Raw genomic sequence first — 144,179 nt, 5'->3', positions numbered from 1 at the left:
TCAGGACGTAACTACACCGGCGTGGTAGGTTGTGTAACAAAAGCCCACGGACTGCGTCTCTCTACCTAACTTATAGGGTGACCCTATGGAAAGGAAGACCCGGCTCCTGTATCTTCAACTGTTGTTTTGGAAAGGGAGTTTCAGCAGGTGTCATTTGTATGCACGCAGCACCTGGTGAAATTCCCTCTTCATCACAAGAGTTAACGCTGCAGGAGCCCTGCCCTCTTGAACAGATATGAAAACAAATGCACTGAGGGAGGTGGGGGCATTAAGGGTGTCTTGTCCGAAGGGCCCTCCAAAACCTGGAGCCAGCCTGAACTGGGCTTCTGGTTCGTGCATGTTTCGGTTGCAATAGGTAGTTCTCCTTTGGGACAGCCATAACACAACTCAGGGAGGTTCTGAAGAATCACACCTTGTGATGTGCACGGTCACGCAGGCCTGGGTACAAACCTTTCCTTCAGACAATTGTAGGCGGAGGTGATAAGCTCGTGACAGGGATCGCGGCGTTCTTCTGCTGGAACAAGCTAATGATGCACGGTCCTCCGGCCTGGCACACGCTGTGCTTTGGCTAACTGAGGGAAGTATTTGCCAGTCCTAAAGGGTCAGGGCTGATAAGAAGCAGCACCCTGCGCTCCGTAGCATTGTCAGAATACCACCTGCTCCTATTATAGGTCAGGATCCGGGCGATGAAGCTAGATGGCGTTTTTAAAAAACATTGGACTCTTTCCAGGTCTGCCCTACCATTGGGCAGAGGGGCAGGTGATTCTGGATGTACCATAAAAGGGTAGTAAATGGTTACTTAATTCATTTATTATTATGATCTTTCTACTCTCAGGAAGGCAGAGAGGTGCTTGTGGGATTTTCTGGGCCAACATTATTTGGTTTGCTGTGGGGCTATGGAGGAACCACAGGTTGCTGCTCTGCCTCAGGCAGCGGAAAGACTTGGGCGGCCCTGACCATTTCTGATGGAGAAAGAACCAGGAAACGGAGGCAGGCAGGCAGGCAAGCAAACACCTGCTCCTGGTTCACCTGGACTGTCCCCTCCGCCAATGCAGAAGGTATTTTCAAATTACAATTTCAATTAACATTGTACCAGAGTCCAGAATGTTGTACTTTTGAGGACTCTAGTCAAAGAGCAGGACACATATCGAATCCATCCATAGAGGACGGCTGAGTTTAGACCACCCTTCCCCCAGGCTGCTGCCCTCCAGGGATATGCCCAATGGCCAAAGGGAATGATGGTAGTTGCAGTCTGACACTCTGGAAGACACTTTGGTTGGGGCATCAGGCTGCACAAAAGACAGTCCTCGCCCTGGAGCAGGAAGGCTTTAGAGAAAGGTCGACTGCTGTCAGCTCTTGCACAGATCAGTCAAAAGAGAAGCCAGAGTCCTATCTAGAACAACGGTGGATTGGTAACCTTCTCGGCAAGTGTGACGCGTTTTATAGATTCTGTGATGCTATGTTTGGGTGCTGGTCTTGCCCCGAGCCTCGTAGCTGGTCCTGCTGCCCTTGTCCCGGCTTGGTGATCCACCCTGTGACTTCCGGATCCCAGGGGCTTTTCTGTCCCACCCCAGCAGCACTTCCTAAAGAGCCCTCTCCACTGGTGGAGCTGTCCCAGTGCCCAGATTCTGTTGACGGCAATGGGAAACCTCTCCAGCCGACGAACGACCCTGGGGGGCTGACCAGATGGGGCGACAGTGCAGGTGGAGCCATGGGCAGTGCTTGTTCCAACACCCCCATATTCAGAGAGACAGCAGCAGTGGAGGCTGGTGGCTCTGGTGTCAGTGGGGCGGTGAATCCACTCTGGGCTTTAGCCTTGCATAACTCCTTTCAAGTTCTGACTGAAACCTGAAGCAGATTCACCGCTCCTGTGACATTGGAGTCACCAGTCTGGACTGGGCAACATACCTCAGATCAAGTTGTATGATTGTGATAAGTCAGGAGTAGACAACTTTTTAGGGCTTGCGGGTACATTAGTCTCTTCTTCTTCTTCTTCTTCTTCTTTGCAGGCCCATGACTTGCCTAGTAGGTCTTGATGGCTATGTGCTACCTCGAGTGTCAGAGGCAGTAAACCTATGTACACCAGATACTGGGGAACATGGGTGGGAGGGTGCTGTTACAACCACATCTTGCTTGTGGGTTCCTGGTCAACAGCTGGTTGGCCACTGTATGGACAGAATGATGGACTGGATGGACTTCAGCAAAGCTTTCGACAAAGTACCTCATGATATTCTGATTAATAAACTAGCTAAAAGTGGGCTAGATAGAACAACTATTAGGTGGATTCACAGTTGGCTACAGAATCGGACTCAAAGAGTACTTATCAATGGAACCTTCTCATACTGGGGAGAGGCAATGAGTGGGGTACCACAGGGCTCAGTCCTGGACCCAGTGCCCTTCAACATTTTAGTGCTCTGCTATTCTATGATTCTATGATTCTAAGGCAGCGTCCGCTCCCGCTTGTGGACATTACAACGCCAGGTCTGCCCAGATGTTCTCCTGCTTCTGTTCTTTTGCTTTTGACTGCGCTGAAGATTTGACAACCCCAAACGGTGCCCCCACCTCCCCCGACGCAGACGCCTGCCCACGGGTGATGCAGGCAGATCAGAAACGGTCTATCTCTCAGCCGAGGGGCGGCTCTCCTCTCAGTGTTGCCAGCATGATGGGGAAACTGAGAAGGAGCCGGGGCGGCGGGCTAATAATTTCCGCTAGGCAGAAATTGCAGTTTATAATAAACATCTATCTGGCCACATCAAGGAAAAGAGTAAATTGCTTTGCTGGGAAATGGGAGAGTTGTGTGCCGTTTATGAGATAAACAAATAAAGATGATTACATTGATGGTTGTACGTCAGCATACAATCCAGATGTCCCCATTTCCAGATTTCTGTCTCTGCTAAAAAGCTGTCCCGAGGCTTGGAGTGTTTTAGAGAGGGGTGGGGAGATTGCCTTGTTAATATTTTGCTAAGAGAGGCTACTATTCTTCCATTATTGTCAGGGGTATGCATGAGAGGTGTCTGACTCTGTATGTTTATTGTGTCTGAGTATTCAAGAGTTTCTGGCTGATGCCAGGGTCTGCACATGTTGTGCACATGTGTGCTTGGGACAGATTGCTTAAGTGTGTGTGTTTGGGGGGGGGGGAGGTTTGTGTAAAAGGGGTGGGAGTGGTAGGGTGAGAACATACATAAGGCCAGTGATGCAGTGGAGGGGGAATGCAGGCAGGAGGGGGAGCCCAGGCCCTTTTTCAGACTGGGAGCGACGCTGTAACCTTTCAGGATGCACCAAGGGAATTGACCTGCCTTGCCCTGATAACAAAGCTTTCAAGTTGTATGATTGTGACAAATTAGCATAGAGGAACAGTGGCGTAGCACGGGGAGGCCTCAGGGGCGGTTGCCCTGGGCGCAAAATTATTAAGGGCACAAAAAAATTCAAAAAAGAAAAATTAGTAATAAGAAATAAATAAATAAATAAAAATCTGTGTAGATCCAACTGTGTAGACAGGGCAAATAAACATTGCCACATAACATTTTACAGCACTTTTCTTGTTGCGCACAGGTCAGGAAGGCCTTGCAGGCTGCATTTCCTCCCAAACGGGCCTCTCTAGCACATGCATTGCTGCTCTGGCTACCTTCTAAGCCATCCAGAAGGAGGACAGAGCAGCGACGCGTGTGCTAGAGAGGCCCGTTTGGGAGGAAATGCAGCCTGCAAGGTGATCGGTTCTCATATCAAGGTCATCATATCAGCCATGATGCTAAATAAAAAAGAATCAGGTGCACAATGCAGGAAGAGGAGGAAGATAGAGCAGGAGCAACAAGCTAAGCTGGCTGGAAGCCTTGACAGGTTTCTTGTGAATTCCGCTGAAATTACACCAGGCTCACCACCAGCACCACAGGAGCCTCAGGAGCCTGCTCCAGTGTCAGTGGACATTCCATTTGTTGCTTTAGAAGCAGAGACAGCTTTGCCTGAGGATGCTTCTACTTCTGCTCAGCCGAATATTCTGCCGAAGAGTATTGACCTACAAGTTTTCACTGATATTGGCTATTGGCCAGAAACTGTGGATAATAATTTGAAAACTCAGCTTGTCAAGAGAGGGACAGTGGAACTGCGGAATAAGGATGCATTGTTTCCAAAAGACAGCGGTGGCAGGTCATTTTCCAAGGATTGGTTCTACAAGAATTTGGACAATGGTGAGACTATGTTAAGGACATGGTTGGTGTTTTCTCCTGTAAACTGTGCTGCATATTGCTTTCCTTGCATGCTTTTTCAGAAGGCCAAAAGGAAAAGTTCTTTTGGAAAGCCAAGTGGATTTAATGCATGGAGAAAGCTAAACCCCAGATTACCAGGGGTTCAGTACTGGACTGGTGGAAGGGACTCAGGGAGTGCTAAAGGTCCACGGATTAGGGGTGCAATACTTGCCTTGCCCCGGGCGCCAGCAACCCACACTACACCACTGTAGAGGAAATTAGAGTGGCTAACAACATTCCAGCAATGTCAGAGAATGTCATTGATAGCCCTGCTCCTTCTGCTGTTGTGTTCCAGGCTGAACATTGCTTCCCACCTTGCTGGTCACCATGACCACAGTGGGCTTCACCGCACGAGGCTAAAATCCCGCAGCCTTACCAGGGCTTCTCCTTCCAGATTCTTTGTAGGATTAATATCGGCTCCTTTACACTGGCGGACACATGCTTTGAATCAAAGGCTACCTTGCTATACATTTCATTATACAGCCACTAGGTGGCACTACCAATAGATCGGATTAATGTTCCTTATTGGGTTATATCCAATCTTTTTAAAAGTAGAATATCACCTTTGTGCAATCGAAGCCTGGTGTAGAAATGCTTCCAGTGTCCTGTTTTGCTGTGGTTCTCCATCTGCTGCTTTCTTGCTTTCTCTTACTTGATGAACAGATAGCAGTTCTGGGAGTAGTGTTACCCAGTAGGGTGGCCATGTGAAAAAGGAGGACAGGGCTCCTATATCTTTAACAATTGTATAGGGAATTTCAGCAGCTGTCATTTATATGCAAGCAGCACCTGGCGAAATTTTCTCTTCATTGCAACAGTTAAAAGCTGCAGGAGCCCTGCCCTCTTTTATTTCACTCTGGTTTAGCTCCTGCAGCTTTAAATGTTGCGATGAAGAGGGAATTTCACCAGGTGCTGCATATATACAAACGGCACCTGCTGAAATTCCCTTTTCTATGCAACTGTTAAAGATACAGGAGCCCAGTCCTCCTTGTCATAGGGTCACTCTACTACCCAGATTTGGTTTCCTTTGGATGTGAGAGCACTGGAGACTGAGATTGGTCCTTGTAGGATTTACTTTATTTACAAATGCAGCAGCAGATCAAAAAATGGAGGCAAAAGAGCATTCCATCAAGCTCTGCTTCAGAAGATCCCCAGAGAAAGAGAAATTGCATCTAAGGTACCACAACCTGCTAACCCACACTCAGTTGTTGAGTGTCAGTTGTTTATTGAATGGCGGGTTATTAGTTGAACTGTGGATTAGCATGTTGTCTGAATCCAGGACATTTTCTGCAGGGTGGCTTGTTTTTCTCCAAGAACCCACCTTGAAAACCCACGGTTTGTTGTTGGGTTGTTCAGGGTGGTTAACAAGCCACACTGCATGGTTAACAATCCACCCTGTGGGAAATGTCCTGGGTTCAGACAACACGCTAACCCATGGTTCAACAAACAACCCACACTCAGCCACTGATTAGCATGTTGTGTGAACAGCCCCATTCTTTCAGCGTGCGCTCCTGTATGAAGACAAGAGGCAGAACCTTACATTCCACCCTTCTACTTTGGGTGAGGTCAGGGAAATCACCTTCTCTAACTTCTGATGGGTGTTTCGTTCAAAAACACAGAGAGCTTCTCGGCTATTAGGAAACCCATCTCTTAATAATTAGTTCCCATGGAAAAGACATTCATGGACTGTTCTGACCTATTATCCAGCAAAGGATCGATAACAGGTCTGGAGGCCAAAGCAAACATACAAAGTGAGCCTGAGGCTATGTTTTCTTGTGTACAATGCTCTGATTGTTCAGCAGCACCCCCAAGGATGTGAGCTGAGAAAGCCAAAGGCGGTCCGAACCCCATCCACGTGAGCAGAGACGGTCCATCACGGAGACGGTCCCTCATCCTTGCCTCCCTCGTCACTCGCAGTCTTAAAATCGCCAACTCCGTAGCACTTAATTTGTGCCTCCACACGGCTCCGCCTGACATCTGTTTTCCATGCCAGGGCTACGTCCTGGAACATATGAAGTGAGAAGGGATTGTTGTTCTTCCAAAAACAACAGAGCAGGCTTGTGGCACCTTCACCACTAACAAATGTATTCCGGCATGTATTATGTATTACGGAGAATTTCAGGTATTTTGTACAGTACATGCAGTAGGAGGCAGTGGGGAGAGAGAATTGTAAACACTGATGTCAGACGGAAATTCAGTACAGAAAATACTTATGGCAATCATCACATGACTTGCAGTGTTCATTTACAGTACAGCTGTTGTTGATAACAAACATCCTGGCGCTATATAAGTCAATTAACACAGGAAGTGAGATACAAACAAATCCATTATTTGGCAAAAGAATTATACCTGTTTGTCAGGTATAGGTACAAGGCCAGCCTTGTACCTAGTGGTTAGATTATTAGGAAATGGTTTGAGAATGCCAGATGTTCTTTGCAAGCTTATCTCTGTAAGAAGTTCCCCATGGGAGTAGGTGGTTCACTCCTTTGCCTCGTTCTTGAACCAGCTACTCCCATGGGAACTTCTTACAGAGATAAGCTTGCAAAGAACATCTGGCATTCTCAAACCATTTCCTAATAAATCTAACCACTAGGCACAAGGCCGGCCCTGTACCTATACCTGACACTGTTGATGAATTCAAACTTAGCCATCCCTTGCTCCATTGTCCTGTTGAAGTTCCTTTGTTCCCCAATGGCCACTTTAGGACCACTGAGAGAGCACCTTGGCGGTGTGAAGTGTTGTCCCATTGTTTTCTGTAGATGGTCCACATACTTTTCTGTATAGATTGGCCAACTTTACATGTACAGATTTTCCTCCTTTCTGCAAAAGGGCATTTTCTAAGGGGTACCTAGCCACAGCTTCCTGGCCTCTGTTAGCCCATGTGAACTGATCCCTGAGAGCTCAGGCAGGCTAGAGCAGCCTCCCAATTCTCAGGGATCAGGTTGGCAAGCCATCTTTCTGGGATGCATGTCCTGCTGTTCCTAATCTCATTCACGAGCCCCTGCCATCCAGTAAAATGATGGGTTTTATTTGAAAGCCAATTGGATTGACGGAAGTGCCCCTGAACAAGTGCAGAGTGAATTTCCCTCACCACTGCAGGGCCTCAAGCATCAGGCACTCGGATAAAAGGGCCTCCAGATGAGCGGGTTGTGGGACAGACTCGACCCCTCACACCTCTTTTTCTAGGAATTACGCACTAGTTTCCAGGGATTAAGGTATCTCCTGGAAAGTGCAGCTCTGTATGGCTCTGTTGGAAAAATAAATATGATCTGGAATTCCCCGAAAAGGAACCCAGGACTGCTAAAAAGAATAAAAGCCTTCATGGGCATCCTCTAACCCAATGATTATACAGGCGCCTTAATTTTTCCACTGAAGCGACTGGATGCTCGTGTTTCAGAGTAAACGAGCGAGAGCCGCTCATTCTGGAAGGCATGACATCATCCGACGAGACCTCCAAGATCACATCCGACAAATGTTGTAAAGGCCACGCTGGGTAACTCCTCTGCATCATGGCATCCTTTCCCAACCTGGTGCCCTCCAGATGTGTTGGACTGCAGCATCAATCCTTCCTTGTCAGAAGGATGTTGAGGAGTTCCAGTCCCAAACCCCAGGAGGGCACCAAGTTGTGGAACCCCAGAGGGGACCACTGCTAAGAGCCCCCTGGAGTCACTCCTCTTCTTCACCATCACAACCTGCTTGTCCACCTGCCTCTCGCTCTGGTCCAGACAGTGGAGGTGGTGAGAAGGAGGAGGAGCAGATGCCACGGCCTCTGTGCTCCCTGGCTCTCTCTGCCTGCCAAGCCAGCAAGAGGGAGCCATGATGAGGAAGAGGAGGAGGATCAAGATGAGAAGGTAGACTCACCGAGGGAGGGCCCCGTCAAGGGTGTCTTGTCCAAGGGCCCTCCAAAATTTGGAGCTGGTACTGGGTACATGCACACACAGAGAGCTTCTCAAGGTTTCTGCCAAGAAGAATTAAGAATGAGAAGTTACCATGTTTCAGCTTCTTTAAACGAGTGATTTATAGCATGCTTGTTACTGGCTACTCACAGATGTTTGCAGGTCCTTTTGACGACACAGTCAGCCTTCTGCGCGTCTCCCACTCCTATTCTCAGTTTTACCATCTCAAAATAAACTAGGCATGTGCTCCGCTCCGATTAGGAGTGGAGAAGCAGTAGCGGATTAGCCTGCTCCACCTTACCCAGAGGCAGAGTAGAAGCAGACCGCGGACCCCTAGAAGCAAGGCGAAGAGAAGCGGCCATTTTTCGGTGCTCCTATTTCAGGCGGAGCACTCCGATCGCCATCTTGAAAACATTTCGCCATAGGATTGCATTGCAGGAAATAATCGCGGATAACTGGGTTGTTTTTGAAGCTATCGTTCTGGAAATTCTTGTGCACAGAGAGTCGTGGATGGGGGTCATTTTGAGACTACTCTCACCTCTCTGCGTCGTGCGGGTCGCGTGCTATATATTTTTAAAAATCGGGTCAACAAACAGGGACAGCGCGGCTCAAACGGCGGTTTTTGGCTTTTCGCCCATAGGATTGCATTGCGGGAAAGAATCGGGGATAACTGGGTTGTTTTTTAAGCTATCGTTCTGAAAATTCTTGTGCACAGAGAGTCGTGGATGGGGGTCATTTTGAGACTACTCTCACCTCTCTATGTCGTGCAGGTCGCGTGCTAGAATTTTTTAAAAATCAGGTCAACAAACTGTTTGGGGTTGTTGTTTTTTTGAAGCGATGACAGGCACATTTAACTCCCAATCCTGATGAGAATTGATCTCCTCATGAAGCATCCTCCAATCCCAGCGTTCGAGGGGGGGGGACTAAGGCAGAGTCATCCTGAGATCTTTGAGCTCTCAGCGTCTTGTGGGTTTAGCGTTCGTTAGCTGCTGCTGTGTACTTTGGAGATAGATTAGGATTTTAGCTTGGCGCGTGTGTTTGTTTGCTTCTTTCTGACTTTTTGATTAGTTTGCCCTGTGTTTTTCCCTTACTTTGATTTAATATAAACTTTATTTTTAAATTTTGGAGTGTGTGTTTGTTTGGTTGGTTCGTTTCCCCCCTCCCCTCTCTTAAAGCCTGACTGCGTGCACTGCTTTTGTGTAGTGCAACAGCCACAGATTGAGCATTTTGGGGAAAGCATACACACACTTCTTGTCCCATTTCCCTACATTTAGTAATATTATTATATTCTTATACATGGACACATGGATAAGCTATCATGGTGCCGAATTTGAGGTTTCTAACGTGCAAATTGATGGAGCTATCGAAAGGGGTGTAAATTAGGGTTATGGGTGGTGCGTTAGAGGTTAGAGCCGCGCCAAAAATCAGGGGATGATGGGACTGCCTTGAGTCTGGGCGTCCATGTGGGCACATGGATAAGCTGTCCTGGTGCCAAGTTTGAGGTTTCTAACATACAAATTGACGGAGCTATCCCAAGGGGTCTGAATGGGGTGCCCGATTTTTAAAAATTCGCCAAAAATCAGGGGATGATGGGATTTGCTTGAAACTTGGCGTGCGTGTGGACACGTGGATAAGCTTTCATGGTGCCCAGTTTGAGGTTTCTAACTTGAACAGAAAAAACATTGTATAATTTTTTAGCTTTCAATGCAACCCTATGGGGGGGAAAACGGAGCTCCGATCCGGATACGGAGCTCCGAGCGGAGCGGAGCGGAAGAGGGCGGAGCGGGGGCGGGGCGAAGCGGCCCGCTCCGAAAAGGGCGGATCTGCAAGTGAAGTGGAGTGGGGGGTCCGTGCACACCCCTAAAATAAACCTCAGAAAACCCAACGTTTCTGAGCTGGTGCTATAAAATCCCCACTAGAGGGCGCTGTCCCATTGAAACATACAGGCCATGGGGTCGCAGCTCTCTTCTCTGTGTAGGTGTGCTCATTTCAAACATGGGAGAGAACCAGAAAGGGAGCCATGGTAAGGAAACACGGTTCCCCCTATCCCTGTCAAAATCTATTCATTTGCAAGGCAGAAGACGAACAAATGGAAAAGAACCATCAGCGTGATTTATTCTGGTTCCTTGACAGAATCACTGCAACTCCTGCAGTCCATGTGCACAAGAATGCCTCAGAACTGCTCCTTTTGCTGTCTAGAACAGCCTTCCTTAGCCCTCCAGGTGTGTTGATCTAGAATTTCTATCACCCCCATCCAACAGGTCATAGTCCTATTTCCGTACTGCATTTCCCACAATACAGTGTGCTCAAAATGGCCCACAACATAAATAATATTACAATTATAATACGCTAGTGTACAGCTCATGTCGCCACGGGGGCTGGTACTCCTGCCCCTTTCCTTTTTGCCCGCCACTCCCTTCACCACCGAGGGGCTGATGAATAATGCAAATATGCTTATGCATAGCGAATCCCTGCTCTGAAATTTGCATGTGGAGCGACCCCTCCCCCTCCCTTCCACCCCTCACTTGGCCACCTCTGTCCCCTTCCCCTTGCCCCCTGGTGGCAGCGGCCCGCCTTCACGCCACACTGATTGGCCGGGCATGGCTGCCATTTTGCTGGTGGAGGGGCTGCCCTGCCTGTTTGGCGCTGAGTAAATTAATCGCTAATGAGCTTTGAACTTTTTTGAAGTTTCAATTTTTTCTGCCCATCTATACTGCTCAAGACTCAGTTTAAAACAAAAATCAGCAAAATTGGTCTAGTAGATCTTGAGTAATAAGCCATATGTGGTGTAATGTTCTTTTAAGATAAAGTGTGTCTCAGCACAGCTGGACTGTATTTAACTAATCAAGGTTTGGGGGTTAATCGGTTCCTTGTATTCAGAGTGTGTTGCTGCTTGTCTGAACACTGGTCTGCAATGAGAAATTTATTTATTTATTTATTTATTTATTTATTACATTTCTATACCGCCCAATAGCCGGAGCTCTCTGGGCGGTTCACAAAAATTAAAAACATTCAAAGTATAAAACAACAGTATAAAACCATAATATAAAATACAATATAAAAAACTCAACCAGATAAAAACAGCAGCAATGCAAAATTATGAATTTAAAACACCAAGTTAAAATTTATTTATAGACTGTTAAAATGCTGGGAGAATAAAAAGGTCTTCACCTGGCGTCTAAAAGCATATAATGTAGGTGTGAAGCGAACCTCCTTAGGGAGCTCATTCCATGGCCGGGGTGCCACAGCAGAGAAGGCCCTGCTCCTGGTAGCCACCTGCCTCACCTCCTTTGGCAGAGGCTCACGGAGAAGGACTCCTGAGGATGACCTTAGGGTACATATGGGCAGGTACATATGGGAGGAGGCGTTCCTTCAGATAGCCTGGCCCCAAGCCATTTAGGGCTTTAAATGTTAATACCAGCACTTTGAATCTGGCTGGGACTTGGACAAATAAACATTGTTTGTTTGCTGTATGGGAGCCTTGATTGTTTTGGACTCCGCTCCGCAAATCCCTCGTAAGAACCTCACGTTACATGGTGTCAGAAGTCGAAGTGGGCTGTGTATTTTTTTCTATCTACAATTGAGAGTTTGTTGTTTTAGCTGAAGATATGGACTCGTTGTGGCCTCCGCCTCCACTTGCTTTGCAAGGTAATTTGGCTGAGAACTGGAACCACTGGGAACAAGCCTTTCAGTTATATTTTACTGCAGCTGGAATAGATGAGGTCTCCAAGAAACGGCAAGTAGCTATTTTGCTCCACTGTGTGGGAGAAGCAGCTTTATCAGTATGTAATACTTTTGTTTTTCCTGAGGAAGGACCAAAACATACAGCAGAAGTTCTTGGAGAATTCAGAAAATACTGCACTCCTTGTAAGAATGTGTTTTGAACTATATTCTTTTTTGGAGCTACTCACGGAGACACCATGGAGCAATTTGTTACTGAACTTAAGCTGAAAGCTTGTTGTTTATTCGTTCAGTCGTTTCCGACTCTTCGTGACTTCATGGACCAGCCCACGCCAGAGCTTTCTGTCGGCCGTTGCCACCCCTAGCTCCCCCAAGGTCAAGTCTGTCACCTCCAGAATATCATCCATCCATCTTGCCCTTGGTCGGCCCCTCTTCCTTTTGCCTTCCACTTTCCCTAGCATCAGCCTCTTCTCTAGGGTATCCTGTCTTCTCATTATGTGGCCAAAGTACTTCAGTTTTGCCTTTAATACCATTCCCTCGAGTGAGCAGTCTGGCTTTATTTCCTGGAGTATGGTCTGGTTGGATCTTCTTGCAGTCCAAGGCACTCTCAGAATTTTCCTCCAACACCACAGTTCAAAAGCATCTATCTTCCTTCGCTCAGCCTTCCTTATGGTCCAGCTCTCGCAGCCATAGGTTACTACGGGGAATACCATGGCTTTAACTATGCGGACCTTTGTTGTCAGTGTGGTGTCTCTGCTCTTAACTATTTTATCAAGATTTGTCATTGCTCTCCCCCCAAGAAGTAAACGTCTTCTGATTTCCTGGCTGCAGTCAGCTAATGATATGGCGAGAGGTAAAATTGTGTTTAGTGTGAAGGAGAAGGGATTAAAAGGAAGACTTTTGAAAGAATCTGAATTTACTCTTGAGAAAACAGTTGAAATATGCCGTGTGGTTGAGGTAACAAGAGCTCAGATGCAGACTATCAAGGTTTGGGGGTTAATCAGTTCCTCGTATTCAGAGTGTGCTGCTGCTTGTCTGGACGCTGGTCTACAATGGAGAAATAAACATTGTTTGCCGTCCGGGAGGATCGATTGCTTTGGACTGTGCTCCACAAATCCCTTGTAATAACCTGACATTACACCATATACTACTATATTCTTATACAGAATTATAGTAGTATAATTCAATTACAGTTCATTTAAAAGATATTGGAATTTGATGAGCTGAAGACATACCAGTAGGCCAGTTAACAATATCCAGCATGCCCCTGGGTAACGCTATCATCCCCATACAGCATGCCCATGCTAGACCAACAAACTTGGGGGGACATGTCGGGTGGTATTTTATTGCATGCAAGACCAGATCCCCATCTTCATGACACAGGAATGGTTTTTGGAGCCCTCCTACAGTACTGGGTAACTTGCAACCAAGCGGTGGGATGTGACGATCCCTGGTGTTGCTCCTCCTGGTGGTGGTTTGTAGCTGTCATTAATATTTTTAAAGAAGCATTTTGGGTGCTTTCGGCCCTTTCTGCACATTCAGACAAAGTAATGGCCCAATTGCATTGGATCCTTTGCATAACAGTTCCACCGTCCATGATTCAGTGCCAATAATACAACATCCCTGGGATCTGTAAGCAGGGGGTTTTCTAATTCCCTAGGGAGAAGATCATTTATTTATTTATCTGTTACCGTCATTTATATCAGTGGTGAGCAGTGGTTGGATTACAGGACTGCTTCCCCCCCACCCCCACTAGACCCTCAAGACACAACTAGAGCTCAGTGGAAAATGGCATAAATATAGATGGCAATCCTAGTCAACCTCTTTAGTAGGGCTGTGCACAAGCCCCCCAATTTGACTCAGGGTGCTTCGGGCTGTGCCCGCCTTGCCTCAGCACCAAAGGAACGGCCCTTTATAGCCACCATAGTTTATGTCAATAGATATAGTAAAAACAGAGAGCGGCCGTGAATATGAATAACTGAATATGAGCCAACAGTGTGATGTGGCTGCAAAAAATGCAAATGCTATTTCAGGCTGCATTAATAGAAGTATAGCTTCCAAATCATGAGAGGTACTGGTTCCTCTCTATTCGGCACTGGTTAGGCTTCCTCTTGAGTATTGCATCCAGTTCTGGGCACCATACTTCAAGCAGGATGCAGACAAGCTGGAGGGGGTTCAGAGGAGAGCAATGAAGGTGATCAGGGGTCTGGAAACAAAGCACTATGGGGAGACATTGAAAGAACTGGGCATGTTTAGCCTGGATAAGAGAAGACTGAGAGGAGACATGATAGCACTCTTCAAGTACTTGAAATGTTGTCACACAGAAGAGGGCCAGGATTTCTTCTTGGTCATCCCAGAGTGCAGGACACAGAACAATGGGCTCAAGTGACAGGAAGCCAGATTCCAGCTGGACATCAGGAAAAACATCCTGACTGTTAGAGCAGTACGACAGTGGAACCAATGACCTAAGGAGGTTGTGGGCTCTGGAGGCCTTCAAGAGGCAGCTGGACAGCCATCTGTCAGGGATGCTTTAAGGTGGATTCCTGCATTGAGCAGGGGGTTGGACTTGATGGCCTTGTAGGCCCCTTCCAATTCTACTATTCTATGAACTTTAAATTGCAGCTCGGGTCTATGCGAGGAGGATGCAATTTACAGGTAAGTCTCAGCGGTAGCAGCGGTGGTGGGGGGAGGGGACCGGGGAGGGCAGGGAGGTAGAGGGAGATGAGTCCAATGGACCCATGGCCGCCCCTGCACCAGCTTTTCTGGGTGGATGGGGGGAGTAGCTCAGCACTGCCCCGAAATGGCATGAGGCACCCCGAGGCTTTGGTACCAAACTGCTTCGGCCTTGGGCTGACCCAGTACCGACTTGGATCTGGGTCAAGGTTGTACACAGCTTTACTATTTAGCTGAGAGTACATTCCATTGAACTTAATGGGGCTTACTTCTGAGCAGACATGCATAAGATTGTGCTGTAAGAACGAAAAAAACTTTGAGCCCAAGATTTTTGGTTTGGTTTGGAGCAGCAGAACTGAACAGCATTGTCTTTCTCTAAGAACCTTTCATCTTAGCAGCCTGTTGCTGAAGAAACCTGCCTGTGTTCCTTCCCAACAAGCCAATCTGAATGCTAGACAGAGAGAAAGTGCGGTGGAGAAAGAAAAGAGTCATTGTGCAATCCTGCCCACATCAGTAGGCCCCGTAATTCTCACCCCAGGGTTGGCAGGTCCTTGGCAGGAGATAGTGCTTCTATATCTTTAAATGCACTGGGAGAGACTGTACGTTCTGTTCCAGCTTGGCTTCTCCTTCCTCCACTTGAACTCCTTCCTTTTCCATCTGCTGTGGGGCAGAATTAGAATCCTGCTGGCATACAAGGTTAAAGGTATCTAGGAGTGTCATCAGACAAACGTTTTATGGCATGCTCGTGATTGGCCACTCATGGGTCTTCGCGGGACATTTTGATGCTGCTCTGCTATTCTATGATTCTATGATTCTATAAGTGTTTTTATGAATCTGACCTCGTGGATTCCAGGACAAGTCTGTGGACTTGTGGATCATTTTGCTAAACTTTGGGAATTTTGCACAAATGTAAGAACATAAGTGCCATGCTGGATCAGACCAAGGGTCCATCTAGTCCTGCACTCTGTTCACACGGTGGTCAACCAGCTGTTGACCAGGGACCAACAAAGAAGGACAGGGTGCAACAGCACCCTCTTACCCATGTTCCCCAGCAACTGGTGCAATTTCATCATAGAAAAATACACAACAATTTTTAAAAAAATGGTTAAAAATATGCGTGTCTAAAGCATGAAAATGGGAATTTGTGCATTTGCGCACATGTGAATTTGTGCAAATTTAGAATTTTTAAAAAATCTGATTCCATCGATGGGCAAGTGATAGAACAAAAGGTGCCTGGCAATTTATGAAACACAGATGGAATGGATTTTTCACAATCCCATTCATCCTTAACACCTAGAGCTCTTGGCCTTTAATTTTATTTCTTAAGATTTTCAAAAATTAAAACTGGGAGGTTAGCATGCTCTTGACCAGATACAAAAAAAGGGCAGGCCTTCAAGAGGCAGCTGGGCAACCATCTGTCAGGGATGCTTTAGGGTGGATTCCTGCATTGAGCAGGGGGTTGGACTCGATGGCCTTGTAGGCCCCTTCCAATTCTGCTATTCTATGATTCTATGGATTCTTCTACACACCCTTATGCTTTTCATGGTTTTAATTTTTGTGAACTGCCCAGAGAGCTTCGGCTATTGGGCAGTATAAAAACGAAATAAATAAATATCACCGTGGATACAACCTGGTGTGTGCGGTTGCCACGTCCCAGTCTCTCCCCCACCCACCCCAGAGCAGGCGTGGCATAGTAGAGATGGGGAATCATTGGGTTTTCAAAGCAAGAGCAAAAACAAACCATGGAAATCTGAACTCACCTCCTTAACCACACAATTTATTTATTTATTTATTACATTTCTATACCGCCCAATAGCCGGAGCTCTCTGGGCGGTTCACAAAAATTAAAAACATTCTAAGTATAAAACAACAGTATAAAACCATCGTACAAAATACAATATAAAAGCTCAACCAGATAAAAACAGCAGCAATGCAAAATCACAAATTTAAAACACCAAGTTAAAATTTATTTACTTACTGTTAAAATGCTGGGAGAATAAAAAGGTCTTCACCTGGTGTTTAAAAGCATATAACGCAGGTGCCAAGCGAACCTCCTTAGGGAGCTCATCCGATGTACTCAGAAGTAAATAACACTATGCTCAATGGGATTTACTTCCAGGAAACTCTGTTGATTGATTGATTGATTGATTGATTATATTTCTAGGATTGCAATAGGATTCCAGCCCTCTCTACCAAAGGCTTGCAACTTGAATGTTTGGGTGAAACGAAGTGTCTTTTCATTTGTTTGATCTTTGTAATATAATAAAAATGAAAGTGGGGGATTTAACATGTAAAATATTAATACAAATCTTGAAACTGTTCTGTTTTAGAGCCTGTGCCCTTTTCCTTTTATTACAGAGTATAAATATTTTCTTCTTCTAACTAAAACAATGTTTCATTTCTTCACTTGTTAAGAAAAAGAAAATGGGCCATAAGCAGTTCTGAGCCGTCACAGCTTCAAAGCGAGAGGCATTGAGAACGGGGATGGGGTGGGGGCTCACAGCCCTTTTCACATGTTTTTTAAGAATAGTCTTTGCACTAACTGGTTTAGAGCAAGGCATCTGGATCTACGGATGGTCCTCGGGGTGATATTCAGTAGATTGACCAGGATTTCTGGCTGCTTATGGAACAACTATTAGGTGGATCCACACTTGGTGACAGTATTGGACTCAAAGAGTGCTTATCAATGGTACCTTCTCAAACTGGGGGGAGGTAACGAGCAGGGTACCGCAGGGCTCAGTCCTGGGCCCAGTGCTCTTCAACATTTTTATTAATGACTTGGATGAGGAGGTGCAGAGAACGCTGATCAAATTTGCAGATGACACAAAATTGGGTGGGATAGCTCATACCTCGGAAGACAGAAGCAAACTTCAAAGTGACCTCGACAGGCTGGAGTGCTGGGCAGAAAACAACAGAATGACATTTAATAGGGGTAAATGCCACGTTCTACAACTAGGAAAAAGAAACCAAATGCACAGTTACAAGATGGGGGATACTTTGCTCAGCAATACTAAAAACGAGAAGGATCTTGGGATGGTTGTAGATCACAAGCTGAATATGAGCCAACAGTGTGATGTGGCTGTAAGAAAAGCAAATGCTATTTTGGGCTGCATTAATAGAAGTATAGCTTCCAAATCGCACGAGGTACTGGTTCCCGTCTAAGGGGGTTGGACTCGATGGCCTTGTAGGCCCCTTCCAACTCTGCTATTCTATGATTCAAAGTACTTCATTTTATCTGACCTGAATCTCTGACCAATGAACTTCATTGGATGACTTCATTGGGTTCTAGTATTAGGAACGTGGGAGAAAACACCTCTCAAATTCACTTAACACACCTAACACAATGCACAACTTCACTTTACAATATCCCATACACTCTTTGACACTGGTATCCTCTAAACAGGGTGGCTGACAGCAGTCATTTCATAATATTACTTGTGTAAAACCTCTCTGTTTATTTTGCTGCTTGTGTATGTGTGTGTTTTCAAAGATCCAACCAATCAATATGTTCTTATCAGGCCCAACTAGGTTATGGAACATCTAAACAAAGCACAAACCCCACCAATTTCCACAGATGGAAGACACCATGGAAGTTCTTGGAAATACCGCCCAACCTATTTGTCTTTCAAACTAAACATTTACAAGCTCATAAAAAAACCCCTAAACACTAAATATACCAGAGTTCTGAGTCACTGGAGAATAGGTTTGTGAGATTCTTCTCAGACCCTAAATGGGGAAATTGTTTGGGCAGAGAATTGAAGTGATGGCTATTAATGGCCTTTCGGCCCATGATTAATGGCCAACTTTTCAGCTGGTGCCTGTGTCACACACAAGTATGCAGAGGTTTAGGGTTTTATATCCAAGTATTGGTGTGTAGGGCAAGAGAGAGCTGTAACTTGGATGCCAAAGGGATGAGAAGTCAAATGGCCCAAGGGCACTGCAGTAATCTTTGGTCTATGATATCCAGAATCCATTGTAAACATTCAGAGCATTTGGAAAGGCAAATATTTTATCACAATGGAGCACTTACTGGGTTTTATTAATGTTGAGAGCTTCAAGTACAGGGCAAGCTTTGGCTCTTACAACCAGAGAAAGATTATAAAACTGAGCATCTCCAGATGCTCTTCATAAATCTTTCCCCCTCATCTTCCCTCAACATCCCTCCTACCCTAATCCTTATCTAACGATCTGCCAAGGGAGGACTCCTGTCAAGGCCTTTGTTGCCTTTCCCCAATACCTTAAGGCTTTTCTTGGTACCTTTGGATGTTCGGGCAGGCTTTACACTTGGAACTGCAAAATTCCCAAAGATAGACTCACATACTAAATGTGGAGCCATTGTAGATACTTGGGCTAAGAAAGTATAAAGGTAGTCATTCTAGCAGGTGCTGGTGAAACTGCCCTTGCAGACCTCTGATTTCCTTCAACTTTAAGTCAGAACTGTCCTTGGTCTCCTATCTCTGCTTGTAGGTAGGGAATTCCCGGCTGGTTCAGCTTTATCTTTTTACTCCTTCTCTCGCTAGAGCTAGCCATGTATGGTGACCTCCTAGAAGAGTCTTGTGTTTTGTTATGAGGCATGAGAGCAGCCAGGCTGCTAACTGGGACACCATGAAAAGTTGCATAGGTTGACCCCTTATTGGGATCTTGTATCACTAATCATATCCAAATTGCCAATAAACCGGCAGATTACTTTGGCTTTAGGAATGTGCCACAACTATTACACATCAAACTTGAACTCAAGAATTGGGAAAATTCCATGAAGACTTCAGTCTTTATCTGTCAACCTGCCTTCCAATTGTGTATTTCTAGATAATTAGCTATGTTACAAATAAGTTTGATAAGCAGAGACAGGAACCAAATGCACTTCCTTTGGATGTCTCTGAAGTAGGCAGGAAGTTATCATAGATGATCCACTGGTTGTCTTTTATCTGTACATCAGAACACAAACATATTCCAAGTCTTTAATACAGATCAGGCCTTGTCCCCAGTGGCACTGAGGAAAATGGAGCAGGGGCTCAAAGAAAGCTCACAGAACAACGAAGGGTTTGGAGAACCTTCCGACAGGAGCCATTAGAAGTTCATGCTGTGGTGCCATACAATGTGAGAACATGGCATGGCAAATATACTGGGAAGGTAAGTTCTATCCTTTTGAATGCCCGAGAGGAGGCTAGAAGCAACAACTCCTTCATGTTCCAAACAGGAAAGAACTGCATCCCTTTTCATGGCATCTTCATAGATATGGAGGCTAATTCAACTTGTGTGCTGAATCCAAATCTCCCATTGATTATGATTGAAAATCAACAAATGACTATAACTTGTATTTTCTGTTTAGCAAAATTGGACGAAATTATTCCCTCATGAGGGAGTAAAAACTTCCAAATTTCAGACAAATAGGCATAGGCCTTCTTGTGCTATGTGGCTTTAAAATTGTTTTTTTGGCGTGGGTGCGCGGGGTCACGAATTGCCAATAATGCATTTATTTTTGGCAGAATTGGATTGAATTTACAGGCATCATTGCCTAGTCTGTTACCCAGAGGTCCTTTTCTTCTGCCACCCCCCAAACTGTAGAATGGCCTGCTGGAGGAGATTCATCAACTTACCTCTCTCTCTGAGTTTAAGACAGCTATAAAGACCAGCCTCTTCCGGCAGGCCTACCCAGATGAATTTTAAACCAATAATTTTAAGATGTCTTGATTGGTTTTTTTATATTGTATTGGTTTTATATGCTTTTTAATTAATTTTGATTTATATTGTATTGTACTAATGTTGTTCTGCACTTCAATCCAAAGGGAGAGGTGGGTAAGAAATAATAATAATAATAATAATAATAATAATAATAATAATAATAATAATAAATCTGCCAAGTTTCAGATAAGTGCAGATGATTTTGTGTGTCCTGTACAGTTTGGAGTTGCAAAAAGGAGGAGGAAGAGGATGTGCTTATCCAGCTATGATCTCTGAAGGCAACTGTTATGAAAATAGGTGGCATTACATAAGAAATCTGCAGCAGCTTTTGTGGAATGGTAGCAGTCAAATTTATTTATTACATTTTTATACCACCCAATAGCTGAAGCTCTCTGGGCGGTTCACAAAAATTTGGGAGGAAGGGGATGTAATTTGTTTCCCTTCTCCCCCCCCCCAATTGTTTTTTGGGGGGAGGACGTGTATTAGAATGGCCCATGCCTCAGAACTGTCCCTAGGCCTGGGTCCAGCTCCAGCTGAGAAAGAGACCCCCTCCCTCCTGCTACCAACTGTCGCTGCTGAGGCCACCGGAGGGAAAGGAAGCAGCTGCTGAACTTTGCAACTAAGAATCAAGTGCCTGAATTTGCTTCTTTTTTTCCCTCCTCCCTCCCAATCCCCTTTCGTTTTGTGTCATCTTTTTTTATTATTATTATTTTTTTTAGATTGTAAGCCTGCGGGCAGGGACTGTCTTAAGAAATATTTTTGTAATCCATCTTGAGAGCCTTTTTGGCTAAAGGGAGGGATAAAAGTACTAAAATCTATATAAATAAAAATGTAAATGTCCGTTCGAAACAGACGTTATATCTCCGAAAGTTCTTCACCGATTGCTTTGAAATTTTGACACAACGTTGCATTCGAATACGCGAGCGTTGTTATGTAACTTATGTTCTATATGGGGTCAAAGGTTTGTCTTAAAATCGAAGAAATAGGCCTCCTCAAAACCAGTCCTGCTGATCATTGTGACATCGCCAACCAGTAGGCCAATTCGCTGCCTCTGACTCCTCTCCTATTTGCATGTTTTCTCACAATTGGCTGAGTGAATATAGATGTCACACCTGTGACAGTTACACGTTCTGAAGAAAGGTAACTGCCAGGAGTTTCCGCTAACCCTCTCACCGTAAAAACATCCTTTTAAAAAAACGAAACAATCTGCTTTACTTCATCCAAATAATGCCTCGCAGAAGATCACACTTAGGTCGTCGTACTCGCGGAGCAGAAGCACTGCGACGAGAAATTGCAAATCTGACTGAGGAAGAACGGGCATCAGCAAACGAGAAAAAAAGAAAAAGAATGCCTCAAATACGTGCCAAGGAACCAGCCAAGCAACGTTCAGCCAGACTTGAGGATGCACGGTTGCGAGCACGGCAGTCGTGTTCTACAGCTTCAGATCTGCTTTGTTCTCAACAGAATGAACGCGACAGGCTGAGAGTGGCTGAAAGACGTCAACGAGAAACAGCACATCAGCGTCAAACACGACTCCGTGGTAAACAATCACACGATTACAATCGCCTTGCATTCCGGTACAACCCAGCTGATGATTATAGTTTGAGGCGGCATGTTCTCATCGGCACTGTGACTGAAGTGTGTCCTTATTGCAAGGCTCTTAAATTTAATGGAGAAACAAAAGGAATGTGTTGCACTGCTGGAAAAATTAAACTGCCTCAACTTGGAGGACCACCAGAGCCATTACAAACTTTGCTTGCCGGATATACCGCAGAATCAAAGCATTTCCTATCCAATATCAGGAAATACAACTAATGCTTCCAAATGACGTCGTTCGGCGCAGAAATCATCACAGCTCCATTTATGCCAACTTTCAAAGTCAAAGGACAAATTTATCATAAAGCCGGCTCCTTCCTTCCGTTTCAAGATAGTCAACATAAATTCCTACAAATGTATTTCATTGGTGATGGCAATGATGAATTGAATGCACGCTGCGGAATTTATACCGGCATAAAAAGGTCCATCGTTTCAAAACTGCAACAGCTACTTCACGAAAAAAACAATTTAGTACATTTGTTCAAAACAGCAATTGACATGATGCCATCTGATACACACAAGATTGTTATTCATGCTGACAAAACGCCTGCTGGAGAACATGTGCGAAGATTCAATGCTCCAACTATAGACGAAGTGGCAATTGTTATAGTCGGAGATCAATCTTGACAGGACCTTTCAAAGGTGAAGATGTCCTCATTCTTCGCATTCCTATGATTCCAACAGATATGCCATTTCAATTTAAGAGATTGCAATTCCCAATTCGATTGGCATTTGCAATCACCATCAACAAAGCTCAGGCCATTTTTTAAAAACCAAACAGCAGGCCAATCCACTGCCTCTGCCTCCTCTCCTATTTGCATGTTCTCTCACAATTGGCTGAGTAAATATAGATGTCACACCTGTGACAGTTACATGTTCTGAAGAAAGGTAACTGCCAGGAGTTTCCACTAACCTCACCGTAAAAACATCCTTTTTTAAAAACCAAACAGCAGGCCAATCCACTGCCTCTGCCTCCTCTCCTATTTGCATGTTCTCTCACAATTGGCTGAGTGAATATAGATGTCACACCTGTGACAGTTACACGTTCTGAAGAAAGGTAACTGCCAGGAGTTTCCACTAACCTCCTCACTGTAAAAACATCCTTTTTAAAAAACCAAACAGTAGGCCAATCCACTGCCTCTGCCTCCTCTCCTATTTACATGTTCTCTCACAAAACTTTGCAACGGCACACGGCTTGCAGTAAAAAAATTACTGAGCAATGTCATAGAAGGAACAATCTTGACAGGACCTTTCAAAGGTGAAGATGTCCTCATTCCTCGCATTCCTATGATTCCAACAGATATGCCATTTCAATTTAAGAGATTGCAATTCCCAATTCGATTGGCGTTTGCAATCACCATCAACAAAGCTCAGGCCAATCTTTAGAATTGTGCGGTTTAGATCTAGACACAGATTGCTTCTCACATGGACAATTATATGTTGCGTGTTCTAGAGTCGGCAAACCAGACAATCTCTATATCTACACAGACAATGGAACAACTAAAATATTGTATATCCACAAGCATTGTGAAATTAAACATATCAGAAACATCCGCTTTGTCTTTTCTTTCTTTTCAATTTAACCAGACTGAGCCACAGCAACGCGTGGCAGGGTACAGCTAGTAAATAAATAAATATATAAAAAGCAAAGAAACCTGCAAAATAGGTGGAGGTACTAGAGAATTATGAGGAATGAAAATCAGTTTTGAGGGTTGTTGTTTTTTGTTTTCTGTTCAGTTGATCCCAACATCCCAGAAAGTGCAGTAAGATCTAGGTGCATACAGTGGCAGACACAGAAGGACACAAACATTTCCAAGTAAGCACCCAATGCTACACCATCCCAGGTCCCACAGACTCCACCAAAACATTTTCAACATCCCTGCTCTTGTGAGAGAACTAGCAAAGACCACTGAACCCTGAAAATGTCCAGCAAAATATTACTTCAATATCCCCCACCTAGAGCACTGGAAGACCTGGTAAAACCATTCAATGTCATTGGAAGCTAGAGCTGCCACTCACAAAACTACACTCCCTCCTTTCCTTTGCTTACCGAAGAGTTTAGGGAGAGGTGTATCATTTTTGGAGACACCCCATCTGTGTCTGTGTGTCCCTCCAAGCCCAAATCGCTAACATACCTTTAGTAGTGTTTTGATTTGGATTCAGTCTGCTTCAGAGGAACCCCACTTTGATTTGGACATCTCCTGAACCTATGCAAACCAGTTCAGAATTCAAAGCTCACCTCTAATACTTCTACTGTGAACTCTTGGGAGCAGGGAGCTGTGAATAAGCTGGGCAGGCAAGTAACTTTGAACTTGTTCAGACATTACTTTTCACCTCTAAGGTTAATATGTGCTGGTTAATTGCAGATTGAAACGGATGCAGAATCGCACATTTATTCAGCCTGTGCAGCAAGGTGCTCAGTCTCAGTGAGAATAGCTTTCCTTCTCTTTATCTTCACAACTTATGAAGTAGGCTAGGTGAAGAGAACATGACTTCCAGGTCATCTGGGAAACTGAGTATTTATTGAACCTGGATCTCTTTTCTAAGTCTAACACTCTATTCACCATACGACACGTATCATTACATGCTTAAAGGCAGATGATGCCATATTTATTAATGTTAGTATAATTGAAACATACTGTTTCTGTGGATTACTATCTTATCTTTTGAAATGAATTACACTGTTTATTGTAATGTACTATGATAATGGCTATTCTTGCACTGCAAACTACATATAAATTTAATACCAAGAACAATAATTTATTCAGTTCTGTTGCAAGGCTTTCACCCTTTGATCTACCGCCTGCAGCAGTAACAGTTACCTTATGAAGAATGGCTGAACAGACATGCCCACAAACAAAGAGAACTGTGCCCATGAAAAGCAGGGAGGGGATCACATAAGAAACAACTTGAGGGTCATCTCTCCATCTCCCCCAAGTATAGCATAACCCAAGCAGGCTAGTCAAACATAATAAAGACGTTGCACCTAAACATAAATCGCTCTGTGTTTTACAATCAATGTTTTTAAGTGTGTCATGACATCATGGAAAGAAATTATGAAACTAAAATATGTAAAGTAGTAATTACATTTCATTGGAATCCCGTGTGCATATGTTATGCCTAATTATTGGAGCACTGGGGAGATATACAGATGGATGAAACTCAACAAAGTGTTTGCCAGATGTTTTCCTATAATCATAGAATAGTAGCGTTGGAAGGGGCCATCGAGTCCAACCCCCTGCTCAATGCAGAAATCCATCCTAAAGCATCCCTGACAGATGGTTGTTCAGCTGCCTCTTGAATGCCTCTAGTGTGGGAGAGCCCACAACCTCCCTAGGTAACTGGTTCCATTGTTGTACTGCTCTAACAGTCAGGAAGTTGTTCCTGAAGTCCAGCGGGAATCTGACTTCCTGTAACTTGAGCCCGTTATTCCGTGTCCTGCACTCTGGGAGGATCGAGAAGAGATCCTGGCCCTCTTCTATGTGACAACCTTTTAAGTATTTGAAGAGTGCTACCATGTCTCCCCTCAACCTTCTCTTCTCTAGGCTAAACATGCCCAGTTGTTTCACTCTCTCTTCATAGGTAACCTAGGCAGGTTACCTAGGGAAGTTGTTTCCAGTAGGGCTGTGGTCCGCTTCTCTTCGGTTCAGAGAAGCAATAGCGAAGCGGGGGGCTTCACCTCCGTTACAGGCAGAGGAGAAGTGGATTGGGTGGCTAGTGAAGCATGGAGAAGAGAAGCGACCGAAAGCAAATAATTCACTTTTACGCGGAGCGCTCCGCCCGCCATTTTGGATATTTTCCACATAGGATTGCATTGCAGAAAAGATTAGCGTATAACTTTTTTGTTTTTCAAGCTACCTCCTTGAAACTGAATGTGCTTAGAGAGTCATGGGTGGGGGTCATTTGTACTTATTTTCAGCAGTTTTCATGCTGCGGTTTGCTTGCTATAATTTTTTAAAAAATAGAGTAAAAAAGCGGGAGGGGATACCTTTTTTTGAAGCGCTGAGAGGCAGATTCAACTCCCAATCATGATCACCTGATGAAGCATCCTCCAATCCCAAAGTTGGAAGGGGGGATTAGCAAAACGGGGTACTTAGTAACTTGGGATACTGGGAAACTTTTCTTTCTTAGTCTCTGAATGGACTTTTCCCAGTGTTTTTTTGAAACAGTAGCCCCACCAAACACACAAACACAACCTTAAATCATATACTAAGCAAATAAATAACAGATAGGAAACACAGCACTGCTACCCACCCTAACCTTGGTGAACAAATGAATAGATGTGGTGCAAGGGGATGAGGTCCCCTAGGGCATGTGGACATGCCCAGTGCACTCCTGTCCTTGGAGGGCCATCAGAACCCTCCAAAGGTTAACCAGTGGAAGCTACATGCCTGTCATGAGTTGAAGCGTAAGGTAGCTTCTGAAAGACAGGTACCTAGACAGGGCCAGTCAAATTGGCACAGTTCGCCCTTCCCCTGGGCACGTCCACTTTCCTCTTACTGGTAAAAGACAGACATAGCCTTTTTTTTTAAAAAAAAAATCTTGTTGTTGTTGTGATTCAGCAACACTGCTGCTTTTAATTCCACCCCGTGTTTGTTTGTTTGTTTATTTATTTATTTATTACACACCCCATAGCCCAAGCTCTCCTGGCTTTCCCTCTTCAGTGAAGTCAGGCAGGCTTTCGTTATTATTATTATTATTATTATTATTATTATTATTATTTATTTATTTATATAGCACCATCAATGTACATGGTGCTGTACAGAGTAAAACAGTGGTTCAACTCCTTATTGTTGTGGTTGTTATTATTATTATTACTATTAATATTAGTACTGCTATTATTAACATTAATGGATGTAATCACAGTGCAGTCAGTCAACTCTGAAGCAAGGATCACAAAGCTTTACTCTTATCCTCCTAGTCCCCTAGTTATGGGATGCAAAAGAAAAGGCATTTCTCTGTGCTTTTCCTGCCTCACAGAGATGGTTTGCATTACTGGCTTTGAAACTATCCTTGGCTCACTTTGTTGTGCCCCTAGAAATGTCTGCTGCATGCCTGCCTTCCCACCTCCGCCTGGGTGCTGTTGTGGTGGGGTATCTGCTGGGACTTACTTCCCCATAGATCTATGGCATAGTCGTACATCTCTGCCTGCCTCTCTGCCCTCCTGGTGCCTGGGTGATGTACTAGATGATGGGCTTTGTGGTTCAACCCCACAAGCCTCTGGCATGCTTGCTCCCAGTGCATGCTGCCTATCCTCCTCTGTGCCCACCTCGCAGGGATGGCTTGTGCATGTCTTGCTTTAACTCAGGGTATCCTTCCATGTGATAAAAGGCAGCTGCATTGCGTGCTCACCCTGTTTAAGATTTCTTGGTGTCTGTGTGCATATTTGGAAGTGTTTCACCTGAGATGAAGATCCTTATTTAGAAAAAATCTTGATTCTCCCAAATCATCTGTGCTATTGATTGCTATGGGCAAGCACTTTACAATGGATCCCTATGGGCAGGTATGGTTTCCTTATGGGCATACTGTCCTTTTTTGTGGGGGATTTTTCATATATTCCCCAAAAATCAGGGGATATTCGGATTTCCTTCCAACTGGGCGTGAATGTGGATACATGGATAAGCTGTCATGGTGCAGATTTTGCGGTTTCTAACATGAAAACTGACGGAGTTCTAGCATGGGACTTGAATTGGGGTGAGTTAAAAGGTTAAAAAAATCACTAAAAATCAGGGGATGATGGGATTTGCTTGAAGCTTGCCATGAATGTGGATCTAGATGGCATCTGTGAGGGTGCCCACTTTCAAGTTTGTATCAGTAAAAATGTCAGAGTAAATCCCATTTCTGAAAATGGGGTGTAGGATTTTAAAAAATTCCCCCAAAATCAGGGGATGCTCGGATTTGCTTCCAATTGGGCAGGAATGTGGATACATGGATAAGCTCTCATGGTGCTGATTTTGAAGTTTCTAACGTTAACAGAAAAAAAGTTATAGGTGTGTGAATTTCAATGCAAGTCTATGGGGGGGAACACGGAGCTCCGATTTGGATCCGGAGCTCCGCAGCGAAGTGGAGCAGACCATATGTGGATCTCTGCGGAGAGGAGCAGACCCGATCCGGAAGTTGCAGATCTGGATGAGAAGCGGATCGGGTGTGTGTGTGTGTCTGTGCACAGCCCTAGTTTCCAGACCCCTGATAATCCTGGTTGCCCTCCTCTGAACACGCTCCAGCTTGTCTGCGTCCTTCTTGAAGTGTGGTGCCCAGAACTGGATGCAATACTCTAGATGAGGCATCTAATGTGGATTAGATGTTGCTATACCACGAATGTGTAGGGCTACCCATTCATTAAAATAAAACATGGATAGCTGTTTTGCCTATTGTGATGGCATCTGGAAAACTAAATGGACTACTTCCATGTGAACATCTTGTTCACTACGTGTATAGGCAGAACAGCTCATTGTGGAAATCACAGCTCATAACAAAGTACTTCCAGAAAAAAAAAATCAAAGTAGAATATATAAAGCGAATCATCCTGACAACCAGCCACATGTGCAACCAAAAGTTTTGGTTCGCCTATGTAGCTGTTTCCTATATAGGAAGCATTCCTTTTCAAAATATCTCTATTGGCTGGCACACTTGATTATGTATTTGAAAGATTAATCAATGATTCTTCAAAGTAAGAAAACATTTTAGATCGATCATAATACTTTGGGGCATTACTGAGTATTATTTTGAGATTATAGAGTACTGCTAAGTAATGAGAAAAGCATCCCACACATGTTCACTACAAAAATGGAGTGGGAAAGGAACTAATTCATATGTCAACCATCCAAAATTCCAGCAGAAAGCAAAATGGACCAGCAGAATAGCCAGTGTTCTCAACTAGGTACTTGGTGGGATCTGATAAAACTTCATGTGAAGATCTTAACATATAGTAGCATAAAGCCACAGACACAAATTGCATAATCTTTCAATATAGGCATACTGCTGACTAGAAATCACGAAACTACACCATCAACAATCCATACTCTCAAACCAAACATGCTGTCCTCTGATGCCAACATTTTGGAATTAAAACTTCACTCCGTCATGCCTGATGGTGTGCAATTTGGTCTCAGCCAGCACACCCACAAGGAAGACAGTAAACTGTACAGGCCTACCTTTTCTTTCCTCATTTATTGCTAGTGATGGTGCAACTACAAGGAGGCACTAGCAATCAACCAAATGTATAGGGGCTGTTGGTCCATATTCCATTCCAATTGACAATGGCATGTGTTCTCTTAGATGTGTGTGATGGGGGCTCCTCCAGCCTTTTCTTGGGGAATATTGCATCCAGAGTTCAAATCTGAGACTGCATCCAAAACCTGCATGTTCCATAGCTCTAGACGTCAAAATAAAGTGCCTACTCCTTATCTATATGATTGGTCTGGGGGAATTTCGGAAACTCCATATGCATCTTTTGTCTATTACTATTTTTGTGTGATTGGGGAGCTGCTCTGTGAAATGTGAGGTATGAATTCTAATCCTGCCATTTTTCTCTTTGCCATCTGACATCATTGTTGCTTGCTGGCCAGGCAGTGAAAAGTACAAGCATTGCCTTGCAATGGTTAATTCAATTATTTCCCTAAGGCATGAACACAAACGGCCATTCCTATTTTTCCCATACTAGTTCTCTCTTGCCAAGCTAATAGGCATGTCGTAGTCCTTGTGAACCTCTTCCTGTGGTTCCTGCTGTTTTTTCTATGCAGTCCACTCCCTTGCCAAAAGTTTGTTTATATGGCCAGCAATACATTTGGAATGTTCGAAGGAGTGCCAGTATGGGAGTTGTCCTTCTTCCAACAGGCCTTGAAAGCTTGGGTAGTTCATGGATTCAACACGCACACTTCCTTCCAATTGAGCTAGAGAGCACTAGTTCAGTGCTGTTATACATGTCCTTCCTTTGCTATGTGGCCCTGTGTGTTTTCTTGCCAAAATGGGTAGCTGGTTAGTTTGCTTAGCTGGTGCTTTAGGATGACTCAAATGCATCTGTAGTAATGTGCAGCACTCCTGGAGACAGTTGCTGGGGTCATGCTCACCATGCCAGTAATTTGCAGAGATGCCTTTGTGGTTGGCAGGTTGGTCACTTATGCAAAGGGGAAGGTGATAAAAACAACATAAATTACAGGCTCAAAACACATAAGCAAAACCTGTGTTTATTAAAACAATGAATGAATACAAATACAATTGTGTTAGAGTTGCTCCCAGAAGTGATTTGGGAATCATCTGTCCTCCCTCATCATTATGCATTCACCCGCTCTGGTCTAATACAAGTCTTCATACAATCTATAAATGCTTGCATAATTACTTATTAACTTACTATTTGACCATTTCTGGTCAGAAAAGAGAAAGTGAATACTTAAATAACGATGTTCAATCAATTTTAGGAAATGTTATCTCCACATTCAATTAGATATTAAGCAGGGCATTCTTAAAATATTTACAGGTTACTTTTCTATTAAGATAATATTCAAAACAGTTTACAAACAATAAAACAAGCAGTCTATAAAACAAGCAATATCAAGGATGACCTTTGATCTCAAGTAGTTTATGGGATTTAAATGTGTGTTTTTAAGCACCTTTAATTTATCATAGAATCACACTGGAAGACACTGTAGATCTTTCCTGTAGGGTGACCAAAAATTCCTGTTTAGCAATGGAAAGGATATTTTATCTGATAATAATCTAGAGTAGGGGTGTGCATGGACCCCCCGCTCCGCTTCACTTCCAGATCCGCGATTTTCGGATCGGGCCGCTTCGCCCTGCCCATTTCCGCTCCGCTCGGAGCTCCGGATCCGGATCGGAGCTCCGTTCCCCCCCCCATAGGGTTGCATTGAAAGCTAAAAAAGTAAACAACTTTTTTTTGGTTCAAGTTAGAAACCTCACGTTTGGCACCATGACACCTCATGGACGTATACACACGCACGCCAAGTTTCAAGGCAATCCCATCATCCCCTGATTTTTGGGGAATTTATGAAAATCAGGCACCCCATTCAGACCCCTTGGGATAGCTCCGTCAATTTGCACGTTAGAAACCTCAAACTCGCCACCATGACAGCTTATCCATGTGTCCACATGGACACCCAGACTCAAGGCAGTCCCATCATCCCGATTTTTGGCGGGGCTCTAACCTCTAATGCACCACCCATAACCCTAAGTCACACCCCTTTCGATAGCTCTGTCAATTTGCACGTTAGAAACCTCAAACTCGGCACCATGATAGCTTATCCACGTGTCCACATGGACGCCAAGTTTCAAGGCAATCCCATCATCCCCTGATTTTGGGGGAATTTTTGAAAATCGGGCACCCCATTCACACCCCTTTCCATAGCTCCGTCAATTTGCACGTTAGAAACCTCAAACTCGCCACCATGACAGCTTATCCAGGGATACATACGCCGCACGCCGAGACTCAAGGCAGTCCCATCATCCCCTGTTTTTTGGCGGGGCTTAAACCTGCAGACCTCTCAATGGGGCCATTTCAAAGGAAATCCCAACATGCCATGAATTGGGGAGTAGAGATCAACCTATATGAATCTTCTTCCACACTTGAAAAATGGATTTGGAACTTCCAAAACTCCAAGTGAGCGCAGGAAGGACTTCTCCCCTGAGTCAAAGCCAGACACACACAACATCCCTGCAAGGCGGGCAGGGGAGGAGAGAGGGAAGGCAGGCAGGCAGCAGACATTTCTGGGGGCATAAGGAAGTGAGCCAAGGATAAGCCAGTAATGCATATAAAATGGAATAAATAAATAAATAAACAAAGGAGGGGTGGAATTAAAAGCAGCAGTGTTGCTGAATAAACAGCAAGAAGAACTTTTTTTAAAAGGCTATATCTGTCTTTTACCAGCAATAGGGGGACGTGCCCAGGGGAGGGGGAAGCAGCAGCTGCCAATTTGACTGGTCAACCAGTCTTTTAAGAAGCAAGGCTGTCAGTTCAACTCATGAAAGCCATTGCTCCACCGCTAAGAAGTGGAACTGTCACTTCAACTCATGATAGGCATCGCTCCACCACTAAGAGAAGTAGACCGCTCACTTCAACTCATGATAGGCATTGCTCCACCGGGTTACTCTCTTTGGAAGGCTCTGATGGCCTTCCAAGTACAGGAGAGAGCGGGGGCACGTCCACAATGAGATGCCCTAGGGGAGCTCATCCCCTTGCACCACATCTTTTCAGTTGTTCCCCAAAGTTAGGGTGGGTAGCAGTGCTGTGTTTCTATCTCTTATTATTGGCTTAGTATATGATTTCACAAGTTGTGTTTGTGCATTTGGTGGGGCTACTGTTTTAAAAAACACTGGGAAAAGTCCGTTCAGACTAAGAAAGAGAAGTTTCCCAGAATCCCAAGTTACCCGTTTTGCCTATCCCCTCCTCCAACTTTGGGATCATGTGATCATGACCGGGAGTTGACTCTGCCCCTCAGCAATCGAAAAGGTAATCTTTTTCCTGCCTTTACCCTACTTTTTTAAAAAATTCTAGCGCGCGACCCGCACCACGCAGAGAGGTGAGAGTAGTCTCAAAATGACCCCCATCCACGACTGTCTAAGCACAAGAATTTTCAGAATGATAGCTTAAAAATCAACCCAGTTATCCCCGATTCTTTTCCGCAATGCAATCCTATGGGCGAAAACCGCCGTTTGACACGCGCTGTCCCTGTTTGTTGACCCGATTTTTAAAAAAATATAGCACGCGACCCGCACGACGCAGAGGTGAGAGTAGTCTCAAAATGACCCCCATCCACGACTGTCTAAGCACAAGAATTTTCAGAACGATAGCTTCAAAAACAACCCAGTTATCTATGGGCGAAATGTTTCAAGATGGCGATCGGAGCGCTCCGCGGAAAGAGAAGCGCTCCAAAAATGGGCGCTTCTCTTTGCCTTGCTTCTAGGGGTCCGCGGTCCGCTTCTACTCTGCCTCTGGGCAAGGCGGAGCAGGCCAATTTGCTCCTGCTTCTGCGCTTCTAATAGGAGCGGAGCACATGCCTAATCTAGAGTATATGTTATGAGAGTATTTCCTGGTAACTGATTACAGGTTCTTGGTGTTGCTATCTTGTCAATTTATTTCACCCTTATGTCCAGCTAGAACAGCTTTTCCCAAACTGGTGCCTCCAAATGTATTGGACTATCACTCACATCATCCCCATGCAGCATCGCTATAGTAGTACAAATAGCATGATGTAGAATACTACAAATTCCATGTCAATGATGTTTTGTTTTTGTGGCTTTTTCTACCTCAGCAGAGACTTCAGCTAGCCTATTCTCATCATGGAGATGTTATAGCAAAGAACAGAAAGGATGGATACAGGAAGATTTAGTTAGAAGAAAACAACCAAGAGATATCACATACTCAACAGAACAAATTTTATCTTGTATGTATGCTAGATAGAGTGACATAATGAGCTCTGTCATCCTATTATTGTTGCTTAGTTCCTACCATGGAAGGCCAATGGGAGGGGCATCAGTACTCGATATTATGACAGATGTGTTGCCATGGTTGCTGGGAGAGTGTGTTGGTGTTATATATAATTTCAAATGGCAGTTTACTTTAGCTTTGGTACTGGTAAGATATCTACTCCTTGTTGAGATAATTGCATTGGCCACTTAATAGGACAGATTGTTCTATCTGTCCTACAGGCCATACATGAATAAGAACTTATTATCTTGTATCTGGAGATGAGCAAAATGCATTTGCTGCTATATTTTAGAAGGACAATTAGTACTCTCCATATGTTCTATTAATAAGCTGAATCAACCATTTAATATTAACTATCTTGACTGCATATTGGTAACTCTACCTTATGGGTTGTCTCCCAACAGTATCCTGGCAGCTTCTGTGACAGCACAAACGATCTGAAAGTTCTACTGCTGGTCAGTAAATGGAAATAGCTCTTGTCAACAAGGATTTGATTTTGGAAGAACATACTAACCTGGAGTAGTTCAGAGAGATTTGGTTGGATAAATGAGTGAATTTGTCTGAATTTGTTTGGCGAGTGTCATGGTGGAACAACTGCAGGCACTCTTGAAGAATACGGATTATCTGGATCCATTTCAATCGGGGTTGCATCCTGGTTATCAAGAGAGGGGCAGAGGGAGCGCAACCCTGTGCCCTATCTCTCATCAACTTTTGATACCATCAGCTATGGTACCCTTCTGGATCGATTCCATGGAATGGACATGGGAGGCGTTGCATAACAGTGATTCCAGCCTTTCCTGCATGGCTGATTTCAGAGAGTAACTTCAGGTGACCATTCCTCAGCTCCTTAGCAATTGAGCTAGGATGTCTCATCTTGTCCACAATGCTGTTTAACATCTATATGAAGCCACTGGGAGCAGCCATTGGGGAATTTGGAGCCAAGTGCCATCAGCACACTGACAACACACAGCTCTCTCTCCCTGTGACATTTTAATCAGGAGAGGCTGTGCAAGTCTTGAATCAGTGCCTACAATCAATAGGATGGTTAAGGCCAATAAACTGAAACTGAATCCTGGCAAGACATTAGCCCTGCAGGTGAGTGGTTCCCAAGACTGGAAGTTAGGATCATTGCCTGTTCTAAATGGGGTTATACTCCTAAAAGATCAGGGCTATAATTTGGGGGTACTCAGATCCATCACTGTTGCTGAAGGCCCAAGTGACCTCAAAGTGCCTTTACCAGCTTCAACTGGTTCATCAACCATGGCATTTCCAGCATGGCCACTGTTTAGGCGCTAGTAACCTCAAGCCTGGATTACTGCAATGTGCTGTTTGAGTGGCTGCCCTTAAGGCTGTTCCAGAAGCAAGCAGTAGTGTAGAACACAGCAGCTTGGTTGTTATCAGGAGCTGCTCCTTTGCTGAAGAGCACTGGCTACCTATTCGCTAGCAGGCCAGGTTTAAGATTTTGGTACTAGTATACAAAGTCCTAAAAAACTTGGGACCAGGATATCTAAGGGAGCACCTTCTCCCTTACTAACCTGCCCAGTCACTGAGCTCATCAGAGGGCATGTTCCTGGTGGTTCCAGATAGTCCTATGGCCCAATTTGAGTCCACTCGTGGGGGGGGGGCACCTTCAGCATGGTGGGTCCCTTTCCTTGGAACTCTCTGCCCCTGGAGGCCAGGCAGGCTAGCAGCACTGTGTTGTTTCCAATACTTTCTGAAAACAGCGCTATTCCAGGGAGCATGCCTTAACTGACAGCCACGTTTTTATTGGCATTCTTTCTTTTTTAAAGTAGAATTTTAATATGTTCTAATCTTTTTATCCTTTTACTGTTTTACTTATCTTCATTGCTCCGGAATCTGTTTTAAATATGGATCAGTATACAAATGTTGTAAATAAATGTTGTCTAGGTTTCTCCATACAGAAGCAGGCTCAGTGCAGGGAGTGGGATGGCAATTCTCTATTTGGATTCCAATAATAATAATAATAAATTATTTCTTACCCACCTCTCCGTTTGGATCAAGGTGGGGAACGATAATAAGTATAAAATACATAAAACTGAATTAAAAACGTAGTATACATTATTAAAACATCCTAAAATTCCACTGGATAGGCCTGCCAGAATAGTCCTGATCAAGTGTCCCATCTAGTCTGTGCTGAGTTTTGAATGTATGCTACTGAAATCAGAACTCAGGACAGGATAGCGATTATATTGATGTACCATCCGTATCACTACCCAAGTCTTCCTACTTGAACTGGCCACAGCAATCTTGTTGGGAATCCACCAGACTGGTCATTGTAATACAGAAGCCTCCCCACCAGGAGTGGTTCATGGGCATCATGGGAGCTACAGGCCTGTCCCAGGTAATTTTTGGCCCCACGCATGCAACTGCACAAACCTGAAACTTGGTATTTCATGCTGAATAGGATGTGAGTGAAGGGGGCTCAGACTTGTCACCCCAGACCAGTGCAGGGCTGAGTTGCCTATCAAGGTAGTCCATCCCTGGAAACAGATAAATCTAAATGGTTTTCTGATGGCTCATGAGGAGTCTTTCACATAGGGTGGTAATCTTGTCGAAGACCTGGTCAACTTCTGGAGTGAGGAAATGGTCTGGCTGCTTGACATCATTGCTCCTGAATGTATTCTCTCTGAACATTAACTCACTGGTGGTCCGAGGAGTTGACAGCAATGAATCAACAAACGGTAACAGAAGACTCTTGGCACATCTTTCCAAACACAGCCTGGAGCTCATATTAGAACCTATTCTGTGGCAATGATGGTAACAAAGAAATCTTCACTTTTCTACCATCACTGAGTCATCCAGCAAGCCTGGTGGAGAGAACAGTCTGATAGCCCACTGTAACAAATTTACTCAACACTCTGCAGAGAAATGGCTTGAATTCATTATTATATCACTGCTGCAGTTAAAGTAGTACTAGTACATGTGTTTTTGGAACCTGCTTGTCCAGTCAAATACCTTATATTTCCATTTATGCAGCTGAAAGATATGGACAGGATTCTTGAAGAAGTGAGACCAACAACATGTATACTTGATCCTTATCCATCCTAACCAGAGATGGACTAGCAAAATAGGTGGTAGGAATGGTAAATGCCCCATTGCAGGAACGTGCAGCCTCGGCATGCTTAAAAGAGGCTATAGCTAGACAATTATTGAAAAAAACTGTCTAACTATTGAAATATTATTTTATGGAACGGAAGCTTTGACACTTAAGAAAAATTTGGGGGAAATCTAATCTTTCAAAATGTGGATATACTGACATACGTTATCATGGACTGATCGTGTAACAAATGAGGATGTACTACACAGGGTAAGCAAACAAATGGAATAAATACCATCAAAAGAAAATTACAATATCTTGGTCATATTACCTGAGGAGAAAAATACACCACACTCCAACTTATTAAGATCAGTGGAAAGACAAACATTATGGCTAGCAAAATTGAGGGATGGTATAGCTGCATACAATTATTTAGAGCAGCAGCATCAAAAACAAAAGTGGCTGTAATGATAGCTAATCTCCAACAGAAGGCACCTTAAGGGCTGCTTTTGAAGAGAATTCAGAAACTAAAATTAATCCAAAATGCAGTGGCTAAGGTATTAACAGGGGTCATGTTTTTGAGCATATAACTCCCTTGTTGAAATACCAACATTGGCTTCCCATTTGGTTCCAGATACAATTTCAGGAACCAGCCTGCCTGCTGAGATCATCTTCAGAGGTCCTTGTGTGACCTAAAATCTCCAGAAATAAGTTCCGTTGGATCCAGGAAGAGGACCATTTCGGAGACTGCTCTGAAATACGTTAAGGAGTGGCTGGTCTCACCCCATTCTTAATAGCATTTCCAAAAATGGTGAAGGCAAAACACAATTACTACAGAAGCTGTTCAGTCAGGGCAAGTGTGAATCCCTCTAGATTTCCTGAAACAGTAATTGTTCCCTAAGTACCTATTTCTCTTCAATTGGCAAAATGCTTTGCAACTACCTTCACAATATGTGCATAACATAGATGTGTGTCTAGGCAAGTCAAGAGTACATACAGTGGTATAGCCTTTCCCAACTTGTTACCCTCCAGATGTGTTGGACTATAACTTCTATCATTCCCAACCATGATGCCCACCAAGTTGGGGAAGGCTGCATCAGACCTGGCAGATGCAAGTTCTACTCTCTAGCTAGCCACTGAAGCCATTGGCCCTCAACTAAATCCAGACAGTCTGGCTGCAGCATTCCAGGCTAACAAATGTTTATGGATTATCTTCAAGAGCAGTTCCATGTAGAATGCATTGTATTAATTCTACTGGGAGGTGACCACAGATCTTAAGTCAGTGCACCCAATCAGACTCCTCCATGAAAGGGCACTGTTGGCATAAGGCTGGAAGAAGAAATTCCAGCTATTGCCACTAGCTGCACAATCTGAAGCAGAAATAAACTCAGGAGTACCACCCAGCTTCAAGGGAAATGCAAATTCATCCAGAACATCTCCTCCAAGTTCAGAACCCTCAAGATGCCTCCGAACATCAAATTAGAACTTACAGTGCCTCCCGTTGAGTTGATCGGATGATGAAAATTAGGGATAGAGCCAGGTTTCATCTGCATATTGATGTCAAACTAGCCTAAAGATCTTGATGAACTCACCCAGCAGTTTAATGCAGATTGTAAAAACATGGAGCCATGAGGAAACCTGTAAACCAAAGGCCATGGTCTAGCGCAGCAATCACCCTCAGTACCACATTCTTTAGAAAGGATAACATAGTATTGAAAGCCGTTGAATGCCAATGAATTATTCCTAAACATTACACTCTGACAAGCAACTGCTTTCTACAGCATTCATGCTGGAGTAAGAAATGCTGCTGTAAGGAAAAGATAGACTAAAGCTTTCTGTAATGACTAAGTATGCAAGATATAAAGAGCTATTTTAGTAGCAAACATTTTTGCTTCGGGTATCTTGCAAGAAATCACAACTAAAATTTCTGAATTTCCTAGTCAACTGGCAAGAAGCCATAAACCACATTTAAAAGCAAGTGCTTAGCCATTAAATACAAAATTGTGTTTTGAGCTCTGAGTGATGTGCTTCATACAGCCGATCAAAGCGACTTTGTTCTTTTTTAGTTTGGCAGGCATTACTGTACAGGGAAGTTTGATAAATCTACTGGCATTTAGTTTCAGAAACTGCTTTTAAATCCAGAAATGGAAGGTATCTGAATAGCTTTGTAAAAGTAAGTGAGTGTTATCTTCCTGCTTTTCTATATGCAGCTGAGTTAAGCCTATGTATTGATTAAATAATATGCCCTGTTCTCGATAATCAGACAGCAAGATTGCCTTCCCAACTTTTGGGTCTATGCTAGTTTTATGATTGTTGTATGTGTTTAACCTGGATTTTTAAAGTATAAACATATGATTCCTTAGCATTTTTAGTCCCAGAGAGACACTCAAAGCTGCTGCAACTTGATATGACAAAAAGAGATCATTACAAAAACAAAGGATAGATTATATAGTAGAGCAACAATAGTCTGAGCATTAAAAGCACTTAACCCCAAGAATTTCAAAAAGCCTGGGCAAATAAAGGTTTTTACCTAGCACTGGGCAGGCAAGTCTCCCTGGAGAGTATTTCAAAACCAGGTACCAACGGACAAGGCTGAGAAGACTCCCACAAACTTAGCGTATGCTACAATGCTAGCATATAAGTATACATTGTTATTTTGCAATATGGTAGTGACTCATCCATAAATTCTGAGCACACAAACTTTAGAATTTCTTCATGAGGTAATCTGACATCTTTCCATATTCTTGAGTATGAAATGTAAGGCATCTTGGATGAATTGATGAAACACAAGTTAACATAAGGAGAGAAAGCCTTCTTCTAGTCTGAGAGGCTCCATGGGGTCTTGTACTGCTGAATGCGGCTTTCTTTTATTTACGTCTGGTTCAAGTTGAGATTTAATTTCAAATCCTTTTATCACTTTGGTTTTTCCACAAGGTGGTGCGACTTCTCAAAACCAAGCAATTGCATCGGGCCATTTATCTGGTGCTGCTTAGGGTGATGGTGTGAGCACATTGACACTGATGTAATGTAGAACTGAGATCGCCTTATACTAAATCTAAATACTATTAAATGTTTATCCTAATCCCCCCTGAAACATTTATGCCACTGAAAAAAAACTTTACTTGCCTAGTCCTAGTGCAGTTTTCCCTGATATTACATTTTGCCACTAGTTATTCATAATTATTTCCCTCTAATCTCTGAATATTTCTCTAGCATGTATTTTCCCAATAATGAATAAAAACAACACTCCAGGTGTAGTCTCATGGTGAGACTATGTGTTTTGAGTTTGTTATGCGAAACATTCATTCTCTTTATTAAACCCAGCCACAAAAAGATGAACACTTACTTCAAAACACACAAGAGCCCTATACAAAGTTAAAAAACACATAATTTGAAGATTCTATACTCAGTGTTTCCTTCTCAGTCATTTAGTATTTATATTCAAGATTGGGATGACACTTTGGAAGATGCTGTAGCAACATGCAATCCACGCCCTGTCGCCTAAACTGTGACAATCTAGCATCCATCTTTGGAGTTTTTTCTTTAGGAGTCAGTAGCCATACTTCTATGTAATGCTAAACCAGGATTTAGCATTACATGGCCAAGAGAAACCTCAGAATCATAGAATAGTAGAGTTGGAAGAGGCCTATAAGGCCATCAAGTCCACCCCCCTGCTCAATGCAGATTCAGACACTCCCTCACCCTCTCCTCTAGCTACTCGACTCCAGTCGAGTTTAACTTCACTTTGACTAACTATTGGCTTCTTTTTGTGTACAAACCAGGAATCATGGTTTAAAACAATTGCTAGTCAAGCCCTTGATTATTATGTTGGCTTGCTGGACAAACTAGATTCCTGGTTTATACATAACAAGGCGGAGAGAAGCATTTGAGCGAAGGCTTTACTCATGCTCATGTGCATAACATTAAAACCTGGTTAGGTGTTATATACAAACCAGCCTACTGCTCTTATCTTGAAACAACTGCAAGTTGTATGATCAAAATACTGGAGAAGAAACCAAGAGCATAAGCAGCCTTTATATTAGAGCAGTGTTCGTGCAGATACAGATTTACCTTTATTTCACTTGCATTTTTCTGATGTGCAGGTCAGGATGTTTCACAAAATCTGTTCAGATGTGAGCAATAGTATCAGTAAAATGCTTTCCAAAGTGCGTAAGAAATGTCTCCAAACAATGTGCCAGCATTCACAAAGTCTGTACCTGAAAAATTTCAACCATCACTCCCCTCCCTAAACTGTCACTAACAGCAGTCATTCCAGTAGGCTGAAACAGAGGGATGTAAGATGGAAAACAGGGCCATTTCACCAGCCCTGCTAAAAGACGACTTCCTTTTTTCCTCTTCCCTCCTCATAGTTTTTTCTTTTGAGCTGTGCCTTTTTAGATTTTAAGCCTGTGAGCAGGGACTGTCTTGTTTTCATTTAGTGTACTGAAGCTCCTAAGGGAGCTTTTTTAACTAAGTGGCTTAAAATAAATAAAACCTTCCTTGTACAGTTTTTACAGGTAACAAACAGAAATGGAACTCTTCCTGCGCTGTCAGATTTAGCTTTGGTTCTACACAGATTTGTTTGACAAATTCTAGTCTTCATAGATTTGTATTAACAGTTTTTAATAATTTCAATAAAATTTGAACTTGCCCTAAGATTTCAATAAAATTTGAACTTGCCCTAATCCAACAGCCTTGTTTCAAAGCATGTTAAAGTTATTAAAAACTCTGCTTGATGTTTTAATAATGTCTTCTGGTGTCTTCCTCAGGACTGGCTCATTTGAAGTGCTTTTCCCCCCTTGATGATCAAAGGATATCAATCCATCCAAGTTATGAAAGTTGTTTGCTTTCACAAGAAAGAATTGAGAGACCAGGAAGCCAATTTCTTCCTCATAAGAATTAATAAAAAAAGAAAATTCCAGAATGGCTTCATGAATAAGCTGGCATCAACTGTGACTTGTTTTCTGAGAGTAGTAGGTATCTTCTCGTCAAACCATTTCCATTTTTGTGTGGAGTTATGCAAGGCTTCAGAATCCATATAGAGCTGTATGTTTGCAGAATGTACATAATGTGGATACAACAGATCTGATGGCAAGCAAGGAATATTAAATAAATGCTCAGAGTGTATAAAACTGGGAGTGGAATATTTCAAAACAGTACTTGAGGAAAGCAATTCTGTGGTCACCAAGAGTATCCCAGGTTTGGAGTCTTCCTTCTGAAGCCATAGACACTTTGACCTTGGAAGGAGACTCTGGAAACCAATCCCTCTCCCCATCTCTGAAAGAACTGCAATGCCTGCATTCAAGGCTGCAAAAATGACCTCAGAGAAGTCTGAAACAGGGCACTGTGATGTGTATGTAGGGGAGGAGAGGCAGGATTATGAAGACTCCTACAGCCTCTACAGTCCCAGCCCTGCACGCCTCTTTCAGGGGGCCCAGAGGCTTGTCTAGAGAGTGGGGGAGGAGGATGGAGAGATGAAAATGACTTCTGTACCTCCTCTTGCCCTACCAGCAGCAGGCCAGCAGGGTACTGGATACTCAGAAGCCTCCAAAATCAGAAGCTTTCATCCACAAAGGCACACCACATGGGACTGCACCCTAAGAACAGTGCAAAGTAGAGAGTTGGAAGAAAAGCAGATAGGGCAGTTCTACTGAATGGTTTTTGCACCTCTTCTTTACACAACAGACTGTTGGCCTCTGCTTTTAAAACCCCAGCACAATCTTCAGAATGTACAAATTTATAGGAAAATTACAGATTACTACTAAAGAAACAAAGCAAAGAGAGAACTGAGCATGTGTGCATAGAATCACAGAAATGAGATGATGTATGGTGAAAGAAGCACAGCAAACAGCTGCTTTTCCCTAAAGCATAATGGATCGGGAATGACACTGCTGGCTAACACAGAGTTGCTCTTCAACAGCCATATTTCCAGCAGATAAAAAGCAGATTCCAGAACAGTTTTCAAGATGTTCGCCCATATTGCTATGTTCTCCACTTTCTACCCAAAAAGATATACATCCCACACACACACCTAAATTAGTAGTGTGTGAATATATAGTGTAGTTATAAGAGATAATTCCAAAATTATACTGCAAAAAAACAGATTGCCTACAGTTCATAACAATTGCTCTTCTTGGAAAAGATGAACAGATTGACCCTTTATTATTCTCTAGGATTTGCCTCCTCAGGGGAAAGTGGGGAGGGGGAGCAAGAGAGAGAAACTGCAATAGTTTAATCCCACGTAAGACGCAATGAGAACATTACCCGAATACTGTTCTTTTGAACTTCAGGATAGCCAGGGGAAAAAGGCTACACCTATGAGGGATGGAGTAGATGCCAAAACTACCTTGAAATTGGAAATCCCTTATCTTTAATGAAATGTTTTAAGAAACAAGTCAAGATGACGGTTCTTTAAGCAAAAGGAAACACCCAGCAAATAAACATTACATGCGCTAATCTCATGAAAAGTATGGTGCGGATGAGACGGTGAGCAAAGTCACGCTGACGAGGGAGGACGCGGCTCGCATAAAAAGAGCATTCAGCCGCCATTTTAAGACGCCGTCTTCTTCGGTTGGGTCAACTACGCCTGTGAGGAAAATGGCTTCTTCGGGCACAGCCACTCGCGGCAAGGTAATCCGAGGAGGGAGCCCGCGCTCGCGTCGAAAGCGTAGGGCAAGCGAGAGAAGGGAGGGAGACAACACGCCCGCGATCGTCGTTCGGGGGTGGGGAGAGAGAAGGAAAAGGCCCGCGCGCTCGCACCTCACACTCCCGTTGCGCGCCACAGATGATCTCGACGAAGCCGCCTCAACCGCGAAGAGTAGAATAAAAGCAACGCATGTTCCCAGCGCGCACGCGCCAAACGCCCTCCCCCCCCCCCGCTCTAATTCTAAACGGTCGCGCATTATAAGGGGAGGGGAGAAACCGTTTCCCTTACACGCGTACACCCCGAGACGACGTTTCTTTCTCTCTCGCGGCGCCATGTTTCGTTTGTCACGTGGCGCAGACTGGCCCAATCGCTGGGAGGCGGTGACGACCATTCTCCGCCTTCCCCCTCAGCGCAGTGTGTGAGGGAGAGAGAAACCGTTCGGTCGCGAAGAAAGCGGGTGGGGAAAACTAAGTAGCCGGCGGCGGCGGCCAAAAGAAATCGAGAGAGAGTTAAGCGCCGCTGCTATCACGAGATCTCCTCAGAAGAAGAAAACGCACCCATCGAGAGAAGACGGTCGAGGAATTTGGGGGGTCTGGGAGGGCGACTATGTCGGGAAGTCGGTAAAGGGAACATCCGCATCGTCCTTGCGAGGCTGTGAAGAAGGAGGGGGGAAGAACGAAGAGCCAGGATTCCACGCGCTCACCTGCGTGAAGAGAATTGCGATTGGCGGGGAAGCGCGCGCCTTTTGATAGGGGAAGATTCTGGAAACTTCGATTGTGAAGAGAGAGAGAAACGGGCGCGCGCGCGCGCGCTTTCTTGGTTTTCTTCCCTCAGAGGCAGGGATTTGGCGGGAGCCGCGCGCGCGCGCTGGGGGGAAGGAAGGAGTGGGCGGGGCATCGTGTTCGTCCCCTGTCATGGCCTTCAGTAACTACAGCAGTCTGCAGCGTGCTCAGCTGACCTTCGAGTATCTTCACACCAACTCGTGAGTAGGAAGGGAAGAAGGCTTTGGGACTCAGTGCAGCATTAAGAGATCTCTATCCTTCGTTTCTTGCGCGCGTTGGCAATAGCTGCTAATCCAGAAAAGGCAAAACGTTGGATTCACTGGAAAAAGACGCTAAATATCGTCGTGGGAAGAAACAAAGGAGGATCCTACCCTTTTGTGGAAGTTCAGCCAGGATATAGCATGCTCAGTTTGCATCAGGGCCTCGAAACCCAGTGTTGTGCATATGTACATGCAGGTTATTGAGGAATCCATATATTCCAGGTTGATAGAGGCTTGCCATTGGCCCTAATGAATGAGAAAGAAGAGCATGAGTAGTAAACAAAGGCAAGATGCTGGATTGGAGAATATATCAAATTCTGGCAGATGTGTGATTGTGCAATGTTTGACGAAGAATTGAGAGAAAGAAGCCCTGCCTAATGGGCAAAATAATCCAGCTGATGTTTTTGAGATGCCCAATAGGTAGATTCATTTATAATGTTATTCGAGTGCATAAGACTGCTCAATCAGAGAGCATAGATTTTGTCTTACTGTTAAAAGGTAGGTAGGTAAGTATTTAAACCATATTAGAATTAGGGCATGAATTACACACATCACTTGTTTTATACAGAAAATGAAGTTGAGAGTAGATCCCAAGTTCGTAGTTCATCAGGACATGTAGTCAAGTCACTCTCAGAAAATAATGAGTGAGAGAGAAGATGCTGGATTCCATAATAACGTAACATCAATATTTAAGAAGTTGCTTTGATTATTTGTAAATGGCTACATATCTTACTATAACATTTGCTTTAATCTAATGTAGTCTGCTGCTGTATTTTCATAGTCTGTTTAGGTTAGATTCAGTATACTGGAATTTCGCATAGCTTGAAGAAGCTAAGCTGGATTTACCTTGCTTGTTTTTGAATAGATATGAAGAAATAATGCATTCTTTGAGCTTTAACGATTATTTTGATGACCTAAACGTTTAGGTTAGGCCTTAATTAATTTTTTTTCTTCAAAAATTACATATCCTGAAATAAGAGAAAGAAAGTTTTCTTTCAAGTACACAGCATAGTATAGCAGTGGTGTGTTTGCATCTTGAGTTTTATGCAGATCTGTTTGTCCATCCTCTCCTGTTCCCATAGTAGTGTTGGAAATGGTACTTAAAAGTGGCAAGCAAAAGGATAGAAGAGATTGAGTTTCATATAAAGAAAAAAATCAAAACATTTCAGGATATAGCACTTTTTAAAAAGTGTGCATATATAACTGAACAGTTTGGAAAAAGTGAATAGAAGCTATTTAACTTTTTACGATACACCTGTAAAGGTTTACCCACAGTTGACCTGTGAACCCTCTGCCTTTTTGAGAAGCAAAAGTTGGTAGTACAGCTCAACTTGAAAAAGGCACTAAGCAAAATTATGGAATGTACTCTTAAGAAATGACACAGCAGTAATTGATAATATATCTTATCCCTTATATCTTGTTAGCATAATATTTGAATACTAATTTGTTTAAAGAATCTGTAGAACCTTAAAGATGAACAGTGATTTATTACTAAGGCACAAGGTTTTGTGGGCAAAACTCACTTTGTCAGATGCAAGAATGGATAGAAACAAGATGAAAAAGTCAGTTGTAGTTAGGTAGAAAGTAGACATTCCATTTCAATTTAAAGAGACAACTACAGTATTAAAAAAGTGAACTGCAAGATGGGACTTGACACACTGTAATGACTAAGCTATTCAAATTATCATTCCTAAAGTTTCTCTGTTGCAAGACAGTCACTTTGAGATCCGTTACCAATGACATGGAAAGTTGAAATGCTCCCCCATCTTGTCTAAGTCCTATTTTCAACATCGTAGATGTCTCTTTAAATTGAAATGGAATATTGCTTTCTACGTGACTGTAACTGACTTTTTAATCTTTTATTCATTCCTGCATCTGACGAAGTAGGTTTAACTCACGAAAGCTTGTGCTTTAATAATAAAACCAGGGCTGTGGAGTCGGAGTCGGAAACAATTCTTGGTTTACTGGAGTCGGAGTCGGTAAAAATGTACCGACTCCTAATAAACTTAAATTATATATAGAGTTGCAATATGTCCCTGAAAACCAAGATTGTCCTGGATTCCAGCCAATTCCAAAATATTCTAGCTGGTTGGACAAAAATCCTGGATTTGTAGTCCAGCTGGCCAGAGAAATTCAGACACCATCAGCAGCAGAGAAAAAGACGGATCAATGTGCCACCTTTTCCAGAGCGCCACTGCTCCTTCACAGGCAGGCTCAGACGAGTCACCATGACTCAAGTGCTCCAAGCGTGTGAGTTCCAAGCACAAGAAAGAGTTTGGTAATCTTGGCTGGTTGCGGTAAGCGCTGGGCTAGGTTGTTTGTAGGGGAAGAAAGAGTTTTTTGGGGTGTATGAGAGAGGGAGGGGGGAGGAAGGAAAGGAAGCCCAAAAACAAACTTTCACTTTTAACTGAATAAAATACAATTGTTATGAAGTAGCTCTGCTGTGAGTGAGCAGTACAGACTCCATTTTGAGGCAGGCAACAGTCAAGGTGTCTTCACTCCTCCATCTCCAACAGAGATGAGGGGAAAAACACAGGAATGGGGCTGAGAGTAATCACGGCTAGGTCAAGCAATTTATTTAAATAAGAATCACCTTACTTAGCCACAGATGCTCTATGACTAATGTCTAAAGATTCCTTACGTGTGTGTGATATAGAGTCTCATTAGAACGTGTGCAAATTGTACACGGGTCTAATGAGAGCATGTCACATAACACAGTAAAGGAGATTTTTATTTGGATTTTAGAAAATATAACCTCATTGTTTTCATTTTTGGGCTTCTTTAATAAATAAAATAAAAAAACCAGAATGTCTTAGCTATAGCTTTTAGACCCGGGCTTTGACAGGTTAGGGTTCTAAAAAGTTGCATGCTTGCAGTCGATGTAGGAAATATATAGAAAATTTATTTCTTATATCGATATATAATTAAAGGAGCCGGAGTCGGAGGTGCCATGAATAAAGGAGTCGGAGTCGGAGGTTTTATGTGCCGACTCCGCAGCCCTGAATGAAACGCTGTTAGTCTTTAGGTGCCACAGACTCTTTATTGTTTTCATACCACACAGCTGTCCCTTTTGATGTCGCTAAAAGGAAGAGGCTTGTGATGGATTGTTTCTAGAATTTCTCTTTTGTCTTAAATACTTCAAAACAATGGTGCACTGTGGTATTGAAGAGTGTTTAGTTTGTTTTTCAATGCATGGAACAAATACTTTGGAACTTTCCGTACTTGGAGATATTGTGTTGACGGTATATAAAAGGCAGTAGCCATACTACTGCTTTATAGCGGTATTGAAGTGCACTGACAACTGTTGTGGCCCATTGACAGATACCATATACTGCTTTCATACCGCTATATCCTGCTAGGTGTGGCGCCTGCCTTTTACATACCGCTTTCATACTGCTTTCAGAGTGCAATATCCTGCTTAGCAATACATGCAGCGAAGAAAGCTTTTTTCTCTGCGAATTCGCGTCCAGCTGAACTGTTCAGGGTGGTGAGGGGTGTAACGCACACATCTTCCCCCCTGAACTCGATTTTAGAGCCTTCGGTAGTTCGCTGTGATGCCTTTAATGATCACTTCACAGATAAAATCTCTCGGATAAGAGCCAACTTAAACGCACTCATTATAGCAGAAGTTGACAATGGAGCATCCAGCAACTCCGTGAGTAAGATTACACTGGATTAGTTTCAGTTAGTGAGTACCAGGGACGTGGACAAGCTGCTTGGACGAGTGAGAAAAACGACTTGCCCTCCCGATCCCTGCCGTTCTTTGTTGGTCGCCCAGGGAGGAAATGCAGTTAGATCACAATTGCAACGTATTATTAATGCATCTCTCAGGGAGGGTAGTTTTCCATCATGTTTAAAAGAAGCGGAGTTACGGCCACTTCTAAAAAAAAGCCCTCCCTGGACCCCCTGGATCTTAATAATTATAGACCATTATCAAATCTTCCATTTTTGGGTAAGGTGATCGAGAGGGCAGATGCTCACCAACTCGAAGCAGTGTCGGATGACACAGATTTTCTAGACCCATTTCAAACCGGCTTCACAGAAGGATACGGAGTTGGCTATGGTCACCTTATAGGATGAGTATTGACAGGGGAAGTGTGTCCCTGCTCGTACTTTTGGACCTCTCAGCGGCTTTCGATATCATCGACCATGGTATCCTTCTGGAACGCCTAAGGGGATTAGGTATCGGGCACTGTGCTTCAGTGGTTATGGTCCTACCACTTGGGCAGGTTCCAGATGGTGATGCTTGGGGATAACTACTCCTCGAAGAAGGAGCTGCTGTGTGGCACACCACAAGGTGCCATCCTATCCCCAATGTTATTTAATTTTTACATGAAACCACTGGGAGAGATCAACCAGAGGCATGGGGAGGGGTGCTATCAGTATGCTGATGACACACAAATATATTTCTCTATGCCTTCGACCACAGTGTCAGCTAAGGATAGTGTGTCTCCTCTGAATAAATGCTTGGAGGCGGTAATGGGCTGGATGAGGAAAAACAAACTGAAGCTGAATCTAGACAAGATGGAAGTACTTGCTATCAAAGACCAGAACTTGGGTTTGGAGGTGTGTCAACCAGTTCTGGATGGGATTACACTCCCCCTGAAATACTGTGTTCGCAGCTTGGGGGTGCTTCTGGATCCGTCACTCCGAATGACAGCCCAGATAGATGTGATGGCCAGGAGTGCCTACTATCAGCTACGTCCATTCCTAGAGTCGGAAAACCGAAAGTTGATAGTGCATGTGCTGGTAACTTTGAGGCTCGACTTCTGCAATGTGCTGTACATAGGATTATCTTTGTGCCTAGTCCGGAAACTTCAACTAGTTCAAAATATGGCAGCCAGGTTGGTCACCGGTACAGCTAGGGGTGTCCACATTACCCCATTTTTTAAATCTCTTCACTCGCTGCCAATTAGTTTCCGAGTGAAGTATAAAGTGTTGGTTATCATCTTTAAAGAGCCTCGTGTGGTACAGAGTGGTAAGCAACAGTTACTGTAGCTGAAACTCTCCCCCGGCCTGAGTTCGATCCCAGCGGAAGCTGGTTCTCAGGCAGCCGGCTCAGGTCGACTCAGCCTTCCATCCTTCCGAGGTCAGTAAAATGAGTACCCAGCTAGCTGGGGAAAAGGTAACTGCGACTGGGGAAGGCAATGGCAAACCACCCCGCTACAAAGTCTGCCAAGAAAACATCAGCGGAAGCAGGCATCCCTCTAGGAATCAGTAATGACTCAAGTGCTTGCACGAGAGGTTCCTTTCATTTCCTATCTTTAAAGCCCTACATGGTTTTGTCCAGTCTACCTGCGAGATTGCCTTCTGCCGTACAATCCAGCCCACACACCCAGGTTCTCTGGGAAGAACTTCCTTCAGCCATCCAAAACTAGGCTGACAGGTATTACATAGAATCATAGAATAGTAGAGTTGGAAGGGGCCTACAAGGCCATCGAGTTCAACCCCCTGCTCAATGCAGGGATCCACCCTACAGCATACTTGACAGATGGTTGTCCAGCTGCCTCTTGAGTGCTTCTAGTGTGGGAGAGCCCACAACCTCCCTAGGTAACTGGTTCCATTGTCATACTGCTCTAACAGTCAGGAAGTTTTTTCTGATGTCCAGCTGGAATCTGGCTTCGTTTAACTTGAGCCCATTATTCCGTGTCCTGCACTCTGGGAGGATCGAGAAGAGATCCTGGCCCTCCTCTGTGTGATAACCATTTAAGTATTTGAAAAGTGCTATCATGTCTCCCCTAAATCTTTTCTTCTCCAGGCTAAACATGCCCAGTTCTTTCAGTCTCTCTTCATAGGGCTTTGTTTCCATACCCCTGATCACCCTGGTTGCCCTCCTCTGAACACACTCCAGCTTGTCTGCGTCCTTCTTGAAGTGTGGTGCCCAGAACTGGACGCAATACTCTAGATGAGGCCTAACCAGGGCCGAATAGAGAGGAACCAGTACCTCACACGATTTGGAAGCTATACTTCTATTAATGCATCCCAAAATAGCATTTGCCTTTCTTGCAGCCATATTGCACTGTTGGCTCATATTCAACTTGTGATCTACAACCATTCCAAGATCCTTCTCATTTGTAGTATTGCTGAGCCAAGTATCCCCCATCTTGTAACTGTGCATTTGGTTTCTATTTCCTAGGTATAGAACTTGGCATTTATGCCTATTAAATTTCATTCTGTTGTTTTCAGCCCAGCACTCCAGTCTATCAAGATCACTTTGAAGTTTATTTCTGTCTCCCAGGGTATTAGCTATCCCACCCAATTCTGTGTCATCTGCAAATTTGATAAGCATTCCCTGCACCTCCTCGTTCAAATCATTAATAAAAATGTTGAAGTGCACTGGACCCAGGACTGGGCCCTGCGGTACCCCACTCGTTACCTCTCCCCAGTTTGAGAAGGTACCGTTGATAAGCATTCTTTGGGTCCGATTCTGTGAATCCACCTAATAGTTGTTCCATCTAGCCCACTTTTAGCTAGTTTGTTAATCAGAATATCATGGGGTACTTTGTCAAAAGCTTTGTTGAAGTCAAGATATATGACATCCATAGCATTCCCACACTCAAGGGAGGTTCCTTGATCAAAAAATGAGATCAAATTAGTCTGACAGGATTTGTTCCTGACAAATCCATGCTGACGTCTAGTAATCACTGCATTGTTTTCAAGGTGCTTACAGATTGACTACTTTATAATCTGCTCCAAAATTTTCCCAGGGATGGGTGTCAGACTGACTGGTCTGTAGTTCCCAGGTTCCTCCTTTTTGAAGATAGGGACAACGTTAGCCCTCCTCCAGTCGTCTGGCACCTCACCCGTCTTCCATGATTTTGCAGAGATAATTGACAGCAGTTCTGAGAATTCTTCCATTAGCTCCTTCATTACTCTAGGATGCAGGTCATCGGGCCCTGGAGATTTGAACCCATTCAAAGAAAGTTGGTGTTCCTTGACCATTTGTTTATCAATCTCAAACTGCAATCCTGCCCCCTCAACTTGTGCTTCACTTTTTCCAGGAGGTCAGAAACCCGCTTTTTGGAGAAGACTCAGGCAAAGTAGGAATTGAGCACTTCAGCCTTTTCTTTGTCATCTGTTATCAATTTGCCATTCTCATTAAGCAGCTAAACCACCATTTCTTTCCTCTGTCTTTTACTACTCATGTATCTGAAGAAGGCCTTTTTATTGCTTTTAGCATCCCTCACTAATCTTAGCTCATTCTGAGCTTTAGCCTTCCTGACGCCATTTCAGCACTTCTTTGCCTCCTGTCTGTACTCTTCTTTTGTAGACTGGCCTTCCTTCTACTTCCTATATGTATCCCTTTTTGTTTTCAGGTCATCTCTAAGCTTTTTGTGGAGTCACATTGGTTTCTTCTGTTGTCTTCTATCTATTTTCCTTGTTGGAATTGTTTGTATTTGTGCCTTTAAAATTTCCTTTTTTAAATACTCCCACCCATCTTGCTCTCCTTTTCTCATTAGGCTCACTTGCCATGGGACCTTACTTACCATAGTTCTAAGTTTATTAAAATCAGCTTTCCTAAAATCCAGAGTACGTGTATGACTACACTCAGCTTTTGCTTCCTTTATAATCAAGAATTCAAGTATGACGTGGTCACTTTCTCCCAGAGTTCCCATAACTGCCATTTTATCCACTAAGTCATCCCTATTGGTCAATATCAAGTCAAGGATTGCTGATCTTCTAATTTCTTCTTCCACTCTCTGCAGGAGGAAGTTAACACCCACACACGTCAGGAATTTCTTGGAAGGTCTGCTTTTGGCATTATTTGTCTCCCAACAGATATCAGGGTAATTTACTACATCATACTTCCTTGAAATACTGGCAATTTTTTTCTCAAAGGTTTCATCCTTGTCTTCTCCTTGATTGGATGGTTGGTAGTAGACTCCGATTATCATGTTCTTTTTATTCCTTGCCCCATTTATTTTAATCCAGATGCTCTCGGTGGGGCTCCCAGCCTCATCCACCTGTATTTCTGTGCAGGGATAGGTATTTTAAACATATAGTGCAACTCCGACTACCTTTCTATTTCTTCTGTTTGAACAAGTTATATCCTTCAGTTGCTATATTCCAGTCATGGCAGTCATCCCACCAAGTTTTAGTTATACCTATCAAGTCGTATTTGCCTTCATGTAATAAGGACCTTTTCCTCTGCTGCTCCCAGACTGTGAAGTGGCCTGCCAGAGGAGATTTGTCAACTTAACAGTCTTTTAGCGTTTAAGTAAGCTATAAAGACTGATCTCTTCCGGTAGGCCTATCCAGTGGAATTTTAGGATGCTTTTAGTACCGTATGTTTTTAGGGAGTTTTAATAATGTATACTGTGTTTTGATTAATTTCTTACGTATTTTATACTTGCTGTTGTTCCCCGCCTCGATCAGAAGGGAGAGGCAGGTTAGAAATAAATTTATTATTATCATTATTATTCGTGTAGATTAGGCATAGATGTGCGGTTGCTGTCAGCATAATGCTTTGATAGAACAGCATACAAATTCGTGTACAGTTCTGTCTCTGCAACTCAAAAGGTTATTGTATTGCTGGGAAAAGTGCAGAAAAGGGCAACTAAAATGATCAAGGGTCTGGAATACATGAAGTGTTTGGGGTAGCCTAGAAAAAGGGTGAGTATGGAGTAGGGCATATGATAGAGGTGCATAAATTCTGTTTGGTGTAGAGAAAGTTGGAAAGGAGAAGTCTCTCTCTTGTAATACTAGGGGCTGCGGTCACCCAATGAGGCTGAATGGTGGATGTTTCAGGACAGATAAAAGGGAACAACTTCACACCATCCATAATTCTTTATCGGGCAGTCTACAAGCAAAAGAAATAAATAGTTTAACTATGGAATTTGCTACCGCATGATGTGATGGCCAACATCTTAGCTTTAGAAGTCATAAAACTATTTTTGTACTGAGCCAATAATTTAATTTCTTCCAATTTAAAGATAGGCAATCATATGTTCTGAAATGATATGTTAGTATCATGGAATTGACCAGAGGGAAGGCAACCCTGGATTTAATCCTAAATAATACCACCCAAGACCCTATTGCAAGATCCGAGTGTTGTTGAACCATTTCTAAGTGATGATTACAATGTTATCAAACTCAATTTATATTTAAGTAGAAAACTGCCAAGGAGGCCCAACATGGCCACATTTGATTTCAGAAAGAGAAACTTCTCTAAAATGAAGGGACTGGTACAAAGGAAATTGAAAGAGGGAGTTGACATCACTCAACACTACAATAATAGAAGCTTAGGTAGAATGTATATTCGAGGTCAGGAAGGTACCACCAAGTCCCAGTGGTCACCGGTATGGTTAATTAGCAATATTAAGGGAGCTGTTAGAGGGAAGAAAGTTTTCTTCAAAAAATTGAAGTCTTGCCCAAATGAAAACAAAAAAAATGCAAACTTGAACAAAGGGAATACAAGCAGACAATAAGAGATGGCAAAAATGCATTTTGAGGAGAGTATGGCCGTAGCTAGACCTAAGATTTATCCCTGGATCGTCCGGGGGTCAAACCTGTTCATCTAGGTGAAACACAGGGGATCCAGTGCTCAGGCAGGGGCGAACCCTGGATGATCCCAGGATAAACCTTAGGTCTAGATATGGCCTAAGGTTCATCAAGGACAACAATAAATAACTCTTCAATTACATTGGAAACAAGAAGCCAGCTAGGGAGGCAGTTGGAACATTGGATGACAACAAATGTAAAGGAATAAGAAGATTGCAGTGAAGCTGAATGAATTCTTTTCAGCTGTCTTCACTACAGAAGATATAGGACAGATACCTGTTCCTGAGCTGATATTTTCAGGAAGGGAGTCTGAGAAACTGAAGTAAATGGTGGTGACAAGAGATGAAGTTCTAGATCTTACAGACAAACTGAAAGCTAGCAAATCAGTGGGCCCACATTTTTAAAGAAAAATGTGAAATTGTGGATCTCTTAACAAAAATATGTATCATGTCCTTAAAATTAGCCTCTGTAATAAAGGACTGGAGAATGGCCAATGTAATACCAATGAAGAGATTTGGGGGTGGGATCCAGGAAAGTAGCATAATGGGGCTGAAAGTGACTTCCACAAATCAACCTGTCTCACTGACCTTTTAGAATTCTTTGAAAATGTAAATAGACATCGGGGTGATTCAGCAGGCATTGTTTATCTGGAGATCTACCCTATTTCTTCGATTCTAAGATGCACTTTTCCCCCCATATAAACATCTCTAAAAATGGGGTGCGTCTTAGAATCGCGGGTGTGTCTTAGGGATTTTTTTTCTGTTGGTGGTACTGAAATTAGTGTGCGTCTTACAATCGATGGCGTCTTACAATCGAAATACGGTACTAAATAACTTTATTATTAAGTCTGGGGACTTCTTAATGCCTATGGTCACTGAGGCGCATTGTACATGTATTTATGCAGGATTGGGGAGAGAAAGAGAGCGCCACATATTGCCTATTCCTAGAAGTGAAATTTTTAGACTTAACAAGAAAATGAACTCTTAATTAGAACAAAATTGCTGGAAGCATTTGCTAGTCTTTTTTTTTTTTTTTTTGCTTTATAATGTCTGCAATGAAAACATGGCATTTTGAAGAAAATAAACTGCCTGACAGACAAGGTTCGCACAACATGACAACCCACTATAAATGATCAGCCACGGTGAGTTGTCATGCAAACAGCATGGTTTCCATAAGACAGCTTATTTTTCAATAGCAAGCCACCCTGAGAATGCATGGCTTGTTGTTCATACCCATTGTATGAACAACATACATTCATAAGGGCTCAGAAATGAATTCCACTCTGCGATTCAAATGGAACAATTGCAGAAAGGGTACTGACATAGGGGCCGAGGAAACGAGCTGTGCCGCAATGGCACCTGTGATGCATGCTGGGATCCGGCAGGAGGACTGCGGGGGAAAACAAGCCATGGCAAGCCACAGAATGCCCAATCATCTGTTGGGTTAGCAAGCATACGGTGGCTTATTCTCAGTGTGGCTTAGTGTGATGTGAAAACTCACCCATTAAGTTAAGATGAAATTAGGGCTTGGAAGTATTAGAAATTGGAAAACAGTGGATGTTTTTCTGAAATAATACAAGCTTTTTCTTTGCTTGAAAGTTAACGGTTCTGGATGATTTGGAGCTGCCTCTGCTATTTCTTCCTATTGAATTATCACTGTTGATCATTGAAGTATTGGTGCACTCTCTTTGGGGAAAGCTGCTGTTGGTATTTCTGTAACTGGAAGGAAATGCAAAGTGACAGTATTACTTCAACCCATCCCTTAGTGGAGCTAAAATGCTATTTAGGTTTTACTCTACCCTCAGCATGTTACTGTGATACCAGTACTATATTCTTTCAGTTTGTTGAGAAGTTAGAATAGTTTAAATTGAAGATTTTGTTGGTACCTAATTTAACAGATGCTGAGAATAGATGTGGTTGATAATGGATGTTTTGAGATGTCTGCAAACATAGGTAGATGTCAGTGCTCCAATGACCTGTGGTTATATCATTTTGAAAAACAAAACATGCTGATAAAATTGTCTTGCGTTCAATAAGCGGTGTTCCGTTTTGTTAAGATTTCTGCTAGTGAGTTTCTTGCTCTGTTTCTTCTGTCGGTAAATGTAAAATGGAAATTTGGCTTCCTGGCCTAATATTTACATTGATATAAAACTATGGGATTCTGAATTTGGAAAAAGCCTATTTCTGAGAATGTTACACTTCCATGTAGTAATGAACAAATTGTCCACATACTTCATTTAGGGTGCAACCCTATTGGATCTGCCCTGGATACTTACAATCCTTGCACCTCCCATTCTGCATTTTAGCTAGACAGTTGTTTTCGCCCATCTAGCAGACACTTTGGGGAGGGATAGATGAAGCTGAGGACAGCTGGGGTTAGCTCAGATCCCCACATCCCCAGTCTCCTCCTCACTCACTGATATACCCCTTTCTTCACTCTAGAGCTCACATTTGTGACCTCTGAGTAAGGAATCCAAAAAATCCTATGACCCCCTCCCCTAGACAGATAGGATTGTTCCCTCTGGTGTGGGACTCCTTTGATTTGCTTTTCTTTTCTTTTAATGTCTTGACATTTCCAACAGTGAAGCAATTCGATATCCTAAAGGAGATGTCTAGAATCAGTGCAGTGATCTTTTGGCTTATTCGTTCTTGGTATGTTGTAGATGTGAAACTCATTTCAGCTGTCAGGAAGCTATCACCTTCATTTGTTCTTAATTCATTTATTACATCTTTTGTATACATACTTCTCAGCAGTTTGTTGATAACGTATCCGACAACCTTATTTATATTCCAATTAAGATGATGAACTAAAATTTAAATTAATTTAGTCTCAGATAGGTCAGTGTAACTAAATTGTTTCAAGTATTCTGACAAGTCTTTTTAAAGCCAGTCAGGCATAAACTCGTCGGAAAATTCATAAATCTTTAGTACAAGATGCTCTAGGAAAGTACCGTTTGTGGGATTTGATTAGACTTGTAGGTGGCCGAATTGCACGCTCTCAGGGCTACTCTGTTGTTCAGACAATGTTCGGGGAGGCCGTTACTTAAAAGCGTTTTTTGGCCACATAAACTGACCACCTCAGGTAGTCACACTCTTTATTATAAAGTAGTAACAGCTTCACAATTTCAGATCACATGGATTCATGTGAAGCCAGGCACTGCCCTCACACAGTGTGAAAGCTTTTTCCCCTCCTGGTGCACTTTCTCTGCTATCTCCGCTCTCTATGAATTGCAAAGGATGGGGGGAAATAATAATAATGATAATAATAAATTTCTTACCCGCCTCTGATTGGATCGAGGCAAGGAATAACAGCAAGCATAAAATACTGATTAAAAACATAGTATACACTATTTAAAAAACATCCTAACAGCTTCTGAGAGTGCTCAGAAGCCCTCTCCTGGCAATTTATAAGTATCCTATATGCAGAATATAGCAAGGTTTGAGGAGAGCCAGCAAAGAGGCAAACTTGCATGATCCTTCAGTCCTTGCCTGAGGGTTTTTCTGAGGCTTGCTTGGTAAGAATAGTGTTGTTCACCTCTTTTTAGGCAGGCTTAACTTCTAAGCTATTTCATTGTTTGCCAAAAGGATTAGCTAGTAAATGAGACCATGGCCACCCTGTGCTTGTGAGAAAACTTTCAAAACTTGTTTTCTTTTGAACATTGCTCAGGGCAGAGACTTGGAGAAAATGGAATGGGGATAGAAAATTAGTACTTGAATCACAAGTGCTGTGCTGGACCTGTGATGCTTACTGTGGAGCAAAATCCTAGCATGGTGGGGGCAAAGCAATACATTTTATCAGGACCAGGACACTGAGACAAAGACTGCATCCTCATTACCATGAAGGGGGAAAATAGAGTATAAATTGTAGGTCATGCTTGAGGGCATTTATGGAAGCTTCTTTCCCTGCATCTACAAGCTTCTCACGAGTGATTTTCGGCAGGCTCATGATTGGTCACTACAGATATTTACCGTTACTTTTCATGATGTCGTCAACCTCCGGTGCCTTTCACGTGTTTCCAAAGGGGAAACCATCATTTTATAAAACCCTGAAAATGCGGTAATAAATGGAAAATGTGCTATAAAACAGGGCCATCTGGTGGCAGTAGGATGGAAAAATATGGGAAGGAACTGGCAAAAATGGGGACGTATTTTGCCGATCGTTAAATGCATGAAGACTTCGCACCGGTAAGGCTGTGGGACTTTTTCTGAATATGTAAAAGCCCTGTGTTCCTAATTGTCCAGATCTCGTGAGTTTTGCTGGAACCGATTGGGAGAGCAATGTTAGAGCAGAAGAAGCAACATTCTGAACATTGAATTGTTGGCCCACACCAATCGCTGTATCAGAGAGGGTGTGCAGCTTGTGCAGTTCAACTAGAACATAGTTTGAGAAACAGATTTTTGCTTAAGATTGTGACATACTCTGTTGAGCTACCAGTTCCAGAGTTCCTTATATTTAGGCAGAACAGCTAGTGAGAGGGTCAAAGCACCACAATTGGAGTTACTGAACACAGGGACCATGGAAGCCATTGCTGCTGACTTAGAGGCCCAAAATATATATATATGAATAAACGGTTCTTTTGTTTATACATGCATCATGTCTGGTTATAAATACAATTCAAACAACCAGAAATAGAAGGAGCTTAAATAAAAGAGAGTAAATGAAGCAAAAGGGCACCAACCAATCCATTTTGTCAAACCAGACAAAGCCTTTCCAAAGTATATATATATATTACCAAAGTCTGGCTCAGGTAATATATGAACTATGGATGGAATGGAGTTGCGGTGCATGTTGGAGGGCATGTTGCAAGTTTGTACTGTTCCCCCAAATATGCTCCCTACTGTGTCCCTACCCCATTGAACTCAGTAGTCCTAGTTCTGATGAAACGTGTAGGATTGCACCTTAAGTCTTTGAATAAGTCTTTGTTAAGCAGCTATCTCTGCAAGTAGGCACTTCCTTGGGTCATTGTTGTAGTAGTTGCAAATATACCAAGGTTAAGGATCTGAAAAATACAAGCAGGTGACCTAATGGACCTAGCATTGAATGAATATTATTGGAACACATTGAGATCCGACGCAGTCTCAAGATGGTATTTTTATTTCTGGATTAGCAGTAGTTGCCAACATGCATTTCCCTGGGAAACCTTGCTGGACATTTGGAGCACCAAAAAGCACTGTTTGGATGAAGAATTCCCTTTTGTCAAAAGCTGATCTCTGAAATAAGAAGAATTGCTTCCTTGAAGAGAAACCCCTTAATGCTGCACTAAACTGTTATCAATAATGTCTGGCCAAAGATTATCTAGCACAAGTTGTGAAACTCCAATTAATATTTCACCACGCTTGAACATTTTGGGGGAAGATTGTTGTTGTTTAAATAGACAGAATTTGTTGCTGTTGGGTTTGGGGGCATGTGCGTTGCTTTGTTTTGTTTGCCTCTTAAGGACAACTATATAACTAATTATTTTCTAATCTTGGCTGTGACAAGGATTTCTTTTACAAATAAGTTTTTTTTAATGGTTCAGTTTGAAATGTGTAAGATTGGAGTAATGCACAAAATCTACACTACGTACCAGATTCAAAATAACGTCACCAACTCTCTTTGACATTGCAGAACCACACATGAATTCTTGTTTGGGGCCCTTGCTGAGCTTGTAGATAATGCCAGGTATGTAGTCAAGATTGTAACTATATAAGAGGTGCTTGGTATATTGTTATAGTCTAGCTTACCTAACTGAGGCTCGGCTATGAGGTTTTCTTCAGAGTGGACAGTTTCGCTTTCTCCCACGTTCATCACCCCCCCCCCCATTTTTAACAATTTTATTGTTTTCTACAAAGGAATAGGGGAAAAAAGACAAGCAAAGAAGGAAAACTTAACAAAACATTACATTCTAATAAAAACATATATACAAAACATATAAGGCTATGTTCCATTTAAGGCAATCTTCATGTCAGACATAGAGGCTATCAGTTACTTCACTTTAGCCAGCCCAGTATTGTGTGTTAAGACCACAGATTATATGTAAAAACCACAAACAAATACATCATTCTTTTGCAACTCTTGTATATACTCTATTTATTATTTATTTATTTATTACATTTATATACTGCCCCATAGCCGAAGCTCTCTGGGCGGTTTACAAAAGTTAAAATCAGTAAACATGAAAAATATACAAAATTTAAAACCATCAAAACCATAAAAACAACAGTTCTGGGGTCCATTAAAAAACAAACAGCTTTGTTAAATGCTGTTAAATGCCTGGGAGAAGAGAAAAGTCTTGACCTGGCGCCTGAAAGATAAGTGTTGGTGCCAGGCAAGCCTCATCAGGGAGATCATTCCACAGTCGGGGGGCCACCACCGAAAAGGCCCTCTCCCTTGTTGCCATCCTCCAAGCGTCCCTTGGAGTAGGCACTCGGAGGAGGACCTTAGATGTTGAGCGCAGTGGACGGGTAGGTTCTTGTCGGTAGAGGCGTTCCATCAGGTATTGTGGTCCCAAGCCATATAGGGCTTTATAAGTTAAAACCAGCACCTTGAATTGAGCTCAGAAACGTATAGGCAGCCAATGCAAATGGGCCAGAATCGGCGTTATATGTTCAAACTGCCTTGTTCCAGTTAACAATCTGACCGCTGCATTTTGCACAAGCTGCAGCTTCCGGACCGTCTTCAAAGGCAGCCCCATGTAGAGGGCATTGCAGTAATCTAATTTGGAGGTTACCAGAGTATGAACAACTGAAGCTAGGTTATCCCTGTCCAGATAGGGGCGTAGCTGGGCCACCAACCGAAGTTGGTAGAAAGCACTCCGTGCCACCGAGGCCACCTGAGCCTCAAGTGACAGAGATGGTTCTAGGAGAACCCCCAAGCTACGAACCTGCTCCTTCAGGGGGAGTGCAACCCCATCCGGTCAGAAGAACCTCCCACCAGCAGCATTTCAGTCTTGTCTGGATTGAGCTTCAGTTTATTAGCCCTCATCCAGTCCATTGTCGCAGCCAGGCACCGGTTCAGCACATCCACAGCCTCACCTGATGAAGATAAAGGAGAAGTAGAGCTGCGTGTCATCAGCGTACTGATGACAGCGCACTCCAAAACTCAGGATGACCGCACCCAATGGTTTCATGTACATGTTAAACAACATGGGGGACAAGACTGACCCCTGCGGAACCCCATACTGGAGAGTCCACGGGGCTGAGCAATGTTCCTCAAGCACCACCTTCTGAAGCCGACCCGCCAAGTAGGAGCGGAACCACTGCAATGCAGTGCCTCCCACTCCCAACTCAGCCAGACGTTCCAGAAGGATACCATGGTGGATGGTATCGAAAGCCGCTGAGAGATCAAGGAGAATCAACAGAGTCATACTCCCTCTCCTGTCTTTCTCCCAACATAGGTCATCATACAGGGCGACCAAGGCTGTTTCTGTGCCAAAACCAGGCCTGAAACCCGACTGAAATGGATCCAGACAATCAGTCTCATCCAAGTGTGTCTGGAGCTGGCCCTATCAGAGGTTTCCAGTCCAATATGAACGAGGTTGTTGATTTTTCTCTTACTAGTGCCATAAGTTTGGCCATTTACGCCATCTCCAAAACCTTGAGCAGCCATTCCTACGTTGATCGTACTTGTGTATTTTTCCAATATTGTGCATAGAGTAGTCTGGCAGCTGTTATGTACAAAAACAACGTTCCTCCTTTTTTTAAAAAAGTTGATCATCCATAAGTCCCAACAAAAACGTTTCTGGTTTCATTTGTATATTTGTCTTTAATATTTTTTGCATTGACAAATGGATCTGAGTCCAAAAAGATTTTGCTTTTTTACATGACCACCATATATGGTAAAAAGTTCCTTCTTGTTCTTCACATTTCCAACAGTCTCCCAAACAGCCCCTGTACATTTTTTGCTAATTTTGAGGGAGACATATAACATCCATACATCATCTTATAAAAATTCTCCTCAAGTCTGGTACTTAACATATATTTTAAATCGTTTACCCACATATTTTTCCGTAATTCCATTGGTACATTGTACCCAAAATTTTGATCCCATTTTATCCCATTTGTTTGTTCATTCTCTGTCTCAAGTTTTAACAATAGCGTATACACCTTAGAAATAACATGTTCATCATTAGTACATAGGGCTGCTTCAAACATTGATTTTGTTTCCTCAGATCCGCATTCTTTTACGTCTCTTAAACTTCTCCATAATCTGTAGGTAGGAGAACCACTGACATATATGGCCCTCCTTTAACAATCCTTCTCTTGCTTTTAGTTTATATTCCACTTGAGACACTTCCAATACATGGCTGTACTTTAACCATTTGTGCTCCCTAGATAGATCTCTTCTGTGGAAGGCCTCCTGGGCCGATGCCCACATTCGTGTTTTCTGGCAGAGTCTCGATTTATATTCACATTCATTTTTTAAAAAATCTGAAGTTCTTTACATCCCATTAATAAAGGGATTTGGCCAATTTTTATAAAAGAAATGAATGAAATTTTCACCCATCCTTATTCTTTAAAAAGGGGATAGTACTAGTTACATAGTGATTGTATTTAGCTTTGCTCAAGATAATTTCTACTAGGTTAATGACATTTCGACTTTACATCAGCGTTTAAAATTTGAAAAAATCAGTGTGTCTGAAACCAGAAAGTAATATAATGGAATTTGGAGAGGAAGTTCTAGGCATGGAAACATGCACAAAAAAATGCAAAAAGACTGAAGGAGGGGCTGATGGGTAACACTTGACTGGAAGAAAAATACTTGGAAGAAAATAGAAGATGGAAGTAAACATTTTAAAATTACCTTTGTACTTTGTTTACCCACTTTTTTATTTTATTGTATTGCATTTGTATACCACCCTATAGCCGAAGCTCTCTGGGCGGTTCACATAAGATAAAAACACTTAAAATGATATACAAAAATTAAAAACCACAAAAACATGCAAAATGCACGTACATTTAAAACCACTACAACAACTTTACAAATGAGCCAAAAAAACAGACCCAGGCTCATCACATATTGCTAAATGCCTAGGAGCAGGCATATAGATGGATAGACTCTAAATAGAACATTTTCTATGGGTACAACCATGGAAGGCTACTTCATAGAATTAGAAGAGATATGCAGGCTATCATGTCAGTTCATTCTCTGAGTTTGACGAGTATGTGGAATAAGATGCTGATAACGATGTACATTGTAAAATATTATATAGGAAATTATGATAGCAAAAGATCTGCTAGAAGTTGCTTTATACGGTATAAATTGATTCCAGTTATATAGCCATTCCCATTTAATATGAAACCTATTTACAAGAACTTTCCCTTAAGCTCACGACAGAGCCTATGCTTTGCAAGCAGAAGGTCTCAGGTTCAGGTTCTGGTATTTCCTGGCAGGGCTGGGAAAAGGTCGTGTCTGAAACCCTGTCGTTAGTGTAGACAATATTGAGCTAAATAGGCCAGTTCCACCTGACTCAAGGTAAATCAGTTTCTTCGATTCTGTCATAGGCCAAAGATTTAATCATTTTACACTCAAAGAAGTGTTAATAATTCACTTCTAATTTTATTTATCCATTTTCATTTATAGGTTCAAGGTGGGTTGCAGGCAGTTGTGCTAATACAGCGAGACTAATACTTTTCTCCAGTTTATGAAATTCTATAGTCAATTCTAAAAACGAAGACTAAAGAGGCTCATTTGACCAGCCAGTGAAATTAGAAGAGGCAACCTCACTTTGGGCTTGTTGCTGGGATTTTATGAAAGTTTAAAAAATGTATAGTAGGGAAATTTTGTAGAAGGAAACGCGAGTGTATGTAATGTAACAGCTTTATTTGCAATCTGCATTAAAGTGTGTGTTCAGTTCTTTTATTTATATGATGAGATTAGCTGCTTAGGCACGCCCCCTAAACATAAGGATCCCCAGTGCAAAACCAGGTGAAATCTGAGACTTGATGCTTAGCAAAACATAAGGTACTTTATTTTGGAGAATGTGCTGAGATATGACCAAGGACTTTCAGCTCCCCTTGTGTAGTGTGTATTCATCAGGCAGGAATGCCAAGCCTATGCAGAGAACAGTAAATTATCTTGTAATTGCCTTGCAGCTGCCCATGCCTAATTAAGGAGGCCTGCTGTATTGGTAGAAAGCACTCCGTGACCTAGGAGTTACGAAACAGGTTGAGAAACATACGTTAGATCCACTTTTTGTGATATAATTTTGCTTTACAAACTATATACATGCCACTTCTAACACCTTGTTTTGGCATGTAGGTGCTGCTCATAAGGCAAAAATGAGTACTGGGATTTAGCTAACTAAAGGTCTTTATCCTTGCTCTCAGTTCCTATTGAAATTGCTACTCAGGCATGCATTACTCCTTCATCTGCTTCATTTTCACCCAATATTTTGAAAACTGATTTTATGATCTGCTATTTTGTAGAGATGCTGATGCCACAAGAATAGATATCTTTACTGGTAAGTTGAGTTTTCTCTTTTTCTGTAGTTCATCATTTATGCATAGAAGCCACAATATGACTGAGAAGGCAGGTGGGAATGGTCAAATCCCAAAGTATGTTGAGAGTTACACGACGTCTTTCTGTATTAACTCATTTTTCCTAAAGCTTTAAAACTTGATTTTGCTCTGACTTTATACTGTTAGTTTTACCCTACCCTGTGCCTGTTTGGTGCATTCTCTTCCCCTCCTTATTGTTTTATTATGATTTTATTAGAATGTAAGCCTATGCGGCAGGGTCTTGCTATTTACTGTTTTACTCTGTACAGCACCATGTACATTGATGGTGCTATATAAATAAATAATAATAATAATAATGGCAGATCTCCTAAAAAAAAAACAAGAAATACGGACACCAGAGAGAGTCCCAAACCCATTTGCAACCTTTATTATTATTATTTTTCAGTCTTGAGCAAGTGTGCACATTCAGAAGTGCACTGCTATGAAATTTGTGTAATTTCCCCTCCCGCTTAACTGCTCTGCCATGAAGTTTGTGTATCTTTACTGATCCTATTCACTGCTCTGCCTTGAAATTTGTGTATTTTACCTATCTTCTTCACTCCCAGCCAGAGCTTTCCAAAATGTTCATGTTGGTGACACACTTTTTAGACATGCATCATTTCGCGACACAGTAATTCAGTTTTACTAGCAAACCGAAGGTTAAACTAACCCCTTATAAGAGATACAGACACATACATAAATTGTAATAACGAAATGTATGGGGACACAACATATCTCATGAAAACCTTTCATTTATATTTTTAAAAATATATGATTTGCAAGATAATAACATACATTTCCAAGAATTTTCACATTGAACCAATTTTGTCGAGCTGCGATTGAGCCGCGGTTGAGACAGTGTTCTATGAAAAAACTGGACCCATGGAATTTCTCGAATGCGTCACTTCAGGTGCAGCCGCATCACTGGAAGTGACGTGGAATCAGCTGTTTCGACCCAATTATGCATACTGCACATGCGCAGTACCTGTATGATCCCTTGACCGTGGTGTGCATACACGGATACGACAGAAGGGGAATATACTAGTGCACCATACTAATCGGCACCTTTGCTACGTAAAAATGCATGTAAGTTGGTATTGCTTATTTCACATAGACTCAGAAGTTTCTTGTTACATTCGTGTGACACACCTACACACTGCAGCTGACACACTAACGTGTCGCGACACACCGTTTGGAAAGCTCTGCTCCCAGCTATGCCTTAATATTTGTGTATCTTTGTACCAATCCATCTCACTGCTCTGCCTTGAAATTTGTGTATTTTATTAGGGGTGTGCACGGACCCCCCACTCCGCTTCATTTCCAGATCCGCCATTTTCGGAGCGGCCCGCTTCGCCCCGCCCCTGCTCCGCCCACTTCCGCTCCGCTCGGAGCTCCGGATCCGGATCGGAGCTCCGTTTTTTCTCCCCATAGGGTTGCATTGAAAGCTAAAAAAGTATACAACTTTTTTTCTGTGAAAGTTAGAAACCTCATGTTTGGCACCATGACACCTCATGGACGTATACACACGCACGCCAAGTTTCAAGGCAATCCCATCATCCCCTGATTTTTGGGGAATTTTTGAAAATCGGGCACCCCATTCACACCCCTTGGGATAGCTCCGTCAATTTGCATGTTAGAAACCTCAAACTCGGCACCAGGACAGCTTATCCATGTATCCACATGGACGCCCAGACTCAAAGCAATCCCATCATCCCCTGATTTTTGGCGCGGCTCTAACCTCTAACGCACCACCCATCACACCCCTTTTGATAGCTCCGTCAATTTGCACGTTAGAAACCTCAAACTCGGCACCATGATAGCTTATCCATGTGTCCACATGGACGCCAAGTTTCAGGGCAATCCCATCATCCCCTGATTTTTAGGGAATTTTTGAAAATCGGGCACCCCATTCACACCCCTTGGGATAGCTCCGTCAATTTGCACGTTAGAAACCTCAAACTCGCCACCAGGACAGCTTATCCATGTGTCCACACGCACGCCACGTTTCAAGCAAATCCCACCATCCCCTGATTTTTGGCGCGGCTCTAACGTCTAACGCACCACCCATAACCCTAATTCACACCCCTTTCGATAGCTCCGTCAATTTGCACGTTAGAAACCTCAAACTCGGCACCATGATAGCTTATCCACGTGTCCACACACACGCCAAGTTTCAAGGCAATCCCATCATCCCCTGATTTTTGGGGAATTTTTGAAAATCGGGCACCCCATTCAGACCCCTTGGGATAGCTCTGTCAATTTGCATGTTAGAAACCTCAAACTTGGCACCAGGACAGCTTATCTATGTGTCCACATGGACGCCCAGACTCAAGGCAATCCCATCATCCCCTGATTTTTGGCACCCCAAATCAAGTCCCATTCTACAACTACGTCAATTTGCATGTCAGAAACCTCAAACTTGGCACCATGATAGCTTATCCATGTGTCCACATGGATGCCAAGTTTCAAGGCAATCCCATCATCCCCTGATGTTAGGGGAAGTTTTGAAAATCGGGCACTCCAGTATGTCAGGGATTTAAAGTTGCAATGCAGACAGCTCAATGGGGCCAGTTGAAAGGAAATCCCAACATGCCACGAGATAACCCTAAATCTTCTTGCACATTTGAAAAATGGATTATTGAACTTGATAAAGTCTAAGTGAGCGTAGGAAGGACTTCTCCCCTGAGTCAAAGCAAGACACATACACCATCCCTGCAAGGCGGGAAGGGGAGAAGGGAGGGAAGGCAGGCAGGCAGGCAGGCAGGCAGGCAGCATGCATTGTAGTGCCGCAAGGATGGCTTGAGCACTAACGCATAGCAAACCAACCCGTAAGCGGGCGCAAGGAGCAAGTGAGGCAAAGATGGCTGGTTGTTTCTTTCTAAGCCAGCAGTTACGCATTGAGGGGCACAGAGGAGGACGACTGGGAGCAAGCGTGCCGGAGGGTGCTGGGCACGAACGGCAAAGCCCATCTCCCAGGCACCAGGCGGGCAGAGAGGCAGGCAGAGCAGGCGAGGAGTCAGTCCTGGCAGATGCCCCACCACAGCAGCACCCTGGGGGAGGCGGGCAGACAGGCAGGCAGGCAGGCAGGCAGGCAGGCTGCGGGCATTTCTGGGGGCACAAGGAAGTGAGGCAAGGATGGCTGGTTTCTAAGCCAGCACTGCAATTAGTCACGCATTGCAAACGCAAACCATCCCAGCGAGTCGGTCACCGAGGAAGACAGGCTAGCAGAGTGGCAGGCAGAGTGACATGTCATAGATCTAGTATTGGGGAGGAGTCAGTCCCGGCAGATGCCCCACCACAGTAGCACCCTGGGTGGGCGTTGGAAAACGCCATCTTGTGGGTCCATACTTCCCCCACCCCATGTCCTGCAGGGTTGCCTGCCTAACCCTTGTGGGGATGGGAGATGGAGAGCTTAGAGTGGCAGTGCCAGCAGCAGCCTTCGGCTTTCCCCTGGAACCAGTCACCTTGCCTGCCTCTTTCCCCAGCAAGACCGACTGGTGCTGCCTGTGAAGATGCATCTTCATGCTGCTGGTTCCATAATGCCCTGTAGCTGAACCCCTGCTTAGGCTGAGTTTGCAGTGGCGACAGACAGCAAAGCGGGGATCCGCTCCCACCTCAAAGTGGTCCCACACGATGCTTGTCTTTCGCTTCCGTGGTGACACCACCAATTGCCCGCCTGAGCTCTCTGGTGTTGCCACAGAAACAAGGGTGGCAGCGGAAGAGGTGTGGGATGAGACTGGGGAGAGAGCCTCGGCCTGCTGCTGCTCCTCCTCAGCCCCCACATCCTGGAGGACCACCGCCTCCTCCTCCTCCCCCTCCACTGTGCTGAGGACCTCGTCTAGGTCCATCAGCGGGCTCGTGGGCTCAAAGGATAATGAAGGAGTTGGGGATACTCCTCCTCCTCCTCTAATGGCACTGCTGCTCCCACCCTCAAAAAGAGAACGCCGGGCACAAGTTGCAGAAGAGAGTGGCTCTGCCTGCTGCTTGTCCTGCTTCTGTTTCGGAGCAGCCAGCCAAGGAGTTGCCCGTTTGATTTTCACAGCAGGAGAGGCAGCCTGCTTACTGGTGCCAGCCTGAGCCTTGCTGCTTTCAGCACGCCTGCTCCCTCTTCTCATGATGACTAATAAAATATTAATACTACTAATAATATGTATAAGATACTACTAAGAATATGTATAAGAATATAATATGTTTAAATGTAGGGAAATGGGACAAGAAGTGTGTGTATGCTTTCCACAAAATGCTCAATCTGTGGCTGTTGCACTTCACAAAAGCAGTGCACACAGCACACTCACAGTCCAAGTTACACAGAGAAGAAAAAGAGAATAATTTTTTTGGGGTATTTTCTGGTATTTTTTTGTATATAGATAGAAGGAAACACAATCAGGATTTAAGAGAGGGGAGGGGGGAAAAGAACCAACCAAACACTACTACTAATATGTATAAGAAGAATAAAATATTAATACTACTAATAATATGTATGAGAATATACTAATATACTACTAAGAATATGTAAAAGAATATAATAATATGTTTAAGAATATTACTAATAAATGTAGGGAAATGGGACAAGAAGTGTGTGTATGCTTTCAAAAGAAAGCTTTCACAAAAGCAGAAGGAACACAGTCAGGCTTTAAGAAAGGGAAGGGGGGGGACAACCAAACAACCAAACAAACACACACTCCAAAATTTAAAAGTAAAGTTTATATTAAATCAAAGTAAGGGAAAAACACAGGGCAAACTAAGCTAAAAGTCAGAAAGAAGCAAACAAACACACACACGCCAAGCTAAATCTATCCTAATCTATCTCCAAAGTCCAAACACAGCAGCAGCACTAACTAACTAAGTCCTCTCTCCACGAACGCCAACCCACAAAGAGACACAAAGCAGAAAGCTCTCAGGGTGGCTCTGCCTTAGTCCCCCCTCCAACGCTGGGATTGGAGGATGATGCTTCATGAGGTGATCAATTCTCATCAGGATTGGGAGTTGAATGTGCCTGTCATCGCTTCAAAAAAACAACAACCCCAAACCGTTTGTTGACCCGATTTTTAAAAAATTCTAGCACGTGAACCACAGGACACAGAAAGTTGAGAGTAGTCTCAAAATGACCCCCATCTACGACTGTCTAAGCACAAAAATTTTCAGAACGATAGCTTAAAAAACAACCCAGTTATCCCCGATTCTTTCCCGCAATGCAATCCTATGGGCGAAAAGCCGAAAACCGCCGTTTGAGCCGCGCTGTCCCTGTTTGTTGACCCGATTTTTAAAAAAATATAGCACGCGACCCGCACGACGCAGAGAGGTGAGAGTAGTCTCAAAATGACCCCCATCCACGACTCTCTGTGCACAAGAATTTCCAGAACGATAGCTTCAAAAACAACCTAGTTATCCGCGATTATTTCCCGCAATGGAATCCTATGGCGAAATGTTTTCAAGATGGCGATCGGAGCGCTCCGCCTGAACTAGGAGCTCCGAAAAATGGGCGCTTCTCTTCGCTTCTAGGGGTCCACGGCCCGCTTCTACTCTGCCTCTGGGTAAGGCAGAGCAGGCCAATCCGCTACTGCTTCTCTGCTCCTAATCGGAGTGGAGCACATGCCTATATTTTATGTTTTTTGTAATATATATCTGATAACTAATGATGGAGACCAGTGGAGAGAAGCAACAAGAATGACGGAGGGGGGAGCTGAAAGTGGCTGGGCCCTGCAGGAGAAAAAGCTGTTCTGGCGGGTGACATTACTTCAGTAGTACCTGAAGCAACCTTTTAAAAACAAGTTTCCCTAGCAAGGCAGGCGCCAAAGTGAAGGATGACATTCACAAGAGGGGGATATCAGTAAGCTGGACTAAATAGCAGAGAGGCAGTCTTCTGTTCCTGTGCATGGACTCAAGAGTCCGAATTATTATTTTAAATGTTGACAAACCCGTTACCATGTTCAAAAGGGCTCTGAAATTTATATGCATTTAGTGATCTGGGTGCGGAATTTGCTTTGTGAGCCAACAACCCCGTTGACCAATTGTAGAAAGGCTGCTTACATAGTGGATCAGTACACAAGGATTTCACCCATAAAGGTGCCTGGGATATGTGCTGGAAGCAGGCAGGAGGACTGAAGCAAGCCGCATGGTCTGAACAAAGCACACGGTCGTCTCTCAGGAGTAATGAGCAAACAAACAACCCACTGTGGTTTATTCTCAGTTGCTTTGGATGATGTTTGAACTTGCCCAATTCCTTAATTGCAAACAGGCTCTGAGGCTAGAGTTAGCTTGCCTTCCAAGCCACAAGGGAGTTGGAAAACCTGTAAGTGTAATTGGGAGCCTTCCTCCTAGGATTCCTCCCCTTCTCTGCATCCTAAGTCAAAATATATGCAAATAAGTCTCTACGTGATCCAGGAGGCGCATGCCGACGTTTAGCCTACCCCAGAAGTTCATTCCTCAGCAGGCTCTGCGATAATATCTCTCAACCATGACTAAACACTGCAATCTTAGGTTCATAGAATCATAGAATAGTAGAGTTGGAATGGGCCTCTAAGGCCATTGAGTCCAACCTTAAAGCATCCCTGAAAGATGGCTGTCTGGCTGCCTCATGAATGCGTCTAGTTTGGGAGAGCCCACCACCTCCCTAGGTCATTGGTTCCATTGTTGTAATGCTCTAACAAGTCCTGATGTCCAGCCGGAATCTGGCTTCCTGTCACTTGAGCCCATTATTCCATGTCCTGCATTCTGAGATGAATGAGAAAAGATCCTGGCCCTCCTCTGTGTGATAACCTTTCAAGTATTTGAAGAGTGCTATCATGTCTCCCCTCAGTCTTCTCTTCTCCAGGCTAAACATGCCCAGTTCTTTCTGTCTCTCTTCATAGGGCTTTGTTTCCAGACCCCGATCATCCTGGTTGCCCTCGTTTGAACCTCCTCCAGCTTGTCTGCATCCTTCTTGAACTGTGGTGCCAAGAGCTGGACACAATACTCAAGATGAGGCCTAACCAGTGCTGAATAGAGGGGAACCAGTACCTCGTGCGATTTGGAAGCTATACTCCTTTAATGCAGCCCAAAATACCATTTGCTTTTCTTGCAGCCATATCACACTGTTGGCTCTCATATTCAGCTTGTGATCTACAACCATTCCAAGATCCTTCTCGTTTGTGGTATTGCTGAGCCAAGTATCACCCATCTTGTAACTATGCATTTGGTTTCTTTTTCCTAGGTGTAGAACTTGGCATTTATCCCTATTAAATTTCATTCTGTAGTTTTCAGCCTAGTGCTCCAGCCTATCAAGATCACGTTGAAGTTTGTTTCTGTCTTCCAGGGTGTATTATCTGTCCCACCCAATTTTGTGACTTCTGCTTTCACAGGCCACATTTTAGATAGTGATTCCATGTATATCAACTATTCAACTGACTCTCCTTCCCTTGTCTAACACTATGGCTTCATTAGGACTTTAACACGCAGGTACCACATAAACTAGTTTCCAGGGATGATTCCATTTTTCCAGAACCTAAATCAGCCAGCCGTGAGGTGTCTTTTCCCATTTTGTTCAAGAAACAAGGAACTCCTTTCTTCATTTTCTGTCATCTAATATACTTTTCCTAGTCAAAAGAACAACCTAGGGAGGTGGTGGGCTTTCCCACACTAGAGCCCTTCAAGAGGCAGCTGGACAACCATTTGTCAGGGATGCTTTAGGGTGGATTCCTGCATTGAGCAGGGGGTTGGACTCGATGGCCGTGTAGGCCCCTTCCAACTCTGCTATTCTATGATTCTATTATCTGCTAAGAGAATTTCAAAGCTGGCTACACTATCAGTGTGGGGCCACCTATGCAATTTTTTTTTAAAGTCTCACTCCTTTATGCCTGGATGCAGGGCCGGCGCTTCCATAGAGGCCAGTTAGGCGGCCGCCTAGAGCGCCAAAGTAAGGGGGTGCCGAACGGCACACCCGGAAGTCGCTCTCCCACTCCCAGAGCCGCTCTGGCCAAGTGAGGGCACCTTCCGGGTGCGCCGTTCCGAAGCCTTCTGCCCTGCTACCCAGCGTCCCTGACTTGGCTTCAGCTGGGCGCCCACCCAGCAGCCGAAGCCAACCCGGGACACTGGAGGGTGGGGACGGGAGGCTCCACATTCTGACATCCGGCGTGCGCCGGACGTCAGAACATGGAGCCGTCTGACCGCCCTCCCCCAGCTTCCCGGCTTGGCTTCAGCTAGGGGCTCCCAGCCAAACCCAAGCCGGGACGCTGGGGGGGGCGGGGAGGAACAGCTCCACGTTCTGACTTCTGGCGCATGCTGAAAGTCAGAATGTGGAGCCATCTGATTGCCCTCCCCCAGCTTCCCGGCTTGGCTTCAGCTGAGGGCTCCCAGCCACACAAGCCAGGACGCGGGGTGGGGGGAAGGAACGGCTCCACGTTCTGACTTCTGGCGCGTGCCGAAAGAACGTGGAGCCTTCTGACTGCCCTCCCCCAGCTTCCCAGCTTGGTTTCTGCTGGGGGCTCCCAGCCAAAGACAAGCCGGGACGCTGGGGGGGGGGGGGGCGAACGGACAGAATTGGAGTTGCCCGCCCACCCCACCGCAGCGTCCCGCCAAGCCAGGAGGACTTCAGGCGATGGACAGGTAACCTGTCTCCGCCTACCTGGGGTGGGGGGGATACGGTGGGGTGGTGGTGAAAGCAGCTCACCTTGCCTACGGCGCAAAAAAGCCTGGCACCGGCCCTGCCTGGACGCATCTGTTCTTCCTAAAGTCAGTTCTTTTTTTTCCACATAGCCTAGGATCTCGTTCTCCCTTCTGTCTCAATCTGTCTTACCCCTCTGGGAACACTTGACATGCACTTAATGTCCATTGGGCACCTAAGATCTCTCTCAGATGGCTGGAGGAGCTTAGGCACTCTGAAGCACAGTTTGTTTCTTTTCACTCAATTGCCTTGGGCAAGAAAATCTTGAGTACCACTCACCATGGAGCCCTACTTATCATAGTTCTGAGTTTATTAAAATCAGCTTTCCTAAAATCCAGAGTACGTGTATGACTACACTCAGCTTTTGCTTCCTTTAAAATCAAGAATTCAAATATGACGTGGTCACTTTCCCCCAGAGTTCCCATAACTGCCACTTTATCCACTAAGTCATCCCAATTGGTCGATATCAAGTCAAGGATTGCCGATCCTCTAGTTTCTTCCTCCATTTTCCGTAGGAGAAAGTTGTCACCCAAACATGTCAGGAATTTCTTGGAAGGGCAACTTTTAGCAGTATTTGTCACCCAACAGATATCAGGGTAATTGAAAGCCCCCGTCACTACTACATCACACTTCCTTGAAACACTGGCAATTTGCTTTTCAAAAGTTTCATCCTTGTCTTCTTGATCGGGTGGTCGGTAGTAGACTCTGACTATCATGCTTCTTTTATTTCTTGCCCCATTTATTTTAATCCAGATGCTCTTGATGGGACTCCCAGTCTCATCCTCCTGTATTTCTGTGAAGAGATAAGTATTTTTAACTCAACTCCACCTTGGTCATGTTCAACATGTTCATTAGGCACTACAAGATAGACAGATCCACCGCCACAGAGTATTATCACAGTCCTAGAACTCAGCCTTCAGATTATGCCCACTCTAGTTAGTCAGTGGACTTATGCCTCCTCACATCAGACAGAGAATGGAAATTTGGTCACTCATCATGAGGTTCCATTCTGGTTTGGTGTGAAGGAAGCATCCAGACCACACCCTATCAGCACCTGGCTGAGTTTTCTCAACTAATGAAGCCCATCAAATAATACATTCAATGGTACCTGCATCTTTTCAGGGGTGTGTGTGTGCACTATGTAGTTGCTTAAACCTTTCCTTTCTCAGACGCATGTCTCCCCTATCAGGACTCTATCTTTAACTGGCGAGAACAGAGTGGGAAGGGAAGAGGCCCAGGACCAAGACAGAGATCTTGGTTATGTTTTTCTTGCATTGTCTTGGATGACAGGAAATAACTAAACCATCATGGGTGCCTGCTTCACACTGAACTGGAAAGAAACTTCACAGTGAGCAGAGGGGTGGATTTGATGGCTTTATAGGTCCCTTCCACTTCTACTACCCTATTTCGATTCTAAGACACACTTTTTTCCCATATAAACATCTCTAAAAATGGGGTGCATCTTAGAATCGCGGGTGTGTCTTAGGGTTTTTTTTCCTGTTGGTGGTACTGAAATTAGTGTGCGTCTTACAATCGATGGCGTCTTACAATCGAAGAAATACGGTATTCTGTGATTCTAAGTTCCGACTTTCCAATCCATCCCTTTGTTTCTCGGTAAAAAAATATATATATCCAATATTGTTTATATGGTATCTTTATCTAGGCTAAATAGAACATATGTATATCAGCAAATTATATTTGTTGCCATTGCATCAATATGAATCATGTCAGGGAGGCATCCAAATGAAGTGTTGCAATAACGGGTAACATCCGTTATCACTACATTGACTGGATAAATGCATGTTCCGGTCATGATAGAGATTAAATTGCTTGATGTCCTAAACCACTGTGCCTTCTAACAGTTGATTATGGAGTTAGGGAGGAGAGCAGGGAATTTTCTTTGGCCTTGCTTAGAGGTGCAGCGTGAGGTCAGGGTCCATGGGGACGGGAAGGGAAGGTCCTTGCAGCTACAATTATTGGCTTGTCTACAAAGGCCCACCAGAAACGTTGGATCCCTGGTCCTGAACATTCTTCTCTTCTCATAGAGCGTCGAGAGGACCTGCGAGGTGGATTCATGCTGTGCTTTTTGGATGATGGAGCAGGAATGGACTCAAGTAAGTGGAAAGAGATTGTGAGAGAAACTGAAAAATGGAACCTAAAAACCTTTTTACGACTGTGATTATGATGGAATATGTATGCATGATTTATCGTCTTGACATGGTTAGAGTTCATTGCTAAGTTATCTTCATGTAAGAATGTTTTGTTTCTTGTTCGAAAGAGGCATCAAGAAAACAATAAAAACAGTACGTAGAAAACATCATTTTCCATAACCAGGATCTCCCTCTTTTTATAAGGATAATCAGATCTAGAGAATCTCTTAAAGGAATTGCACATAAAGGAATCACTTTGTCTTTATCTGAGATAGAGCAGACAGCTGCATGTAAGGCCCTTTTTGCACTGAGATTTGAGATTATGCCCACTCAGTCTCTTGAGAAGCAGTATGGAGAGATCCCTCAGATCAGCACTGGCTTTGTATTCGTGGAGTTAAGGTGATTAAGAACAGTTGTCGTTGCAAACTTCATTGTGATAGTTGTCTTTGACTCAGGAGGAAATTTATTGAAAGCACGGTTGGGTGGCTTGGCCAATTCTGATGACCTAATTAAAATAACTTATCTTCTGACATGTTTTATTCAGAGTTGTAAGACTTGCTGTTACCCTTCAGAAAATGGCAACAAAATTTACTGCAACAAATGCTGTTACCTGTCAAAATGTATGGGTCGGATCCAGATTTAGTCATATGCCGCCCTGAGATCCTAGTGATATAGGGCGGGATACAAATGTTTAAAATAAATAAATAAATAAATAAATACTTACAGATCCATTGAAGCGGGCCCCCTCTGTGGTGGCACCCTCCCTCTGGAATGACCTCCGCTCTGCAATATGTCAGTCACCAATGATCATGTGCTTTCAACGATTATTAAAGACTTACTTGTTTATCCTGGCTTTTCCCAATCATTAACTTGTCTAAATGTTGTTGTGCTTTCATAATAATGTATTATTTTATAATATGCTATAAACTGCTTTGGGAGTTTATCTTTGCAAACATCTTCCTACAAGTAAGACATGATATATATTCTTTTGATAAGAAATGTTTTATATGAACATAATAAAATATCGTATACAGAGCACTTCATCCTCTTAAATTTGAAAAATGCTTTAAACAATCTACATATATACATAGCCCCCTGTGGCAATATGCCAATCTAATTTTATAATAAGAATATATTTTTCTTACATGTTGTTCCTACCATGTTTTATAGTATGTATTTTAAATGTTTTCCGCCCCCTGAAGAAGGCCTTGAAAAGGTACAGGCCGAAATGCGTCGGGTTTTACAATCTACAATAAAAAGTTCAGCACCCTGAGAATTCGTTTCTCCCTTCTTTTCACTTCATTGGTTGCTTTTCTTCCCCTGCTTTTGCTTTTGGCCGAGATCAATGCAGCATTTTTACGCGTTGGTTGACGCCCACCATCAAAGTGTGCTACAAACTGCCTTGGCATCTGATTCTCTGGAGAATGCACGTCCGCTCGAGATGGCCATTATTTCAACCACTGCATCCCTCAGGGGTGTCTCTGTTCTCAAACTGCTGCACTTTGGTCAGAGTCTTTGATATCAGTCCAGCATTATGTTCAAGCTCAGGCAGATGTACCTTTAAACAGGCTGTGCTGAGTTCAGTGGTTACCAGACACCACCTGTTCCACCTCCAGATGTTGGCTTGTTATTCACCCATAAAAAAAGAAACACAAAGAAGAAAAACCAGGTTGCGAACTAGTAACTGTAGTTCTTTAAGTGGTCATCTGTGTAGCTACAGACCCTGCTTCACTGCAGATGTTGCTGTGACCTACTCTCACTCTGGTGCTTCCTTATATTGCTGCTACTGCCGTTGGTTAAGCAGGAAGGTGGATGAATATGGTGAAGTTCCTGTACTCCAAAACGTGACACAGCCTGTGCATCAGATGTTATTGGCAGCTGCTCCTAGAGACCATAGAACCTTGTCGCCAAAAAAACCAAGACAAGGTCTGGGATGATGACAAGCTTGTGAAACTGTGTTGATGGATTTACAACGATCACATAGATAGTTGTCATATTTATTCCTACCAGTATTGCTTCAGGCTTCCATTTTTTGACTGTTCAACCTCATCAATTCATCCACAACTTCCAAACATGAATTAAAGACACATAGGAGCTCTTGGCTTCTTAGAGCTAAGTATATTGATGACACCCCAACTATAGAGCCTCGGATGACCTCTCTAATCAGTTTCAAATAGATACGAAGGAGCATCGGTGAGAGCCCTGTGAAGTGCCATGTGTCCGCTCCCTTGCCTCCCCAGTGGCTGCCCTTTGAGTCTAATCAGATGAAGAAACGAAACTAATGGAGAGCAAACCTCAAACGTCTGACCAAACCTTATATTCCAAATGGTCCAACAGATTGGTATGATCCATTGTATCAAAAACTAGCGAGAGATCCCAAAAGACGAAGAGTTTGCCTTCTGCAGGGACCGATGATTTGCCAGGGCTGTCAACCCCTCTCTCTGTCCCAAGCTAGTGTCTGAAGCCAGATTGTAAAGGAAGGGTAAAATTCTAAAGCTGTGTACTTTACATGCTCAACTACAGGCAGATAATCATATGGGGCTTCTTACCAAACCAAGCAGGTAAAGGAATACGGAAGCAATGCTCTTCAGAATGCATGCATACGATTTTATTTAAATAAATGGATTTTCTATAGAATTCGACTGATGAGAGCTCTAGAAATGGAACCAGGGTAAACTCATTTTTGCAACTCATTTCTTTCTGCAGGACAACTGAGTTCATTACCTTATTCCACTAGCCGCCTTATATAGAGTCACTTTGGACAAACAGCAAGGGAGCCTCTGGAAAAGTTTCAGAAAAGAACCCTGCCTAAATTATGCCCGACGTTGGTACTGTGAAATAATAACAAATAGAAGCAAGACAGCAGTGCTCCACTCCATTGGTCTTGCTAGTACAAACTACCCTTCCTGTCCTGGAACTATCTCCTGCAGTTACCATGGATTTGCAGCAACAGAAACACAAACAATCCTGCTAGAATATTTCAATTCGTTGCTCTGCCACAAGCAATTTTTATATGTCCTCCCTTCATCCCTCAAGTGCTAAGTGTTGCTCATCAGTCGGAAACAGGCTTGCCGGACAACACAATCCAGATAACAGACCAATCCAGATGTGTGATGGGTTGAAGGAAGCTGCACAGATCCAAGTTTTATAAGACTTTGATTTTGTAAACTACTTTTAGAGCTTTTTAAGTCAAAAAGCAGGATAAAAATACCTACTATTTAATAATTAAACACTACAGTGGTTATCATGCTTAATATTTGATATATTCATTATTTAACATATAATCCATAGCTAAAAAAAGATCACTTTTATCATAAAGGTAACTTTTATCTTTAGCGCTCTTCTGTGTATGAAGGGAACTGCAATTCTTATCCCTCATTTATCCCTACTTGTCGGATAGTTTATGATATGATAGAATATCTTCATGACTGGAAGTATCTTCTGTCTGGAAACAAAGCCCTATGAAGAGAGACTGAAAGAACTGGGCATGTTTAGCCTGGAGAAGAGAAGATTGAGGGGAGACATGATAGCACTCTTCAAATACTTAAAAGGTTGCCACACAGAGGAGGGCCAGGATCTCTTCTCGATCCTCCCAGAGTGCAGGATACGGAATAATGGGCTCAAGTTAAAGGAAGCCAGATTCCATCTGCACATCAGGAAAGAGTTCCTGACTGTTAGAGCAGTACGACAATGGAATCAGTTACCTAGGGAGGTTGTGGGCTCTCCCACGCTAGAGGCCTTCAAGAGGCAGCTGGACAACCATCTGTCAGGGATGCTTGAAGGTGGATTCCTGCATTGAGCAGGGGTTGGACTCAATGCCCTTGTTAGGCCCCTTCCAACTCTGCTATTCTATGATTCTGTAATTCTATGTCACTGCTGGTCTTCCTCCGTAGGGACTCTGCCTAGCACTTTTGATTCTCTGGTAGTTCAACCAGACTGGAACTAAGAGAAAGGAAGCCTCATATTAGCTAATCTCTTTTGTAAACTTTTAAGACTCCAGATGTTCTGCAGCATGCAAAATAACTGCACATTCAGTCTGATAGTTATTTAGTTGGTGGATTAGTGTACAATGTCCATTAATATGACATGTAATATATTGATACACTGTGGAAGTGAAAAAAGCTAGTAATACATGTACTTTGAGTAATGACCTTGTTTCTCTTGTTTTATTTTCAGATGATGCTGCAAGTGTGATTCAGTTTGGTAAATCTGCTAAACGGTCACCAGAATCAACTCAGATTGGACAATATGGGAATGGTTTGAAATCGTAGGTATATGGACACCAACCTCCTGAAACTTTATGGTTTGACTAAGGTGATGGGAGAAGTAAGAAAGATAGAGCTTTCCTTTCCCAAATCAATACACGTTTTTTCATGGCTTTGCTTGCTTTTTTCTTTGCTTGTTAGAACTAGTATGCCCTCTTTAATTTTCTTCAGAAATTGATGTAGACTGACCTCATTATTATACTCTCTCAAGGCAGGTTTGTATGGTACTTGCAGGTTTGCATTCCTGCAAGTACTCTGTGGGGCTTTATAGGTAGTAATCAGCAGCTTTACGTGGTGACGTGTTCATGCCTGTTCCCTCTGGCATTCACACGTGCTGGCAAGCTGACACGAAACACTCACATTAGTGAGACTTCTTTTATTGAGGAAATCACACGATAGACAAGCTTAATGGTTACAGAGTCGCCAAAACACACTTAAAGCTGAACAATGTTTAGAAAGCTTTAGGCTCTTTTTTCTGAAACGATCCTTAAGGCAAACAAAGTCCCAGGAAAGGTTGCTCTGAGCCACCAGAGCCAGGCAGAGAGATCCGTCACGCACATGTCAGTCTCAGCCTACCACTACTGAGCTGATCCCGTTACCACGACTTCAGGTAAGCTTAAGCATCAGGCCCAGGAATCCTACCCTTCTGCTAAGGACTGGGAACTCCCTGCCACCTGAGTCTGGCCACAAACATGGAATCCACAGCATATGCAAGTCCAAGTCTATGAAAAGCCTCACTACTTTTCAGGGCCCAGTTCTTAGATCTCCAAAGTCCAAATAGCAAAGTGTCCATGTGCAGAGTGCTTTCAAATTCGCAAGCGGAGATGGAATCCAAAGCAGGAGGGAGGTCAGGCATTGTGTCAAGAGATGAAACCTAGCAAAGCTTTTTTAGCTTTGCACCAGCCTTTAAGGCCCTATTCAAAGCCACTTGACAGACAGGTCCTCTGACCTGTAAACCGTGCCCACGTGCCAAGAGGGCGGGATGTTACAACCCACTTCGAGGAGTGCCCCCCCACCTTTTCCAAAACACTCTGAAGTTCCCCAAGAACCAGCAGCTTCAAGGCTGAGAACAGGGAGTGAACAAGCTACTCCCATGGGAACTTCTTACAGAGATAAGCTTGCAAAGAACATCGTGACATTCTCAAACCATTTCCTAATAAATCTAATCATTAGGTACAAGGCTGGCTTTGTACCTACACCTGACACGTGGGCTCAGTGTATCTCAAAACACTGAATGTCCCCACCCAGTAGCTGGATAGATGTTAAGTGAGGACAAGATGGGACTTATCTCCTCCTGATTCCCTTGAGGGGAAAGTCAGAGCAGCAATCAAGCAGTGTTACTGTCAAGAGAAACCCGCAAGCATAGTAGAACTGCTATAAAGAAGTGTCCCAACTACCAGGCTTCTGAGCTAAGAAGAATTTGATGGACTTTTTAATCAAAAGTCTCTGAGACGTCTAAAAAATTAAGTTTCTACTCCTCGCAGAAGAAAATTAAGAAGTTTCTACTACTCCTTCTATATCTAGCCACCGATCATTCACTAGGGCAACTAATACAGTTCCTGTACAAAAAGGCTCAAATCCCCGATTTGTTATGGATTTAGAAAATCATTTATGGTCAAGAGTACCTGGAGGTAGCTGGGCAACCACGTATTCAAGTAACTTGCTAAAGAATGGAACAAAAAATTGTCCTGGGATTGAGTTATGGCTCTCTCAAAGCAGTTGTGACATGATATTAATGTGGTATTAATAAAGGCAGAAGCCACAAGCATTAATCTCTGCTGTCTGGTTTCTAATTTGCCAAGATGGGCAAGGCTCAGCCGAACAAGTTGTAGACGGAACTATCACGTCACCTTCCCCATGTCCTTGAGTTGATGGTAACTGAAACGGACTCCCTTAAGAAAACTGAATGAGATGAGACTTACTGCTAGATTCCTCTGGATGTCTTCCCAAAAGCAATCCTTCCAAAGGCAGATTTCATCAAATAAATTACTATTTACCGAGAAGTTGCAATCACCAAGACAGTTAGCTGGCAGCTAATGGCAAAATTCCTACTTAATCTTTAAAGCCATGCTATCTCAGAGCACAGCACGTGTTCTTGAAAGACTAAGCATCTTCAATAAAGTTGTCCTTATAGATTATACCCAAATTTCAAATGGACACCCATCTTTTTCAAATGGACTAACTTCACCAAAGACAACTGGAATTTCACAGTCATCCAAATAAAATAATTTAGCTTACAACTATGTCGCTTCCTGGATGTCGTCAAGCAAACCATAAAATGGGTTGCAATATGAGATTTCAGGTTTTGAAGAAGTAAGTAAGGAGACTAAACTTGAGAATTCTGTTTTATGAGACATTTAACAAATTCAGTAAATAAAACTCAGAACTGCAAACAAGTTCATCCAGGAAAAGTTTCGTTGTGGGTATTAACTCATATTACTGACAAGGATTCTTGTTTCCCAGGCCTCGGATCTGAAGGAAACGTATTTTCTGTAATCCCATGAGAAGTTGGTACCTGAGATTTATAGTGGAGGGAGAGCACCGGCAATAATATCAGATGCTTCCCTGCCGCTGGCTGTCCCTATCTCCTTAGGTCTTCACAAAATGTGCAGCAACAGTTGCAGTATATTTATAAAGATATTCCCCTACATCAAAATCTTCAGCCCTTCCAAATGACTGCTGCAGAAGAGATTGAAGTAAACTACAAGACAGTCTCTTTTATGACCTCTCGGAAGCCACGTTATAGCAGCAATATTGGACTCAGCAGAGAACAGGGTGTTCAGACCACAAGGACCCAGATGGCATTGGCTAAAGCAGGCTATCTACTGCCCCTTATGTTTTTTCTTATCTTTCATGGTTCCATACATCTTATTACTTATAGCCCTCCACAGTTGTCGTTTCTTTTGTACTTTCTGCTACTTGACAGAGAACTTTCATAGCCAGTGGATTGATGCCAACACATTTGCTGTGGGGATTTCAGCCCCAGATGAGATTGAAAAGGACACATTGCGCAACCAACCTATTTTTATTTATTTATTGCATTTATATCCCCTCTTTTTTCCTCCAAGGAACCCAAGGCGGCGTACATAATCGTCCTCCTCTCCATTTCATCCTCACAACAACAACCCTGTGAGGTACATTGGGCTGAGAGTCTGTGACTGGCCCAAAGTCACCCAGTGGGTTTCCATGGCCAAGTGGGGACTAGAACCCGGATTGCCCGACTCCCAGTCTGACACTTTAGCCACTACTCCACACTGGTTCATATGTGATAAATGGGAAAAGCTTGTCCAGCTTGCACTTTAATGAGTGTCAAGTTAGCCGTCCTCTTCTTCAGAAACATCCTGTGAAGGAAGACCATCTCAGGTCTCTATAGAAAGTATATCAATAGACTTGTACATAATTAAATAAGGAAAGAATGGAGACTACACTAACATAAGAGGAGTTATGCTGGATGAGATGAAAGGCCTATCTAGTCTAGCATTCTGTTCTCACAGTGGCCAATACGAGGCCCATGGAAGCCCACAAGCAGGACATAAATGCAATAGGAACATCCTGATTGTGTTCCACAGTAACTAGTATTGAGAGGCATGCTATCTGAGATACTGGAAGTAATATATAGCCATCATGACTAGTAGCTGTTGATAGCCTTATCCTCCGTGAAAAAGCTGTCTTTGGAAGATCAGCATCTGCTCCATTTCCTCAATGCATGTAGCAGGAGTCTGGCAGACTTGTACATAGAAAGCTGCCTTATACTGAATGAGGCCATTGGTATCTCGCTCAGTGTTGTCTCCACTGACTGGAAGCAGCTCTTCAGGGATTCATAGGGGTATTTCCCAAACCTACCTAGAGTTGTTGGAGATTGAACAAGGGACCTTCTGCAAGCAAAGCATATGTTCTATCACACAGCCCCCTCTCCAAGGAGGAGTAGAGCCAGAGTAATACATGTGAATGATGCCCTAGCCATGAAGTACCTAAGTCGTGGTCATCATTATTCCATGGCCAAGTGCTTATTATACCGCATAAACACCCACATTCAGTTTTGTGGTGCCAAAGTTACACCAGCTAGCAAGAGTTGCACAAGGTATATATTCAAAGCTTTAAGGCCTTACATCTCTCCAAAAGGTTATCTGAAGTCATTTTCCCTTTTTGTTAACAAAAGCATAAAAAGAAAACCCTGACTTTAGGAGACCTTCTTGCTTGGTCTGCCTCCTAATCCATCCAAAGTGAGGAGTGGATTTCTCAGCTTGAGCCGTTTGCCCGATCCTGCTATGCCACTCTTGGGCTGTTTATTTTGACTTGGTTTTCCACCCTTTTGCTCTCTCCATATGTGCTGCTGCCACTAATAGAATTCTTTAGGTTATTTTCCATCTTACAGTGACACACCAGAACCAAAATGGCGGCAAAACATTTAACATTTGTCCTCATTGGTTAAAATCAAGCTACTCAGACTTTAACATATTAATCTCCTAAAAAGATGACTGTCCCAATTTGTTTTAAGATACTGTGTTTTTAAATTGTATTTATCATTTGTGTTACTGGACAGCTTTATATAAATAAATTATACTGAGTAAAGCTTGTAGTGCTAATGATGACAAGCCTATAATCTTGCATGGTATCCATTGGAAAATCAGGCAACTTCCTGCTCATGTTCTTGAAGTCCCCAAATACAAGAAAGCTTTAACATAAAGACTTACGCAGTTGATGAGCTGATTGGATGTGAACCATTTGGTAGGATTATTTTTGATGTCGTTAGGAGCAAGTCTGATTCTCATCTGCATAGCCCCACATCCTTGGATCAGTTACTTGGTTTACCCTAAGGTGTGCCAGGATGTTAGATACTTAGCTTTAAGTAGGCAGATAATTATTGGAACAATGAACCCATTGAGGCTATTGTCTTCTTACAGCCGTGGTTATCAGGAAAAGTGCAATGTTGGTAGCATTGTTTTATTAAACATTTGGAAGGTTATAGCACTGTTGAAATATGTAACGAGCAAAAATAGGCAAATAACTGTATCCCACTTCCTTAGGAATCTGTGACTTATTTATTTATTTATCATATTTATATACCACCCCATAGCTGAAGCTCTCTGGGCGGTTTACAAAAGTTAAGAACAGTGAGCATTAAAAACAAATATACAAAAATGTAAAACCATCAAAAGCATAAAAACAACAATATCCATTTAAAGCAACTATTCTGGGGTCAGTGAAAAAAAGAAGTATTTTTCCATTTATTTATTTATTTATTACATTTATACACCGCCCCACAGCCGAAGCTCTCTGGGCGGTTCACAAAAGTTAAAACAGTAAACATTAAAAAGTATACAAAATTTTAAAACATCAGAAACATACAAACTTTCTGAGCCGCACTTATCAGTCTATCATAACACTGCGATCTGCTTGCAGGGGTTCCATGCGGATTGGCAAGGATTTTATCCTCTTCACGAAGAAGGACAACAGCATGACTTGCCTCTTCCTGTCTCGCACTTTCCATGAGGAAGAAGGCATTGATGAGGTTTGTAAGCAATTTCTGACTTTAAAAATCAAACTCTCGTTAGCTACAGCCGCCTTGTGGCTCCCCTTATTTGCCAAATACAAGCAGGTCCAGCCCAACGTATCTTGCTGCCTCAAGATCTTGGAATTGTTGTAGATCGCAAGCTGAATATGAGCCAACAGTGCGATATGGCTGCAAGAAAGACAAATGCTATTTTGGGCTGCATTAATAGAAGTATAGCTTCCAAATCACGTGAGGTATTGGTTCCTCTCTATTCGGCCCTGGTCAGGCCTCATCTAGAGTATTGTGTCCAGTTCTGGGCTCCACAATTCAAGAAGGACGCAGACAAGCTGGAGCGTGTTCAGAGGAGGGCAACCAGGATGATCGGGTCTGGAAACAAAGCCCTGTGAAGAGAGACTGAAAGAACTGGGCATGTTTAGCCTGGAGAAGAGGAGATTGAGGGGAGACATGACAGCACTCTTCAAATACTTAAAAGGTTGTCACCCAGAGGAGGGCCAGGATCTCTTGATCCTCCCAGAGTGCAGGACACGGAATAATGGGCTCAAGTTAAAAGAAGCCAAATTCCATCTGGACATCAGGAAAAACTTCCTGACTATTAGAGCAGTACGACAATGGAATCAGTTACCTAGGGAGGTTGTGGGCTCTCCCACACTAGAGGCCTTCAAGAGGCAGCTGGACTACCATCTGTCAGGGATGCTTTAGGATGGATTCCTGCATGGAGCAGGGGGTTGGACTCAATGGCCTTGTAGGCCCCTTCCAACTCTGCTGTTCTATGATTCTATAAGTGAGGCTGCAGGGCCGCTTTCCACGCATCCACTTGCTCTCTCACTTGGCTGGCTGCTTGCTCCTGCTCACCCAGCCATGGCTGCCTTGTGGGGCTTCTGTTGGCCAAACTTTGAGGGAGGGAGTGTTCTGAGGGAGCGCTTGGCCAAGTGGGCGTGTGGCGGCTAGTGGTGGCCACAGTGATGAGAAGTGGCGGCTAGTGCATCCAGCAGGTCGCTCTAGAAAGCCCCGCGAGTTGCTCTCTTGCTGCAGCAAATGCCACAGCAGGAGAGTGGCTGGTGGAACTGTCCAGAGCACCTGCTGGAAGTGGTGGGGAGGCAGAGGTAAGCCCTCCTGGCACTGGGTGGGGAGCAGTGCAATTCACGGTTCTTCTCACTCTGATGGGGTGCATCAACCTGCAATTCCCTCCCCACCCCCATATTTTTTATTATTTTGGAAATAATATTGTATTGTTGGTTTTTCCAACAATACAGATAATTATAAACTAACAATCAATCTGTGGTGCTGCCGCCATTTTGAAAATGTGAGCCGTGGTGAGGGCACGCTGTAGCTTGTCATTACGTGCGAAGCTGGTGATGGTAGGATGTTAGGGTGGTTGACAAGCCACCCAGAACCCACGGCCTGCTTTAGGGTGGTGGGAGACTTGCTAACCACCCTGACAACCTGCCCATGCAAGCATAGCTTGGATATTCAAAATGGTAGTGGCTGTATGACAAGAAACCCTGCGGAGAAATTCACCCACGGTGGCTTCTCATTTATGTGTGAACCCACCCATTTTGAAACAAATAGCCGAGGTATGTTTGGTGATTGTGATATGCAGCGTTGGTATACAGCAGCTCAAACTTTCATGATACTTGATGTGTGCTGTATCTTTGCCTTTGGCAATCCTTACGCTTGTCCACTACCAAATTAGATGTTACCCTCTACAGGGAGTAGTAAAGGGTAACATCTTATACTCCAAATGCTGTTGTTCAGCGTTGTTAACATAACTTTCTCCATGCCCATCTGAACTACTTGGACAGGAATTTTGTTTCCTTTCCACTTCCATAGAAGTAACCTTATTGCCATTTCCCCCCTTAATTTCATAGAGAGTGTAGAGGGAACAACCGAAAATATGTTCACGAAAACTGCCACGTAGAATGAACAAAGGCAGCAACGAGGGGCCTGTGTGGATGAATAAAGGGTGAGCTTGGGGTTTCTGTCCCCATAGGAACACAACTTTCCACAGTGTCACTGATTTTTAAACATTTTTCCAAGGAGGAGGTGAAGGTCATCTGCTGGCAAACTAAAATTACAATGTCGGTCTACTTATAAAACCGTAGTTTAGGAACTGGGAAGAGGCTGGTTGTTTGGGTTTTATACACTGGGACCTTTGGAAACAGTGGCCTTACCAAGAGATGGTTCAACTGAGTTTTAGTAGTACTCAGAAAAGATCACTTTTAAGTCACCCTCTCTTTGAATTGTAGGTAATTGTTCCACTGCCTACCTGGAATGCCCATACTAGGGAGCCCTTGACAGACAACATGGAGAAATTTGCTATTGAGACTGAGCTGATTTACAAGTATTCCCCCTTCAAATCAGAGCAGGATGTGATGGGACAGTTTCGCAAGATTCCTGGGGAGAAAGGTGAGGCTCTTTCTGCCCCAACCTTATCAGTGTCGCTCACAGATTACAAGATTTGCATGCTTGTACGATAGTGCTTGCATCTTACTGCCTAAAAGAAGCAATAGTTATATGAGGGCATTAACATAATTGTCTCTGATACCTCAGGGACCCTGGTGATCATCTTCAACCTCAAACTCATGGATAATGGTCAACCTGAACTGGATGTGACCTCTGATGCTCGAGACATCCAGATGGCTGAAACCCCACCAGAGGGAACGTAGGTTTGATACAACTGGCGGTTGTGTTATTTATTTGTGTGTGTGTGTGTGTGTGTGTGTGTGTGTGTGTGTGTGTGTGTTTAGAAAACAAATGACGTCGTAGGGCAGGGCATTCCTTGCTCTCCAGCAGCTGAATTATCATTTTGTGCTTTGACGGAAGCGGAGTTTCTCTGTCTGCATTCAACCCTTCATGGTGGAGACTGCATCCATTGACCTGATATCATCTGAGCTAGGCTTTGATGGGGAAGGAAAATGAAATTGTGAGCTGTGGGGGCAGAGCTCTGCATTCCAAAATGCTGGGAAGTTGCAGGTGGTCCTTGAGGAATGCTTTGAAGTTGAGGCCTAGTTTTTATTTTAAGAAAAGCTAGAATTGAGGCAGTCAGTCACAGGCATCTTCTCAACAACTAGAAAGTAGGGAGAACGTGGAAAATCAAGCTGACACCCAACAGCTTGAGGAAAGTCAGGAAGAGTAAAATTCCCCTGAAGCCTGGCTTAAAGCATTGGAGGAAGGTCAGAAGCTGTGGGAAAGAGTTTCAGATTTTCTCCAAGTTGTTGCCAGCTGAGAGGTGAGGTGATGTCCCTCTCCAAGGTTCTCAGTGAGGATGAAGATAAAGAGCGTAAAGGTTGTCATGTTCAGCCAAACCAAATTCATTGGTTGGAAAAGTACATCCTTTGCTTCCCCTTAAACCTGTTGTCTGTGCGTTTCAGTGGGTTATCCCAACTCTCTGTTTTTGCATCTGGAGCAGAAGTGTATAATTTCACTCTGCTGTTATGCGTACAGTGGCCTGCCACTTATGAATGGGATGGACAGGTGAAGTTGGTAGGATGCCTAGGCTGCTAAAGGTGGGCTTCCTGCCTTCTGTGAGTGCCTTTCTCTTTCAGGAAGCCGGAGCGCCACTCCTTCCGTGCCTATGCAGCTGTGCTCTACATTGACCCCAGAATGAGAATCTTCATCCACGGACACAAAGTACAAACGAAGCGCCTGTCCTGCTGCTTATACAAGCCCAGGTATGAGCCAGAGCCCAAAGGCATCCCTTACAACCGGGATTGGATGTGTGCGCCACAATTCAGGAATACAGAAATCACCAAACATGGTTCTAGGAAGGGAATTCTGCTTCCTAAGAATACCCATTTATTTTAAACCATTTAACCTTTGCGGTTGTGAAAGTGCATTCAATGATACACAGATGGCGCTTGGTATGATCTTAGAATCCAGCGAGATAACTGGATTAAGGAAGGATGGGGCTTCAAAGCCTTGCTAAACATCTTGCTAAAGCCTTTGAGCAGCAGAAATCGAATAAGTGGTGTAAAATAAGACAAATCCATACAGATTTGCATAATGTCTGTAAATAGCAGGACTTGGCGTCTCTCGTTACAAAGCTCAGATTAACTTGCTGCACAATGTTAGGGGTGGGTTGTTGTTTTTTGCTTTTCTTTGTGGATTGTCTGCAGTTCTTCATCGTGGTCTCTATGCATCACACATATGGGCTTTGCGCCTGCACAGAGACCAGACCGGAATCTCCAATAGCTTAGGGAAACGCTTTTGGGCGGGAACCCCTCCCCCATGCTACTGCCCATGTCCCTGGGGTTCCCGCCCTTACCTCAGTTCTTCGTCGTCCGCCATTGTGCACAGACCAAGAAACCGTGATATCTCTCGATTTAATCTGTTACTTACCTTTTTGATCCTTTTCTAACATCCCTCCTCATATTCTCATATTCTCTTCTTACTCCTTCTGTATCTATATATATATATATATAAAAAATTATTATTCATCTTTATATATATAGATATCTTCCCCTCTTTTCTCCTGAGCGATCGTTTGATCGCATGGTGCCTCAGGCGCATGGCCGTGAGGGCCCCTTTCAGAAAGTGCGTCAAATGCGGCGCTAAACTCCCTCCTAAGGACGGTCACTCTCTCTGTGTACTCTGCCTGGGCGAGGGACATAAGGTGCAACAGTGCCATCACTGTATGTATGGCCTTTACAAGGCAAACCAGGAAGAACAGGTCCGACAGACTTCGCTCACTTCTCTGGGAAAAGGCTTTACGGGCCATGGAACCTGAGCCTCGTAAACGTTCCGAAAAATCCTCCTCAAGAGCCATGGCCGAAAGACCAACCCCTGACGTTCAGGCGGTAATAATTACTGAGGAGATGATGGCAGAGAACAGGGCCATACCCCTGACGCCAGGCCAATCCCTTGCAGTGTCCGCGGCTAAAAAACTGACCAAAAAAGCCCGGACCCCTAAATCGGCGGAGCAGGCCAAGAAAAAGAGGAAGGATACTGACAAACACTCCTCCTCTAAGGCCGATACCGTAACCACGGCATCGCCCAGACATGGCCAGCCAAGATCTTCGTCGATACTGACAAGATCACCGGTACGCCCCTCGGTACCGACCTCGATATCGACAGCTGAAATACTGGCATCACCTAGACGTGATGAAGCCAGACCAGCGGTCCCGATACAGTCGGCGGTAATAGAACGCCCATCATTACCGACCCCGATACCGACAGCCAGGAGCTCCTTATCGGAGGGCGAAATACGGGACTCAATATCGGTAGCTTCCGTACCGTCCATGGCTGTTCGGCGCGATTCAAGGCACCTCACAGTACCGTCTACTCGACGACATGACCTGTCTCCTAGGCATGATTATGATCGCATCTCTCAGTATTTGGGATACCACAGAGACCATCCTTATGATTGGGAGTGTCACCATCCTCAAGAATTTTACACTGAAAGAAGACGGGATGACTATTATGCTCACCCTCCTCCCCATGCGAGGGTGATTCAAGTACCCCCTGCATTACAGCCTCGCTCACCATCGAGCCACGGTAGCAGGGTTGACGCTCCGATACCGAGAGCAATTACATCCTCAACCCATGGAGAGCAAGCGTTACAGCCAGTGCAACACACAAGGCAGACCACTGCGCCAACCTCACCAGATGACGAATACGTATCTGATTCTGACTCTGGTTTCTGTGGCACCTTCCATGCCATCACCCGAGGACATCGCAAACACACACGATCCCGCCTCTCCTTCAGAAGATATGGGTACCTTCGCGGACCATGTACTTAGAATGGCTCAATCGTTGGGCCTCGACATCGACCAACCAACAGAAATCAATGATGACCCAATTTATGATGTCATGAGAACGGAAGCTAGTTCCACCGTTGCTATCCCATTTCCTCCTACTCTGAAGAGGACTGCTCAAATTTCTTGGAAGACACCTTGCGCCGCTCAACCGACATCCAAGAGGTTGGAGGCGATGTATAAGGTTAAAGAGATGAGTGCGGAATTCCTGTTTCAACACCCCAAGCCTAATTCAATAGTTGTAGAATCGGCTCAAGGGAAATCACAAAAGATTCATTCAGCCCCAATCGATAGGGAGGGCAGGAAACTAGATTACCTCGGAAGAAGGGTTTACGCTTCCTCATCTCTTGGAATAAGAACTTCAGCGTACGAAGCGACTATGGCGAGATACCAAATTTTTCTGCTTCAGAAAATAAATTCTCTCTGTGACCATCTTCCCGAAGAAAAAAGGGAATTAGCAAGAATTTTTCAATCGGAAGCTACTGCAATTGCAAGGCTTCAACTTAATTCGGCTAGACACCAGACCGATTCCCACTCAAAATCCATGATGGGATCGGTGGCTCTTCGTCGGCATGCGTGGTTGAGGTCGGCCAACCTCACTAATGAAACAAAAACTAGAATAGAAAGCTTGCCATTCGATGGCGAAGGCCTCTTTAACAATAAGACTGATGAGTCCTTAGACACCATCTATAAGGCTCGCACAACGGCCAGGAAGATGGGCTTCTCACAACCCTTGCCTCAATACAAGCAAAGGCGCTGGACAAGGCAACCCTATCAACAGTTGCAGCGGCGGCCTCAATACGATAAACACCCTGTAAGGCAGCAGCAACAACAGTTACAGAGGAAGAGACCTTATCAAGGCCGATATCAACAAAATAAAAATCAGCCGGATTTTTCGAAGAGGCAGCGCCTTTGACTTCCCTCTCCCAGGTCTACCCTTTACCAACCGTCTAGCACCCAAGTACCATCAATGGGAGTCCATAACATCCGACTCCTAGGTGCTCGCCATCATCGAGACGGGGCAATAAAAACAATTAAAAACAATTCAAACATGGTAGAGCCCTCACTCACCCTTCACCTGTTGCAAGCATAGAGGTAGTTGCCTGCTTTCCTTACGCATTAAAGTTATTGGGCTACACTACTGTTCTGCCTTACTGCTTCCCACCTCAAAAGTGATGAGACTCTAACAGCCCTGGGGTTGTCAAATTAGCAAGCTGTTGGGGCTGTTGCTTTTTTTCTTTCTTTTCATGTTGGGGATTGTTAATTACTATTGCGATGCACTCTACTTGGGGCTACCAGTGAGGGAGGAAGCAGCAGCCAGGCACCTCTCCACCGTGCCTGGGTCCAGCTCCAGCTGAGAGCCCCCTCCCCCCTGCTGTCAACTGTCTCTGCAGAGGCCACCAGAGAGGGAGGAAGCAGCAGCCAGGCCCCTCTCCACCGTGCCTGGGTCCAGCTCCAGCTGAGAGCCCCCTCCCTCCTGCTGTCAACTGTCACTGCTGAACTTTCCAACTAAGATTGTAGTGCCTGAATTTGCTTTCCTTTCCCCCCTCCTCCTCCTCCCTCCCAATCCCCTTTCCTTTTGTGTCATGTCTTTTAGATTGTAAGCCTGTGGGCAGGGACTGTCAAGAAATACTTTTGTAAGCCGCCATGAGAGCCTTTTTTGGCTGAATGGCGGCATAAAAATCCTTAAATAAAAAAATAAAATAAAAAAATACCTTTGAAGACGGTTCAGAAACTGCAGCTTGCGCAAAATACAACAGCCAGATTGATAACAGGGCCCAGAACATATAACACTGACTGTGGCCCACCTGCACCTGATTCAAGGTGCTGGTTCTAACCTATAAAGCCTTACATGGCTCGGGACCACAATACGTGATGGAAAGCCTCTCCCAACATGAACCTACCATTTATATGTTCAACATTTGAGGTCCTTCTCCAGGTGCCTACTCCGAGGGAAGCTTGGAGGATGGTAACAAGGGAGAGGGCCTTTTCTGTGGTGGCCCCCAATTATGGAATGATCTCCTCAATGAAGCCCGCCTGGTACCAACATACCTTTTTGGCACCAGGTTAAAACTTTTCTCTTTTCCCAGGCATTTAGCAATGCTGATCTTAGATTTGTGTTTATAGTTGTTTTAAATTATGTTTCTGTGTATGTTGTATGTTTTTGTAGTTTTAAATTTTGTATATTGTTTTTACGTGTTTTAATCTAGCTTCACCTACGGGGCAGTATACAAACGTAATAAATAATAGTAAAACAATAATAATAATAATAATACATTTTTATCTTTCTTCTTCCACCCCCACTCTCGCTGCCCCCATGCTTTCTCTGACAGGATGTACAAATATACTTCGAAGCGGTTCAAAACCCGAGCAGAGCAGGAAGTGAAGAAAGCAGAGCAAATGGCCCGGATTGGTGAGTCCAACCCACTGGTAAAACAGAATAGGAACCCTGCTCCCGTATTGCTGTGATGGCTTTGATTAGTCCAGTTTTTCAATTCATCAGTCCCCGATGGGCATCAACAGACACACAAATCAGCCGGTGACTTTGTTGAGCTATTGCGTTAAACCAAACGCACAGGCATCCTGTTCTCTCAGAAGTTCATGAATGTTCTTGGGTGCAAACAGATGACGATTTACAAAGTGATAGCTTGCCCCTGTATACACTTGGTAAGCCAGTCATTTGCATTCTCCTGCCAGGGAAACCTTGGAAGCTGCCTTATACTGAGCCAGACTCTGGGTCCATGTAGCCCAGTGCTGTCGACACTGACAGGCAGCCGTGGCTCCCCAGGGTTTCATGCAGGAGTTTTTCCTGCCCTAGCTGGAAATGCCGCTGGGGATCAAACCAGCGACCTTCTGCATGCAAAACAGATGCTCCACCACGGTGCCATGGCCGCTCCTCGCTGTATGGGGTGGAGTAGACACCCTTTTTTAAAACTAGTCTCTGGGTTTCTGATCAGATGCAGAAGTATGGTAAGATTTTCTTCATCTCTTGGCGGAAGAATGGAATGACCAGCTTACCACATGCACACTGTGAGGAATCATCACTTGGCAAATAGCTTTCTGCATTCACCCATTCATAAATTCCCATACAGAATTATTGGCTTGGACTCCCTTTTCTTGTAATTGGCCTTTTTTTTTCTTCCTTTGCTGACTTCTTCATCTCTAGCAATAAATGCTTTCAGACTTCTCTTCTTTGTTCCCTGTGTAGAACAGGGTGTGCTGCAAATTAAAATAAGCATAAGTTATTGCAAGATTACAGTAGAGGCAGGCTGTGGGTAGCCTTTGAAAAAATGAGTTCTTTATTACCTCTATTTAAATTTCCTGCAGCGAGCATATGGAGAGTGATCACTAAGCCAGAACCACCCCAAAACTAAAATCAATTTAAATTTGATTGAAATAACAAATAAGGTGATGAAAAGCTATTGATAGTTATGCAAAACAGTGAAGACATGTTATAAAATAAATAGTATATTGCTTGAAAAGATCAGTTAAAGCATAACAAATGAAATTAAGCTGGTACAGTGTGACTACCACAAAGAAAATGATAAAAGAATGAATAAAATATAAAAAACAAATATTATTGACTTTTTTCAAGGCATACTAAATGGAATATAAGAGAGAAAACAAACATATCAAATATTAAACCATAACTTGGTCTAGCACCCTCTTCAGCCCAGCTAAAGTCAGCATTCTAAATTCCCACCTGTAAGAGAAATGCATATCTACCTCTCCAGTGGAGAGTACAAGTTCTTCTAGAGTATTGCATCCCCATCTAGAGTATTGCATCCAGTTCTGGGCTCCACAATTCAAGAAGGAGGCAGACAAGCTGGACCGTGTTCAGAGGAGGAGGATCAGGGGTCTGGAAATAAAGCCCTATGAAGAGAGACTGAAAGAACTGGGCAGGTTTAGCTTGGAGAAGAGAAGATTGAGGGGAGACATGATAGCACTCTTCAAATACTTAAAAGGTTGTCACACTAAGGAGGGCCAGGATCTCTTCTCAATCCTCCCAGAGTGCAGGACACGGAATAACGGGCTCAAGTTAAAGGAAGCCAGATTCCAGCTGGACATCAGGAAAAACTTCCTGACTGTTAGAGCAGTACGACAATGGAATCAGTTCCCTAGGGAGGTGGTGGGCTCTCCCACACTAGAGGCCTTCGAGAGGCAGCTGGACAACCATCAGTCAGGGATACTTTAGGGTGGATTCCTGCATTGAGCAGGGGGTTGGACTCGATGGCCTTGTAGGCCCCTTCCACCTCTGGTATTCTATGATTCTTCGTGGTCTCTATGCATCATACATATAGGCTTTGTGCCTGCACAGAGCTTGTATCGGGTACTTCACAAATTCCCAAGTGATTATAAAGAATCTTTGAGCAAGCATTCAAAATTCTTTAGGTACAATCCACAATGGTTGAGAGAAACCATGGAGGGAAATAATAGTAAAGAAACCTGTTTAGAAAATTGATCTCCAAAATGTATAACCCAAAAGAAGTAACTGTCACAGCAAGGAGACTTACCATAAGGTTTAGCAGTAAAGATGAAGAGGGGAAACTCAGAAGTAGTTTCTTCTCTGACGAAATAAGCATACTTAAGGCACCAGGAAAGAAAATTGCAGAAGAGAGAGAAAAAGATTGTTTAGCTAGGAATGCTCAGAGAGTGAAATTCTCTCTCTCCCCAGTTTGGGAGACAGCAAGGAGGCACACATCTGAAAACATCAGACCAAAGCAGTCAGAGAGAAACCACCACACCAAGCAACTAACCACCCTTTATTTTATTTAAGGCAAAGATAGATTTAAAAAAGCCACTTTTGCTTCTGGTAACACCCTGAAATTGACTTGTGTTCTGATTGATTGGCTTAAACATGCTCGCTAACCATTTGCTTCAAAACGGCTATCGGTCCAACCATGGCTTAGCGTGTCATCTCTTTGTTTGGATACTTATAGTTCTCTGTGTTTCAGCGGAAGAGAAGGCTCGAGAAGCAGAGAGCAAAGCCCGTGCTTTGGAGCTGCGCCTTGGAGGGGACCTCACAAGGGAATCCAGGGTAAAAAAGATATTGCTGGAGTGGTGGCTTGAAATTCCCATATTCAAGAAGAGAAATCTGGGCAGCCGCTCCCTCAGCTGAGTAGCAGAGCTGCCAGCACGTGCTAAATACTTGTTAGTGGAAGAGGGTGATGGAATAGTAATGTTTATGCTATCAAAATAAACTTTATTGCGTCTGGCAGCTTACCATATATACTGCTAATGCTGTGGTGTTGAACCTCAGATCGGCTGGCTGAATTTGGCATGTCTTGGGGGATGGACACCGTCCGGCCCTCAGATTTCCCCGGGTGGCCATGCCCCCTTCCCCTGGCTGCCTATTGGCTGTTCCTTGGCCTCTTCTAAGGCTGCGTTACTGGTAGCAAGAGCTTTAAGCTAAACTATGCTGGCATTTTTGCCACACCCACCACTGGAATGTGGCCCCGGAGAACTTTTCCAAAACTGAATTCAGCTTGTGGGCTGGAAGAGATTTGACACCATCCTCTTGCCTTTTCAGGACATGCCCTGCCAAGCTACGGGCAGTGCGTTGGTCGAACCTTCTGAAATGCTAGAACATTCTACTCATGGTGTGGTGTGGCTAGAATGTCGGACTGGGAGTTGGGAGATCCGGGTTCTAGTCCCCACTCGGCCATAGAACCCCCCTGGGTGACTTTGGGCCAGTCACAGACTCTCAGCCCAACCTACCTCACAGGGTTGTTGTTGTGAGGATATAATGGAGAGGCGGAGGGTTATGTACCCTGCCTTGGGTTTCTTGGAAGAAAAACGGCAGGATACAAATGCAAGAATAAATAAAATTAAATAATTCTGAGTGCCCAGTTCAAATTCTTCGACCTTAGTAGTTCATTTAAATAGTAATTGCATAATGTCCTTTTAACTTGTATGGAGTTGTTGTTGGTTTTCTTCTCATAGAATCATAGAATAGTAGAGTTGGAAGGGGCCTATAAGGCCATCGAGTCCAACCCCCCTCTCCTTTGAGAAAAGGTTATTTTCAGAGTAGACCAAAGGTCTGACTCGTAGTTATGAGCATAAAAGAACTTAAGGGCCCTGTTCAGAAGACACCTTAAACCACATCTTTAACCACACTGGTTAAGCCAGAAAGCCGGGCCGTGTTCAGAAGACACCTTAAACCATGGTGTCTTCTAAACATGGCCCAGCTTTCTGGCTTAACCACTGTGGTTAAAACCATGGTTTAAGGTGTCTTCTGAACACAGCCCGACTTTTTGGATTAACTAACATGGTTAAAGATGCGGTTTAAGGTGTCTTCTGAACAGGGCCACAGCCAGCAATCTGTGAAACTAGTACAAGTACCGAAATTAAACAAACCACAGTATCAGCATGACCCAGCACAGTGCTTAAGTTCCATTGGTTTCAGTGGGAAATCTAACTCTTTCCCATTTTGAAATCAAACATGACTATGGCAAGGTTGTGCCCTGTGTATTTTGTTTGAATTGTTGAGCTGCTGCTGTCTTGTATCTGGGGAGAACTTTTCTGGGGTTGCATTTTAATGAGAACATACCTAATTCCACACTTTTGAACCAATATGCAAAACGGAAATTCAGTTATCCTTCCGAATTTGCACTTCTCCAAATTTTGCAATTTTAAAAAACACACATAAAACCCCCTTCAGATATTAAGGAAAAGTGTGCACAAAAATGCATATGTAAGTGAAAATAACGTTCCAAAATACATTGTGTTAGGAAGATTGCTTGCAGGGGGAAAAACGCATACAAAAAATCAGGTATTAGAAGAAATGTGTACAAAAATACATACAAATGTTCATGCAAACTTAAAAAAAATCTTAAAATTTGGCACAAATAAAATGTGTGTTGGAAAAATGAGAAACGGAGAAATTTACGGATTTGTTCAAAGGCAGTCGTTCTGCCATTGTTTGCTTGTTTATTTATTTTAATTAATTTTATGCCGCTTCTCACCCGAAAAGGCCTCCAGAGTAACTTAAATGTAATAATCAATTAAGCAAAACCGTCCCTGCTCACAAGATTATGATCTAAAAACACTTGAACCACAAGGAATGGGGAAGGGAGGTGAGGGGTGGGTGGGAATTATTACTTTAGCAGGGCTGGTGGAATGGTCCTCTCATCTGCCTCAGCTCAGCCTCAATATTGTTAGTAAGATAGGTGTGTTTCAGGGCTATTAGGAAGAAGCCATGTACAAAGGCCTGGGTTTTATCACTGATTAAGATGAAGTGTTGCTTCACATCCTCAGGTCATGTTGCGTCAAGCCCAGGACGTGGCCATTAACCTGCGGAGAGAAGCTGACGTTAAGAAGAGGATCCGAGAGGCAAAGCAGCGGTGAGTGGCAGCGTTTCCATTCCGCCTTGCTCTTTTAACCTTTGCAAATAAATAGCCAAAAAGGATCTTGCCACTCTGAAGATACAGCAGTTGTATTGGCAAGCTCCCCTTCCTTGAGGGAGCTCAGAATTGCTCTGGATGGGTGCAGGTGACATTGCCTCATTTTTTGCCTTACAAGAATGCTGTGTGTGGAAGGTTAGGCTAAAAGCAAGAACTTTGTGGCGACTTTTTAGTGGGCAACTTGTACAAAAGCAGCATACGGCACAGAGGAATCCCTAGGGAATAACCCTATCTGAAGGAATGCCTCCTCCCATACGTACCTGCCCGGACCCTAAGGTCATCCTCAGGGGTCCTTCTCCGTGAGCCCCTGCCAAAGGAAGTGAGGCAGGTGGCTACCTGGGCCTTCTCTGCTGTGGCACCCCGGCTGTGGAATGAGCTCCCTAAGGAGGTTCACCTGGCACCTACACTATATTCTTTTAGACTTTCAGAATCTTTTTATTCTCTAGGTATTTTAACAGTCTATAAATTAATTTTAACTTTGTGGTTTTAAATTTGTATTTCTGCACTGCTGATGATTTTATCATGGTTGTGCTTTTATATTGTATTTTGTATCATGTTTTTATGCTGTTTTATACTTTGAATGGTTTTAGTTTTTGTGAACCGCCCAGAGAGCTTCAGCTATTGGCCGGTATAGATATGCAATAAATAAATAACATTTCAGAAAGATAGGTGGAGGGGTGAGAGAGCTAGGATGAAGGAAAAGCTGTTTAGGGCTGGTTTTTGGTTTGCTTTCTGCTCAATTGAAAGCATCAAAGGCGCGGAAACTTTTAAGTCAGAGAGGGTGGGAGGGCTTTCCGGCCCAAGCACCAGGTTCTATTTCAGAGAAGCTGAAAAAAATCCTGACTCCCTTCATTGCTTCATTACCCATTTATAGTAAGAAGCAGTCTGCCTGAAAAGTAGTTTCCTATTCCATTTGCCTCAGTTAGAAACGAGTAAAAACTGCAAATTGCTAATGAAGTACAGAAAGCAAAAGAATTAAACGTGGTAAGATAGAGATTATTCACAATAAGAAGTATCTTCACACACAGCATAGTTAAATTATGGAACTCACTACTTTGATGGTGGCCACCCATTTGGATGGCTTTTAAAGGGGGGTGGATAAATTCCTGGAGGTGAAGGCTATCAATGGCTACTAGCCCTGATGGTTGGGTGCTGTCTCCAGTATTCGTGGCAGTAAGCCTGTGTGCACCAGTTGCTGGGGAACAGGGGTGGGAGGGGGCTGTTGCACCATGTCCTGCTTGTTCATCCCTGGCTGATGGCTGGTTAGTCACTGTGTGAACAGAGTGCTGGACGAGATGGACCTTCGGTCTGATCCAGCATCAGGGCTCTTCTTATGTTCTTATGTTAAGTATGATTTAGGTGGTATTCTCAGACTTCAGGGCTGATCCTTATGTCTGGAATGACAAATACTGAGAGTTACAGCTGAGTCCAAAGATCAGGCAAGGTAAAGTTGAGGAGAGAGTGTAGTGCCATGTACCATAAAGAGGACATCCTTGCACTCTAGCTCAGTAGGATAGTGATGATGGCAGTTCATTCACCCACAGTTGAAGGGAAATAGGAGAAAGCAATGGGAGCCAATTCGGGGAATGGAAAGTTGGAAGGAAGCAATCAGGAATTAATAGACCTTTGAGATCCCGCGAAAGCACACATGAAGCGCAAAATAGAGCAGCGGCGGCCATCCTCTGGGGCAAAGTTGTCCCAAATCAGGACCACTCATGTAGCCCCCTGTGGTTTTCCCTCTAGTCTGCTGATTTAGGGAGGAGGCAGCAGTGCATCATGAGAGAGGCAGGTAAAGCAGGACTCCTCCGTTTTATAGCAGGCCCTCCTGCTCATGTCCAGAGTTGCCACAAACTCACACACAGCCTGCGGCCCTTGTGGCATCCATTCATGATAGTAAGACTTCAGGAGATTGCAGAGAACAGATGTTGCAGAGAGGAAAGCAAGTATTGTATTGCAAAGGTAAGCATCCGAACATGTACCAGGAGTACAGCAAAAATAATCAGCATTAGTTTTCTCCCGTTTGGGTCCTAACTTCTGTGTTCTTTTGTGTGTTATTTTGTGTATGTGTGTGTTTTGCTTATTCTAAGCAGTCATTCACATATAGTTGCTTTCCGCATAAAGTTGGAGGGATTTGAGCTGTGTGCCCCGAACACTGAGAAATGTTGGCTGTTCTGTACCATATCATCTACTGGTTTCCAGCTACAATGTTGGCATTTTTCTGCGAACTGCGCTGGGCTTTCTTTGACTTTGTTCCTTTGCATCTGTCACAGAGCACTGAAGGAGCCGAAAGAACTGAATTTCATATTTGGGGTGAACATCGAGCAGCGGCATTTGGATGGGATGTTTGTCTATAACTGCAGCCGACTGATTAAGATGTACGAGAAGGTGGGCCCGCAGCTGGAGGGTGGCATGTGAGTTCCTTGCAGAGACTTCCAGATAGCTCTTGCCTGAGCCACACAGGAACTGTGGTGGCTACAATGGAGTGGGCCAGCCTGCTTTCTGCTATGGAGGAAACTTTGCCTGTATATCTGCACCTTGATCAGCCCTGCTGCCATTATTATTATTTTCATTTATATAGCACCATCAATGCTCACGGTGCTGTACATAGTAAAACAGCAATGCCCTGCCACCTAGGCGTACATTCTGATAAAATCATAATCAAAACAATAAGAAAGGGAAGAGAATGCAACAAACAAGCACAGGGGACAATAAAACTAACAGTGTGAAAGTAAGAACAAAGTCAAGTTCTAAAAGCTTTAGAGAAAAGAAAAGAATTGGAGTTTTTTAGTTTAGGCAGGGTTTTTTGTGCTCTGTACTTCAAAAAGAAAAGAAAGTTTTGAGCCCGAGCAAACCAAAATATTCATAACTTGTAGGAATTATGCATATTTAGCAAACTCCGTTATTCGTTTGCACAGTTTTTACAACGTTGCCAGTTTCTTGTATTGTTGTTCGTTACTCTGGAGCATGTTGAAATTAGGAGAATGACCATACTAAGAAATTTAGAAATTTAACTCAATCTTCAGGGAATCCACCTCTCCACGAGGTCCATGTTAAACAGAGTAGTTTGTGCAGCTCATGATTAACAGAAGCTGTTTGTATGTTCTCCATGATGCAGCGTTAACTGAACATTTCATCTCAGAAAAACACTCCAAGCTGTTGTAACAGCCAATTTTCCTGGGTTATTCATTGGGGCGCAGTTTGCTGGAACCTCCAGTTATGTCAAACCTTTTCAGTTATGCCATCCTTGGTACCTAATTAAATCAGTCCACCTGTTCTACGCTGAAGCAGGGAAGGTGGACGCCTGTCTTCTCGTCCCGTCTTTCTTAGGCCAGACTGTTGGGTTGGCGCCCGCAAGTGTGTCACCACGGTGTGTTTCTCCTCCGTAGGGCGTGTGGCGGAGTTGTAGGAGTGGTGGATGTCCCGTACCTGGTTTTGGAGCCCACGCATAACAAGCAAGACTTTGCAGATGCCAAAGAGTATCGGCACTTGCTGAGGGCGATGGGGGAACATCTGGCTCAGTACTGGAAGGATGTTGAGATTGGTAAGAAGGCCCTGGCAACTTGGGAGTGAGGCATGAACGGGAGATCCTAGGCCGGAGCGGGGTAATATTAACATAGATATGATCGACACAGATATGCAAGACCTTCAGAGTGCTGCTCGAGGTCCATGCTCCTCCCAGTCCTTAGGCCTAACAGTCTCGTTTTGCAAAGATGGGATGCCCCACCTGCACTGGTTAACAATCCCCAAATACAGGAGAGCATCCTCACTAGCCAGACTTAACATCCTTCCCGCTAAACTTTTAGATGGCAGGTACAACAAAATCCCACTGCTCAAGAGACGCTGCCCCTGTAAAAATACCGAGGTGGAAACCGTATCACACGTGTTACTGTTCTGTAGATTTTATCAAGGGGCTAGGAATGATCTTCTGAATTCCATTTTACAATCTTTTTCTGATCACCCAGCTGAATTCCTAATGTCCCAGTTACTTTGGAACTCAGACAAATCAATCACCGAGCAAGTGGCCAAGTTTTTGAACTTGGCCGTTTCTATTAGATCCTATGATTACTTGTCTTTTTAATAGCTAACTGTACGCTCAGTCCTTTCGTATGTAGCTTTTGTTGGAATGGTCTATTGACTGCAATAAAATCGTTGTTGTTGAGAAGGAAGACTTGCATGCAGAGACCATGAACAGAAACATCCTGTCCATCATTATTTGAGCTCTCTTCTTCTTCTTCTTCTTCTTCTTCTTCTTCTTCTTCTTCTTCTTTTCCCCTCCAAAAACTTGCAGCTCAGAAAGGTATAATCAAGTTCTGGGATGACTTTGGCTATTTGTCTGCTAACTGGAACCAGCCTCCCTCCAATGACTTGCGTTATAAACGGCGGAGAGCCATGGAGATCCCCACTACCATTCAGTGTGGTAAGTTGAGCTGGGCTGAGATTCCAGTGGTGGCGCCGTGGAATCCGAGCCACCCTTGTTTTGCTCAGGCAGCAAAACAGCCAAAATGCAGTGACGAATGAAAGCCTCCGTTTCCTGCTGCACTTAATGCCTTGGAAACCTGAATCTTCTTTGTATAGGGGGATGGGGTGGGGTTGTCTGGATACCCTTCGGTCCTCGGGAACCTCTGTGACGTATTGCACCCTGCAGAACTAGGTAGTTAATATACAAGCTAAGATACCATTGGTGATAGGAAGCGGGCATTTCATTGTCATGTGAGAATTGGCCCTTGCGTCCCATTTCCACTAGCAATCTAAAAATGGGGAAAAGCATGGAAGGATGATAGCGTTTCCAAGATTTTCCTGCAGGCTTGGTATGGCGGCCTTTTCAACGTGCTGATTGTGTGATGTCTTCTTGTGGGGTAGACATGTGTCTGAAATGGCGGACCCTCCCCTTCCAGCTCAGCTCTGTGGAGCAAGAATACCCGGATACCTGGGTGTGTGCCATGAACCCTGATGCTGAACAGGACAGGTGAGAACATGTTGTGAAGCTCTCTGAACTCTCTAATGTAGGAATCCTTACCAAAACCTGTAAGGGCGTCGGTATTATTATTGATTAACATTGTCCTGTGGATGAGAGCCTGTGAGTCACTTTTCTGAGGCCAACTAGTGAGCTCATAGCAGGGACTGGATTCTAACCAGGGACTTCTTGATTCAAGTAACATGAAATACTCTGGACCACGTGGGGTCTGGAAACAAAGCCCTATGAAGAGAGACTGAAAGAACTGGGCATGTTTAGCCTGGAGAAGAGAAGATTGAGGGGAGACATGAGAGCACTCTTCAAAGACTTAAAAGGTTGCCACACAGAGGAGGGCCAGGATCTCTTCTCGATCCTCCCAGAGTGCAGGACACGGAATAACGGGTTCAAGTTAAAGGAAGCCAGATTCCAGCTGGACATCAGGAAAGACTTCCTGACTGTTAGAGCAGTACGACAATGGCATCAGTTACCTAGGGAGGTTGTGGGCTCTCCCACACTAGAGGCCTTCAAGAGGCAGCTGGACAACCATCTGCCAGGGATGCTTTAGGGTGGATTCCTGCATTGAGCAGGGAGTCGGACTCGATGGCCTTGTAGGTCCCTTGCAACTCTGCTATTCTATGATTCTATGACCCTATGGCGCAGCTCCAGAGAGGCCTCTGGTTGGATCCAGCAGGACTCTTCTTAGGTTTCCCTCCGCCCATCAGCAATTCTCCAGTCTTCAGTGGGATGTGGCTGCGTTGACCTCCACCTTGCTGTGATGTTTGTCCTGGGAGGCAAGGGGTGCAGCTTCCCAGGAGCCCTTGGGTCTCTGGCTGATGGACGAAGCCAGAGTCTCCACTTCCAGGGAACTGTCTGTTGGAGCTGCGCGTTCTTCCAATAGAACAGCAGTTGTTCTGACCCAGGGACTTGAGGAGACAGCAAAGCCCCCTTCCCGTCATGGAGAAGGCCATGTTCGTGTACGTGCCTCCCGGGAGAGCTTGCTGGAAAGAACAAACCTTATTCCTGGGGAACCAGATGGCCATATCCCCCTTGTGCAATAAATCTCCTATATGCTTGACAGCTTGTACTATGCATGTTTGCAACGGGGGAGGTTGCTTTGTTGTTGTTGTTCAGAGGGACTGTATGCCGTGGATGCTTTAGCCTCCCAAACGAGCAGGCAACTCTGCAAATTTAGTTTGGGGATTTAAGGGCCTTCGTGTCGGCACCCTTTCTTCACCTTGCTGGGCTTTTCTGTTGTCTTTTCTCCCCCCTCCCCCCAGGTGTGAAGCTCTGGAACAGAAGCAGAAGGTTCCTCTGAGCCTCCTGAGAAAGGAGAAGTCACAAGAAGATAAGCAGAAACAGTTAACGGATAAAATTCGCCAGCAGCAGGAGAAGCTGGAGGCCCTGCAGGCAAGTCTGGTCACTAGACCCTTCTCTCTGGAGGATTTCATTGTGCTCTATTAATAGCGTTGTCCGCTCAGTTGTCTATATTTGTTTATTTTTTTTTATTTATTTATTTATTTATTGCATTTCTATACCGCCCAAAAGCCAAAGGTCACTGGGTGGTTCACAAAAAGCAAAACCATAAGGGCAATTTAAAGTATAAAACTTAAAACACAATGTGAAAACATAATCTAAAAGTACAACCAGAATAAAACTGAGCAGCAATACAAAGATTGAAAATACAGATTGAAAATACAGGTGTAAAACAGGAAAGTTAAAAGACTAAGATGATAAAATGTTAAAGTACTGGGAAAATAAAAAGGTCTTCACCTGGCATCGAAAAAAGTATAACGTAGGTGCCAGGCGAACCTCTGTAGGGAGCTCATTCCACAGCCGGGGTGCCACAGCAGAGAAGGCCGTCCTCCTGGAGAGAGAGCCTCTTGTCTATATTGGTGCTGGTGGTGGTTAGTATTATTATTTACATTTACATACCACCCCATAGCCAAAGCTCTCTGGGCGGTTTACAAAGGTTAAAACACTGAACAATAAAACTGATATACAAAATTTAAAACCATAAAAAGCGTAAAAGCATCCACACTAAACTCACTTGCACATGCTCGGGTCTTAAAAACAGTTATTTGGAAGTAAGCCCGTCATATAAGAAGCACAGCTAGAGTTTCAAGTTGGGTTCACAATCTCAACAGCATAAATGTGCCACCCATGATCAGATAAGAATTTCCATGGAGTTAGTTCACATTTGTAGCCAATTCAGGTGTATGTTCATTACTTGATGACTGCAGCGTAAGGAGCCAAACCAAAATCTCTCCCCGCACACCCCTGTCTTTGCCAACCTATTCTTTGGTTGCCGAAATGGGAGGAGGGAATTGCATTTCAGTTGATTTTCCAGGATAACTTCTTGGGATGGTGAAGGCAAAACTTGCTGCTACCATCCAGAATGTCTTATCAATGGCCACCGGACAGTGACTGCTAATCTTTTCCCCCAGTCTCTACCCCTCCAGGAGTAAAGCTACATGATAATGTACTGTCTCTCTAACAGGGGCTTCCGGGGGGGTGGGGGTGGAGGGGGGTGGCAGCCATGGCAACATAGGTGAGTTCCCCCCCCCCCCATTTCATCCCCCACATCCCAAATTTGTCGAGGATTCCTGCCCATGCCCCTGAAACTTGAGTTGGACGTTCTTCCTGGGGAACATTTGGCTCAGCCTTCTATAAGAGCAAGCGTTGACTTGTGTGAATGAGCCTTCACGGGATTTTCGCATCACTCCCAAGGGCAGGGCTTTTCGAGCTACATTCATGCGTTCAGCTGCCATTCAGCGAGAGATGCCCCATGCATGTGTGAACCAGCCCCTTTGTCTGCAGTTGTTTTGTTTAACCCCCAGTGAGGTTTTGCTGAGTCAGCGGAGGCCTTTTGAAACATCCCAGGGATGGAGAGGGGGTGTGAGGCCAGTGTTGGTCAGGAGAACCGGTTTCAGGTGAACAATCACTGTCCTTAATTTGATTACCCTGTTCCCAATTGCTCTGCCCCCAGAAAACAACTCCAGTACGTTCCCACGCGGACCTGAAGAAGCTGCCACTGGAGGTCACCACACGACGTGGGCTAGAGGTGAGTGCCACCCCTCCAGTGCCCCTCGCAAACCTGCTGTCCGCTTTCCTGATCTGAGCTAATGCCGTTGTTCTTGTCCTCCTTGCAGAATTCAGACTTGCTGAGCAAGCCACAGAGGCCGCGGTCTCCCCCTCTCCCGGATGTGATTAGAAATGCGCCCAGTAGACCCCCAGCCCTTCCACCTCCTTCCAAGCCCATCAACCAACAGAGGAAGGGGGCTTCACCTCGCCCAGCCATTGGCTCCTCCAGGCCACAGAGCTTGGTGTCCAGGGAAGAATCCGGTCTTTCCAGGATGCAGCACCACGTGGAGGCTGCTGGGAGATCCACAACTCCCCTGGGAAGGCCTCCGTCCAAGCCTGCAGCCAGTGGAAGGACCCCCCCGGTGCCTCTTCAGAACTTCAAGAACCATCACAGATCCCCCAGCCCCAAACACTTAAAGGTGGTGCTGCCCCCAAAGAAATCTCCAGTCGTCAATCCTCCCCAGGTGAGGTTCCAGGGTCTAAATTAGCAAAGGGAGAGGAGTTTTTTCTCCTTTTACTGTGAATACTCACTGTTTCGATGTTTGTGCAAGGCTCAAGAAATTGTTTTAGATTATTTGTTCTATTTATAAACAGCAAAAAGAACTTTTCTTTTCATGCTATAAATGACAGCACCCGGTGGCTCCAATCTGTACATCTGATCCTGATGATATTAGGCAGAAAAGTAGATGTTCTTCTTCGTGGTCTCTGTGCATCACACATATGGGCTCTGCGCCTGCGTGGAGCTCGTTTTGGAAACTTCTATAGCTGAGGCAAATGGTTTTGGCGGGAACCCCTCCCCCACCATCAACTGACTCTGGGTCCCTGCCCTTCTCCTCAGTTCTCTTTTGACTGCCTTGCTGAAAGGATGTCTCGTTGGGAACTTCTGTCTTTCTCGTGAGGAGAAAGCTTTAGAGTGCTGAGGTTTTTAATTCTTTTAGTTTGTTTTCAGTTTTTGTTAAGTCTTAATTTATTATTGTAGTATTTTTTGCTATTTCACCCTCCAGCGATCTGGGATCGCATCAGGGAGGGCTCGCATGGCTGTTAAGGCCTTTTTTTCTGAAGATGTGTCAGCGAGCTTCCCCAACGGACAGATATTCTCTCGATTTGTTTGGGAGAGGCTTGCATCATCGAGACCTGTCGCTTAAGCCTTCTGAGGGCTAAACACGTAATGGCGATTCTGAGGAAAAATGCTCTAGAAGCCATGGATTCTCCAAAGCAATCAATGCAGCCACTCATGGCGGAGGCTCCTGAACCTATGTCCCCTCAGCGTCCTCGGACCCTGACTCTAACCATGGGTCATTCCGATCTTCAAATACTGGACGCTCTCTAGCTGTATCTGCAGCAAAAGAGACATCTAGAAGGCCGGATCACTTAAGCCTTCTGGGACTGATTGCTCGGGGCGTTTCTGCAGAGAAAAGCTCTAGAAGCCATGGATTCTCCGAAGTACTTTATGCAGCCAATCGTGGCAGAGGCCCCTTAGGTCCCCTCAGCATCCTCGGACCCTGACTCTATCCGTGTGTCGTTCCGATCTTCCAGAAATCTGGACACGCTCTAGCTGCTTCTGCAGCAAAAGAGATATCTAGGAAGGCCAGGTCACTTAAGCTTTTGGGACATACAACAACAACAACAACAAAAGCCTCATGCCGAGGCTACTGTATGGAAGCCAGATCTAACCACTACTGTTAGAGTCTCCATGGGCGGCCTCCTCGGTAGCAATAATATAACTAGCTTCTTCGGTACAGAGGCTGAAATTCTCAGTACCGAGCCTGGCAACAACATAACTAGCTTCTTCGGTACCGAGACTGAAACTCTCAATACTGAGACTGGCAACAATATATCTAGCTTCTTCGGTACACGGACTGGAACCCTCGATACCAAGAGTGGCAATAACATAACTAGCATCTTCAGTACAGACGCTGGAATTCTCAATACTGAGATTGGCAATAACATAACTGGCTTCTTCGGTACCAAGACTGGAATTTTTGGTACTGAGAATGACAATAACAACTGGTTTCTTCGGTACCAAGGCTGGAACCCTTGATACCGAGATTGGCAATAACATTAATAGCTTCTTTGGTACAAACGCTGAGACTCTTGATACCAAGAGTGGCATCTCGCATGCAGCTTCAATGTCAGAGGGTGAGATGTGATCTCTCTCCCCTCCAAAGCCAATGGACAACTGTCCACCACATCAGGCAGTATATCCCTTGCAGGCTAACCACCAATTTCAGGGTCTCTCTCCAGAGTCTCTATGCTCTGAGTGCTTTGCTTTCAATGGTTTTAGTACCATGATGTCTGATGTCATCATTTTTGCCCCCCCTCCCTTGTGAGAGGAGGGGACACAATGTCAAATGGGACACGTCTCCTGAGAATACCATACAAGCATGGATACTGGCTTTAGTATTGTGATGGGGATACGTACAACCGAGATCACTGTCATTGTGACTGGTATACACAGGGCTCAGCTGTTACAGCCACAATGCGTCAGTACAATTACTTAGCTCTTCCCCATTCCACCCCCATTCTGTGGGGCATCAGGAGATCAACTTGGGGAAGATGAGTTGGAGCATAAGAATAGACCTTATTCCCCTCAATCCTTTGAGGACTGTCAGTCGGTCTCAACATTGCTCTCTTCTGCATCACCTCATGATGTAGTGCCTACACAGGGCAGAACCTCCTTCGGAGGACTTATACCACTTCCCGATCATTGAGGATGACTCGGAATTGAGACACATAACTCTGTAAATAAATCTCACACTGTATGTACTGAGAGGCCAACTACAATGTTGATATTTTTCTTCCAACACCGCTTCTGACAGTTAAAAATTCCTGGAAGGCCCCTTCTTTGATGGCTCTGACATTGGAAAGGGCAGAATCTTTACATAAGGTCCAGTAATGGACACTGGGGTTTTTCTTTACGCACCCATGTTCCAATTCTATTTTAGTTCAGTTATTCCCAAGGGGAGTTTTCAGAACATATAGGTTGGACCTACTAGGCCATAGAACATATTCATCTGCTATGGGCCCCAGAGTTATACACTATCTAGTTATGATGTCCAGATAACAACTTGTCCTCTCGTCAGCAACTTAACATGACCTGTTGCCTCACCAACTGTGAGTTGAGAGCAGTGGTGCGCGCTCTGGCGTTTCTCATGCATACCTATGATTAGCAGGTCTCACTCTGTAAGCTAGATTGAGGACCTGCCATTCGACGGTGAAGGGTTGTTCAATCCCATCGCTCATCTTATTTCCTGCGTCAGAACCAGCAAATTACAGATGACACACTGTCCTTAATGCTGCTCCTCAGAAGGGAGTATGTTTTGCCCCCACACACTTAAAAGTATGCATACTTCCATATTGCCATTCAGAACACTCACCAGAGGTACCTTGGGTTTATCATAGGTACCGATATGTTCCAGTTTGGGTGCTTCCATTGGACCTAAGCACAGCCCACCGAATATTTGCAAAATATATGGCAGTTCATTTGCCTACACAGGGTGAAAGTCTATCTATATTTAGACAACTGGCTTCTAGTAGCATCTTAGAAGAGGATGCTATCGAAGGCAGTGGGACTAATCCTCAATTTATTGAGCTCTCTGGACCTCATAGAAACCACAGAGCAATCCAGACTCACTCCGACTATAACAATTCCATATTGCACGGTGAAAAAAGGCATTCCAGTCTTTTAGGACCTACCTGATGGGCCACAGAGTGTGAGTTTTTACAGACAACACAGTATGTTGTCATATATAAACAAGGAAGGAATAACCCACTCTTCTGGATCTACCCTAATGACAATGGAGATTCCAATGGGACCATCAGCAGGGGAATCTCACTTCGGTCCTACACTTGGCTGAACGAGGCAAGCAAAATCATTGAACAGACTTCAGAAGGTCCTACACAGGTGGCAGTCAAATCTGTTGGTTCTATCTTGGGTTTTCTCAGGAATATGGGACTCCAGAGATAGACTTCTGGTGTCACCTCACAATACGATTGGTCGCCTGTTTGGTTCGAGAGCAGAGATTACCAAAAAAAAAAAAAAATTAATAATAATAATAATAATATCCCTAGGAGATGCATTCCAGATTGAGTGGAATCTATTACCTGTTCCTCTCATTTTTCCTCTCATTTCAAGAGTAAAGGTATAAATAAATAAATAAATGATATATTTTTTAAAATAAAAATAAATAAATAAAATAAAAATAAAAATCATCTGGTCCACACAGACTACATCATAGTCATCCCTCGGTGGCTGAGACAAGCATGGCTCACTCTACTTCTGAAGATATCACAGAGTAGGGTCCTCCGACTCCTATCAGTACTGAGCCTTTTTTCCTTTACAGCCTGATCTACAAATGCTCATACTCATGCTCAGACTCATCGCATGAAGAATCTTGATACCATGACTAATTTTGACATGAGGTCGATTCCATATTCCACCCAGCCTGTAAGCTGGCAACAGAAAAATCCTCTACCATGAAATGGAATGTTTTTTCTAAATACTCAGATCTTCAAAACTTCCATCCTCATTCAGCCTCCCTGAAGGATGTACTACTTACCTTTACACATATGCTAGGGCTGAAATAGTTGTCAATACGTCTGTACTGGATGCTTTATCTGAGCCTAAGTTTCATTCCAGCATGCAGTTTATCTGTCTTGCTACACTCTCTGGACAGCAAATCCATCTGAGCCAATGGCAACTTTGGATTTCAGGTTACATTTTTGGAAGGTTCTTTTTCAATTACTACCTTCTGCCAGTTTCCTTCTACTCAAGTGGAAGTCTCATTACACTGACCTGATGTAAGGCAAGCTCTTGTTTTTGCAAGGCTGCATCAGACAAATTATGTAAGACCAAAATACCATTTTCCTGTTACGTTGTCATTAAATGAGGACAATCACTATCGTCACAAACTTTTGTGGTGTAGATTGTGAATGCTATTAAACTACCCTACGAGTTGGAGGGCTTACAACTCAATTGCCTTGTAACACGCCTTCTGGTACTCGCCTGAGGCAAGTGACTGTCGATCCTGGACTTATGCAGAGCGGCTACTGGGTGTAAGCCCTCTACCTTCATTACACACTACTGTCTTAATGTTTATACCACGACAAACTGCAATTTCAGGCAAGCAATTCTGTCTTCCATCTTGAGATGGCACATTGATCTGCACCTACCCTCCACCAGAGAGTAAGCTTGTTAATTGCCCATATGTGTGATGCACAGAGACCACGAAAAAGAAATGCAGGTTGCTTACCTGTAACCGTAGTTCTTCGAGTGGTCATCTGTGCATTCACACAACCCACCCACCATCCCCACTTTGGTGTTGATACCAAGTGGTTTCTCTCCTGGTTAAGAGGCCAGCAATTCGGTCTCAAGGAACTGAGGAGAAGGGCGGGGACCCAGAGTCAGCTGATGGTGGGGGAGGGGTTCTCGCCAAAACCGTTTGCCTCAGCTATAGAAGTTTCCGAAACGAGCTCCACGCAGGCGCAGAGCCCATATGTGTGATGCACAGATGACCACTCAAAGAACTACAGTTACAGGTAAGCAACCTGCATTTATGGTTTGTTATAGGCGGCCACCACCAAAACATTTAAACACCGTAACATTTTAGGTGTTTTTAGGTCCTAATGATATTTTACATGGACATTTTTAAAAAATAAATGCATCTTCCTTTATTCCGTCTGGTCTTATTCTTCTCCAACAGCTGCTGTGTACTGACATTTCTGAAAACTTGCCTTTTGGAAATGACAAAAAGAAAAGAAAGTCCACCCTGGCCATTGAGTAATATTCTCTTGTGTTTGATGTCATCTCCGTCTTTTCAGGCTTCCAATTCCCGGAAGAGAAGTGTTAGCGCAATAGAGGATGAATTGGAGGAGGAGATCAGGCAGAGAAAAGACAAAAAGAAGCAGAGCAAGAATGTGACAGTAAAAGAAGAGAAGAAGGATTCCAGTGAGGTCGTGGTAGAAGTGAGTGAGCAGTTTTGCAAGTCGGGTTTTCTATTCAGAACTACTGGAAGTTACTATTGCTGTTTTTTGTCACTGGTCCATTTCCTCTGGCGCGTTTGTCAAGCTCCGGATACCTATGTTTGGGGGAGCAAATGCAGACAGACAATTCTGATGGTCAGTTTCAAAATCAGTGGTTAGACCAACTGGATTTATTTACCAGTTAAACTGAGCAAAGCCTGCTTTCTCACTGCCCAGGAGATGCAGAGATCTTGTGATGAGTGATCTTAGTTGTATACGCGATACCCTGTTGCTCAGTTCCTTCCTTGCCTTTTGACTCATTTCCCCCCCACTTTTTTAACCTATTTTTCTCTGAAATTGCTCTGAAATGGAGTTATGTTTTGGAGTACAGTCATTTTGACAACAGCAATCCTCCCAAACCAAGAAAGGTACATTCCCATAGATGTATTTCATGTTCAGTTTGCTTCAGAACTATTTTCAACCAAATCTGTATGGCGTTCTGTGATACTGATGCCTAAATATTTCCATGCACCAGTGACCCATGCAGATTTAGATACCTTGCTAAGATGATTTTGTGTTTAGCTATCCATATTTATTTATACCCAAGATTTCTGATTTCTCATAGTTAACAACCCTGAAACTTTACCATAGCTGCTTATTTCTCTTTGAATTTCTTGAAGTGACATTTCAGGAATACTGGTGACAGTTACCATGTAATCTGCAAACAGATATATTTTGTGCTCTTCATTATTGATAGCAATGCCAGTAATTTTGCTGTTATTGAAATTGCCAGAGGCAATAATAATAATAATAATAATAATAATAATAATAATAATAGGGAGTGAACCCAATCTATTTGCTCTGATCTCAGCTCTTGGCGTGGTGTAAAGTTATTCATTTGTATGCAGAAAACTCTGCCCCACATACATTCTAGATATCACTGATTTTACAGAGGACCACTCCAAGCACTCAAAAGACATTTTGAGCTCTAAAGAAACACTGAGTGCTTGTATCTTTTCAGTTTTGCAAATATATATAGTCATAGAATCATAGAATAATAGAGTTGGAAGGGGTCTATAATGGTCTATAAGGCCATCGAGTCCAAACCCCTGCTCAATGCAGGAATCCACCTTCAAGCATACCTGACAGGTGGCTGTCCAGCTGCATCTTGAAAGCCTCTAGTGTGGGAGAGCTCACAACCTCCGTAGGTCATTGGTTCCATTGTCGTACTGCTCTAACTGTCAGGAAGTTTTTCCTGATGTCCAGCCGGAATCTGGCTCCCTGTAACTTGAGCCCATTCAGCACTCTTCCAATTTTGGGCAGGAAGCACATCTGATCTTTGTGGATATAATGCCTCTCATTCGAATGCCAGGTTATGATTTTAACATGAAGACACAGCATCGGTTAGGGTGAGGCATTTGACTGGACAAAAAATTATGCCATTATGCAAGTAACTCATTGATTGCACATTACTATGAAATTGAAATAAAACAGATAAGTATTATTTGCAGCCATGCAAAAAGACCCTGGTTTTTTCTTCCGGATGGTAAATGTCTTCAGGGCTATTATATTAAAGAAATAATATTTTGCTCCAAAACCAGCACCTTTGTGTATTCTTCTCAGCCTAAAAGGTTGAATGCAACTGAAAACATCCAGAAATGGCTTTTGAATTCAACTCAAAATTACCTTTTCATTGTACTCTGGACTTCTATTTATTTATTATATTTCTATATCACGGAATAAATAGTTAATAAAGTGTTTGATGCAGATTCTTGCTTTCTTAATTTATTTGAACTCTCGGCTTTCAGCTCACCGACAGCGCAGGGGAAGAGGAATTAGCAGAACTTAAAAGAGCACAGAAAGGTAAGAGGTAAATAGTTTGATCTCTGCATCCTACTAGCTTTTTTAAGAGAGAGCAAAGCAGCAGTCCATAGATTCGGACACCATACTGACAACAAGACCGGGACAGGCTGTTCTACATCTATTCAGGAAGTAATCTCTGAATGCAGCCACAACTGCATTGCGACTCACTCTTGCACTGACATATAAGATTGAAGAGTGTAGGACCAAAGCTGTATCTCAGTCTGGTACAAAAGCACATTAAAGGATGTAATGTGCACTGAATGCAGATCTGGATTAAACACAGAGTACATGATTTAACTTCATTCTTATAATGAAACAGTTATACTTCCCTCTCAAGTTTATTCCTGTGACTTGTCCCACTTCAAAGGCGCTTGCCAGATCTTGACACCGGGATCTCCAGCGTGGCGCCCACGGGACCCGCAGGCACCTCCCTTGACACCAGCCTTTGCCAGCTCCTGATTGGCTTAAGATTTTCTGAAATTATGATTTCTAACCTGTGAGACTCGCATGCCGCAAAGCAAACTGCTGCCCTCCAGTACCCTCTCTTTTGGGGTTCAAAAGAAAGAATTTTTGTATTTTGGAGCTCAGACCCCCATCTCTGCCTGTTTTTTTGTTAAGTTATTTTTCTTTTAGTCTCACTAGTTGCCTTCTGGGAAATGAGTGTTTCGTGACTGAGCCATAGAGAAAGAACATGAGTCAAGATGCACTGACGGATAAATTTATTTATAATAAATCCCAACGTGTTATTTTTTTAGGGACCTTTTTCAGGGGCAGCTTTAAAATTGCTTTCAGAGAGTTCTGAAAGATATGTCTCTTCAATAACTGCCATTTCTTTCAGAGTTCTCTGAAGGCAATTTTAAAGTCACCCCTGAAGAAAGCCTCTAAAAATATCAGGACTGAAATACATTGGGCTTTATTATAAACTAGCATATATTCCCAGTGTTGCTTGGGTCCCCGAGTACTATTAATCCGTTTCCCTCTGTTTGTTGCTAGTGCTGCTCCTCACCGCTCTCTTGAGGAATAGCATCAACAAGGAGTGGAGGAAAGAGGTGCTCAGTGGACGCAGGCAGCTCCAGGAAAGGCATGCTGGGATGTGTAGCTATTTCAGAGTTCTCCTGTGATCCCCACACGGCCGCATGCGGTTCCCCCCGAGATCTCTGAAATGCCTACACCTCCCAGCATGCCTTTGGGGTTCCGCAGGTGCCCACATCCTCTGAGAGGTGCTTCCTGACAGTTGCTGGGAGTTGTAGGCGTCAGCATAAGATTTGTTTAAATTGTTAAAAAAAATAGTTAAACCACAAAAATTGGGTTGTTTTTTGTGGGGGGGGGGGATCTATCAGCATTCCAAATTTCAAGTTTGTAGCTCATCTCAAAGTGGGTAAACATTTCTAGACGTACAAACCCACACATATAAGTTCAGCTTGATTGATAGATAGATAGATAGATAGATATCTTTTCCAGCATTTTGAGTCAGGTTCTCTCTCTATGGATTTGTGGTGGGTACTTTTCAGTTCGTCTGTGCTCATTGTTTTGTGACTGGCAAATCCCCATGGCAGCCGTTTTGTGAGTGTGTAGTTGGCAGGGTAAGGAGGCACCACTGTGCAGGTGCGGATTGAGAGACTAGCTCTGGTGCCGATAAAAGTTATTAAAATCTTTAATAAATCTTGTCTGTGTCCAGAATGCTCAACGTTTCAGATTAAAAATAATCCTTCTTCAGGAGCTACAATCAATCAGATTAACACGGTTTTAAAACTTATTTACAAAACCAAACTCACATGAGATACAACACCTATGGTATTCTTAACATTTCAATAGCAGTTTATTGCCTAAACAATCAAATTTAGACGTTTTTTACACACACACACACACACACACGTGTATATATATATATATATATATATAGTAATTTGATTCATAGTTTTATAAGATTTTTTTTAAAAATAAATAAAACATTTTTAAAACATTCTCACAAAGTGCAGCAAATAATTTTTACTAGAGCATTAAACATGAACCACAGTCATTATCACACTAAAATTCTTGCAAAGCCTGCATTGTAAAACCTTTGAATTTCAAAACTTTTTACAGTTTTAAATTTTTACAGTTTTAAATGTCCTGGGCTGGCAATAGTATAATAAACTATTATGCATAACCCATATTGTACAATTCTTAAACATTGACCTGACGCTGAAAACCATATTCTTATATTTTAAATATTTCCTGGAGCCATTCTTATTCTTATTTGTATCCCACCTTTTCCCCAATACTGGGAGCCATTCAGCATTTGCCTTTCTGTTCCTCTCAGATAAAGGCCAACATGTGGAAGTAAGAGTGAACAAGGAGTGGTTCACAGGCCGTATTACGGCTGTTGAGGTGGGCAAGCAAGCTGTCCGCTGGAAGGTGAAGTTTGATTACGTCCCGACGGATGTTACCCCAAGAGATCGCTGGTAATTTTTGCAAGCTTCCCTTGCTTTGGGGCTGGTTTGTTTGTTTGTGCAGTCGTGGGGTGGGGGTCTTGTGCAGTCAGTGCTGTTGCTAGGGAACTGGAGGTGCAGAGATTGACGGGAATATGGAAAGATCACCTTGCGGCCTAGGTGATCAAAAAAACCCTTTCCTGACACGTCCTCTGTCTCACTCCTCTTCCCATGGTGACGTATCGCCTGGAGTCTGTTTCCTGACTTGGAGCTGAGCAGAAGCAGGGAAGAGCAGCTGGCCCAGCTCAAGTAGAAGCTACAAAAGTAAGCCAGTTCCCAGTGAGCGAGCAAATAGAGAGCGAGCTAACAGGAAGAGCAAACAGGAGTTTGACAGGGGGAGTGTAGGGGAAGAGGAGACCAAGGAAAGGGGAACAAGAGAAGCCTCAAGGAAATCCAGGAGGCCGTGTGCTTGCCATGTGCTCCTGAGTGCTGAGTGAAGAGGGTCGGTGTGGAGAGTTGCTGCAGGGCCTGAAGGGTGTGTGGCCTGATTGCTGATTGTACTTTGTACTCAGCAATCAGTGGCCTGATTGCTGTTGATAGTTGTTGGCCTCCCAGTGATCTCAGTCTATTTCCTGACTTGGAGCTGAGCAGAAGCAGGGAAGAGCAGCTGGGCCAGATCAAGTAGAATCTACAAAAGTAAGCCAGTTCCCAGTGAGCAAGCGAACAGAGAGTGAGCTAACAGGAAGAGCAAACAGGAGTTTGACGGGGAGTTCGGCAGGGGAGGCCAAGGGGGAGGCCTCTAAGAAAAAAAGGGGGGGAAACAAAGAGAAACATAAAGAGAAACCCACCCACCCACAAAACCAAAAAAAAACAACAACCAAAAAATCTTATTTTCCCTTAAGACATACTCATATAGTTGTGTACCTTCAGAGAGGACAGGACAAAGTAAAGGCAATTCCACTGCAAACAGAAAGGAAAAAACAAAGCAGAAATAGACAGTATGGATGGAAAGGAGGCCCTAGAGGTGGTGACCTGCAAAGGGTGTGCAATGTTCGTGTTTCTGCCTGAGCTCAACATGGCGTATTCCTGCAACAAGTGCAAGCTGGTGGCACTTTTGGAAGAAAAAGTGAGAGGACTTGAGCGGCGAGTGTCCACCCTCCAAGGAATAAGAGAAGTCGAGGAGTTCTTAGACCGAATGGTGGAACTGCAACAGCAACAAGAAGCACACGAGATTGAAGAGCAACAGCCAGCTGAAGCAGAAGTGGTGTATGCTGAGGGGAGGAAAGTCAATGAAGAGGAAACTCTCTGGAAAAGAGTGACAGTTAGGAGCAGAAGAACTAGAAGGCATTCTGCACCAGTGGAACCATTAGAGTTAAGCACCCGCTTTCAGCTTCTGGAGGATGGGTCTGAAGGACAGTTTGCAGAGGAAGAAGTACAGCAGACACCGTGCAACAAAAGAGTAGTCATTGTGGGAGACTCCTTGCTGCGTGGGATTGAAACCCAAGTATGTCGTGAAGACCCATGGACTCGCCAGGTGTGCTGTCTCCCTGGAGCACAGATTAGAGATGTGACTGAAGGGTTACCGAAACTCATAAAGCCCACGGACACATACCCCTTTCTTCTCATCCATGTGGGAACAAATGATGTCGCCAAGCAGAGCTATGAAGAAATCATTTCAGACTATGAAGCTCTGGGAAGAAAACTGAAGAACTTTGAGGCCCAGGTAGTTTTCTCATCCATCCTCCCGGTTCTTGGAAGAGGATTAGAAAGGGAAAGAAAAATACTCCGGATGAACGACTGGCTATGAAGGTGGTGCCGACGTGAGAATTTTGGATTCTGGGACCACGGGCTACGCTACTTGGAACATGGACTGCTGGCAAGGGATGGGTTGCACCTCACAAGGGCTGGAAAGAATGTGTTCGGCCACAGCATGAAGAACTTGATCAGGAGGGCTTTAAACTGAATCTTACGGGGGCGGGAGACGTAAACCTCGAGGCAACAATGGATGACGGCCAAGTCACCACAGTACAGAGAACAGCTCCAATAGTGCCCCAAAATAGTGTCCGCAACAATGTAGGAACAAAGCCAGACTATAAAACACATGGTCTTCGATGTCTATATACTAATGCCCAGAGCATGGGAAACAAACAGAACGAACTTGAACTCTTATTACATGAAGGCAAATACGACTTGATAGGTATAACTGAAACTTGGTGGGATGACTCCCATGACTGGAATATAGCAATTGAAGGATATAACTTGTTCAAAAAGAACAGAATAAATAGAAAGGGAGGTGGAGTTGCACTATATGTTAAAAATACCTATCCCTGCACAGAAATACAGGCGGATCAGACTGGGAGCCCCATCGAGAGCATCTGAATTAAAATAAATGGGGCAAGGAATAAAAAGAACATGATAATCGGAGTCTACTACCGACCACCCAATCAAGGAGAAGATGAGGATGAAACTTTTGAGAAACAAATTGCCAGTGTTTCAAGGAAGTGTGATGTAGTAGTGGTGGGGGACTTCAATTTCCCTGATATCTGTTGGGAGACCAATACTGCCAAAAGTGGCCCTTCCAAGAAATTCCTGACATGTGTGGGTGATAACTTTCTCCTACAGAAAGTTGAGGAAGGAACTAGAGGATCGGCAGTCCTTGACTTGATATTGACCAATAGGGATGACTTAGTGGATAAAGTGGCAGTTACGGGGACTCTGGGGGAAAGTGACCACATCATACTTGGGTCTTGATTATGAAGGAGACAAAAGTTGAGTGTAGCCATACACGTACTCTGGATTTTAGGAAAGCTGATTTTAATAAACTCAGAACTATGATAAGTAAGGTCCCAAGTCAAATGAGCCTAATGAGAAAAGGAGTGCAGGATGGGTGGGAGTATTTAAAAAAGGAAATTTTAAAGGCACAGTTACAAACAATTCCAACAAGGAGAAAAGATAGAAGACAACAGAGGAAACCAATGTTGCTCCACAAAAAGCTTAGAGATGACCTGAAAACAAAAAGGGATACATATAGGAAGTGGAAGGAAGGCCAGGCTACAAAAGAAGAGTACAGACAAGTGGTGCAGAAGTGCCGAAATGGCGTGAGGAAGGCTAAAGCTCAGAATGAGCTGAGATTAGCGAGGGATGCTAAAAGCAATAAAAAGGGTTTCTTCAGATACGTGAGTAGTAAAAGACAGAGGAAAGAAATGGTGGTTCAACTGCTTAATGAGAATGACAAATTGATAACAGATGACAAAGAAAAGGCTGAAGTGCTCAATTCCTACTTTGCCTCAGTCTTCTCCCAAAAGCGGGTCTATGACCCCCCTGGAAAAAGTGAAGCAGAAGTTGAGGGGGCAGGATTGCAGTTTGAGATTGATAAACAAATGATCAAAGAACACCTAATTTCCTTGAATGAGTTCAAATCTCCAGGGCCCGATGAACTGCATCCTAGAGTAATGAAGGATCTAGCAGAAGAACTCTCAGAACCTTTGTTTATTATCTTTGCAAAATCATGGAAGACGGGTGAGGTTCCGGACGACTGGAGGAGGGCTAACATTGTCCCTATCTTCAAAAAGGGCAAAAAGGAGGAACCTGGGAACTACAGACCAGTCAGTCTGACATCCATCCCTGGGAAAATTCTGGAGCAGATTATAAAGAAGTCAATTTGTAAACACTTTGAAATCAATGCGGTGATCACTAGAAGCCAACATGGATTTGTCAAGAACAAATCCTGTCAGACTAATTTGATCTCATTTTTTGATAGGATAACCTCCCTTGTGGACTGTGGGAATGCTGTGGATGTCATATATCTTGACTTCAGCAAAGCTTTTGACAAAGTACCACATGACATTCTGATTCACAAACTAGCTAAAAGTGGGCTAGATGGAACAACTATTAGGTGGATTCACAGTTGGCTACAGAATCGGACTCAAAGAGTACTTGTCGATGGAACCTTCTCAAACTGGGGGGAGGCAACGAGTGGGGTGCCGCAGGACTCAGTCCTGGGCCCAGTGCTCTTCAACATTTTTATTAATGATTTGGACGAGGAGGTGCAGGGAACGCTGATCAAATTTGCAGATGACACAAAATTGGGTGGGATAGCTAATACCCTGGAAGACAGAAACAAACTTCAAAGTGATCTTGATAGGCTGGAGTGCTGGGCTGAAAACAACAGGATGACATTTAATAGGGATAAATGCCAAGTTCTACATTTAGGAAATAGAAACCAAATGCACAGTTACAAGATGGGGGATACTTGGCTCAGCAATACTACAAACGAGAAGGATCTTGGAATTGTTGTAGGTCGCAAGCTGAATATGAGCCAACAGTGCGATATGGCTGCAAGAAAGGCAAATGCTATTTTGGGCTGCATTAATAGAAGTATAGCTTCCAAATCACGTGAGGTACTGGTTCCTCTCTATTCGGCCCTGGTTAGGCCTCATCTAGAGTATTGCGTCCAGTTCTGGGCTCCACAATTCAAGAAGGACGCAGACAAGCTGGAGCGTGTTCAGAGGAGGGCAACCAGGATGATCAAGGGTCTGGAAACAAAGCCCTATGAAGAGAGACTGAAAGAACTGGGCATGTTTAGCCTGGAGAAGAGAAGATTGAGGGGAGACATGATAGCACTCTTCAAATACTTAAAAGGTTGTCACACAGAGGAGGGCCAGGATCTCTTCTCGATCCTCCCAGAGTGCAGGACACGGAATAATGGGCTCAAGTTAAAGGAAGCCAGATTCCAGCTGGACATCAGGAAAAACTTCCTGACTGTTAGAGCAGTGCGACAATGGAATCAGTTACCTAGGGAGGTTGTGGGCTCTCCCACACTAGAGGCCTTCAAGAGGCAGCTGGACAAGCATTTGTCAGGGATGCTTTAGGGTGGATTCCTGCGTTGACCAGGGGGTTGGACTCGATGGCCTCGTAGGCCCCTTCCAACTCTGCTACTCTATGATTCTATGAGTCTGCTCTGTATTCATCTGGCAGGATGCTCTCACAAAACCGGAAACTACCCTAGGTGGGCCCTTAGTGTGACCCAGCAGGGCTCTGCTCAGGTTTCTGTCCTTGGGGGGTGGGGGTGGGGAAACATTTCCAGGGATGCTCTTCTACGTAGTAGCAGCTGTAGCATAGTGGGTAACTCTGACCCGCAAGTACACTGACTTGGATGTCAATCCCCATTGAACTTTCTTACAAGGGTTGGGCTTCAGATTGTGATCTGGGACATTTCGTCTTCAGGTCTTGGCTGTGAACTAAGCAAGCCAGTATCTTTCTGCCTCAACCCCTTCCCCTTCCCCATCTGCAAATGGAGGATAATAATATTAACCATTCTTACTTGGCTGAGTGTTAGGATTGCTAATATAACGCATTCGAAGCATTTTGGAGTGTCCAAAGAGCAATAGAAATATTAGTAATATTTGAGTAGAGTTATTGAGGGAGGATTTGCATCCTCTGAGGATGGGTGAACCTTCCTTCTGCCTTACCTTGAGATAGATAGCCATCAAAAAGTCCTCTGTAGTACATAAAGAAGTTGCCCCGGAAGAAAAGCAGTGTGTTTGATGTTGTAGTACAAAAACTTGTGCTAAAATAGCACTTGTTGATCTAATTTGTTATGAACTTTTAGGATTTGTTCTACCTCTGTCTGGGATGGTTTTAGGCGTAGTGAAAATTTTGACTGCCATCTTGAACCAAAAAAGGCGGCAAATAAAAAATGTTGCAGATATGCGGCTTCAATACCGCTTGATCAGTTTCAACCAAACTTTGCATCTTAGTTCGGTACGGCAGTGAGCAGATTTTAACCATACAACATGCACGTTTTTGAGACATTTAAAAAAGACCCAAATATTGGGGGGAAAGTGTTAAATTATGATAGAAAGAAAAAGCACAGTTTGAAGCCAGGAAAGATTAGTAGGATGAGTTACAGGTCTGCCCCCTCCCCTCTGTTGTGGGGCATCTCCATCTAAGTGAACAGTCTCCTCCCTCAGGGGGCTGTGGGGTGGACCATGGCAGGGACCGTGCCTAGGGGTGCCAGCAGGCCATGCCTTCACTCAACTTGAACGTTTCTCTGTTGGAACTATCAAGGTAGTTCCAACTCATGCAAAGCTGGGTCCTTTTGCTAGTGTGTGGAGAGAGCGAGAGAGATCACAAAGTAGGCACAACTACTGCTTTTTTAAACAAATCTGCACATCATGCGCAGTTGTGTCATTTCTCTTACTTTCCATAATCTGCTGTGCATGTGCTAGGCAGGGCTCCCAATTCCTGGCCACTGGAAATCTTCAGCCACCCCTCTAGCTTCTGAGATTTCACCAGAATTCCATCATAGAAGCTTCCTTTTTTAAATAAACAAGCAAGCTGAGATCCATAAGAGGCTGAATCCTGCCCATAGTGCTGCATTCTGCAGCTCTTCTGCAAAACCATGGTATTCATCCAATCCTGGGAATAAGTAGCCTTGCTCCATAATGCGATCTACCAGCCTTTCCATTTTGACCAGTGAAAGAAGGTGTCTGGAATTTTGAATGCTTGTACATCTACAGAAGTTGATCTGATGAAGGAGATCGCTTTGCATCCGCTTTGCATGTTCTTTGGCATCATTTATTTAAGCATTTTTAAATTTATTTTAGCATTTTTATGCCACCATTCAGCCAAAAAAGGCTCTCACGGCGGCTTACAAAAGTATTTCTTGACAGTCCCTGCCCATAGGCTTACAATCTAAAAGACATGACACAAAAGGAAAGGGGATCAGGAGGGAGGAGGAGGGGGGAAAGGAAAGCAAATTCAGGCACTACAATCTTAGTTGCAAAGTTCAGCAGTTACAGTTGACAGTTGGCAGCAGGAGGGAGGGGGCTCTCAGCTGGAGCTGGACCCAGGCACGATGGAGAGGTGCCTGGCTGCTGCTTCCTCCCTCACTGGTGGCCTCTGCAGAGACAGTTGGTAGCAGGAGGGAGGGGGCTCTCAGCTGGAGCTGGACCCAGGCACGATGGAGAGGTGCCTGGCTGCTGCTTCCTCCCTCACTGGTGGCCTCTGCAGAGACAGTTGGTAGCAGGAGGGAGGGGGCTCTCAGCTGGAGCTGGACCCAGGCACGGTGGAGAGGTGCCTGGCTGCTGCTTCCTCCCTCACTGGTGGCCTCTGCAGAGACCATTGGTAGCAGGAGGGAGGGGGCTCTCAGCTGGAGCTGGACTCAAGCACGATGGAGAGGTGCCTAGCTGCTGCTTCCTCCCTCATTCAGCGTCTTTGGTATCCAACATGGTCTTCTGTATCACTTGGGCTGGGGGAGCTGGCAGAGGCTTTTATTAGGGTCTCTTTAGGATGACAAAGACAACTGTGACAACTGTGCCTGTTGCTCCCTTCAGGGTAGAGAGAGGCAGCGAGGACGTGCGGCTGATGAAGCCTCCCTCTCCAGAACACCAAAGTCCAGACACGCAGGAGCAACAGCAGGAAGCTGTTCCAGCCGAACCCTCTACCTCTGAGTGTGTCCGAACTGAGCCGGACACCACCGCCTCCAGCAGCAGCCATGAGACGGTAGACCTGTTAACCCAGTCGCTCCGGTAAGCTTCTTTGCTGCGTCTTCTGGCAGCTTGTAGTCGTAGACTTAACTTGGCCTTTGGGTATCTGCTTCGGCTTTTGTACCGTGTTACCAATTTCATGTTCTTGTATGTTTTTAAAATCAACTGTTGGTTGCCTTTTGTGGAAACAGAAAGTGAACAAAGGGGTTAATATTTCAAGCCTGAGCAACGTCAGTGTATTAATTGATTCAAGTCTGGCGACTTTGCATAATTTATTCAGGCTTTGTTGGTCATGAGGAGGAGCAAGGAGCTGTGCAAGACATTGAAGCCCCTCTTACCTATCTGAAGTTTCACCAGACATTGCCTGCATACTTTTGGAAGCATATCTTCATCACCATGAGAGCTGGAAACTTGCTCTTTTAATAAAAAGTGGAGGAGAGAGTACAGAGACTTTTCAGAAAATGAATACTGCACTCAATATATTCTGAGCTTTTTCTGTGCAAATTGCATCACACACACAGCCTTGCACTTAACCTATTGTTTGTTTGTTTGTATAGGAATTGTTTGCGGTATTTCTTGCCCCCAAATTTTCCTATCTCCAAAAAGGACTTGAGTTCCATGAGTTCGGAAGAGCTGGGGGCTTTCCCTCTGGTAAGTCCTGTGCTCCAACTTGTAAATTCATGGCTGAGGCCAGATTTGAACTGATGATTCCCCTGGTTGCATGCTGAGCTCCTCTATACTAGAGCAGCTCTCAGTTTTATGAGATTAAGCTTGCCACCCCTTTAAGGTAGTGTGTTGCATTGAATTTAGTAGGATGAATTTAGGAATCAGTGGCCATGGTAACCATCAGCATCAGCATCCTTTTTAAAGTCCATGGAATGCCTAAATTAGGAGCTGAGCACTTGAGTTCTAATTTGAACATGATATGGGAGAGAGAGAGAGGAGGGTTTGCAACTATATTTTGTGCTAAGATATAAGACACACAAAATCATTTCAGTAGTTAGTAGTTCAATAGCTGAACCAGGCTATAACTAAATTCCAGAGTGGTGTAACAGTCATTCCATCTTCCAGGAAATTGTAGTTTTTGTACAGGGGGTGAGGATAGCAGCAAGTGGGGGTCTCTAAGAGAATTCCTGGCACCTTCACCAAACTACAATTCCCAGGATTCTCTGGAAGAAGCCATGAAACTTTGCAGTTTAGAGATGTCCCATAGAATTGTGGAGCTGGATGAGACCCAATGGGATCTGCCTTTTCCAGGCTCCTTTGAGCCAGCAGAGGGCAGCAGGCCGTTTTGCTCAGTGCCTCGTACTTCCATCCAAACCAGTAGCAAAAATCTCATTTAACGTCAGCAGAGTAGTAATGTGCCTCCAAGTCAACTTCGATTTACGGCGACCCTATGAATCTGTAATCCACCCCATTCAGATCTTGTAACTTCATGTCCGTATCTTCCTTTATGACGTCAATCCATCTCTTGTTTGGTCTTCCTCCTTTCCTTCTACCTTCAGCTTTTCCTAGCATTAAAGTCTTTTCTAACGAGTCATTTCTTCTTATTTTATGTCCAAAGTATGGTAGCCTCAGTTTCAGCATTTTCACTTCTAGTGAGAGTTCTGGATTAATTCGTTCTAGAACCCACTTACTTGTCTTTTTCATTATCCTCCCCAACTCAGCTTCCAGTGAGTTGGGGAAGATAATTGCCCTGATGACAATTCTGCCATCTCAAAGTAATCTCAAGTTCAAACTAGTTGCTGCCTGTCCTACAAAATAAGAGGGGCAGAATAATTTGGTTCATAAGAAATGTTACTTTGAGCTATTTGTTACACAGAATCACGCAGCGTTAGTCAGGGCTCTGGGAGTGATGCGTAAGGTGGGAAGTTTGTAAATCCTTCCCCGTTGCCAAGGACAAATTGCAGAGATGGTGTGCTTTTTTCGTAGCTCTAGAGTCATCTCCCCTGTGTGTTCCTCTCCACAGAAAGAATACTTCAAACAGTACGAGATGGGCCTGCAGAACTTATGCAACTCATACCAGACTCGAGCTAATGCCCAAGTCAAAGCTTGTGAAGAAAAGATTCACGTCCAGGATCAGGCGCTCACGGAAACAAAGGAGAAACTCCAGAAGCTGAGGACTAACATAGTAGCACTACTCCAAAAAGTCCAAGAGGTGAGTGAGGCCTCATTGGTGGACTGCCTCGTTACTGGAGCTCCACGAGGTCCGCCCCTACACCAGATCCTGACTACTTCCCAGCTAAACCATTAATCAGTTGGCATCAGAAGAAAGGAGCATTATAACCTCTAAAGCAGAAAAAAAAACCTCAACTGGGAAGCTAGAAATGAACATTGCTGAATGCAATGGGAACCTCACAAGAGCAGAGTTGTAAACGTGTGTTCAGTTGACGGATTTGATTGAAATAATAACTCGAAATCAAAAACGTGCTCAGGCTCTTCAGTTTTGCTTAAGGCTGGAGAGAGACCTGAGTAACGGTTGGATTTTTTTATTCTCAAAAATAGGGAATCAGACATTGCAAGTATTTGCTTTGCTGCAGCATCCCTGGGTGAAACCTGCATAGCGCATAGCCTAATCCAGTCCAGTGTGCCGCTTCTTCCTACACTCCCATCTTCAGATTCCAGCTGGACATCAGGAAAAACTTCCTGACTGTTAGAGCAGTACGACAATAGAATCAGTTACCTAGGGAGGTTGTGGGCTCTCCCACACTAGAGGCCTTCAAGAGGCAGCTGGACAACCATCTGTCAGGGATGCTTTAGGGTGGATTCCTGCATTGAGCAGGGGGTTGGACTCGATGGCCTTGTAGGTCCCTTCCAACTCTGTAATTCTATGATTCAGTCAGTAACCTGTGCAAAGTTTATGGCTTTTAATGCTAAGCCAGCTCCCCACCACCAATTCACTCCTAACATCCACTCTGAGAGTCCTTGCTCACTGTCTTGAGGCATTTAGGTTGGTCCCAACAGAACAAATTGCCTTGCTGTAGATTTGGGGGTCTTTCTTAGGGGCCATCCTGCATCCCTTTGTTTTCTGTGTGTTCGGCTTCTTGCGATTCTGCAGAACCTACCAGATTCTGTCGTCATCGCATTTTTGTGGCTACGAGCAGAGAAACGGCTTCCTACATCTTTATAGCCAGGCGCAAAGGGCAACTCACAGGGAAGTGATGCAGAAGTATGCAGAAACTGGCTACACGAAATTTTGTGGGGACAGAGGCATGTGCTAATAAGGGCTACAGTGGCTTTATCTCTCTCTGGTGTTTCGCAGGACGTTGACTTCAATACGGATGACGAGCTGGACGCTTACATCGAAGACCTGATCACTAGGGGAGACTGAGTGGCCAAGATCCCAGCAGTGATGTGAAAGCGGCAAGGATTCGCTCCCCCGTGTCCTCTGGGGCATCCATATGCTAGAGAGAGCAGCCCAGGCTGATATACCGAGGTCCAGCCTGGGACGTTAGGGACTGTGTACTGTATTAGCGGTGTGTTGGTGTACAACTTGTTTGTATTACTTTTTTTAATAATGGAACAAGCTACAGTGCTGTCCGGAGGTTTTTAACCTTTTGTTTATAAATATTTTGTTAAAAAAACCACAAAAACAACAACAACCCACACACAAAAAGCATTGCTTGGTGTTAGGGAAGGGCTTATACCCTGCTGCTTCCGTAAAGTTCAGCGAGGAGGATTGTGCTCATTATGGAGGCGTGCAGTGGCGTTCCCATGGCTAGCTTGGGAACCCCAACAGCAGCCCTAGCCGTCTCTTGTATGGCTGCCTCTTTGCCGGAAGAACGTGAAAACAAGTGTAAACCGCAGCCAGGAAAAGGCCTTGTGCATCGGCGGAGAACCAAATCTCTGACTGCAGAGGGTGCTGCAGCTCAGCCCAAAGAGAGTTCGAAGCTGGGCCTTCTCACTTCTGCTGATGCCTTGGTACACTCTTGGACCACCAGTGTGGCCGCTCTTGAGCACTAAGCTCCAACTACCTGGCTCTCCCATTTTAGGACACCTGGGATGCGGGGTCCTAATTCATCTGCCAGGAGCCTCAACACCCCTTCTTCTGTGATTTACGAAGATGAAGAACTGGAGGGGGGTGGAGTTCTTCATTCCAGCTGCCTTGGCTCCCTGGCCATGGGGAAGGGCCACAACTCAGTAGCAGAGCTCATGTCCACCTTCCCTAACCTGGAGCCCTCCAGATGTGTTGCGCTACAACTCGCAACACACCCACCCATGGAAGTTGTAGCCCCAATACACTGAGCACCTATTGGTGGGAGACTGGCTTAGGTGTATGCTTCCAGCACCTGTAGCTAAGGGTATTGGGGCTGTGGTGCTTCCAAGTAGCCAGGGTCTGACGTGGTAGATGGCAGCTTTGTATGTTCAGAGCAGCCTTCGGTTGTGCCTTGTTTGCGAGTGGGCTGATGCCGCAAGTGCGAAGGGGAAGACACAGAGCGAGGTTAAATGACTAGAGGCCAGCACTGCTCCCTTCTTGCAGAACCTTTGTAAGTATAAATAAGACAAAGCATTAGCAAACTAACAGTTGCATTAATAAAGCTAGCAATTCAGTGTGTCGCTTCAGGTCAGATTTAATGGGATTGCTGAATGGTCGCATAGATCAGTGTACTTTCTTACAGTGAAATGGTCTCTCAAAGGGGGTGTTGGGGGGGAGATGTCTTCCAGCAAATGTTGATTGCCAGTAGACATAGTTTTTTCCCCTTTTTTTACAAGTTACTGTTCCAACACATAAATCGCTGGACAAGGAGGCCTTTTAGGGAAACACAGCTGACCGTGAATTCTCTAAATAACATGAGAGCGCGATAGAATTCAGGGAAAATTTTGAACTCAAAAGATAGTCTCAGCCTTAGCTGCTTTTTTTAAAAAAAAATATGAACATCAGCTATTAGCCAAAAAAACAGGAAAAGAGACTCTGTCTCAGAGGAGTATTCAGCAAGTGTACAAGAATTGCAAATCAAGCTGAACCTGCAGCTGTTAGAAGTATCTAAGGAACATTAGGAAAAAATAACCTCTTCCCCAGTTCTGATTAAGACAGTGACAACACTTGGTAGCCATTCCCAAAGGGGCCATCCACAAAAAGGGAAATGGGACGTTTTCCCTTTATATAGAATTGTGCAGAGACTTTACCCTTCAGGCGGATGCTTCCTGCAGAGATGCTGATGCAGTTGTGCTGTCAAGGTGGATAAAAACAAGGCATCACGTGTGCCTTGGGCTAACTGACTAAAGAAAATGGGGCTGCTGTGGCCCTTTGGAGTGTCAGAATCGGTTCCCACAGGCTCATGTGAAGTGGGGATGGGTGGCCAGCCGAGGGGAGCAAATTGCGTGGCCAGCCTTCCTGCTTGAGCAAAGGAACGGGGAGGCCGGAAATGACGCACAGTTGCTGCTGCCATTTTTCTTCTCATGGAAAAGCTGTGAGCTCCCATACCTTATTCTCTGGCTCATGTGCCTCCACCCTAAGCAGAGGGACCTTAAAACGCCATCAAAGGACATGTTTCCAATCCAAGTGGAGGTGGGGGAGGTGGGATTTAGGTAGGTTCATTTAAAATAAGTGGGGACCCTCATTCAGCCCACAGGCCACAATTCTTCATGGGGAACCTTCTGGATAGGGCCAAAGCCACACACGGCCCACCCCAAATGTGCATGCACCCATTCACAAGTAGGCATTTAAAAATGCCTCCCCCCCCCCATGGTAATTAGGCATAGGGTGCAATACTAACAATTGTGTGCGCACACACCTCCCCCCCGACTCAGAGGCCTCTGATCATTGGCAGGAGCAGTGGAGGCAGTTCGCTCCTACCCTGCAGTTTTCACTAGACGGGCTTTTCCCCCGTCTAGCAATGGTGCTTCAGTGGGGAGGGAAGGAGGCCAGAGAGGCCTCAGGATAGCTCATATCCTGGCCTCTGATTCCCTCCCATCACTGCCCGCCGAAATGCCCCCTATCTCCCCCCTCTCTGAGCTCCCTTTTTCTACCTCGGTGAGCAGCCTGCACAGCTCTTTCCGTCCCCGTTGCAGAGCACTGTCTCCAACATTGGATGATGTGAGAATTCAAAATACCTTATCACCCCTCAGACCATAGAATTGCTCCCCTAGAAATTTTCCTAAGCCTAATTGATGCACACTGAGTGTGTGTGTGTGTGTGTGAGAGAGAGAGTGTTCAGAGGTGGCAACATGCAGGGAGGATTTACCCTCCTCTTGCCAGCTGCTGCCATCCTGATAATGGGGGAGGGGGGCAAGGCGGGGCTGCACAGCAATTTGGGCATTTTTACCTTTTTTCCTGTGCCTAACTGCCATGCAGGATGGCACAATTTGGGAGTGGGGGGGGCAGGGGAGGAATGAGTCCTCGTACCCATTCACCATCAAGCCATCTAAGGCTGCTCTAGGCCCTTCTTAAAGGAAAATAAGGACAGGATCTCCCCCAAAGTCCACAAAAACCCCTTGGCGTTTACACTGGGCTCATAGTATTGCTGTAGGCGGGTGCAGAAAGAGCCTGCAAATTAAAGCTCTCTGCCCCTGCCCTTGTTGATTTGAATCCCTCCTTCTGTGGGTGTTTTCCAGCTGGGCTTTTGCTGCTAAGCCATTCCCTCCCTGTCCATCATCCCCATCCCCTCTGGTAGCCGCTGCAGGCTGCCAGAAAGGTGCAGCTGCTTAATTTAAACTGATGGACACACACACACACACACACACACACACGACACAACCACCCGCCCTTGATGCAGCAGGCAACTGAAACAATTCATTGTCCAAAGAGCAAGCTTCCTCGGAACCTGACCTCAGTAGCACTGCCTTCTGGAGGTGTCCCACACATGCACACACACTCACATGCTGCCCCCATCACCACAGCAACCTCCTGTGAAGCTGGAGGTATTTCTAGCCCCTGCCAGCCATCTGTGCGTGCCTCACCAGTGGGTTGGGGTGGAGATAAGCAGAGATTCAGCCCCTTCCCCACCCCCCAGCTCTGCAGCTGTCTGGGAGCGCCCCTTTTTCTTCCACTGGCAAGAAAACCTCAGCTGCTCTCACTGCTGCTTCACCCCATGCCAGGAAGGGAGATGGGCTGGGTGGGATTGCCAAGTTTTGTGCTGCGTTTGGACACTGCCGCCTTGTTGGCTACCTCCCGATTCTGGCATTCCACCTCCGCTCCCTTGGGAAGATGCTCCTTGAAGGAGAAAGAGCGGCATGCAGGTGCCTGCTAGGACAAGGCTTCCCAGGGAAACAGCACAACAGCGCTGCTCTGTACAGCCTTGTCATGTGCCCATCCTTTGGCAGCTCCAGCCAGCTGGCCCGTCTTTCCCTCCCTGGGCTGCTAGTGTTCTCTGGACCCCTCCCGCTATACCCACTTAATGGGCCCCCCAGACACTGGCAAGGGGAGGGCGTGCTCCTAATAAACCCCATTAACGTGCTCCTAATAACCTCCAGTAGCTGTCTTATGTCTGTTGCAACGAAAACACTTGCACGTGCCGGGATTTATTTGAATCATGTCATCGTCAAAATCAGAAACATTTAAAATACCACTGGGCCTGTTTCAGATGGAGTCCTGCAAACCTCACCTCGCTGGCAAATTTTGACCTGTGCTTCACTGCTAACTCTAAAGCGTAGCTGAGCCCAAACCACACATTTGGTACCAGTTGCGTTTTGTAGTTTTTGCTGACGGGAAGCGAATAAATGCAACACAACTGCAGAGTGAAAAGGTAGTTAAAAGAATATAGAGCAAACCAAATTTATTAACTTCTACAACAGCCTTCCTCAACCTGGGGCGCTCCAGATGTGTTGGACTGCACCTCCCAGAATGCCCCAGCCAAGCTGGCTGGGGCATTCTGGGAGTTGTAGTCCAACACATCTGGAGCGTCCCAGGTTGAGGAAGGCTGTTCTACAACATGGCATATATGCAGGGCTGGATTAAGGCACGCGGATGCCCTAAACACAGCCCAATAATGATGCCCCCTTGGCCCTGTGCTGAAGGTGAAATAAGACATTAAAAACTCAAGTTTTCTTCAAGGCCATCCCCCAGTCCAGAATGCACAACTATATTAAATATAAACTGTTTTTATTATATTTATTGAACACTAAATAGCAGCAAGCAATATAAGCTAATTACTTACTTATAACTAGGGCAACAGGAAAAAAATACTATTTTCCACCACTGTTTTATGCATTTTTTAATAAAACTGTTATAAGGGGGGAAATGCAAAAAAAAAAAAAAATGAAAATGATTTTTAATCTGGAATTCCTTAAAATTAGATGGCTACAGCTGTGGTGCCCTCTTCCCTTGGTGCCCTAAGCTAGGGTGACCATATGAAAAGGAGGACAGGGCTCCTGTATCTTTAACAGTTGTATTGAAAAGGGAATTTCAGCAGGTGTTATTTGTATATATGGGGAACCTGGTGAAATTCCCTCTTCATCACAACAGTTAAAGCTGCAGGAGCTACCGTAGGGTGACCAAATACAAAAGAGGTCAGGGCTCCTGCAGCTTTAACTGCTGTGATGAAGAGGGAATTTCACCAGGTTCGCCATATATACAAATGACACCTGCTGAAATTCCCTTTTCTATGCAGCTGTTAAAGATACGGGAGCCCGGTCCTCCTTTCCATAGGGTCACCCTATCTAAGCACGTGCTGATATTGCCTAAAGGTGAATCGAGGGCTGCATATGTGGATGCAGATAAAAGCAAAGAAAAACTTATGCCCCTCAACTCAAGGTAGCAGTTACTCAGGTTCCTGTGAAGTAACCGATGGGGGGGGGGGGATGTTCATCTGAGCAGGTGATGTACCTTCCCCCTCTCAGACGAGAAGAGGTAACAAGCCAATGTGCCCAGGATTTTATAGGGCTTGCCTCAACTAGTTTCAGACTGTTACAACACACATACACACCTCCCTTCCTTCACCAAGAATGAGAAGGGGGCCACTTCCTTTCTTCGTAGAAAATACAGTTTCTCACAGCAAAGAAAGGAGCGTTCTTATCAGCAAGAAAAGTACAAACTGTGCAAAGGTAGCTACTATGTATTATCTCTTGATAGTATCAAAAAGCACCAACCATCAGCGTACAGCTATGAAAACTAACTCCATAGTAGTTGCCAACTGTTCTGCCAAGTAAGTATACATACGTTCCTAAATATGGCTCTGCGTAAGTTCGCACCTCACTAGGCTAGAACTCCTCTCCTTGACATGCTAGTTTTCTAAGTGAAAGGATTTTTTTGGGGGGGGGGGGTTCGGAGAAGGTTTCCATCATGTGTGTGCCCCACCTGCAGCCTGGCTATGTCAGTCCTCAGTGTTTGGGTACCAGTCCACCCCTCTGAGGTTCCCCAACTGGCCCCACCCCCTTCCCCTGGCCCCAACACTCTTTTCTGCCGACTACCAATCATTTGGTTGATTCTTGGCTTTTGAGAGCTTTTGAGATGCTTGAAATGCTTCTGCTAAGGCCTAGTGACTCGCAGGAAGAGCTTTTTTATGCTTTCTTTTCCTCGATAATTTTTGTCCTTCTCTTTTGCCCCCCTCCCCATCCACCCCTGGAATGCAGCCCCTGAGACCATCTTCAAAATTAGATTTGTCCTGTCCGCTGAAAGAGGTTTAACACCCCCCTGCAGTAGGCCCAGCATAGGCCTCGGGAGTGCATCAGCCCCCCACCACAGTGCCCTCTGTGCTGCCACCCCTGGTCTCCATAGCTGCTGGGTGCACGCCCTCGATCCACTTTGGTTTGCAGGGAGAGTCAGTGGAGGCTGGGGTCTCCGATGGGAGTGGAGCGGTGAATCCACTCGAGGCTTCATTCAGAACCAGTCAGAAGTCTAAAGATATGGAGCACCTCAGATAGCTCCTTTAGACTTCTGACTGAAGCTTCCAGCGGATTCACTGCCCCCATTGACATCAAAACTACCAGCCTCCACTGGGAAGCTTGTATCCCACCCAGTTCCAACGCTCTTCTCCTTGGCCGGCTTCCAAGGAGGCCAAATGCCCCAATCCCCACTAACCCTGAGCCTCCTCCTCCTCCTCCTTTATCCCATTACAATCCCCCCCTCATTTACAGCCCATTTGCTTCCTTCTCCCTTTATGTGGGGTTTGGGCGTGCGCGCGGGGACACCAGATCTTCCCTTCTTCCCGCATGCCTGCAAATGCACACTGGCTTTGTCTCTTGCTCAAGAGCAACTTGAAGAGATGAGGCTACAGCGAAGTGGTCCATTTCGCTCAGTGCTCTCTGCTCTGGCTGGCTTTCGAAAGCCTCAGGCAGATATATTGAGCCCTTAAACAGCAAAAGCAGAAAAGAGCCTTCGGGCACCTTAAAGTCCTTCTCAATCAGCATAGGTGAATCCAAACATCTTATTCACCTATTTATTTATTACATTTATATCCCACCTTCTTTCCTCTAGCAAGAAACCTAGGGCAGCTTACATGATCTTCCTCTTTTCCATTTCATCTTCACAACAACCCTGGGAGGTAGATAAGGCTGAGAGTCAATGACTGGCCCAAAGTCACCCACTGAGCTTCACGGCAGAGTGCAGACTAGAACTCAAGTCTCCCCAGTCCCAGTTCAACCCTCTAACCACTGCACCACGCTGGCTGCCATCTTCCTGTGTGGATCACCCTAGGAAGAGCTCCTTGCCTTTCAGTGGGCAGACTTATTTATTTATTTATTTATTTATTTATTTATTACATTTTTATACCGCCCAATAGCCGAAGCTCTCTGGGCGGTTCACAGAAATTAAAACCGTAAAAGGTATAATAAAACAACCAACCACGCCGGGACTGTTGTGAGGCCCACTTAAGAGACCGGCTCACTCCCTTCCTGCATGACTCAGCCTGGGGACTTCCTGATGTGTTAGATTACAACTCCCACCATCCCCAGCCAGCACAGGTGATGGGAGGCGGCAGCACATGTAATTTTCCAGGCCCAGCCCTCTGACACTGCACAGTTGCTGCAGTGGTTAGAAGGTAGAAAGGGCTTCTTCCCCCTTTCAATGCCCTGCCCTGCCTCGGAATCCATCACTCTTGCTGTTGGGTATGGAAGGGCAGAGGAGGATTTAATGCCGAGAGGGAGGGAGGGAGGGGGAAAGGGTCACACAGCAGCAGTCTGGGCAAGCAGGCAGGCATCCTCGTCCTCCATGTAGCGATGTATGAAGATTCCGTTTCAGTTTGCAATTCATGCAGAAACGCCCCACTTACAACTCTGAACATGAATGGAAATGCATGAGCTCCGAAAACATTAGCAAATTCCTGGGTTTGCCCTTGTGTGCCCTTGGGAAATATGCAACTTTTCCCCATTCGAACAAAGCAGAAATGAGAATGGGAACTAAGCTTTGACATGACGTTCTGAGCATTTCAGCGAGGTTGAGCATCCCTGGTCCTCTCATTCCTGGCGCTGTGCCTCTCAGCATGGAGAGGAATAATTAATTGGGCAGGATGGGGCCAGGTGACATCAGGGGAGAAGCTTCCTTCCCCACCCATCGTTGTTATCTAGTCTGCTGGGTTAGTCTGGATGGGTGTGTGGCATTTGACTCCTGTACCCCAAATGGTTCCTGACCCCTGCTGGGGGTGGATTTAGTCAAGCCGGGATCTCCCAGTGTCCCTCTTTCCCATCTGCAAAATGCAGGCCTGAGGATAATACTGGATTACCTTACAAGGTTGTTGTAAAGCAGCTTTCCCCCAACCAGAGGCCCTCAGGATGTTCTGAGCTACAGCCAGGGCTGGTGCTACCATAGAAGCCACTCAGGCAGCCACCTAGAGTGCCAAGCTAAGAGGGGCGCCAGGAACAGCACACCACTCATGCGCGTTGGCTGTGAGCCGGCCTGGTCCAAGGATTCAGCTCAGGCCTGGGTGGGCGAGATGGTGCCCCGTGCCCGCCCAGCCGAAGCGAAGCCAGGGACGCTGGGGTGGGGGTGGCTCCATGTTCGGACTTCTGCCCAAAAGCCGCCCTCCTGGCGGAAGTCCGAACGTGGAGCCTCCCCCACCAAAGTGTCCCTGGCTTCGCTTCGGCTGGGCAGGCACGGAGCGCCATCTAGTCCGCATGAGGGCGATGCGGTTCGCTCGCTGTTGCAAGCAGCTGGGCCTCCAGCAGCACCCTCAGCACAGCAGCAGCAGCAGCAGCAGCAGCAGCAGCAGCAGCAGCAGCAGAAGAAGAAGAAGAAGAAGAAGAAGAAGAAGAAGAAGAAGAAGAAGAAGAAGAAGAAGAAGAAGAAGAAGAAAGCAGCAAGCACCAGGAGGTGGAGAAGAAGAAAGAGAAGAAGCGGATAAGACTGAGGGTGTGTGTGTGTGTGTGTGTGTGTGTGAGAGAGAGAGAGAGAGAGAGAGAGAGAGAGAGAGAGAGAGAGAGAGAGAGAGAGAGAATGTATGGGTGCATGGGGTCTTTGAGTGAATGCATGTGTTCATGCGTGTGTTTGTTTGGAGTGAGTGATGCTGAGTGTGTGTGTGCGCGCTCGTGTGTGAGTTGGGGGGCATGATTTGGAGGTGATATTCCTATTAAATAATGCATTTTAGACCCATAGACGTTCCTTTCCAATTGTTTGCTATAATTGGCATGATGTATTTCTTGCACTTTAAAATAAATTTAGCAGTTTCAAGTTTTGTGCTTCTTATTTTTTCTACGAAACATATGTTCTTAAAAATCAAAGTTGGCATTTTGGGGTGTGTGTGTGAAAGTAGCTCACCTTGCCTGGCACCGGCACCGGCTACAACTCCCATCATCCTTCATGATTGGTCAGGCTGGCTGGGGTCTATGGGAGTTGAAGCCCAAAACATCTGAAGGGCACCAGGTTGGAGAAGGCTCTTGTGAAGGATTCCTGAAGTAATGGATATAAGAACATCAGAAGAGCCCTGATGCTGGATCAGACCAGGGTACATCTAGTCCAGCACTCTGTTCACACAGTGGCCCACCAGCTGCAGGACTCAATGCAACAGCACCCTCCCACCCATGTTCCCCAGCAAGTGGTGTACATAGGCTTACTGCTTCTGCTACTGGAGGTAGCATGTTATAAATCCCCCTGAATGTGCTATAAATGCTAAGTATTATTATTTTAAATGTTTATGCAGATTAACCTGTTTTTGTTTTTTAAAACCCTTTTATTTTTAAAGGATTCAGGGCAGATAAAAGGAAGTCCTTCTTCACACAATGCAAAGTTAAACTATGGAATTCACTACTACAAGACATAGCGATGGCCATCAATTTGGATGGTTTTAAAAGGGGGATGGATAAATTCCTGGAGGAGAAGGCTAACAATGGCTGCTAGTCTTGATGGCTCTATGCTACCTCTGGTATCAGCGCCTATGCACACCAGTTGCTGAGGAACATGGGTGAGAGGGTACTGTTGCATCACGTCCTGCTTGTGGGCCAGTGGTTGGCCACTGTGAGAACAGAATGCTGTACTAGATGAACTCTTGATCTGATAGCAGCACAACTCTCCTTATGTCCTTATGTCCTTAAAGGTGCCTTGGTCAATCTGGCAGGAGATATTGTATTAGATGATGTTTGCTTTCGCAATGATGTTCGGAGCAGATGTCTCGTCTAAGATGATGTTTGCTTTCACAACATAAAGTGGTGCTAACCAGCATACAAACTGCAGTACTGAATGATAACCAGAAATGGGGTAAATGATTTAAAGAGACGGTTTATATAATGCCATAGTAGTACACAATACATTTTCAATATAACAAAAGGTTTTTTAACAATATCAGACACACAATGTTTAGTGCTCCAACCACACAAAGGAAGTTTATAATTGCGGGATGCTTGATAAACAATGAAACATCAAGTTGTTCACAATTAAACAAAAATTGTTTATAGTGGCGAGGCGCTTGATAGAAAACTTGTTTTACTTGATTAAACAAAAGTTGTTTATAGTTGTGAAATGCTTAGTAAGAAACTTGTTTTACAGGCTGCTGTCTTAACAAACCCATTTCGCTTTAAGCTTCTTCAAAATGAAAAACATGATGGGAGATAATATTGTATATTATCTTATACGACCCCCAACAAAGCGGAGGTGGCCCTGGTTAGGCGTCATCTAGAGTATTGCATCCAGTTCCGGGCACCACACTTCAAGAAGGACGCAGACAAGCTGGAGCGTGTTCAGAGGAGAGCAACCAGGATGATCAGGGGTCTGGAAACAAAGCCCTATGAGGAAAGACTGAAAGAACTGGGCATGTTTAGCCTGAAGAAGAGAAGATTGAGGGGAGACATAGCATTCTTCAAATACTTGAAAGGTTGTCACATAGAGGAGGGCCAGGATCTCTTCTCGATCCTCCCAGAGTGCAGGACACGGAATAACGGGCTCAAGTTACAGGAAGCCAGATTCAGGAAAAACTTTCTGACTGTTAGAGCAGTACAACAACGGAACCAGTTACCTAGGGAGGTTGTGGGCTCTCCCACACTAGAGGCATTCAAGAGGCAAGTAGACAACCATCTGTTAAGGATGCTTTAGGGTGGATTCCTGCACTGAGCGGGGGTTGGACTCGATGGCCTTATAGGCCCCTTCCAACTCTACTGTTTTATGATTCTCTGATATGATTCTATGATTCTATCAAAAACATTAATATATCAATTGTAAAGACCATAAAACTCACCACCATCATAGTGTTTTTGGTGTAGGGAGAGGGGAGAAATTAAAGGGTTCTTTCCTCAAATTGAACAATTTTTTTTATTATTATCCGTAGTAGGTATTCACTCTAAAAATATATACACATTTAATTTGTTAATGATATTCTGAAAATTGCTAGTAACGTAAATGAATGGAGTTTAAAAAAACAACTCTTTGCTATCACAGACACATGGATCCCTGGAAGACAAAGGAACCAATGCCCTTTTTGCTTCTTTCTATGCAAAAATGATTGTTTACTTAGTGTATTAACCTCATATTAAGTGCATGTGATTTAATTAACTAAAATTTATTTAATTGGTTGTTGCTGATGCTGATTCATCATCATCGTCATCTGAATAGAGTCTGACCATGTACCATGTGCAAAGTTTGATTAGAGTTACATATTAGTTGCATAAGAAAGTCACAACGAGATCAGAATTACCAGCACTTAGGGTCCCCTGAGGGTGGGAAAAGGCAGGAAACATAACAAATGGACTGTGAGGAGTCCTGCGGTGTTGTGAGGAGAGTGTTGATGCTCTGAGCTTAGGTAGGCAAAGGTGCTAACAAGATCTAGAGAAGCTCTCTGGGTGACAGTCGAAAGATCAATGGTTTGAATTAACCTCCTCAAGACTTTATCAATGACAGAAACAAACACTGGACGTTAGGGAGTAAACACCCAAGTTGCAAGGGGGAGACGTCACCTGCACTCCAAAAGGAGTGGGTGGGGGTGGAGCTTTTATGGAGAGACCAGGGAGGAATTGTTCTTGTGGTCCTTAAGGAAAAAACACCCAAGCAGCTCTTAGCCATCAGTGGCTACTATTCCTGATGGGTCAGTGCTACTTCCAGGATCAGAGGCAGTAAGCCTCTGTACACCAGTTGCTGGAGAACGTGGGTGGGAGGGTGCTGTTGCACCATGTCCTGCTCGTGGGTCCCTGGTCAGCAGCTGTTTGGCCACTGTGTGAACAGAGTGCTGGACTAGGTGAAGCCTCAGTTTGATCCAGCATCAGGGCACTTCTTGTGTGCTTTTGTTTTCCCCTTATAATAGCAAGCAGGGTCACAAAAACATTTTGCAACAAACAGAAAAGAGGAAGTCCTTTTTTACACACAATGCATAGTTAGTTTATGGGATTAATTGACCGTAGAATCTGCAATGGTCACTAGCTTAGGCGTTTTTTTAAAGGACTGGATGAGTTCATAGGAACATAGAAAGCGGTCCTGTATGGGGGAGTCAGACTATTGTGGTGTAGTGGCTAAAGTGTCAGACTGGGAGTCGGGAGATCCGGGTTCTAGTCCCCACTTGGCCATGGAATCCCACTGGGTGACTTTGGGCCAGTCACAGACTCTCAGCCCGACCTACCTCACAGGGTTGTTGTTGCGAGGATAACATGGAGAGGAGGAGGATTATGTACGCTGCCTTGGGTTCCTTGGAGGAAGAAAAGGCGGGATATAAATGCAATCATCATGTGCCCAGTATGGCCAGTGGCTCTTAGGTTTTCAGGCCAGCCCTACCTTCCCAGAGATCATAAAGGTGCAAGCAGTGAAGACTGGTGGCTCCAATGTCAGAGGGGTGGTGAATCCACTCCAGGTTTCAATCAGAACCAGTGAGAACTCTAAAGGGGCTCCCCAAGGGGCTCTGCTTCCTCACCCACCCCGCACCTCTCTCCTTAGAAATAAAGCCCCGGCTGTAACACACACACACACACACACACACACACACACACACCTCCTTGGCTAATTGCAGCACTGCCCTTTTTCTCCCCCTCCCCCCCCCCCATCCTCACAGGTATCTGGGAGGATGGAGAAGGACTGAAGGAAGGGGAGGACTGAGGGGCTGGAAAAATAGGCAGCTGTTTAGGGACCGACACACCGAACACCATAACCACCCACCCAAATTAGCCTGTATCTCTATCCTGTCCCTTGGAACTCACCAACACAACCACAATAGATCCTGCACTTTTAGAGTCAACCCGGGCTCAGTCCCAGGATATGCTTTTGAAGCCAGGTCTTAACCCTAGAACAGGGCTGAGCAGGCTTAGGGTTATGGGACTTGCTTTGCTTTCCCCCAGAACCCCAAGGTCCACCAGCCGTGGCCAAATGCAAAAGAATGGCTCCGGGACAGGAGGACAATGGGCCTGTTCAGACGACACACTAAGCCATGGTTAGGCCGCTAACCGTTTTGCAGCAAATGGTTAGCGAGCGTATTTAATTAACCATGGCTATGTAGCCACCATGGTTAGGAATGGTTCATGAAACACACTAAGTCATGATTCACACGACAAACTAAGCCATAATATTTAGCTCAAAATGCTTAACCACCATGGTTTCGTGTGATGTCTGAACAGGGTCACCATTTCCTTTGCTGCTGAGGTTGGTTACTTGCTCCCATTTCTTTGCACAGAAGTCTGAAACAGCTCAGTCAGTAAATGTAATAGTGAACTAAATACCCGCACTCCACATCAAGCCTTGACCTACCCCATAGCATATCTCCATGACTCGAAGACTGAGTATCAAGACCCACAATAATTTTCTCCAATCGAAAGCATCATTTTTGTGCAATGGATGAGTGATGATCCCAGATCACACTAACAAATGAGCAGTGGAGATGTGCCCACCACCACCATCACCACAAGCCTGTGTGTGTGTCTGTCTCTGATTGGTATCCCCATCTTTCTTCCAAGGAGCTCGAGGCAGTGTCCCTTAATGCTATTTAGGTTAGGCTGAGAGGTAATGGTTGGCCCAAGGTAGGGTGACCCTATGGAAAGGAGGACCGGGCTCATTTATATATAAAGGGGGATTTCAGCAGGGGTCCTTTGCATGCATGCAGCACCTGGTGAAATTCCCTCTTCCTCACAACATTTAAACCTGCAGGAGCCCTGCCCTCTTGACCAGCTATAAAAGAAGGCAGGGCTCCTGCAGCTTTAACTGTTGTGATGAAGAGGGGATTTCCCCAGGTGCTGCATTCATGCAAATGACACCTCCTGAAATTCCCCTTTCTGAACAAATGCTGAAGATATAGGAGCCCTGTCCTCCTTTCCATAGGGTCACCCTATTTGGAGTCCAAGGTCTCTCTCTCACTCGCTCACTCTCACTGTGAGTGCTAAGCCTTCAGGGTACAGCCCCTCTCCCCAGGTCTTTAGACGCTAAATCTTGGAGCGGGTGCAGTGTGGAAGCGTTGTGCCTCTTATGCACATGGACACTACTAATGCATCATGCACACATGCTGCAACTGGCAAGGTTCATTTTGAGCGATTGTGGTGGCATATTCTAAAACATTATGTCCCTCTAGTACAGCCTTTCTCAACCTGAGGCGCTCCAGATGTGTTGGACTACAACTCCCAGAATGCCCCAGCCAGCTCTGCTGGCTGGGGCATTCTGGGAGATGCAGTCCAACACATCTGGAGCGCCCCAGGTTGAGAAAGGCTGCTCTAGTAGCTCTTCAACCGCAGAAGCTGCACTATTGTTTTCATGTTGCTTTTAGGCCCGTGCAGGACGGAAGAGCTGGTGAAGAGTCTTCAGTGCTGTTGGTCTGTGTGTGTAGAGCTCAAACACTGATCCTCGGTGTGCGAATACTTGGGTGTGACAGGAACACACCAGGGCGCTGCTGTTTTCATCTGGGAGAGGGCAACTGTTGCGCTCCCCCCCCCCTTTCCAAGCCTGTGAATCCAATCCCCTCTTTGTTCACAACAGCTCGACAATTCCTCCCAGCAGGTCAGCTGTCTCTGAGGTGTGAAAGGAGCTCTTCTTCAAGAGACTTTGGAGTTTTTTCACTTTTATATGTGAAAAAAGGAGAGATTCCCCAACCCTACGGCTAAGAGACCTCTGGCAGGGCAGGGTGGGAGGAAAGGACAGGTGGGATGGTTTGGAGGGGGTCACACAGATTTAACAATCTACCTTCAAAACTAGAGCCAGTGAGATCCAAAGAGCCATCTGTTTGGGTTTTGATCTGTACGTGGATTCAGGCTGGTGGCTCCGATGTCAGTGGGGCAGTGAATCCGCTCTGGGTTTTGGTCAGAACTCTGAAATAGCTAAGTTGCTTTAGAGTTCTGGCTTGGAGGGAAACTGGAAGCAGATTCACCGCCTCACTGACATCGGAGCCACCAGCTTCCACTGATTCAGCAGGGCTTAATTTGACTGAGAATCAAGATCGGGTCTTATCTTCAGGAAGAGCCTGGTATGATATCCCTGGATTTTGTATCAGCATCTGCTGCTAAGAGAGCAATGGTGCGGCTTGGACTGGAATGGGCCTAGAAGTCCAGGTGGCCTCCAAATGACCACCCAGACAGCAGCAGGTGCAGAAGCAAACTCCCATTTCATTCCTGTAGTCATGATTTAAGTGAGTTTAAAATGCAAAAGTGCCCATGGCTCAGATGTTTGGAAACAAGGGGGGGGGTGTCTTATATTTGTCTGTATGCCAATCCGGCTGCAGGACAATGACCCTGCCCAGCTCCAAAGGGAGAGGATGGTTTTGAAAGGAAGACGTCTAAAAGGAGCCAGACCAAAGACATTTGGCCGCAGCTCTGCATGATCTGAGTCATGCAGTAGCATTCTTGTGACATTGTGAAGGATGCTAGGGTGTACTTCTGGGAAATGCATTGCTCCCTCCATCCCTGGCACACACACATGTGCACACACACACACACAAATACTGTCTGGGGTGCTGATCAGCAAGGTGTTGGGCTGGTACCATGGAACCCTGGCAGACATCTTTCCAGATGCAGTGACCCCATTCTGAGAAATGCACACACACAGAGAATAGCCTCCAAATTTTATGCAACTGGCTCCCTCATATTACAAATAGGGAAATATTGCAGCGTTTCCTACCTAACAGGAGTGTGCCTGTTCGAATTCAATTGAGCCATTCCCTCTATTCCCACCCCATTCACTCACTTCCCCACCATTTTTCTTTTCCAATTGACATTTGCAGAGGTTTACAAAACTATGCATAGTGTGGAAGAAGTGGATAAGGAGGAGTTCTTCTTCTTCTCAGCATACTAGAACCCAATGGGGTCATCCCATGAAGCTGGTGAATGGGAGATTCAGGACAGATCAAAGGAAGGACTTCTTCATACAGCCCAGAGTTAAACTATGGAACAGACTACCACAAGGTAAACTGATGCCCACCATTTTGTCTGGTCAAGAAACGTGGGTATTATGATTATTTGTGTGTGTAGGGGGGGGGGTAATACGAAGGGGGTGGGGGGGAAGGTGATATTTCCCGGACCTCCCATTTCCAAGGTAAATTGCAGCATGAAGGTAATAAGTGAGTGTCAAGGGGTGATGAAGAGTGAACGCAGATGGTGTGTATGTAGTTCCATTTGTACTGGGGAGTGGCAGGCTGAACAAAGGACTCTACAAGCTGCCACCGCATAGCATGACTGGAACAGGGGTGCTGGGAGAAGGGGGCTTTCCCAGAGAACACCCACCCACCGACCCAGAGCCCATCAAGGATCAAGTAAGCACCCGAAATCCAACCAGAGCATCCCTCCAAATCCCTGCTTCCAGACGGAGGGCTCCTAGCGCTACCCATTGGAACGCATTATGCGGCTGTTCCGTCTTTTGTCCTTAAGGGATTTTCTGCTGTAAGAAAAAGAGACGGAAGAAGCGCTGGGAAAACACGGGAGGGCGACGAGCGGGAGGCGTCCTCCGTTAAATTCTGCTATGAATGAGGCAATGTTATCAAAGCCTCGTCCGGGAGCTTCTCCAGCCCTTCCCTTTCGACGGGGCGACTTCCCCGCACTTTTCAAGCCCAACCGCCTTACCCCGTCCTAGCGAAGGGCGCTCCATTTAAGATTCCCGCTCGCCATCCCCACCCCCGGCCAGGGCAGTGGTGCTGGTGGGGGAATAATCAACTTCTTTTTCCCGAGGAGGCAACAACCAAAGAAGGTTTATTGATTACAAGCGGGGAGGGAGTCACCCGGGCCTGCCCAAAACGGTGAGTTCCCCGGGATCACGGAGAGAAACGAGTCCCAGGCACGTGGCGGAGAGCCCCGAATGTCCGGCTGGGAGAGGCGAGGGGTGGGCCTGGGTCACCGGCACGTCGGGCGAGAAGTCCAAGTGCTGTGGAGGAGGAGGAGGAGGAGGAAGAGGAGCCCTGCGAAGGCCGCGCCGTCCGAAGTCCGAGCGCGCAGGTAGGCGCCGCCGCCGCCGCCTTGCTCTCCCCTTGGCGAGGCCCGAGGCCTTCCGCCGGGCCGGGCGCGCCTTCGCCTTCGC

The 144,179-nt window shown here is 44.6% G+C and overlaps 1 protein-coding gene across 3 annotated transcripts; it reads left to right on the top strand.

The window, feature by feature from the left end:
• The first annotated feature begins 43,236 nt into the window (after positions 1 to 43,236).
• On the top strand, positions 43,237 to 127,969 carry MORC2 (MORC family CW-type zinc finger 2). Of its 3 annotated transcripts, XM_063144257.1 has the most exons (26): positions 43,237 to 43,892; positions 59,061 to 59,114; positions 63,860 to 63,894; positions 74,618 to 74,686; positions 78,899 to 78,989; positions 84,391 to 84,499; positions 86,749 to 86,908; positions 87,053 to 87,164; positions 88,048 to 88,173; positions 92,589 to 92,668; positions 95,211 to 95,293; positions 97,513 to 97,598; positions 99,929 to 100,069; positions 101,045 to 101,199; positions 101,947 to 102,075; positions 102,519 to 102,624; positions 103,890 to 104,019; positions 105,599 to 105,673; positions 105,762 to 106,157; positions 111,514 to 111,657; positions 113,463 to 113,517; positions 115,820 to 115,961; positions 123,266 to 123,460; positions 123,976 to 124,069; positions 125,388 to 125,576; positions 126,681 to 127,969. In XM_063144257.1, the coding sequence occupies exons 1-26, from the start codon at positions 43,825 to 43,827 to the stop codon at positions 126,747 to 126,749; spliced, it is 3,093 nt and encodes a 1,030-aa protein (XP_063000327.1). In that variant the 5' UTR covers positions 43,237 to 43,824; the 3' UTR covers positions 126,750 to 127,969. The 3 variants fall into 3 exon arrangements, with proteins under 3 accessions (XP_063000327.1, XP_063000328.1, XP_063000329.1); XM_063144258.1 differs by lacking the exons at positions 43,237 to 43,892; positions 59,061 to 59,114; positions 63,860 to 63,894; positions 74,618 to 74,686 and having other exon boundaries at positions 78,920 to 78,993; XM_063144259.1 differs by lacking the exons at positions 43,237 to 43,892; positions 59,061 to 59,114; positions 63,860 to 63,894; positions 74,618 to 74,686; positions 78,899 to 78,989 and adding an exon at positions 79,018 to 79,036.
• Positions 127,970 to 144,179: the final 16,210 nt, after the last annotated feature.

Source organism: Elgaria multicarinata, chromosome 18 (genome assembly GCF_023053635.1).
Source record: "Elgaria multicarinata webbii isolate HBS135686 ecotype San Diego chromosome 18, rElgMul1.1.pri, whole genome shotgun sequence".
Classification (NCBI taxonomy): domain Eukaryota; kingdom Metazoa; phylum Chordata; class Lepidosauria; order Squamata; family Anguidae; genus Elgaria; species Elgaria multicarinata.
The sequence above is the reverse complement of the archived record's forward strand: the minus strand, read 5'-3'. Positions and strand labels throughout refer to the sequence as shown.

What these genes read in the sequence shown, in the direction of transcription:
- MORC2 (XM_063144257.1), top strand. Translation starts at nt 43,825, where the DNA reads ATGGCCTTCAGTAACTACAGCAGTCTGCAGCGTGCTCAGCTGACCTTC. An exon ending in GTTACCCCAAGAGATCGCTG is followed by an intron (nt 115,962 to 123,265) that starts GTAATTTTTGCA and finishes TGCTCCCTTCAG; the next exon opens with GGTAGAGAGAGGCAGCGAGG. An exon ending in CTGTTAACCCAGTCGCTCCG is followed by an intron (nt 123,461 to 123,975) that starts GTAAGCTTCTTT and finishes TTGTTTGTATAG; the next exon opens with GAATTGTTTGCGGTATTTCT.